Source organism: Rhamphochromis longiceps, linkage group LG7, assembly GCF_057381845.1.
Source record: "Rhamphochromis longiceps isolate RC_006_pf linkage group LG7, R_longiceps_female_GT1.1, whole genome shotgun sequence".
NCBI classification, from domain to species: Eukaryota; Metazoa; Chordata; class Actinopteri; order Cichliformes; family Cichlidae; genus Rhamphochromis; species Rhamphochromis longiceps.
Window position 1 is genome coordinate 64,536,964 of NC_140563.1, and position 121,475 is coordinate 64,658,438.

The 121,475-nt window shown below is 39.4% G+C and overlaps 3 protein-coding genes across 5 annotated transcripts; 2 read left to right on the forward strand and 1 right to left on the reverse strand.

Annotated features, from left to right (window-relative positions):
• The first annotated feature begins 9,125 nt into the window (after positions 1 to 9,125).
• olfml1 (olfactomedin-like 1) lies at positions 9,126 to 17,277 on the forward strand. Its single transcript, XM_085414814.1, has 8 exons — positions 9,126 to 9,594; positions 11,640 to 11,743; positions 11,878 to 12,068; positions 12,170 to 12,273; positions 13,571 to 13,759; positions 14,745 to 14,925; positions 16,108 to 16,267; positions 16,379 to 17,277. Exons 1-8 carry the CDS (start codon positions 9,469 to 9,471, stop codon positions 16,533 to 16,535), a joined length of 1,212 nt encoding a protein of 403 aa, XP_085270940.1. The 5' UTR covers positions 9,126 to 9,468; the 3' UTR covers positions 16,536 to 17,277.
• Positions 17,278 to 20,446: 3,169 nt separating this feature from the next.
• LOC146666687 (growth hormone-regulated TBC protein 1) lies at positions 20,447 to 84,415 on the forward strand. Of its 3 annotated transcripts, XM_085414815.1 has the most exons (15): positions 20,447 to 20,702; positions 21,367 to 21,454; positions 21,563 to 21,670; positions 25,842 to 26,034; positions 26,140 to 26,265; positions 27,465 to 27,588; positions 27,858 to 27,927; positions 32,935 to 33,049; positions 33,205 to 33,322; positions 40,963 to 41,075; positions 59,648 to 59,749; positions 61,484 to 61,596; positions 64,917 to 65,029; positions 69,891 to 70,175; positions 83,843 to 84,415. In XM_085414815.1, exons 1-15 carry the CDS (start codon positions 20,560 to 20,562, stop codon positions 83,907 to 83,909), a joined length of 1,878 nt encoding a protein of 625 aa, XP_085270941.1. In that variant the 5' UTR covers positions 20,447 to 20,559; the 3' UTR covers positions 83,910 to 84,415. The 3 variants fall into 3 exon arrangements, with proteins under 3 accessions (XP_085270941.1, XP_085270942.1, XP_085270943.1); XM_085414816.1 differs by lacking the exon at positions 69,891 to 70,175; XM_085414817.1 differs by lacking the exon at positions 83,843 to 84,415 and having other exon boundaries at positions 64,917 to 65,037; positions 69,898 to 70,016.
• A 23,873-nt stretch (positions 84,416 to 108,288) lies between these two features.
• On the reverse strand, positions 108,289 to 115,686 carry rassf10a (Ras association domain family member 10a). Its single transcript, XM_085414818.1, has 2 exons — positions 115,540 to 115,686; positions 108,289 to 115,359 (listed from the first exon to the last, which is right to left on the reverse strand). The coding sequence occupies exon 2, from the start codon at positions 115,281 to 115,283 to the stop codon at positions 113,841 to 113,843; it is 1,443 nt and encodes a 480-aa protein (XP_085270944.1). The 5' UTR covers positions 115,284 to 115,359; positions 115,540 to 115,686; the 3' UTR covers positions 108,289 to 113,840.
• Between the last annotated feature and the right edge of the window lie 5,789 nt (positions 115,687 to 121,475).

The window sequence follows — 121,475 nt, forward strand, 5'->3', positions numbered from 1 at the left end:
GTGACATACAAAATCATACTGTTATGTGATCATACAACCAACACGTGTGTGCTATTTTTGTTAATAAACTCATATTAAACCAGTAGGTCACATTGTGACATAACAGAGTACTTTGTAATGGCAGAAACACTGTAATTTAAGATTTAAAGAGTAACATAACAGTATGCAAAGATTTCATCAAAGCTTTATTTACAGAAAACAGCTGACTGATGATGCTGGGAACAAGGCAAGAACTTTGAGACAGAGCATACACGGTTGAAAGCAAAACAGTGAATTTATTTCATACTTCAGTCTATCAGTATTATTGAAATATTATTGTATGTGCTTTTATATGTGCCAGTGTAAGCATTTAAAGTTAAATTATCTACACAGCAAATGGAATTTTATACTTTATATAAATCTTGCAAGATGTCAAACTTCAAACTATCTCTCAGTTTACCATCCAGGAAACAAAGAGCTATGAGGCTGATGAGAGCTGACTTAGTGCAGTGGAACAAAAAAGTGAAAGCATCTCCACATTATTCTGGGATTTATTTTGTGTTGGCAGATATACTCACTGCCCTTCCCTGAGCCTGGTTCTGCCTGAGGTTCCCTCCCGTTCAAAATGAGTTTTTCCTTCCCTCTGTCGCCAAAGTGCTTGCTCAAGGGGATTATATGATTGTTGGGGTTTCAACCTTACAATGTTAAGCACCTCGCAGTATCTGTTGTGATTGGGCATTATATGAATTGAACTGAACAAAGCACAAGGGACAACTGAGACATTATATACATACCAGGTAATTAGGGAGATGGGAAACACCAGGGAAGACAGCTGCAACAAATCAGGATAAACAAGACACAGGAAGTCAAACTCAGTGTAAAGCACACAAGACATGAGACTATCAAAATAAAAAAGGAACTAAAACACGCGCACACACACAGACCCAAGGACAAAAATGGAGATATCAAAGGCAAAAGCAGACAATCAGGGAGGCAGAACACAGTGAGACAAGGTAATGAAGTTGCCAGTGAGTGTGAGAAGACAAAATAGAAACATCCATCCGCTTATCCTTTTTTTCAGGGTCACAGGGGGCGCTGGAACCTATCCCAGCTGTGAGGGTGAGAGGCAGGGTACACCCTGGAAAGGTCGCCAGTCTGTCGCAGGGCTAACACAGAGAGACAGAAACCATTTGCGCTCACATTCATTCCTGCATTCACACCTATGGGCAATTTGGATTAATCAGTTAACCTATCCCCGCAAACTGCATGTCTTTGGATGATGGGAGGAAGCTGGAGTACCCAGAGGGAACCCACGCAAACACGGGGAGAACATGCAAACTCCACACAGAAAGACCCCGGCCTGATGGTGGAATTGAACGCGGGACCTTCTTGCTGTGCGGCAACAGTGCTAACCACCGTGCCAACCACCGTGCCACCATGCTGCCAAATAGACACATAAACCTCCTATTTCCATTGTTCTCACAATAACCTGTAATTAATATCTTAGCCTGAGGTTGACACAACATTCACTTTGACTCGTGGCAGCAGGTACCATCCTGGTAATGAAATTTTTAGAAGGGGAGCCATGGGAAGTCAGATGACCCACAGAGTGAGAGAGAAACAGATGAGGGGAAAGAGTGCGATAAAACAAAGGTCAGGGACCAATAGTGAAATAATGTTAGGAACAAAGGGAGCTTTGGCACGTAGCAGATTATTTCTTTTGCATTCTGAATGATGGCGAGTCATACTGTGAGGAAAAAATAAATGCAAAGGACACTAGGATCTACTGTATTGCTAGCTGTTCTGCAGTAAGGCTGCCTTGAACTGAGCATTTCCACAACTGCCTATGCTGATGTTATGCAGATGTATGCATATGGTACTCACCGTTATATTGATAGTAAACAAAACAAAAAGCCAGATTTTTTTTTTTTTTAATCTGATACAAACTGTCTAGACACAGTACTAAAAACCAAAAATATCACTGTAATGGCAAAGCGGGTGAAAGGTTAAAGCATTTATTCAGTTACTCTTGAATATTTGTCACACAATCTCTCTCTCTCTCTCTCTCTCTTTCTCTGTATGTATTTAAGTGTTTTGTTACAGGGAGCAGTAATTTCCTGGAGTCTTGTCAACAGATTCACCAATTTGTTGTGACTGCTCTGGCCTGTCTAAACAACTGCTAAACTAAAAGGGCATCAACCAGGAATGTGTGCTTTAAATGTACTCTAAAAAGTAGGAAATAGGAAAAACTGCAACTCTGTGTGCAACTGCAAGGAAGCCTAACGCCTTAGAAATACTGACTTGGGTACCTTCTGTGCTAGCTTAGCTGTTTCACCATGTTTCATATTTCATATTTATTTCAGTCTGTGCACACAGTTCAAAAGCTATTCTTTACCATACAGTCATTAACGTGGCATTTGGCAAGAGTAAATAGTGCTATTCTGTGCATATGAATTACTACTAAATGACAAATTGTGACTATCCATAGATGACCAATTTCAAAACCAAATATTCAAGATAACATAACCATCTCAAAATAACATTTAAAAAACACGGCGTCTGTGATATATTAGAAGGAATATCCTTTCTATGTCGTCCATCTATAGTTCTACTCTTGTAGTTTAAACAGCAGGCTTATTAGTTTTCATCTTCCACTTTACAACCCAGTTATTGTCTGCCACCCCTTTAAATGGAAATGCAATCAATACACACTCTCCTCAATACTGTGTTGCTCTCATTCTGTTGCTCATTCTGTACAACTTTCTCATGCTTGATCTCGTCAGATCTTACAACTGAGTACAAACTGTGTCTGCTACCTTGACATTGTCTGCGTTTTTGACACTGATTCAGTCTGATGAAAGTCAGGTGAGTCTCATAGATCCTGAGAACACCAGATGATGTAAAATATATTTAAATATATTTTACATCATTAAATATATTTTCACCTACTGATCAGAAGGTTAGTGGTTCGATCCCTGGCTCCTCCAGTCTGCATGTCAAGGGTGAGAATGTGTGTGGCTGTAGTTAAGAAGCACTCAGTTTAGAGAAAGTGTGTGAATGTGGCACGTTGTATAGAGCACATTCAGTGTCTGAACAGAGTTTCGTCATGTTACTTTTGCACTATCATGTTACATGGCTTGATTAACCCTGGAGAAACCATGGGGTCAAATTTGACCCCATGGTTTCCCTAGTAAACCAATGGGGTCGGCTCTGACCCCATGGGTTCTCCAGGGTTATGGTACACATTAGGCTGACATCTGGGGCCAGAGCTGAACACACTGCTGGCACAGGGCCAAATTTATTAATTTGTTGTTTTAGTGAAAAATCCAATTTAAATAGAAATCTCTCATTTAAGAGAAAATTGGGAGGCCAGATTACAGCTCGTTCATCATTGGTGAAATAAATGGACTGGTATTTATTTTGCACTACTATAATTCTCGTTCACACTCATACTCACACTTCACATGATGCATCAAGGGCAACTAAGGGTGCACTACCTCGCCCAAGGATATTTCAGCATGCAGACCGGAGGAGTCAGGGTGCAATCCACTGACCTTTTGATAGGTAGACAACCTGCTCTGCCACCTGAACCACAGCGGCTTCTGATTTCCACTTAGAGCTGATTTCATACATATACTCTGTGTTGTGAAAAACAGGTCAGGTTAAAACCATTTTCTACATAACACACAACACATTAAAATATCAAAATATTATCAAAACACTGTTCTTAAATTAGACAGCGCCTCCATACAGTGTCGCAAGAGGTAGGAGGCAGGACACAGAAAAACCACTTGCAAGCTGTGAATCACATTGCTGCAAATCAGTGCATGCAGACATGAGATGGACTTTTTATAGTGGTAGCAGTATATCAATGAATAATGACAAAAAATATGAAAGAATTGGATAGGTACCTTTATACACAGTTTGTGTACATTTTTTCAAAAACGTTCAAATCACTGTTACTGTTACTTAAAGGTTTAAAGAAGAATTAAAAAGTTCAGCACTCATCTTGATTAGGTACGGCCCACGAGGGTATTTGTAGTGTTGTTTTCCAGGCAAACACACATATCTTGATTAAGAGGGAGTTTTTGTCACCACCCTTCTTAATTCCTATGATTCTGTTTTAAAAGTATGTAATGATGATCGTTGATCTGTTTTCCTCATCGAAGTAGCATTTTGTATTTTAGATACGCAAGCTCAGACTTGAACCATCATCTGTTTGCATTTGTTCAGTCTATTGTTTTATAATTGTCCATTCATTTACATGACTCAATTGAAATCTTGAAAAAAGACTATTGTACATTCACAATGAACTTTGCAGAAATTAAATTAGCTTCTTTTTTAACTAAAAGAAAAATCTACTGGATGTTTACTTTAGAAATGAGAATGTCGAAATGTCAATGAAAACTCAATTTTAAAGACTACCAATGACATGATGGATATTTCTTTCCCGCTGTCTGCCTCCCGTACTGCTCAGTGTAAGCTGTATCCTGATGGAACCTGTCTGCACTGGCTGGCATTAAAATCTCATCATCTGCTAAACACAAAGACTGGTAGGAAAGGTCAAGAGACAGAGGGTGGTGGGAAGCTGGCATCACTCAATCAATCACTCAGACACACATACACACACATTCAAGAACACACATTAGTGCACACTAGAAGTAACATACATGGCGGAATACACATAGATGTTGCATATGTGCATGCACACAAACCTACCCAGCTTTTGGTATGGTGCTTACATGTATTTAAAGACACTGTTAAAGTCAGACGATGTAAATGAATGCATAGCTCATATGCACACATGCATAGAAAAGTATAAACCCATACAGTATAAATGAGCAAACATACTGCAAACATGCTCCTTTCTTACATAAATACAGACTCATACAGAGAAACATGCACACACACACACACACACACACACACACACACACACACACACACACACACACACACACAAAGCTCTAGGGATTACTGTGACTCTATGGATATTTTATAGGACTCCTGCGCAAATTGTAATGAATCTTTCATGAGGTTACATCGCATTGTGTGTTTATGTGTGGTTGGGCTGTGTGGGCCCACACGAATGTGTCGTGCACAACCAGAAGATTATAAAGTCGTGGTTAAGAGAAATGAGATCCACTTAAACAGGGCAAGAACCATTACCTTACTTCACCTCACATACCTAATTTTAAAAAAGATTAAATTCCAGCATTGAACTAAATATGCTATGCCTGTTGTTATTGTCTGTGTCATGTTGTCAGTTTTTTTATGCATTGTTATGTGACAATGAGAGCTAAGAAACATCTGGAGCCCAGTATCATATATGTGTACAAAAAAAAGTCAAAAAAGCTGATTATGATTTAAAAATGTAATAAAAGAATCTTCATATCTGCCTATAATGTGGGTTCAGCAGGGGTAATATTAGGTGAAAGAGATCCTGAATAATTATTTCACTTTCACTTTATTTCTAAAGCACTTTAGTGCTGTACAGAAATAAAAAATAGAAAAATGATAGAACAAGAATAAAAGAATATATCAGTAGAGGTACATACAAAGGGCAAGAAGAAATCGAAAGCATTACATAATCCTTTCAAATAATTAAGCGCTTCACTGTGTTACACTCCAATAAAGTGAATGACAGTGTTTGTCTTTGCTGAAATAAATTACTAGTGATGAAACAGTGAACGATATATGATAGGTAATTTGTCAAATCGTTCATGCAGCGTTAACAGTAAAAAATAATAATAATAATTAGGAAGGAATAAATAGCAAAAAGCTCTTACAATATGAGATTGAGTTGATTATGTGTAATTTTTTTATATTTTGATCATAACTTCTCTCTTTGAGATAACGAAGAGTATACCTCTTAAGATATTCCAGATGGAACCATCCAAGAAAGAAAAAGCTGTTAAAGTGCTTGTGACCTATAGACATGCAACAATAAACCATGATTTGGAGTCACTAATGGGCAATGTTTTATTTTTTACAGCATGCAAGCCCCCAAAAACCGTGGTAACCACAGCAATGAGTAGGAGCCTCATTATTACCACTGCACCACACAGAGGATTTAGCAGCAGGCTGTTATTATAGACCACAGGTGAAGTGGTGGGGGGAGTGGGTGTTTGACATGGGGGTGTGGTGTTAAGGGCCAGTGCCTACTGTCGGGTTGTACTGTGCTGTAGTATTGTGTGTATTCTTTTTATGATGTGGCGCCATCTCATGGTTAAAACCTGTAATGATGACAGCATGATATAGTGTTGGTGTTTTTTCACAAATAGGTTGGGTAGAAAATTTTTTTTTCTGTCTTAACATGTTAGAAAGCTCTCCTCTATCATCTTTTATTGCTCGCATGTAGTTGATACTCTAACCAGACCTCTGCGTTCCATGCAGCCCAGATCGGGTGTTTGAGAAAGCTGATAGCCAGATGTTGTCTGTCACCACAAAAGCCAAGAAAACAGTTTCACGTGCCTCTGAAAGGCAGCCAATGGAGACTTGTGGAAAAACAGCAGCTAAGCAAGAATTATCTGGCAGCGATAACATTTGGACCTAAATCAGTCAGAATATTACATGGATCAACAGGGATGGGAGCAAGGGCAGAAACCTCGCAGCTGAAATAGTTTAAACTTGGAACCACACAGTAAGATATCTTAAAGGAAGATGTCTTAAAAGCTTATCATTAATATGTCTGCATGATAAGTGGCATTGATTTAAAGTTTTCCAGAGCAGCACTTACATCAGGAAATGTTAATGACATATAATTATAGCGTAATTTTAACAATTGAGGGTAAAGAAAATTGAAGCCAATACAGAAGTGAGGCTGGCTACAAAAGTGAGTTAATCCCCAAAACTCCCAATTTACAGCTAATTAGCTTATAGCTAATTTCCATCCTTCGTATTCATCTGGAGTGATTTTTTATTTTATTTTAAATAACTCACCTGTTTAGGTAGATCTCAACACAGACACCTGTAGCCACTAACTGTGTGCCTCACATTTGCTAATCTCAAACGTGTTTGTGGTGCAAATGAGTTTTACAGCATTTTTCATGGAGTTATCTGGCAACCAGTGACCCCTGTTGTACATCCATCTACGTGCATAGCCCTCGCTTTTGGTGATTTCAGTTACTCAAGTATTTTATTTTTTGTTACTAATTGGCAGCGATCTGTGTGTTCCATCTATAAAAGCATCTTGGTAACAAAGCTCATTGGCTGATAACTTAACACTCCGCCTTCTCGTCCTAATACGGTCATGAGGATAAGATGGCCATGATGCTAAAATGTGATGTAATGGTGGCTACTTCTATTTTCTGTACAGAATCTGATTTTTTTTTTTAAGTTGTAATGCGTGAAAGAGTTCAAAGTTTTGTTTTTAACCTAACTTTCCTTCATTTCTTCAGAATGTGGGCAAGGAGCTTGTCTTTATATTTATCATCACCAAAAGACTGCTACAGCCTAGAAATGATCCAAAGCATGACCTACATGGTGCCTGATGATAGACTAACAGCCTGTGTGGGGTGCACCTTTCCTTTTTGCTCAGTGGCACCTGTGACACATTCCAGCTTCCCTGTGACTATAAAATGGACAAGCAGTTAAGAGGATAGATGGATGGGTGGATGGCCTATGTGACAGCTGTATCTTTTTCTCCTTCTTCATCTTTCAGCTGCATCTTTAAAGGGTCACAGTATCATCTGCCTACATCTGGTTGGATTTATTTATTTATGATTTGCATATTTGATTTGACAAAGATTGTACACCCGATCCCCTTCCTGCAGCAAACCTCCCCTTTTATTGGAGGCTGGGCAAAGTAGGAGTACACAGGAATGTGGCCCCTCAGTGGCTGCCTTTGCATGACAATGGATAAGCCTTGTAATTCTGGACCCCTGTAGCGACCAGATCTCCAATCGTTGGCAGATTGTAAAAGGTATGTCATGTGCAGTGTGCAACCAAGCATGGCACAGGGTCAGGGGTTCAAGCTATGCGAAAACAAAGCAGTTCTATGAGACTGGAGGTGATGGTGCTAGTTGGCTCGTGTTTTATCACCACAAGATATCCCTGTAACACAAAACACATTTGTTATTTTGACATATTTTCACATATGGTAAATGGTAAATGGCCTGTATTTATATAGCGCTTTACTAGTCCCTAAGGACCCCAAAGCGCTTTACATATCCAGTCATCCACCCATTCACACACACATTCACACACTGGTGATGGCAAGCTACATTGTAGCCACAGCCACCCTGGGGCGCACTGACAGAGGCGAGGCTGCCGGACACTGGCACCACCGGGCCCTCTGACCACCACCAGTAGGCAACGGGTGAAGTGTCTTGCCCAAGGACACAAAAAATATCTTTGTTTGAGAGCTAAAAATGTTACCAATGTTAAAACCCCGGTTGTTTCCTAGCAGCAAGAAGATCCTGAGTTTGATTCCAGCAACTGGCCGGGTACTTTCTGTGTGGAGTTGTTGGGGGATGTTCTCCCCATGTTTGTGTTGGTCCTCTCCAGGTACTCCGACTTCCTCCCACAGTTCAAAGACATGCAGTTAATTGGTAAATCAAATTTTTCCATAGGTGTGAATGGTCGTTTGTCTCTATGTGTTAGACTGGCGAGCTGTCCGGGGTGTACCTGCCTCTCCTCTTATGGTAGCTGGCATTATCTCCAGCCCCCCTGACAACAATAAGTAGATGGAAATTAAAAGACAACTTTGTAATTATTGTTTTGTATCAGTATATTCAAATAAAGCCTGTAAATCCTGCCTGTAAAATACAATTTGTGTGTTTATGAATGAGTTTAGTATAAATGGCGGTTGTCCTCATACTTCAGAAATATTTACAGACAGGTTATAGAGCACTGATTTGGTTAATATATCCAACTGGTAACTTTATTGGGTCATGGTTTGCTCTGTGGGAGAACTGAGGACGTGTCAGTGGGCCATCTGGAGAGTATTACAATGGAAAAAATGTTGGATTGACCAATGGGGTATAAACTGTCGGGGTTATTTCTAGCGCTCACTGTCTCTCTTTCTCCCCCTCCTCTGTTGGATGGTTCTCTCATACCTTAAATGCACAAAAAACAGAGTGTAGAAGGGTGGGCGAGAGAGGTAGACGGAGCAACTAGAAGAGAGAGAGACTGGGAGGGACCGTGGGTGAGGTTCACTTGGATCCAAAACCCAGTGTAGCAACAACTTATTAGAGAAACAAGGCAGAACGTTCTGGAGCAACAACTTTTCCTGAATAAAGCAGAAGAAGAAGAATTCAGTCACTTACGGAATCTGGGATTGCTTTTAACACAGCAAAACTGTTGTATGCTCTCACTTTGGAGAACTTTTACTGAGCTCTGTGCTTCAGGAGTGCTCCGGAAATACAGGAAGTGGTCTCATTAATACTGACAAGTTTTTCAGAAACAAAAAGACTAAAGTTTCCCTGCAGCTGCAGAGGCAGTGAAACTTGGGCTGACTACTCTGGCCAGACTTATTGAGTTTTAGTCATGTCGGGCATGCTTCCCCTCTTTCTCGTATCTTTGTGTCTGATCGTGGGCTCAGTCCAGAGCCAAAGCTCGTCTCAGGATGCCTTTATAATCCAGTACCTGGAGAGGAGACTGGCTCAGATGGAGGTAAGCTGATGTTGGTTCTTCTGTTTCACGTCAACTACATGTATGTGCATCTGGCACGAGGTCAGAGACACAAAGAGCATAGACTCAGCCCCCACTTATTAACTGCTGTTTGTAGTGTTACTCACTTTGCTTTGACATTTTGCTGAATGGTGCAGTTCAGTTCAGAAAATTTCCTCTTTACTGCATAATCTGATCATCTAGAGTTGTGGAAATCTAAATGAGGCAACAAAAAATATCAGTCAGTATGTTTTTCCAATCTATAGAAATACAACATGTCTCATTATGGTGGGTTTACTACATTTTGAAGGACTTTCAGGTACTAGCTTAGTCTGTTATCAAAATCCAGAAGTTTTGCAGAACTGGAGCAAATAGAGAAAAGACTGATCAGTGAACTTGTGCAGTTAAAGAGTGTTTGGCTGGAGGCTGTCAAGATACAAATTATGCCAGTTCCATCATTCTTACTGTTTATGCAGCGTGGGATTACAGAACAGCTGGAGCCAGCCCCAGCTGTCATAGAGCGAGAGGGAGAGAATACCCTGTACAAGTAAAAGAAAGAGAAGAAGAAAGAAAGAAAAAAGTAGGGAGGGGAACAGAAACACAACTAAATCAACATATGATGTAAGCCCCAGACATGAACACTAACACTTAACAAAATGTCAGACAAGTGAGCACAGGAGAACCAAGACATAAACACAGAGGCTAGACACAGGCAACATTAAGGGCAACTGAAAACTACTAATAGAAATCAAGACATGAGCCAAAAGGCAGGGCTGCAAAACTGAAACTCATCTCTGGAATAACTATAAAGCAAAAACTGAACTCAAACACAAAATGATGTCACGATAAAGTTTCCAGTTTATTAGCAAAGAAAAACCAAACCAGGAATCCAGAAATCCAACAAACACAAAACTTGCTCTGACAAAAAACGGGGGTGAACTGTGCAATCTGTGGAGGAGAGAGAGTGTAAGCGAGTGGTAGTGAATGAATCCCAAAGCAGGCAGTCAAAGTCTTCAGCCTTACTTTTGCTGTGATATTTCCATAACCAGGAAGGAAGAGTCCATACTACAATCCAGGGCACTGGGGAGTTTGGCAGAGAGTGGGCAGGTGGTAGCGGTTAGGAGGGCGCGATTTACTGGTTCCGAAAAGCGTTTGGAAATTTCCAGGAAAGAAGGCTGGAGATCACGGACCGGTTGAGTTGAGTTCAGCTGACAGCTAGTGGGCACCGAAGAGGTGAAGACAATCTGGCGATGATCTGCTGCACACGGCGCTCTGAAATACTGCCCGCTACATGAAGAGCAGCAGATCAGGTGTGAAGGAAACCATCCAACTCCCAGACCCTTCCAAAAAAAAAAACTATTTCCACACAAAACAAAAATAAACAGGAATGCCCTGATCATGACTTAAAACAGTGAAACCAAGAATATGAAACTGGGATCAAGACAATAAAGTGTTTCTATAGATATTCCTCATTTGGTTTTTTGATGGCAGTGGTGGTGAATCCTGTCTAACACCATGTTTTCCAAACAAGGTTGAGATCTGGTGACTGTGTAGGCAATAGCAGAGAATTCACACCATTTTGATTTTCATTAAGCCTCCATGCCCTGAGGCTGAGGTCACTGTCATGCTTAAACAGACCACTATGATGTGGTCCACTGTGTTTCATCTTAATAGAGGTGAATGCTAAGAAAAACTTTGTGACACCTTCCATTAAGGGAACAAATGATCATCACACTAGATCCCATCACAGTGGGAGGCTACAGTTCAGTTTTTACCTCTGAGCCGTAAAAGGGCCGATGGAGTATTGTCACCCTGCCTGGCAGACGGCCGGGTGGGTGGGTGACATGAACAGTGAGAGGTCAACTTTTCTTGTGAATGCAATAACTTAAAAACAAAGCAATGCATCAAGTGCTATTAATGTACAGAATGAGTGGAGCAAGACTTTGTGGTATTGTTCCTGACCAAGTAAAATTTACGTGAACCTTTTTAGGTTCCATCAGTTCTCAAACTAAATATTCTCATTTTAACTCCTTTTCTCATGAAACCAGGAACGCCTGAATCAGTGTGAGCAGAGCACCACAAGCGTCACCCAAAGAACCTTTGACCTTTCCAGTGAAATCAGAGGTTATCTGTCTACACTCAGTGTTCTCAGGTAACATATGTGAAAGATCTCCTTTACAAAGTTTCTCTCAGTACACACTATTTAAATGAAAAATGAATGAAACAATGACAAATTTCCAAGAGACTGAATGAAATACATGAAATAAGCACTGTTTTGCTGTACAGATCAGAGGTGAAGAGCCAGATGGACGGCATGTCTGTACGTGTAGACCGGATGGAGAGAGAGCTGGAATATTTGGAAAACAAAATTCCCAGTCAGTCTGAAATTGAGATGGAGGAGGCACTGCTGGAACAGCAGATAAAAGCGGCAGAACTCGACCTACTGAAAAGGAAAGCCAAGATCAAAGTGCAAAATGGTGCTTAAATAAGACGAGATATTTAAAGGTCCACATAACATAAGTTTGGAAAATAGAAAGAAACAACAAAATGTTCATTCCTGCTTCTGTGCTTTTTCCAGACTGCAGCACTGGTCTGAGTCAAATCAAGTCTCTCAAGATTGTGAAGAAGGCAGGAGACACCTATGGTTCCTGGTTCAAGGACCCCTCGGAAGGATCAGCCAAGGTCTCTTCTTTTTTTATAGATGATGAAATAACTGGTTGTTTGCAGCAGAGGTAAAGCTGTCTTTCCTTCTGAGCTGCACTCTTCTGTTTATCTTTCTCTCACTGTCGCTCTGTTAATGGACACTCACTGATCTGTTCTCTGAATAATCAAAATGAATCATGCTTTTTGGACTATTTTGTCCTATGTGATTGGATCAGCTGTTATCAGATGACCACCTGTGATGGAAATGGCTGGCTTAAGGTGATAAAACCACATACAATTATTACCAACTGAGCAGCTTCCCTCCATTCAGCAAAACATTTTAACATCTTTGAGCTCAGCTTCAGATCATTTGGTTTTATAATGCATAATTTTACTCCCTTGGCTCTCACTTTCCTTTCAAGTTTGACACTAGCTGTTGTAACATTTGTCACTTTGTATCTGAAGAGCCAGATATTTCCTGATAGGAGTTAGTGACAAAAAATATGGTTCAGCAGGGTAAGAAAATTGACCTCTGTTTTTCAGGGAGCCAGAAAAACAGCTCCCAAAGATGCTAATTTTTCGGTATTTCTGTTAAATATGTATGTTTTCTTTGCTTGCAGTGAGTGAGCAAGTGACTAAATAATAGTTCACAACTTTAATAATTACAAAGCTACATTTAGCCAGTGCTTTAGGAATTCCTCCTGGGACTGAACCAGGAATCTTTGGCTTGTTAGGCAAATGTGTAAACTATGGAGCTCCTAATAATTAATAATTCCACCCAGATGTAAATGGGTGGGTGTATTGTAGCTATATAAGATTGGCCAACAGAATAAAACCACCTGCCCAATATTCTGGAGCTGAACTTAAAAGCTGAGGCCAGACTGCAGTTTATTGTTTGGCCAATTGAGGCTTGTTCCAAAAGTGAGACAATTCCCATGGACTGCTGTGTTAAAGTGGCAAAATTTAGTGCTTTAAATGAACATGTTTACAGCTGCATGATCAGGTGTGTTAACAGACTGTCCAAGAAGTCTTTTCAAACTTTATAAGTGAGTAAAATTCTATGATTTTATTTAAATGTTAGTTAGAATAAAACAGTGTCTGCGGCTGTTCACACATGCACCCTGCAGATGTACATTACTAACCACACTTACTAGATTTAGGTAATAAACAAACTTTTCTGTGCAAAAGTAGTTTTTCTGGCTCTAAACACTTAAGATGATGCCAACCAAAATGCTAAAAGCTTTTTAAAACAGCCTTTTTATACAGTTTATTGTAAAGAATAGAATATAAAGCTGAGCTGCAAAATCTCAGCTTGTCCCAATGTGAAATCTTTCAGATTTATCTGCTCAGCGGAATTCGTAACGACACCATGCTTGAGTACGTTTCCCTGCAAAGCTTCACAGAGAGGACTTCATCTCCAGCAAAGGTGGTGCAGCTGCCTTTCCACTGGCAAGGATCGGGTCATGTGGTCTACAATGGATTCCTCTACTACCACAAAGCAGATACAACAAACCAAATAGTGAAGGTTTGTAAGTGATTTAGCAAACATGAATGTGACGTTGTTCATGTGTACTTCACATCAAGGCATTCTTGTGTTGATTTGCACTCTGTGTACAAAAGGGGTTGATTAAAGTTGTTCATGTCGCTTGGCAACAGTTCCTGGATACAATTGCAGTTTACCAGTTTGAGACTTCATAACAGGGAGCTTAGTCACTGAGGAGTCGGTCTTGTTTTCTTTCCTTCACTTCTGTGTCAACTGAGGTCAGTGAGCAGAGAAAACAGTTTTGTTCCAGTAGAGCTAAAGACTTTTGTCAGGATACTTTAGGGGGATTTGAAGAATTTCCAGTATTTTATTCCATTAATCACAAATATAATACATGTCTGTGAGGAATGTCATATTTGCCTCAGTTGTACTTAATATCACTTTCTTAATAGTAAATAGTAAGCAATGTGGTGTCCCTCTCATTGCCATGCAAGTGATTCTGACCTACTCTAGCTGACATGGGAGCATTGCTAACACAGCTAATTTGTGTAAGGTCGCTCATGTGTGCACTGGTTTTCTTTCTTTTTCTTCTTACAGAAGCCTTCTTTAAGTAGTACATAAAGTAACCACATTTTGATAGTACTTGGCTTGTCTGGGATTTTTAAAGCCTTTGGTTTGTACAAGCCAAGTACTAGTCACCAAAATTAAATAGAGTCTACATTAATATTCAATTCATTTTATTATTATTTATATACCACCAAATCACAACAACAATCGCCTCAAAAATGCTACTCTGAAATGAATCTTTTGTAAGCTTGTTAGCATGCTAACGTTAACTTTTATCTTAGTCCAGTTTCAACATGCAGTACCCTCCAACTCTGTGCTAATAAAGTGACTAAAATAGCACACCACTGTTCACATACTTTCAGTAGTTACTCAATCTAATTATGTGGTTAGATAAAGTGACTTAAACAAAAGGCCCTCTATGCTATAATGATGTCCATTCATATCAATTAAATTCCTAAAGGTAGACCTGCTGAATGGCACAGTGGTGGACAGCATGCTTCTTCCAGGAGCTGGTCATATGCCTGTTTACAGTCTGAACCCTAACACTTACCTGGACATGGCTGTTGATGAACTTGGCCTCTGGGTCATCCATGCAGATGCTGAGTATGGAGGAAACCTGGTCATCACCAAACTGGAAATAGGTAAAGTACTACTCCTGCTACACATACACAGTTCTGTGAAAAAGGTTTTGAGTCTATATATATATATATATATATATATATATATATATATATATATATATATATATATATATATATATATATATATATATATATAATAAAACAAGCATCAGAGTGGTTTCTGATCCGTAGACTGTATTAAAAAAAAAAACTTTTTTTATGGGCAACAGGAGGCGAAATGTACGGGAAAACAGGCATAACCTTATTTGCTCTTTAAAAACTTATGCGTTTATGCTCTCAGGTCATTCAACAAGTCAGAAAGGAGGACTATACAGATCTAAAGGTCTTTCAAAGTTTTTCTGTACATGGGCTGCTTGTTCACTCATTCTAGTTCTTGCTCCTAACAGTTTTCAAAGGAGTGCTTTATTTATTTATTTGGACAAGTGGAGGTCAAAAGAACACGAAAGGCTAAAAAAACAACAGCTATTGCAAGTGATTACTAAAAAAATTGGAAAAAATTCTGGTAAAGACCTGATACAGGACCTGAGAAATGCATTTGGCCCTGCAACTGACCCATTTACTGTGCAGTTTATCATTACCATAAATGGTCTCATCAAAGCATAAAAGTATAGCACGGTTTTGATTCCCCATGCAATAATATCTGTAAAGCATCTGAAAGGAACTGGCTTCATTTTTCAGCATGACAATGATCCCAAACATACTGCTAATGTAGTAAAAGCATACCTGGATAGAACAACACACAATGCAACACTATCAGTCATGGATTGGCCTTCCCAGAGCCCAGAAACATTATTTAAGCAGTATGGGATAATCTTGAGAGAGAACATAACAAAAGGCAGCCAACATCAAATGTCCTTCAAGATGCCTGGAGAACTATTCCCCTAGACTACTTAAAAAAATAGCAAGAAGGGTTCCCTAACATAGAGTTCAGGCTGTGTTGTGGTCACAGCAAATATTTGCTTTAAAACTATAAGAACTGCATAAACTCTATTTTTTCCTATATACTATGTAAATTTAATAAATGCACCTGTATTGCATATTTTTTGGGAAATGACTGGTGACTCAAAACTTTTGCCCAGAGCAGTAAATCCATCTTTTGTACCCTCTATGGTTTGATCTCGCCACTTACATAAAGCAAGAACATATATCCATTCAGTCCAGCTTTGTTTCTTTATATGTTAGGAACCTTGGCAGTAGAGTCTGTGTGGGACACACAGTGTAGAAGCCATGACGCTGAAGGAGCTTTCCTAATATGTGGCACCCTTTATGTGGTCTACAACACACGCTATGGAGGACGTTCCACCATACAGTGTCTCTATGACATCCATGACACCATTCACAGGTTGGCTTGTACACATGCACATGCATGCACAGTATACACCTGCATACATACATACAGTATCTACATGACAAACCACTTTCTTTTCCCTGTGCCATCCCGTTCCCTGTGCAGCAATGAGAGTCCTGTGATGTTCTTCCCGAAACGTTACACCAGCCATAGCAGCATCCACTATCACCCCGGAGACAAGCAGCTGTATGCCTGGGATGACGGCTACCAGACGATTTACAAAGTGGAGACACGCAAGAATGACCAAGTCATTGCAGACTAATATTACAACAGTGTTAATATACTGATGTTTGTTGAGGACATACAGTGGGGCAAAAAAGTATTTAGTCAGCCACCGATTGTGCAAGTTCCCCCACTTAAAATGATGACAGAGGTCAGTAATTTGCACCAGAGGTACACTTCAACTGTGAGAGACAGAATGTGAAAAAAAAATCCATGAATTCACATGGTAGGATTTGTAAAGAATTTATTCGTAAATCAGGGTGGAAAATAAGTATTTGGTCACCTCAAACAAGGAAAATCTCTGGCCCTCACAGACCTGTAACGTCTTCTGTAAGAAGCTTTTCTGTCCCCCACTCGTTACCTGTATGAATGGCACCTGTTTGAACTCATCATCTGTATAAAAGACACCTGTCCACAGCCTCAAACAGTCAGACTCCAAACTCCGCCATGGCCAAGACCAAAGAGCTTTCGAAGGACACCAGGAAAAGTATTGTAGACCTGCACCAGACTGGGAAGAGTGAATCTACAATAGGCAAGCAGCTTGGTGTGAAAAAATCAACTGTGGGAGCAATCATCAGAAAATGGAAGACATACAAGACCACTGATAATCTCCCTCGATCTGGGGCTCCACGCAAGATCTCATCCCGTGGGGTCAAAATGATCATGAGAACGGTGAGCAAAGATCCCAGAACCACACGGGGGGACCTGGTGAATGACCTGCAGAGAGCTGGGACCAAAGTAACAAAGGTCACCATCAGTAACACACTACAACGGCAGGGAATCAAATCCCGCAGTGCCAGACGTGTTCTGCTGCTGAAGCCAGTGCATGTCCAGGCCCGTCTGAAGTTTGCCAGAGAGCACATGGATGATACAGCAGAGGATTGGGAGAATGTCATGTGGTCAGATGAAACCAAAGTAGAACTTTTTGGTATAAACTCAACTCGTCGTGTTTGGAGGAAGAAGAATACTGAGTTGCATCCCAAGAACACCATACCTACTGTGAAGCATGGGGGTGGAAACATCATGCTATGGGGCTGTTTTTCTGCCAAGGGGACAGGACGACTGATCCGTGTTAAGGACAGAATGAATGGGGCCATGTATCGTGAGATTTTGAGCCAAAACCTCCTTCCATCAGTGAGAACTTTGAAGATGAAACGAGGCTGGGTCTTCCAACATGACAATGATCCAAAACACACCGCCCGGGCAACAAAGGAGTGGCTCCGTAAGAAGCATTTGAAAGTCCTGGAGTGGCCTAGCCAGTCTCCAGACCTCAACCCCATAGAAAATCTGTGGCGGGAGTTGAAAGTCCGTGTTGCTCGGCGACAGCCCCAAAACATCACTGCTCTCGAGAAGATCTGCATGGAGGAATGGGCCAAAATACCAGCTACTGTGTGTGCAAACCTGGTAAAGACCTATAGTAAACGTTTGACCTCTGTTATTGCCAACAAAGGTTATGTTACAAAGTATTGAGTTGTATTTTTGTTATTGACCAAATACTTATTTTCCACCCTGATTTACGAATAAATTCTTTACAAATCCTACCATGTGGATTCATGTATTTTTTTTTTTTTTTTTTTTTCACATTCTGTCTCTCACAGTTGAAGTGTACCTCTGGTGCAAATTACTGACCTCTGTCATCATTTTAGGTGGGGGAACTTGCACAATCGGTGGCTGACTAAATACTTTTTTGCCCCACTGTAGCTGCTTCGCATTGTAATGTACTGGGTACCCCTTAAGTGTAATTATTCAACATTCCCAAGAAAAATTGCTCTACTGGTGTTGTTGCTGTTGAAAGATGTGGTAACCAAAGAAATGTTTTAAAATGTTTAATTTTAATGTGTAGTTCAAGGAAAGATGTATTTTAACCTAAAACAGGGTTGTTTTCTGTCTTGGTTTACCAAAATATAAGATTTACACTTTATGATTTTTGTGATCAAAAAACCTCACCGTAACGATGTTATCACTATATTTAGAGAAAAGTTTTATGAGGCAAAAAAGCAGAAATTCAAATAGAAAGTTTGCATTTAAACTCAAAACTGCCATTAACTGTGCCAACATATATAATGCATGCTATTTTTATGTGAATTTCTGACACTATAGTGATATGCTGATATCAACTAGGCACCCCAGTGTTAAAATATGACAAGAAGCAGTTCCAGAACAAGTTTTAGTGTGTGATGAGTGGGGTGTGAGAATGTGTTGGTTAATTCTGCATCCTGTATTAAAATCTCTATTATCACTTGAAAATCATGCAAAAAAAAAAAAAAAAAAAAAAAAAAAGCACGTCTAGGAAAGCTAATCATAGGGTATTTTATAATCTGCTGTTGTTTAGTGCTCCTTTGCTGGCAATGGATGCTGCCTTTATCACTGTGAAGGGTTATAGAAATGAATTCCATGTCTAACTGAAGCCTTTTTAAGCATTGTACTTTATACTTTGTAGCAACACAATAAAAAGCATTTACATGTCAGGGTTTTCAGTATGTTTTTCAGAATGATCAATTCCATCTTAAAAACTGTTTGAAATATGTAACGTAGAATATGTCTCTGTCAGCTGAATAGCTGAGTTCTCCCAAAAATGTTGGCATTATTTCATTGCTGAAGTTGGTCAACAGTCTACCCAGTTGTTAAAATCTTCCAATCCCTCATGTATAAGTTGCTAATATAGTAGTATTGTAAAGCTTATTTATTGCACTTGAACACAGTAGAATTACACAAAAAAAACCCTACTTAAATCAGTATTGAAGACAATGAGGAGTGAAGATTCGCGGAGGCAGAGCAAGGAAAGGACAACCAAATGTCAACATTGTATATTCTGCAAACAGTAACAAAATAGTGCTGGAAACTCTCATTTCATTTACACTACACATTCTCATCGACATCAAACATTATGCCAAAAAGCAGATTCAGTTCATGTAAGTGTTGAGATGAGTGATGAAACGTGTCTCCCACTGAAAACGCATCGTCCAGCTGAAGAGAATCAGCTTTCTGGGATTTCCTTGCATTTATGATTGAGCATGCATCAAGACATCAAAGAATAATGTTCTCAGTTTACGCAGAACCAGAGTGCATGCTGCATTCATTCTCTGCACATTTGCATCTTCTTGTAGAATGCTCTTAAAATCAGAATCTTAAGAGGATTTACTTTTACATTATCTAGTTCTCCTCAAAGTACAGCAGGCATTCAGTAAGACTAGACTAAAACTTCAATACGACACATAAATTGTGGAATCTGCTTTTTACAGATTGTGTTGCCATAATCTGCAACAAACGTTATTTATTAGTTTGATATAGATGAAGGTTCTATTTTGAACTGTTTGTGACTTTTAGTGTGAGTGCGCTGAGATGGTTGGAAATGCATGTGAATCAGATGTAAATAGTGCGACAGCGCCCTCTCTTGGTTATGACCGGTTATACGTTTACCTTCGTTGTGTCCCCTTTGCATTAAAGTCTCAGAGTGGATTACTTCATTTCCCTTGTTTTAAACGTGATAGAAAATGGTGATGTAAAAGATAGTAATAATTAACTGTGACAGAATAAATATATTTCATTTATTTGCAAAAAGTCAAAGTCAAAATACTGATAATAAACCACCATTTTCAAGAAGTTTCAAGAACTTTGCTCTTTCTTTTTTTGCTTTCCCCATTAATTATCACATGGCCTAACAGGTGTACTCGGGGACCCTTAAGGGCCTGACCCCAGGGTGGAGAACTGTGAAAATCAGCTCCATGCTGACCAGATACATTCGAATACTGCGTTTGCTTCAGTGCATTAATATTGTTAAGTCACATTTCACTATATATATCAGGTCTTAAGCTTCTTTATCTTAGAAGAATTATATTGTTGTTTGATGTTTAGTCATATAGATTTAGAGCATTTTCGCATCACTCATTTCAAAGTTTCTGATTTACCCGCCCATTTTCGGTTGGAGATGACGTGGGGAAAGGGGGCGGTTCCAGAGCGGCCGGTTACTTTGACTGCAGCGGCAAGAAATCATTTGGACGGTGAATTTCACTTTTCCTTTTTGGGAACGGATGAAGTAGTGTTCGAAGGATTTTCTCATCACCATGAAGCGGAGAAGCAATACCAACGTCACCAGGAGGAGTTCAACAATTAAAAGGCGCAGTGAGAATTTGCGTTTTGATGAATTCGGCTTTGCTCTCACTAAAAAAAAGGACCAGAAACTTCATCACCGGTGTCACGATTACAGGTGCGGAACAGGTTCACGATACATTAGCTCCCGTTTAAGCAACTAGCCTGGCTTATTATGCTCCTCACCCGAGTCATTTACTCCTAAACGCCAGTTATTTCAGTATTCACTGTCTCAACTGTGTTCTTTAACTGTATGATTTTAATCTTGTTGTTAAAGTAAACTAATCACTTCAGTAAGTTATAGTCGTGGTAACATTAGCTGTCGGCTTTAAGAGTTTCTAACTATCTTGTTCTTAAAAGTGTAAACCTCGTTGTATTAATAAGGTTAAAGTCTTTTAAATTATTTATCGCCAACTGTATTGATCCATTTATTAAATAGAATCTAAGTTCAACAAGTTGCTGAAACAAACAAGAAAAGCTGAGTTAAGCGGAATATTTATAATGTTAGACAAAGCTACTCTGCTAAAAACTATTTCAGGTGTACCTTGCAGGCTTACATGTCCACACGTCATACACGTGAAATGATAATGAAAACGCAAAAATCTCTACTTGAATACTTCCTTCAGTGAGTATTGTATTACACTCTGACTAGCTGCAGTCATGGTTTGTCAGACACTGAGCACTTAAAGCCCAGAGTTTAGAATTACTGAAAATGACAGTATCTGTCTGATTGAAAAAGCTGATGAATCAGCCCAAGCTCACCATGTTGTGTTGTCTATCAGCTACCCCCAGCTGAGCTCAGTGAGGGTGAAAGAGCTGTGTGAGCTGCTCAGCTACTGGAATGGAGCCAGCTTTATCTGCAAGAGCCAAGTAAGACTTGTATAAACTACAAAAAGCACTGATGAAAATCTTGTGTTTTGCACATTTGGCAACCATTCGAACATGCTTGTTTTCTTCGCACTCTTGCTGTGTTTTCAGATTGAGCGATTTATCAAAATGGGTATCCCTCCAAGCCTGCGCGGCAGAGTATGGAAGTGCCTGCTTACCACTGATATTTTGAGAGATGCCAGTGACTTCAACTACCAGGTAATATACCATGTGACATCCAAAAGAATGACATTGCAAAGCTGCACACTTTAACACTGAATTGTCATCATAAAGTTGCCCACAACGGTGTACAACCGCTGTAAAAAAGTATTTCCATGTTTGCTTTGTTTGCTTTTTATTTACTGGTGGAACATTCTGGCTTCATGGAACATGTCTTAAACAAATATAATTTATATGGCATATTTTTATAGATTGAGCAAAAAGATGGAATTGCGCAATATTGAGGGGGGAAATATTTGTCAGACTGATATCAGGACTGCTGGCCATGTCACTGAGTTAACACTTTGTGGAAAGGTGCATTGTCACCCTAAAAAAGTAACTTCATCTTCACCAAATATATTTTACAATAAGGAAAGGGAAAAGGTGTCCAAATTATGAGCTTTGAGTTTAGTGTTGATGTCATGCTTGCCATCTCCTCTGGCTCTTTATCTGGCATCAACCCCTTGTCACATGAGTGGAGGAAAGTCCCTTTTTTCCTTCTCACAATCGGTGCAAAAGTACCAGACAAAAGTATGAGCATCATCTCTTGGCCAATATAGATTGATGATTCATCAGTGAGCATCGCTTTCAACTGCAGCCCAGGATTGTTTCTCTTTAGCTCACTGTAAGCTTATTTTCTTCTGTGTGCATGTGAGTGCTGGTTTTCGTTTCAGTTTCAGTTTTATAGCTCTTTGCTTTTTCAGCTGAGAGCTCTCTTGATGAACTTCCTTTAAATCACATGCAAACTACAGACTAGTTTACATATTTAGGTTTCTGCAAGTATTATTTGCAATGTGATTCCATAATTTTCTTTTTCATCTACTTGATGTAGAGAAGGACAAAACATGCTATTAATTAAAATAAGTGAATTTAATATGGTTTAGGTTTGTTTCGTGAAGCCAGAATGTTCAGCTCTTAAACAGAAATAGTTTTGAGACATATTTTTGATTTCTTTATTTGCTGGAAAGTAAAAAAGTTGAATAAACATCCTCCAAGAGTGGCGATTCCATATATTTTTTTCAATCTATCCATTTTGGCCAGGAATTTTAAAAGAATTTGGCTACCATTTAACTTTAGTTGTGTCATTGAGCCATTGATTAGTCTTCCTTGGAAAAAAAAAAAAATGCTGGCAATTTGCCAAAGAAAACAACAAAAACAACAACAAAAATCCCCTCATTTCAGATTTTAGATGTGTTGACTAAATATTAGGATGGTTTATACTTTTTATTTGAAAATAAATTACAAATACTCCCATGAGATCTGGGCACTTATTTCATTTTTAGTCATTTTTGACATTTCTGCAACCTTGGAAAATGGATGAGAAATGTTTCTGCCCAACTGGACATGAATGAGAAATTCTTGTGTACCTTCACATTACGTGCAGTGTCACAGGTTTGAAACCCATGTGCTTTTCCAATGATATGTCAGATTCAGATTGTACTGATACTGCAGTGTGTCACTGCGGGAGCAGCTCCAAGTTTTCCATACAGTAGTTACTGTTTGAAAAACATTTTATGTGAAACAGTGGCAGCCTGGAAGCGCACAAAAAAGAATAATTTTGCAACTTCACTGTATGAATTCAAGTGAAACAAAAATGTGTGAACAGCTCGTGAGATGAAGTTGCAAAGAAGGGGATAAGTTCTACATCTGCTGAATCAAACCCAATTTGGCAATTAAGTAATGTTAACTAGCCAACATTAGTAGCTGTGTTATTTCCTGTAACACTAAGCAGTAGGACTGCATCATACAATAACTTGGCTAACGATAATGTTAGCTAAGCACAGGCCTAGAGACCTGCAGCCTGTAGTTGCTGAATCTCACTTAATTAACCAAAAATAACTGAGAAGGGGGGGGGGGAGAGAGAAAATATCTCTCCCCTTCTCCCTTCTTTACTTGCAACATAATACCAAATAAGAAAAATGTATTTGTTAATTACCTCTCTGGTCGATTCACTAGTGGTGTTTGAAAAAAGTCTGTAAAACATAGTTTTGCAATATTTTGCATGGTGATATTGTATCGATACAGATACACCAAATATCAGTGTTTTATTAAATAATTTAAAGTACTCTGAGAATAATACAAACAAGAGGGCTTATCTCTTGCACCACCATCCTGAAATAGTATTAGTTACACAAACTTGCATTAAATTGATTCAACGAGGGGGGGGGAAAAGCATCCAACACTGAACATACTTAGTTTGACATACCTACCTTCTATGTCAGAGAGTGCTAAAAGCTCAGTCAAACAAGTAAAATAGGTCAGCAAGGTCCTTGCATCTACACAAAAATAAATAAATCTGTGGCTGCCAAGTAGAGTTGGATGTCTCGAGACCATTTTACATGGTCTTGGTGTTGTCTTGGTCTCGGATCCCTCGGTCTTGTCTTGGTCTTGCTGTCTCAGTTCAACATAGTGGTCGGGAGATTTGGAGTCAACAGTATCCATGACACACAACGTAATGTTTTATAATGTGTCATGCGCAAAAGCACCAGCTCTAAGAGCCGTGCTTAGAGTGCTTTGCAGTGAATCAGAAGAGTCGACTCCCCTTGAGCGAGAGCCGGCTCCTCACTTAATTTCCTTTCGCTGCTCAGCTCTCACACAGTGGCTCAGCTATGCTCCAAGCCCTCCATAATGTGGCCAATCACATGCGAGGATATAGGATAATATCATCATGTGAAAAACAGAGAGGGTGAGAGACGCGACAGTCAAGTGGAGCGTGTGTCTGTCCCCTCAGTGAGTGAGTGAGACATTAGACAGCAGTGAGGAGGGCTGTGCGAGTGTATCGCAAAAACACATAAATATGCCTGACACCCGTAAACGAAGCAGCATCTGGCTGCATTTTACAGACTTTTTTTGTCTCGGTCTCAGTCTTGGTCTCATCTCGACTAGGGCTGGGTATCGTCACTGATTTCTAGAATCGATTCAATTCCGATTCACAAGGTCCCGAATCGATTCGATCCACGATTCGATTTAATTCGATTCGATTTAAATCTGGGAAATTTTGACAGTCAGAAATATAATTCAGATCAGAACATTTACATATTTTTGTATCTATAAAAAGGAAGCTGACACTCGCAAGACTTTATCCAAGGTGTGAGCATCACAGCAGATGCCTTTGTGTCAAAGTAGCTGAAGATAAAACACAGAAAAACATGTAGGTGATTTTCCTGGCCTGGGATTTTATAAAAATATTCTGCAGTACATCGAAAACGAAAGAAAACCATTAATTAATGAACATTACCTCTGACGTTACAGCGGTTTTATTAGAGACACGGCTAAGCTTTTTGCATTTTGAATAATTTTAAAAAGTTTCAATTTGTTCAGTATTGAACAGCAGAAATGAGGTTTTCTTTTCGGAAGCATGTAAAAGGGAAAAAAACAGCGGCCGACAGCGCTGTAAGCAACAGTAGACTTGTGCATAACAAGCAAGCGAATAATGAAGAAAGCGAAACTGTTCGAGAGAGGGGGGGGAGGGAGGGAGAGAGAGAGAGCTGCGCATCGCAATGGAAGCAAAACAGTAAAAGAATTCATGACGATGTTTATGTGAAGCGTTTGGATCTTCTTTTGCTGCTGGTTCGGTCAATATTGTTTGGAGAGAGATCAAACTAACAGCTTTAGAATCAGCGCATAAAGGGCGTGAACACAAAGCGCGGACCCGGATCAGCGAGCTGTCGGCTTTCAGCCCTGACTGTGAGAAAGGCGACATCTAACTGATTCTGATCCGCTGTGTGTTTAAGTCTATGTGCAGAATCCCTGTACCTGCTCTCATTTACTGTTTGGTGGTTCTTGAAATTTTGTGAGATGTCACCAGAGATTCTGGCATTTCGGACAAAATAAATTTATATTAAAAAATCGATTTAGGATTTTAATGAATCGATTTTACGTTATCCAAGCCAGAATCGATTTTAATCGATGAATCGATTATAAAAACCCACCCCTAATAACAACTGAACTTTTTTAAAATGTTTGAGCCAATACGCTCTTTACCTAACACCCTGTTTTTTAATACCCTAACCCAGCTGCTCTGTAGAGCCTCAATGCGTTCAAATGCCACAGTTTCATTGAAGTTTTATTCATCCATGTTACTCTGCATGCATTTAGTGTCTTTCTCCTTCAACCATTAATGTTATTGATGGATTTCTAGCCAGAGTATATGTTGTATTCTTTTCAACAGACATGTTTGTCTGAGGTGCGAGGACCTTTGGTCGACCTGGGAGTCAGTGAATACGGCATCTTGTCTGCAATCACTACACTGAGCGACACTCAGAACAACCTGGGCTTAAACCGTCAACAGTCCACCAGCCCTTCAAAGCCCCGCTACTCTGTCGATGACATCACACTCTTCAGACAAATCGCCCTGGACCTTCGTGAGTTCAGACACTCACTTTACATAGTGTTTCTGTATGTTGCACCATGTGTAGCTGAAACAAATAAAAGTAATGCACTTCATTTGAAATGGTCCATGCCAACAGAGCGTTCCTTCCCTACTCATCGGTCCTTGATGGGAGAAAGTCCCGAGGCCATCGAGGGTCAAGCGAAACTCTTCAGGGTCCTAATCGCCTGCGCCAAATACAACCCAAAGGTTGGATACACCCAAGGTAATGGGACGAATGACTGAACTGTTTGTGCATGTTTTCACTTCCCTGCATTTTAACTGGATATACTATAGTGGTACCCTTTCCTTTTGTCTGCCTGTGCTACACAGCAAATAATATCAATAAATTAGAAACATTTTATTGGTCTTATGCTACATATTGTGGGAGATTTAAACCTAACACTGTGCTCCCTCATCAGTCAGCACACTTTTTTTGAAAGCTGCTTCAGTTATTCTATAGATACCTGCAGTACATCATGTGACCACTTGATGGAGGTAGATGACCTTTTAATACAGAGCAGAGTTGACGCTGGTCAAGTTGTTTTTAAAAATAGCTCGGTAATAATATCTTTTCCGGTATTAATTGCACATTTCTGTCATGATGCACTTTAGAATAATTTAGTCTTAAAACCTAAAGATCTGCAGAAATAACTACATAAGCTTTTATACCTGCTTTTTTGTTTTGGAATTCTGAAACATCACCATCACCTTTTCTCTGTCTTCCCAATTTTCTTCTTAAATATATAACATCATGGTTAGAATGGCATTTTAATTTTGTCTCTGTAAGAATACTGCTTAGTGTAAAACTGTAGAGAACATTTGTTATTTTGTAAATCTTATATAACCGAAAGCTGATCCCAGTTATCTGCACCAAATAGACAATACTCATAATTACATTTTGTATCTTGTTTGGGAAATGTTTATTAGAAAACAATGTTGTTTGATGGCCCTTTATGAACAATGGTTTCTAGTGATCTTCTGCATGACATTATATATTCTAGAAGTCCTATTTTGAATGTCTTTTAAAATTTATGGGTGGGAGAAAAATTTATTTATGGCCAGTTTCATTGTTGGTGTGCTTGACAATGTCATTGTGCAGCAAGAAAACAATTAACTGATGTCAGACTAATCATCCAGTCAAAGCAAGTCAAACCTGAGGATAGACACAGCATGTGTCTGAAATTTTTCAGTTATATGCTATGTATAACATTATTTACATGATGTCTGATGATTTAGCACAGTGTAGAGATCATAAGCAGCAACATTCTTTCTTTGCCTGTGCAGAATGTGGTGACACACACCCGTGATTAGCTGGATCTTGAGCACCCCTATAAACACGTGTATATTTTTCTTGACAAACCATATTAATGCTACCTTTTACCCTGTGCTTCATCCAGGAAAAAATGTGTGTGCATTTTACAGGGATGTCCTACATAGCAGCAGTGCTGCTGATGGAGTTGGGGGAGGAGGAGGCCTTTTGGGCTCTGGTGGCTTTGTTGGATAAACCCAAATATCTGGGTGAAATGTTTGACCTTAGTCTCACCAAGTAAGAAAACTTCAGTTCTTATTGTTGGCCTTTATACAAATACAAAGAAAATACAACCAGAGGGTGGTTTATGTGTAGATATAACTGATGTAAATTAAGGATAAGAAAAGAAAAATTCAGTTTTATCTGATAGTTGGGTTATCATGAAACGATCATTACAAACCTTTTGTTGTTGGGGTTTGTTTTTTTTGGTGCCCCTGTGTGTCCCTGTGTGTCTCTGTGTCTGTGATCTGCTAAACTGTCTGGCTTTTTCTCTTCTTGTTGATTAGGGTGCAGCACCAGGTAAAGGTGTTTGACCAGTTCTTAAAACACAGGAAGCCTGAGCTCTCCAAGCACATGGTGAGTCGTTTTACTTTCCGCGTTTCACTATTTGGGTTTCTGCAAACAATGAAAGTTGGATGATAAACTTTAATTTTTGTTAAATTGCTATCTGAGTTACAAAAATCCTGGAAGTAATTTGTTTCAGTTTAGGGATGCCCAAAAGTCACATTATTTTAAAGGGGGGGACAATTTAGTGTCCTGTTGTGCCCACAAGAGGGCACACCAATACAAAGAGACATGCAACTGTTATATAGGTAGATTTGTCTCTGCATGAACATCCTTACACATCTCAAGGTAAAGAAACAACATGAATAAAATTACAGAATGTAACATGAAACATTAAACACCCTGCTTAGAGCAGAGTTTTGTTGTGAACTTTTTGCTAACATTACTACAGGATTGTTTATGAATTATTCGAGCCCTAAATTGGCCCCATGCTGTGCCTGAAAATCAGAGAATTTTGTATTTTTAAAATGTGTATTAGACACAAGCTTTAACTGTCTGTATACAGTTATTGTTAATGGGTTTTTACACATGCAAAAACATGCTGAAAGAGTTGTTAGAACCAAATTCGGATTTTTACAAACAAAGCAGAACTAGTAAAATGTTAGAAGTCAGGACATTTGAATTTAGTTGCCCATGTAATGTCCATTCAATTATGCTCCCTAATTACAGTGGACCAAAACATTGTCATCTATAAGAATCAGGAAGAGATACACAGCTGTTCTGACTTTGTCACTAAGTAGAGTGATCATGTAAGTGAATTATATTAATGCAACACTTTGTATTCTGTGCAGCAGACACATGGTGCTTTTTGCCATCAGATGAATATTCCATTTCACAGTAAAATGTTTGTTTTTACAACTAGCAGCTAGAGTTGAGAATATAACAGGGTGCTTGAAATCCTTGAAAATGCTTAAATTTTAATATTGTCTTTTCAAGGTTTGAAAAGTGCTTGAATTTCAGATGTGGTGCTTAAACGTGCTTGAAACCTTATTTCATTCACCACAAATAACTATCTGACCAAGCAGTTTTCTTATCAGATAGAGAAATTAAATGAGTCGCAAAGTGTAAAGCAAAATTCCTCCGCCTGGGCCGCCTTGCACCTCTGCATCGTCAGTCTGTTTCAATGCGCCACCTGGCCCCTCCCCCCGGACAGTCTGGGATGAGTGCACAAACTTGACGTTGCTGTTTTAATGAGCGTTTGATAGAAAACGACACTGGTGGAATTTGTACTCTTGAGTCACATGACAGATGAGATGATTTTCAAGTATACATACATAACACATGCTAATTTTTAAAACTATTACTATTATTATTATTTTGCTAGCTATCAAACTTGCTGGAGAAATGATTGAAATGCACTGAGTGTGATGCAGTATGGCAGCGCTATTATAGTAGTTAGTTAAGGCATGGTGATATATGGAATATGCTGTAAGCTAACATTACTTAGCAGTAGCAGTAATGTGAGCTACTTCACTCAAGTGAAAGCTTTAAACGTTAGTCCGATATTTAACTAGCCAACTTATGGCATAAGCAAATAATGGTAATAAGAGGGACTGATCAATATGGGCAATGGGAATAGCCACTTTTCTTTGCTATTGAAGTTCCCTGGCTTTCACTCAAAATCTGTTTATTGTGAGCACCTACACATTAAACAACTTAAAAATTATAAATGGCTTCTAGTTCACATTGAGGCCTGTGGGGCACTATCAGCCACTGAGACAACAGACAAATTTAAGTGTTTGCATAACAGGACCTGACAGGAAAAATGCGTATGAACCCTGATATAAGCAAACACTGAAAACTTGGTGCTTATTTGGGTGCCTTTGTTTCTGCTGGCATTATTTGGGGAATCTAAATGGCATTGCTAAAACCACAATAACCGAAAGATTTTAATGTGTGTATGTGTATATACACACATTTGTGTTTGAGACCAGATACAGCTATGTGATGAATGATTCATCTGCAAGCTGAGGCCCTGTAATGTCTCCATCATCAGTTGGGCCTCCTTTCCCATTCAGTCTGTTGGTTCGTTGCTTGTCAAAGTTGTAAAATGAGTGACTTTAGGCGGGGCAAAGACCTACAGCTGTGCAGATTTCTGCCACCAAGCCTACTGTTACTGAACAAGTAACACTTGTTTCATTTAGTGAACCACAGATTGTACTTTTTTTTTTTCATTTGAGCTTTTCTTTACAGATGTCAGTTTATTCTGTGTACCACATACTACACTAGACATTTTTAAAATGTCTGTATCTAGGCTCAGATTTGCAATAATGATATTCATGAGAATATAGCAAACCAACTACAGAATACTGCTTTATCTGTGATTGCAGCTTGAAGGCAGCAGCATTTTTATTAGTGCAAACAAAGTGAAGGGTGTTTTAGATCTTTCTTTTCCAACCATATAAACTCTGTATGTGCAAGTCAAATGTAAGCGCAAAAGTAGTAGCGCTTACCTAGAGCTGGGCGATAGAACGATAACGATATGTATCGCGATATAACTTTTACTCGATAGAGAAATTAAGCTATCGCGATAGACCTCGCCGCTCTTGTCCTCAAAAAAAAAAAAAAAAAAAAAAAAGGTCAGCCAATCCAAATTAAGTAGCGCAGAGCCGAACCAATCACAGCCGCAGCGTCACGTCGCGTGACTTGTTACGTACAGCACAAGTGCCAAGCCGCACGTGTGTTTGTTTGGGAAGCAGCCAGCGGGTAATGGAGGAAATGAGTGTGCCGACTAGAAAAATCAACCGAGCGTGACCGAAGAGAAAACAGATGATGGTTCCAATGCCGGAGAGATTGTCGAACGGAAGAGCCATAGAAGCTCCGTAGTGTGAAGGTATTTCGGCTATTTCAAGTCTGACAAAAAACAGAGTAGCGTGCACTGTAAATTGTGCCGAAAGCAAGTCTGGAAATACAATAAACTGGTGCATGCGTCACACTGTGCGCCACGTTATTGTTTCGGTGAAATGGATTTCTACAATACTGTTAATTCTACTCTCTGCAGTGTTTAAATGCTTACATATACACACAGTTACTGTCCGTCCACACATACGACTCGGTTCTGCTTCTATGCCCCAGCTTTGTTTACTTTTTCCCACCGAGGCTTCTAGACTTCTGATTGGCCAACATTTCTGCACGGTTAGGAATCTAGCGCCACCTGCTGCTTTGGCATGTTCATAGCAGCGTTTTCCTTCATTTCTGCCTTTATGTGTGGACGGGATTATTTTTTTAAAACGAAAACGGAAAATCTCCGTTTTCAAAAATACCCGTGTACGTGTGGACGTAGCCTCAGTCTCTGACTGGAAGCGCTAATTCGTCATTCGGCTTTTGTCAGACTAAAGTAACTGTTAAAACTGTTTGAAAAGCTAAGCTATACAACAAGGAGAGATTGAGAATTTCCTTTTAGTTCTCAGTTTATTTGATATTGACAAAAGTTAGTCAGTTTTGTCTGTTCTTCTGTAAAACAAACTAAGATTTATTTTTAGAATTAATATTTTGTTTCTAAGTGGAATTGACAATTTAGTCTGTTTTGTTTGTTCTATTTTGAAACTTAAACGCTTTAGCGGCTGCCTTTTGTGTAGTTTGCAATATTTGCCTTTATTTATCTGAAAAAAGTCTCATGTTCCTTAAGTACATCTACCCTGTTGAACTTATTATGGGAAATAAATATTTAAATAAAAACAAGCTGCTGATTATTTCACATTTTACTTGTGAGCAATGGCACATTTAAATCTTACAAATATAGTTATTTGGCTTATATCGTGATAGATATCGTTATCGCCTGAAATGAAAAAAACATATCGTGATATGAAAAAATCTCATATCGCCCAGCTCTACGCTTACCCCAGAAATGTTAAGTAAAAGTATATCACAACTGTTTAATACTTTATTCATTGTTAAATTAAAGTCACTTAACCTCATAAGTCTTCAGTAGCCTGCACTCAATTGTCTTGTATAATAAACCTTACAGATATTGCCTGCCAAGGATGCTTTATCTTAGGTTGTGCTTGTTAACTAGTTGCTTAATGCTCTGCTTTTCTACCGTGTAGCTGCGTCAATTTCCGTTCGTCACTTGCTCTTTCTGTGCAGCATGCCTTCGTGGCCTGGTTGTATTTTGCAGACTGCAGTGCTTTGTTGGAGGTTGTTGAAGTAGCTCGGGTTTTAAGTCGTCATCTGAGGCTTATGCACAGCTCTTGTTCTCTTGTTGTTGCTGTAAACCATGGCCTATGCCGGCCGCTGTGGGCTTTGGGGGGGCTTTTTTGTCTTTTTTTTTTTTTTTTTTTTAATCAATATACATGAGTTTACCAATTTAAAAAAAAAAAAAAAAAGAATTCATTATTTAGATGACTAATGAACTACAAATAACATCAACAAGGTCTTGTTTTCCCTACAAAAGTATACTTATTCAAATTAGTCTCGCTCTGTATTTTCCTGTGTCATCCACACTCCACCTGCAGTGACTCTATGTTCCATTAGTGTGGCCAGCCTCAGTTTGAGAACCACCATAAATTTATTCACTGATACCATTTGTGCTGATTAATTGTCTCTGAAGGCAAAACACACACACACACCAGGGGTTTATTGTAGGCAGTTTTTTCCTCTCCAAACAGAAGAAGCCTATTAGAGATCAGGGGTCAGCATTTCCTTTGTAGTAGAGCTGTTCATCAGAGTCGAGGCAAACCAGCTGTAAACAGATTTTTGTACTTGTGCTGCACACACCAGACCTGAGCACACACAGCCAGGAGGCATCTTGAATGCCACACTGTCATAAAATAACCAGAGTGTGTGTTCTTTCTTAAAGTATATAGTTACAGGAAAACACCAAAAAAGCCTTTGCAAGGTTGCGTAGTTTGATTTGATATACCTTTATTAGTCCCACAAGGGGAAATTTCCTTGTATGACTGTTATCATTTTATGTAGTGGAAGGATTTTTCAGTAAGGAAATTGGCAATCAGTACTAAAGGGTCATGCCAAATCAGTCCTTCCTGATTTTTTTTTTTTTTTTTTCCATCCTCCCTTCAGGAGTCAGTGGGAATCTTGTCAGTCCACTTTGTGATGCCGTGGTTCCTGACCCTTTTCACTTCCCTGCCCTGCTGGGACTCTGTTCTGGCTGTCTGGGATCTCATCATTCTACACGGTGGGTGCACAGTCACAGAACTTCACTTGGGTAACTGGCTGCTGGCCTGCAGATTTCAGTAAAGATGACAGTAAAAGTGATCTTCTAATCTAATTCTGGGCACAAAAGCAAAAACTGCTAAAATGTTAAACTACTGCTCTAACTTCTTCCCACAGGCTTGTCAGCTGTCTTCCGTACCGCTCTGACCATTGTTGAGCTCTTGGAGCCCCGACTAATGGACCTGAAGGATGAAGGAGCAATATTACCCCTGCTGTTAAGAGTACCTGTTGATGTGTAAGTAAAATGAGACTTGAGCTTGAGCTTTCTGAATGCTCTGCTGTTGTAGCATTAGTGCACAGTTATCCTTCTATTTCTGACATCTATCATTGTCACATGTCTTTAACTTTCATGCATTAATATTTTCCCAGACCACCCTCATGCTTGAGCTGCATGGGTACAATGTGCTGCACATTTCTCAGAGCCAAGGGCTCAGTTTTTAGGCACTAAATAAAACTCCAGGCAGCTCATGAATATCAATCAGCTCATCAGACTGGACATGTTTGACATCAAGCATTCCAGGAAAAATAGAGTGTTAGTGTTTTGGCGAGGTTGTTTTCGTCCATGTCTGGATTAAACATCCTTTCTGCTAAATTAGTTTCTTCAATGGCAGCCCATGGTGCTTTTGGTTGAAGCCCTCTGTCTGTCTCTCACTATGCTGAATATAAACGTCACATGCCGACGGACATGTTTTGTTGACATGGAGCTGTAGTTATGGAAACTCAGCAGGGTCACTGGGTTTGTGTATACAGTCTGTCTGTGAGAGACGTGCAGCTGCACAGTGAATATTAAAATTCAGTTTATCATATTTGTTTTAATAGATAAGCTCCCTTCAGCTACTTGAATTCTACCCTCCTGTGTGCTTCTCATTGTAGACAGGTGACACTGTGTGGACCCAAGGTTGTTTACCTTGGACAAAGATCTGTAAAGTAGACCCTGGACAAATGGAGGCAACGCAGCCAAGTAGTTTCTATAAGTGTAACTGTGTCACAGGTAGTGATAAAGCACTTTATCATGAGCCAGAGATGGAGCATATGTACTAGATACGCACGAGTGACTTGCAAAGTAGATTAGAAAGGACCAAATATGCAGGACTATTGAGTGTAACAGCTTAATAACTGTTTAATCATGCTGTACTTGTAACATTTATAGCTAACTTACATTCCGCTTAAAAAAGCAATCAGTTGTGTTTTCTTTTATGTTACAAGGAAAGAAACAGAACATTTCGATCCATCTGTGAACCTCTTCTGCAGTTTGTAAAAGCATGCATCAAGGGCAGCACTGACAGGCCCGTTTTGTTCTAGCCCTGGCGTTCAGTGGGCAGCCTGCCATCACGTCACATTGAGAAGTCCTTGTTGCCTGCTTGGCATCATTGCAGAAGCTTGGTCAGAAGTCAACACTAAGTGGTCCGGCTGTCTCCCAGGGCAGGATCTCCTTACAGTGGGAAGATACTGCTGAAGAAAGAGTGAAAGGGGGCAAGTGGGGAAAGGAAAAGGGATGAATGGGGGGTCAGAGAGGGAAATGGCTTGGGAGAGATGGTACAGTTTTTTTTAATTTTTTCTATTTATTTATTAATTTTTTTTTTGGGGGGGGGGGGGGAAGAGAGGGACAAAAATGAAGGAGGAGAGGGGCTGAGACCTTCAACCTCTCCTTAATTTTCTTTAAGCTTCTCAGCTCTTCTGCTCTGTGAATGGTATAAATGGGTGTTGTCATGCAGCCACATAGGCCATTCTGATTAATGAGCGGTTGAGAGGCTCATCCATCTCATGTGACTGTCTGTCTACACTTGGCTGTCAGTCAGCTGTCATCTCAGACATAGGCTATAATAATGACTCCAAACACAGCCTATATCACCAGTCAAGGAGCAGCTTCTGTATTTCATACCGGTACATTATTTTTCTTTCTTTCATTTAAACTTTTGCTATTTGTTTTTCAAGGGACTCTTAGAACCACTTCTCATTATTCTTTCTTTTCATTCACATTTTTAAAAATCTCAGGTGATTACAGATTAAAATGAGATATCACATTCTTATGCATCAATATGTATAAGCTGTTAAAACTCTTGAATTACTCACAGCTGTTCTGCATGTACAGGGAGTGCAGAATTATTAGGCAAATGAGTATTTTGTCCTCATCATCCTCTTCATGCATGTTGTCTTACTCCAAGCTGTATAGGCTCGAAAGCCTACTACCAATTAAGCATATTAGGTGATGTGCATCGCTGTAATGAGAAGGGGTGTGGTCTAATGACATCTACACCCTATATCAAGTGTGCATAATTATTAGGCAACGTCCTTTCCTTTGGCAAAATGGGTCAAAAGAAGGACTTGACAGGCTCAGAAAAGTCAAAAATAGTGAGATATCTTGCAGAGGGATGCAGCAGTCTCAAAATTGCAAAGCTTCTGAAGCGTGATCATCGAACAATCAAGCGTTTCATTCAAAATAGTCAACAGGGTTGCAAGAAGCGTGTGGAAAAACCAAGGCGCAAAATAACTGCCCATGAACTGAGAAAAGTCAAGCGTGCAGCTGCCAACATGCCACTTGCCACCAGTTTGGCCATATTTCAGAGCTGCAACATCACTGGAGTGCCCAAAAGCACAAGGTGTGCAATACTCAGAGACATGGCCAAGGTAAGAAAGGCTGAAAGACGACCACCACTGAACAAGACACACAAGCTGAAACGTCAAGACTGGGCCAAGAAATATCTCAAGACTGGTTTTTCTAAGGTTTTATGGACTGATGAAATGAGAGTGAGTCTTGATGGGCCAGATGGATGGGCCCGTGGCTGGATTGGTAAAGGGCAGAGAGCTCCAGTCCGACTCAGACGCCAGCAAGGTGGAGGTGGAGTACTGGTTTGGGCTGGTATCATCAAAGATGAGCTTGTGGGGCCTTTTCGGGTTGAGGATGGAGTCAAGCTCAACTCCCAGTCCTACTGCCAGTTTCTGGAAGACACCTTCTTCAAGCAGTGGTACAGGAAGAAGTCTGCATCCTTCAAGAAAAACATGATTCTCATGCAGGACAATGCTCCATCACACGCGTCCAAGTACTCCACAGCGTGGCTGGCAAGAAAGGGTATAAAAGAAGAAAAACTAATGACATGGCCTCCTTGTTCACCTGATCTGAACCCCATTGAGAACCTGTGGTCCATCATCAAATGTGAGATTTACAAGGAGGGGAAACAGTACACCTCTCTGAACAGTGTCTGGGAGGCTGTGGTTGCTGCTGCACGCAATGTTGATGGTGAACAGATCAAAACACTGACAGGATCCATGGATGGCAGGCTTTTGAGTGTCCTTGCAAAGAAAGGTGGCTATATTGGTCGCTGATTTGTTTTTGTTTTGTTTTTGAATGTCAGAAACGTATATTTGTGAATGTGGAGATGTTATATTGGTTTCTGGTAAAAATAAATAATTGAAATGGGTATATATTTGTTTTTTGTTAAGTTGCCTAATAATTATGCACAGTAATAGTCACCTGCACACACAGATATCCCCCTAAAATAGCTAAAACTAAAAACTACTTCCAAAGACATTCAGCTTTGATATTAATGAGTTTTTTGGGTTCATTGAGAACATGGTTGTTGTTCAATAATAAAACTATTCCTCAAAAATACAACTTGCCTAATAATTCTGCACTCCCTATAAGTCCTAATTTAGCTCTTAACTCTTTAATTTGATTTGCATCTGTGATCCAGGTATGTGAGTTTAATAGATGTTTTTCTCACTTTTCTTTATTTTTCTGTTCTTTAAAAAGATTTGCATAGTAAGTTAGTCAGCAGCTTATGGAAAATTGTTTTTCAATTATCTACCCTAAAATTGTATTACTGAGCTCCAGTTGAATTCATTAGCGTACTTTTTCTTTGATATTATAAAAATCTATTTTCTTTATCAACCTAAAATGGATTAGAATTTTTTTTTAAACTCTAGTATGTACTTTTGGCTGCCCCTTTAGTTCCAATTGGTTGGCACAGCAGCTGGATACACATGTTTTGATTTGGCACAGATTTTCCACCAGATGCTTTTCCTGACACAACCCTCCCTATTTTTAGGCTTGCGACCAGCACTAGGAATACATTAGCTTGTGACCCCCTGAGGCTGGGTTTAATGACATTCTCCCTTATTGTTAGCTGTTAGCTGCCACGTGTCTTGAACACAGTATTTGTTATGATTATGCTCATCGCTAGGATTTTATCGATAATGATCAATATTCTCATTAATATTGTTGGTATAAACAAAACAACATAATGGTGATGATGGCTCTTTAAAAAAAAAAAAAGATATATGTACCTTTTGTTTACAAGACCTGTTAAATGTATACAGGCTATAGCAGTCTGTCAGCATAAAGCTGGCACCTTAAAAACAGCATAAAGAACTTGCAGATTGGCAACTTCAGCAAATAAATTAAAAAAGCAATAACTAGATTTTAAGCTAAGTGAAATTGGTCAGAATGCACTACACCAAAAACCTCCTTTTGATTGGTCACCTTTGTTTGCCTGGAAGACGCTAACTTGTTTGCAAACACTCACCACCTACTCGTTTTAAGTTTCACTGCTGCTTAAAGTACAACCCAAACTGGAAATGAAGAATGTTCACCTTCAAGTTAAAAGCTGTGCGGACTTATTTCAACGGCCGGTTTTCGATTTGCATTTGCTTTTGTTTTTGGTTTTTTTTCTCAGTTTCAGTACTACTTGGTAAGACGTTTGCAAGTGTTTGCAAACAAGTAATCCTCCATGTGAACTATTTGCAGTACTAAAATGAGCTCCATTGCGCTTCATGTCATGAAAACTCTGGAATCGTGTCCTGTAGCGTTCAAGTTTGTGCAACCCCCACACACCCAGCTCACGCAATTCCTACCGCTTGGAGTCACTGCCACCCTCTACTGCACAGAACACCAAGGCAGATTGCACAGAGACTTCCTTGTGTGGTGTAATATGTGTTGATGAGGGGAAATAAAATAGTGCTGCCTAAAATTCACACTTTTCCAGTTGTAAAAGGCCTGCATGACACACAAATTCACATATTAGTTTTTCAAACGCGCGTTTCAAAAAAACGTTTTGCATGAATTTAGAAAAAAAAATAGCCAGGAGGTTGCTGTTTAACTACCTGCTGTGGCTGAGTAAAACACGTGTTCTGGGTGGAGCAACTGAAAAGATTCTTTGTCTACTCGTGTGTGTTTGATAAACATTTCAGGCTTTTTAACCTCAAAGGTTTTAATTGAACTTTCAAAACAAGAGTTCTTATCTTTAAAAAGACATTATCTGTCACTCCACCTTGGTTGTTTCCATTATGTCATTTCTTTGTTGTGTGGGTGTGTGTCAGCCAGAGAGAAGCCTGCTGTGCACTGTCCAGCTCTGAAATGTTTTCACTCTAATCTTTTTTTTTTTTTTTTTTTTTTTTTTTTTTGGTTTGTTTTTTTCTTTATTTTGCGGGGCGGGGATTGATTTTTATGTCTGCCCACTAACAAGCTGTTACCTAAGCTGTTACTGCCACAAACTACAGACATATTTTGTTAATTATTTTTATGAGTGTTGTTATCTTGACTTGAGGTCGAGTCAGCCTCATATTTAGCTGGAGTCAGGAGGCTGCACTATAGAACCTCTGATAAAGCAGCCAGATGCACTGCATTGCTTTTAAATAGTTTTTTCCAGAGGCTGCTGGCAAACCTATTCAGTGCTTATTCAGTATGTTGCTTTTAGGTGCATTTGGAGAGCACAGCATGTAGAGACACAGTAAAACATATAAAACTCTTCAAGTTAAAAGTTACTTATTTGTAGGTTTATAGTCTTCATTTTCAAATAAAATTGGCTTGAATTTACTTTGTTTTTGTTTTAAATTTTGTTTCAAATCACCTTGAAACTTTCACTACCCCTCCGACTCATTTACCGCTTTCTTTCAGTAGCTACTTTTCATTGTGCCGTCTTCAATATCTCCTGTGCAGAGTCCTGTCTCTGTGCTTCCCCCTCTGCACCCCCTCCCACTCACTTCCCATACACAGCATTCTTAGCCACCAGTACGATCTCTTTCTTTTTTGTTTACCCCCTCCTTCGTCAATTCCCATAAAACAGTGTGGGTTATCCCTCCTCCCCTGTGTTCTCATTTTCTTTTCTGCAACCCCCTTTCCTCTCCTATGCGTTCTTTCATTCATTCATTTATCCACACTGCCACTCTAGTTCAGCTGGAGGGGTTGACACATCATTTGTTTATTTCACAGTGACAAGGGTGGCTTACAAAAAAGTCTCTGCTGCATTCACACTGAGGGTTGCTCAGTTGCTCTTAGTGAATCAAACTTTTTAAAATACTTTCTTAGAAACCTGATACAAAAAATGTCTGGGATTGATCAGCCTTGTGCTGTGTCGTATCGAGCATGTTTGCTCTTTGAGAAATTCAGTCTATGAGAGAAAGTTGACAGAAACGTCTCGGTGGTTTCTTTAAAAGATCTAACACCATCTGGTATATACTTTGAACTACTTTAAAAGTACGTTAATTCCTTTTTTTTTAAAAAACAACAAAAAAACAACCTTATTGTATATTTCTACCATATTGATAATTCGTTGCGATGCGTTGTATTGTAAAGAGTTATTAGGTACTGTAATGAATTTTCTTTCCTTTCCCGAATCTCTCCCTGTGGTAATAGAGCTGAAAACGTCTGTTGGTGAAAGTGCTCTGGTCAGTGACCTCCTCTTAACCACACCTTCACAATAGACCATTGAAGTTAGTTTGATGTAGATCACATGTTATTTCCAAAGCCATGTCTTATGTCTTTCACTTTCACTGTGTTCCTCTTAAACACTGAAGTTCAGCGATGATCTTTAGCTTTGAGAGTTTGTAAGTAAAGTGGATGTGGATACAACTTCAGATCATTTCAAATTATACCACTATAGTAATTCTTTGTCCAACTAAAGAACTCTTATCTAACTTACGAACTTGAGCGGGCAAAGTTTCAGTAAAAGCAATACTGGTCTGCTCTGTTTGTTTCTTTAGTGGTGCAAGCTTCCGGAGGATTATGGTTTATTTAGTTTTGTAAGTAAAGTTTTGTGACAATTGAAAGAACCGTTCTGCATCTCTTGCCTGGTCTTCATAAACTGGAACGTTTTTGTGTGCCGTGTATGTTTATGGCATCAGTTTGGTTTGGTGAGGAAGGATTTCTGCTCATCATACATCAGCAGCACATCACCGGCTCTGAAACGTTTGCTTGATCTTTTAATGAGCTGACAAAAACCCAGATCCATCAGAATTCTGCCTCATTCATCTATCTTCTTCCCACTCATTTCACTCAATTTTCATTTTCCGGAAAGTGCTCTGGCTGTTATGTGCAGCCATCTGTCATTCTATGCTGGGACATGGCTGAACCTTGTGATCTATCCCAATTCCAGTTAAAAATGGTTTTTAACTAAAATTTCTCGTCTGCTTTTCGAGTGAACTGAAGATCAATATGTGTATTAGGACTCTGTGTTAAGTACATATTGAAGTCGGGTTTATTTATGCTAGATGTTCTTAAAGCTGATTCCCCGAAGCATAAATCATTCATACAGATAAGTTATTCTTTATCCAAGATCCAGTTTTTACTTTACAAATCTGTATGTTACAGATGATCTGCCTCTAACACAGATGCCATTTGCAGTGAACTCTGGGGCTAGCCTGACACTTTCTTTCTCACCTATCAATCATCTTCTCAGTTACTGTTAATTTCAGTTTTTTTTTTTTTAAAAGCTGGAAGCAATAAACCCAAATTAAATTATAGAAACCATACCATATCGAATCCATTTGAATAACTTTGGATGCAATTGTAAGCAGATTGAATACTACATCAGAAGTTGCATTATCATATGTCCACTTTATTTTCATAGTAATGTGTCCTGTACTGTCTCTTAATCAAAGGGCCCAGTATACTGTGTTGGTTCCTGCCCTGTGGAATACAGAGGTCCAAGACTGGGAGCTTAAATGCATGAACAGCCTGGAGCTGGATGAAAGCCACAATGAACCAAAAGCAGGTACTCATGCACTCACAACCAGAACATGTTTTGTTAGGCAGAAACTTACAAAGCAGAGGGACACTTTGGGGCACTCCGCAAATAGCCTTTCAAATTCTTGTAACTCATTCATCACTTAACCTTTAGTGGCACACATGCTGATCCTGTTACTTACACACACACACACACACACACACACACGCACACACACACTTTATTCACAAACCTGTTTGTGAGAACTCTGCTACAACAGGGTGAAAACAGTTGCCCCTTGTTCACCTCAGTCCCTTTTTTCCTACAGTTTACCGCTTTATAAATGTTAAACTGCTTGTTAGGTTTTTGTCTCCTACTGAAGGGCTTTTGAATGTCTGTTGTTTTGCTGGTTGCCACAAACAAATCAAAATATTTAGCTTTTATGGAAATGTTCAAATTAAAGTAAATATATATGCTGGTAAGGCACACTCTGACTCTGGGTGTCAGTTGACATCTTATAGAAACTGATTTAAAAAAAAAAAAGGCTTCTCATGTGTGCATGCGTGTGTCAGTTCAGCTGTCCCTGGTATAACTGAACATAACAAAGGAGCTTATCTCTTTTGAAGGTTGTTCAGGTATCACCTCCACAAGACATGGAAACCCCTCACCACTGGAGTCTCATCTTCGCAAAAGACTGTTAAGAGTGTGTGTGTGTGTGTGTATTTGGGGTGCATCCTGACAGACTCAGAAAGGCTAAGAGATGAGTCACATGTTGGTGGCTGCAGGGCTGTTTGTCAGTGTAGTGGGGAAAGCAGAAAGAAGGGCAAGTGCGTGCGTGCGTGCGTGTGTGAGAGAGAGTCAGGATGAGTCATCCTTATTTGCCAGCCTGTCTGACTGTCTAGCCCTGAAGACAACAGGGGGGGGGGGAAATGAGCTGATTCATTTACTGCCTCTGACAGAATCCAACAGTCTGTTTCTTTTACATTTTCACTCACTCTGTCTGCCAGTGACGCTTAAGAATAATCAGAATGTCATTACACATTTCTTGATGTGTGGTCCACACTCTCATTAGCATTTCAGCCTCTTGAATCTTGAAACAAAGTGCCTCAGCTTTAGAACATTATTCATTTTGGAAAATAGATCTGTTCATGAAGCAAGACTTAGACATAACTTACAGTCAACCTGAACTTCCCATAACAGTCTGCCACAGTCACAAAAAACGTTCTTCGGCCCAAGAAGATCAAATTATCCTCCATCAACAAGTACATCCCCACAGAGCACTAATCGCAGCATCAAGAAGTCATACTGGTATTACATGAAAAAGCCAAAGACAATAAGACATATTAAACCCACAAAAGAATTGTGGCAAGTTTTCCATAATCTGCCTGCCACATACCCGAAACTATGCTCGGAGAACATTGATTAAAAAAATTGAAAATGAACTTTGGCTAAAATGGAGAAGTTACAAAATACTAAATTAGAAAGATTTAGCAAGTAACTGTCTGATTTTAAAACTTTGCAGCTGGCTACAACAAAAGATAAAACGCCTTTTAATAAATTATTATAAAAAGAAAATTGAAAGTGTCTATTGAGTAAATGTCAAATTTTTAATGGCTAATGTTAACATGTGTACCAGATAAGTTAACATTTGTTCAGTGGTGGGTTTAAAAAATCAGTTTCTCAATTCAAATGGACTTTAATCCAATATCCATTCAATAAATCCTGAAAACATTTTTTTAATATAAATGCATTTTGCAAGAAACGTCCCGATCTCAGCTAAAACCTCACAAGACCATTTCAACAACCTAAACAGATAAAACACCAAATGATTAAAGCACAGGTAAGCACATACACGGACACGCCATCTGGTGCTGAAAGCCGACATCTCGCAGAATCTGAAACTGTAGGTTTCATCTCTCTTCGATCAAAGTTCGCTGAACCAGCAACAAAAGACCAAAACTATGCTTCACCTTTGGAAAACATTGGTGTGAATTCTGTCCTGCTACCACCACGATAAAATCTTCCTTCATGCTCTCTCTCAGTGTACGTCAAGGCCAAAATCCACATGTTAAGTTGTGGTTGATTCGTGGTTTTCTTCATTTTTTGATCTACTGCAGCATATTTTCAGTGGGGTTATATGCCATAAAAGACCAGGCCAGGAAAATCTCCTAAATATTTTTCTGTGTTTTATCCTGAGTTACATTGACACAATGGCATCTGCTGTTATGCTCTGAAGTGTCAGCTTTATTTTTATACCAAGATGGTTTACACAGTAATTGTGATTTTTGTAAAATAATTTGTCAGTTTCCACATGAAATTGTCCTCTTGTATGTGCATGCGTGTGCATGCGTGTGTCGTACCATGAATTAGGACTGGGCGATATATCGAGTTTTTAAATATATCGATATATTTTCATACGAGATAAGAGATGTGACAATATCGTTTATATCGATATGTTACATTATAATTATACTTGTGGGACCGCAAGTTTACCTCTCTTTCATCCACTTTTGTCTCTACGCTGCGTTACTCTGCCTCGCCTCTCTCCTTCACTGAACACAACTCTCCCTCCCGCATCGCTTCACCTGCAGGTAACGACAAGATGGACCCGGCAGTTATCAAAGAGGAGCTGGTCGGTAAAAAGAAAACATTTGGAGATTACTATTTTAGTGCTGCAGCGTTACTCTCGTATTGTGGAAATGACAGTCTTCACTAGTGTGGATAGTTACAAAGCTTTCTTCGTTATGAATGAGCATACATGTTTTTATTGAATATTTGAAGAACCAGCAAAAAAACCAAACTCTTGTAGAGGACATAAAGTCAGAGATAGAAACGACAAGGACCAGGTGCATCTAGTACAGGTAGAGCTGCTGCAAAAGCATTAGCAGCACGTGCTGCCTCCGATGTGAAAGGACCTTTTATGCTGCGCACTGTGACTCACAGCCATGGTCCCAGGTCAGCCCTGACTTTGTGTTAAACTAATCCTAAAGTAATAATGGTATTTCTAACCACTGATATACCACAACTTTATCCTTTCAACAGCTGCTGAAAGTTAGGGCACCTAGCTTCTATCGGATGTTACATAGAGATCCTCCAGCTTCAAACTGTATTACCCTTCAAGGACCTGCAGTCAAAAAAGCGCCCCTCCAACAGCCAAACCCATCTGTTCTCTGATTGGATAGTTAAATTTGACCAATGTCATGTCAATCACAATCAGATGAAAGGAAGAAAAACAGGGTCAAAATTCGTACTTGTAACTTGAAACTTGAGTGCAGAGTTTCACACGTATTTTTTGGCTAAGTCCACACACAAATTCTTTTTACACACACAAATTCTTTTTACACATGCAAATCCTGATTTACAAGTACAAAATATTTATGACCACAATTTTATGGCGTTATTTTTGTGCCACTATTCTGAGCGCACGTAAAAAAAAATTGCAAGTGTTGCATTTTGAGGAGAAATTTATTTTGAGCGAAGAAAAGCTAAATTTTAGTGAACAAAATTCATTGCTGCCTGCAAATTTCAGTGTTTGCTCGCAATGTGTTGCTCGCGCTCTCAACATTTCTGCCCATGCGCGCTCAACTCTTTCTCTATTTGTGAACAGGCATCTCCGAAAACGTTAGAGCACTTATGCAAATATGTGATGTCTTGATGAATCGAGCAGATATTAGAAGTTTACACAGCACCATTCTCGCATGAAAATATCTTAAAAGTTTATTTTGTGACCCAGAAAGAGTAATATTTCAAACTCCGCCACTCTGCGTTCCTCCGCCACTGCCTCATTTGAGTTTGAGACGAAATGCATTCTTGAATGTTGCATTTCGTCATTGAAATAAATTTTTTGCACGCAGCAATGACTTTTGTTCACTCAAATTTAGCTTTTCTTCGCTCAAAATAAATTTCTCCTCAAAATGCAACACTTGCACCTGCAAATTTTTTTTTTACGTGCACTCAGAATAGTGGCACAAAAATAACGCCATACAATTTGAGCCCATACAATGGTGGCAAACAGAGGAAGTCACGTAAGATTTGCGCATGCATGGTATCGATCGGGTTTCCGGTACGGATCGGGTAGCGACAAGGACCACAAATGGCACCTGTAAGAGACGTGGTTACAAAGAGGATGTCAAATTCCAGGCTGTCAGTCACGCAGTAGAACTTGGGAACAGAGCAGCTGTGAAATCTGTCTGTCTTTGTTATTATGCTCGGCGTCTTTTAATTTACATTTTGACTGCGCAATTGTGAGCGTTTTGTTATGCACAAAAACAACATTGTTTTAATTTATTTATCCAGAATTATTATTATTTATTAAATGCTCATAATTTATTTCTGAGTAATTTTTTCATGTACATTTGCGCTGTATGTTAATAAAAGTGCCTATGTGAGATCTGGGGCGACCGTGGCTCAGGGGGTTGGGAAGCATATCTGTAACCGGAAGGTCGCCGGTTTCGATCCCCAGGCTCTCTGTCCTGGTCGTTGTCTCCTTGGGCAAGACACTTTACCCTACCGCCTACTGGTGTTGGCCAGAGGGGCCGATGGCGCGATATGGCAGCCTCGCTTCTGTCAGTCTGCCCCAGGGCAGCTGTAGCTGCCTCCACCAGTATGTGAATGTGAGAGTGAATGAATAATGTCATTGTAAAGCGCTTTGGGTGCCTTGAAAAGCGCTATATAAATCCAATCTATTATTATTATTATTATTATTATTATTATTATTATTATTATTATTATTATTATTATTATTATTATTATTATTATTATCTGGGACACAGCTTTGACTAAGAACTCTTTTTGTTCTTACTTTATGGCTTTAAAAAAATATCGAGATATATATCGGATATCGCCATCCAGCTAAAGAATATCGGGATATGAATTTTAGGCCATATCGCCCAGCCCTACCATGAATATCCAGATTGGTTCAAGAAGGAATTTCTTTTCTTAGTTTTTTTTGTTTTGTTTTTTAATAAAGGTAGGTTTTACTGTAATCAAAGCCCCAAATGCTGATGCTCAAGATTCTTGACTAGCAAAATACTGTGGCATTAGAGCGCAGGATTGACAGAGAGATGGACCTTTGTACAGCTTTTTTGACATTTCATTAAAAACCATGTGATTCATGATTAACAAAAATAATTCCATTAATCATCAACTATGATCTGTGCCATTTCTCACCAAGTTCATGTCATATTGGAAATGCAGTTTTCTTTGAAGCCACTTCAAGCTCATTGTTTTTAAAAGTGGTAATGTATATATAAAATCTTTAATTACAACCTCTGTTATTTACAATTATAACTGCATAGCATATTAATGAGCATTTTTCATGGGAAAAAATGTATATCCTGTGACCATAGGGGCCTTGGGGTCACGTCCAAAAGCAGGCTGAGTCAGCATAATCTGAAGTCACTCAATTCTCCCTTTATTGCTGAGTCAAGCTGAGAAGCACTGAGAACGCATAGATGTTGTTCTGTCCCTATCCTGGCCCCTCTTAGACCTTTCTGCTTTCTGTCCTCTTCCTGTCCTTCTCTGCTCTTCTATTATTCTCCTTTTTTATTAGGTTCTCTGTTGCCCTCTTTTCACCCTTCAGTCCTCTGCTGCACTTCATCATTTCTCCTTTCCTCTTTGTGCTGTACTTCCATTTCCTCTCTTGCCCTCATATGTCTCTTTCCTTTTTCTTTTCTTTTTTTTCTTTTTCCCACACCTCCCCTGGTGTAGTAGCAGATGCCAGTGTCCTGTTCTCCTCAGCAGGCTCCCATGATACCTACGCTGTTTTCTTCCTGTCCGCCTGCTTCTTGAGCCTCAGTGCAGTGACTCAGCATTCATTTTATTCAGTGCCCCCAAACTGTTTCCTCCAACCAGTGCTGTGTATCCTGCATACATTTGAATTTAAATACTGTCATATAATGTAATACCCATTTTGGAACGCTGAATGATTCAGTTATTAACTACCATTAAAATTACCACATCAATGACTAGGAGAGGGTAAGGAATGTTATTAGTTGAGAATAGCAGAGGTTTGCTGCAAACCTGTATAACATAACATAGTCTACTGGCTCATCCAGCAGTGTCTAGGAAAGTTTTGTTAATATCAAACCTTCGAGTTCAAATTCTATAATTGCACTAATTTTACCTTTTTCTTTTTCTTTTTTTTTCTTAATGTCAAAGGTGTATTAGCCACTGTTTTATAGATCTCTTTGGTATTAGTTAATTTCTTTTCTATTCATATTAATCATTTATAACATCCAGCACTACAAACAGTTTTACATTTTTGACCCAGATGAAAGTGGGGTTTTGGGGGGTTATTTTTAAGGCAATCATACTGTTATCATTTTATTTGGTGAATTTTGTGTCCATCTGTTCTCTAAATCTGTTTTATCCCCTTTTCACACCATTTTTGACCTTGACTCTTTGTCCATCTGTTATTTGGCTCCTGCGGACACACTGCAGTAGTTTATGTATATTAGCGTGTGTGTGGGGGGGGGGGTGTTTGTGTGTGTATGTGTGGCTAGACTGCGTCAGAATCTATTCAGGATCATTTAGTGAAAACTGTAACGGCACCATTTCCTCCCTCTCTGTGCTTCCTTGGTTTATGATAAATGATTCAGGCACACAATACTACCTTTGCAACTTGGTGTATTACATTTTTTATGCTTTTGCTGTCATTTCTGCTAAAGAGAGCGTAACAAGGGAGTAAGACAATATAAAACAAGTATGATTCTTTCACAGCTCATAGACCTTAGCAGAACATTCTCTTAGGGTAGAGGGGTTTAAAATTAGTCTGTTTAAATAGTTGAAAATAGTCTGTGTTGGAACAAGCTAGCAAAAAATAAATGGCCTCAGAACTGGAATGACCACACACAAACAATGACAAGAGAGGTGCTTTTTTTTTTTGTTTGTTTGTTTGTTTGTTTTTTTGTGTCAGAGTCCAAAGTTTGTGACCTATTTATATATATTTAAAAAAAGAAAAATTAGTCTTGCACAACTACTGCAAGTGTCCAGATGAGAAGCTGTTTGAAAAGTTGCTTTGTGTTGTGCATTATGAATGATGTACATTGTTCTACAGTTCGTGACAACCACTTGAAAAATAGTTAAGGATCAGCCAATAGCTATAATCTCTCCACTGTATCCTGGGTCTAGTACAGTGCGTCCACTTGGCAGGACACGCTCAGCCAGAGTTTCAAAACATGTTTTCCGGTGTTTGTGTGTTTGCGTATATTGGTAAATAGTCTAAAGTCAACAGGATTTCCAAAGGGGTTATACGTAAAAGTAAAGAAATGACCTGTTTTGCAGATGTCTTTATGACTCTGCATTATTGTACATACTGTTTTCCACATCATTATCAACTTATTTTACACTGGTTGCAATTTCTTCTACTCTCTTGGCTTGATCTCTCTTGTAAAACACATTTTTAATGTCAGAATTCTACTTTTGTAATTAAAGAATATATATATAGTCTTGTTGTCAACAACTGATTGCAGCTTCTGCCTCATGACAGAAATGTTCTTTCTGGCTTAAAATGGCTAGATAGCATTCACAAGAGATATGTGTGACAAATATTTCATAGATTTTAGGCCAACAAGACATTCACTTTTTGCTCAGTGATCACTTTTTGGCACACCGGAACATGAACCCAGGAGGTGACCACCTCAACAGGCTCCTTTCAATGTGGAGGAGTAGCAGCTATACTCTGAACCCCTCCTGAATGACTGAACTCCTCACTCTGTTGCAAAGGGAATAGCCCATCCGTCCTTTGGAGAAAGTTAATTTCCACCGCTTGTGTCTGTGATCTCATTCTTTCACCTTTGTTATTTATTTATTTATTTATTTTCAATTTTTCTTTTTAAATCTTGCTAGCAAAAAGGTCAGGCTGAGATTAATATATTTATTGCCTTTCTCAACAGCAATCGGAGTTGCTAAAGTAAAATATTGTATAGAGATGTTTGAAGCCCTGTGATAGACTGACGACCTGTTCTGAGAGCACCCCGCCTCACCCTGTGATAGTTGGGATAGGCTCCAGTCCTCCCTCGAAACTGATAAGTAGAAGCGGAAGAGGATGTCACCTTTCTAACCTCCATTATCCCACCTACGACCTTTCAGTTGAGAATGCTTTCTAGTAAGCTTTTCTCCTAAGGCTTTGTTGTAATTGTCCTTCATCTTAATTTGTCTTTGGTAGTTCACTTGGAATGACACCTACTCAATCAGTCCATGATGTAATTCTCTATTAGCTGAATTTGTGTTGTAAGGCAGAAGAAGTTGGTCAGGGTAGTTGTTTTGGGTAGTCCTTTCAAAGTACACCTGTCTTTACCAGGAAATCTTTATTTCACTTAGTCTACTTACATTCCTCTCCTCTTCCTTTGCTTGATTGTCATTGGCATCATTGGAATTCCCTACCCAACAGCGAATCTCACCCAGTATTCTTTGCTAATTTTAAAAATGTTTTGAATTCATATAAATTCTTTTGCCTCCATTTTCACCACCACTTGTCTTTACATAGGGAAAAAAACACACCTCAAGAAAGCAGTGTAGCATTTGCAGTTTAACATAGTGCTCAAAACTAACACAATAAAATACAAAGTCACACAATAGCGCAAATTAACCAATCAAGGAAGTAGTAGCTTCCATATTTTCTAAGGTACAAAATGGTTTGTCACTGGAGTGGTCTACAGTTCCTTGGCCTCTCTGATGTCTTGCACTACAACATCTTTACTATTACATATGACCTCATTTATAATGGGGGCTATGTACTGTTATTTCAGTGTGCACTGTCCCAAAAAAAACCCTTGAAGAATCATTTAATTCTACCAATGGTATATGACATGAGACTGAAATTAAAAGCACAGCAAATCAACATATGACAGAATTAAAGAAATGGAAAATGTCATTTCTGTTCAAAATATCACTGACATAGTTGTTGGATTACTGATCTGTTCTGTTAATCAGTTTATAGGCTATCCAACTAATCTGTTTTATCATGTGCATAGTTTGTTTTAAGTTAAAGAATAGTTATATTGATATTGCATCTAAATATGTTTTCATAAGTTAGGAGTTGTCACAGAAAAAACACAAAGCAAGAGACTTTAACACAGCTTCCGTGTCCTCATGTCTCCTCATTAAATGAGACGCAGGCAGCTGGTTTGAAATTCTGCGCTTGTTTGCACACGGTCCTTAATTAGATGAAATTATGAGCCTTATTAATTATTTGTGATTTGTGTATAAATGTGTTGGATAATGGGATTAGAGGCTGCAGGTGGGAGAGGAGATAAGACTGTGCGAAGACAAAAGCTTATCTTTTTATAGGAAAGAAAGGAAAGCACTGCTGGCTCAGATCATACTGAGCCCCGGATACTTTCCTCCAGGGTTAGACCCTGAAGGTTTTCCTGCCTGGTTGCTTTCCTTTTCTCGAAGTATGTGTGTGTGTTCACATACTCCAACACAACATTGACCTATTCTGCTGTTACACCCTGTGGAGTCCCTCTGGCTATCCTGGCGTATGTGTGTATTGCTATATAATTGAGGTAAAAGGAGAAACGTGCTTGTGTGGGATCAAATAAGAGCAGGAAAGAAGCACTGTTTTGTGCTCATGCATGTGAATAAAGCACCTTTGTTTACATTGTGCTGGAACTTGGCTTTCAGGCTCGAGCAGAGAATTTGCCATCTTAATAATTAATGGATTGTCTTAATTATGTTTACTTCCGTTAAAATCTAGGGCATAATTTGTTAAAGGGGTTATTCATGTTTTGCATACACATACATTTGGGTCATCTCTTTTCTTGCCAAACAGTGTAAAATAGTTTTCTCTGCTGCACTATTTTAAAAATAGAAAATGCTAAAAAAAATAAACACACAACAAAAAACGGTAAAACAAACAGGATGTAAAATCGGCATTCATACTGACCCACAGAGAAATTGCAGGGTAGACCTGACTGTTGCCTCCATTATCACCAATCAAACTTACCTTTATCTGTGTTGGATAAAGGTGTTGTGTTAGACCAAGCTATTATCATGTCACAATGGCATGGCATTAATGTTGTGGGTTTAAATGAGCAGCATCACATTCTGTTTAGATTCTTTCATCTGTGTAGTTTGACAGTTGTAATTACATGTTAGAAAATAGATAAATGACTGCTTTGATTCTTTTCATGCACTTCCTCTTGTTTATTTTTTCAATGAGCACATCCTCCCCTTTTTCTCTCAGTCACTGTACTAAGAACATTAACAGTGTCAAAGCTAACATTTATCATATCCTGCCTTTTACTTGTTACTTATTACTCATGCATCTCAGCCTCTGGAGTTCTTGTTAGAACTTTAGCCCTTTGGGGATGAACTTTGACCTTGCAGTAAGGCTTAAGCCATATTAAGAGGCACACTTTGAATGACAGGGTGTGGTAGAGGTCAATACCCATGGGTCAAAGGGGATCAGGGCCAAACAGGCCCACTCCCATCCATTATGTCCTGTTTTCTCTCCCAATCCTCTTTGTCCAAGTTTCATCAGATTAAGTTGTTATAAAAGTTAGTTTCTTGTTTGCACAAGATAATTAACTTATTCCCTGAAGTTATTATCACGAGTTAATAACTTCTTCCTACAAGTTATCATCCCCAGACTTGTGGGGTCCACTGTCTCTTGTCCTATTTTGTTTTTTCCTCCAGTATTCTGGTTCTTACATAAGCTTTACCTTAAATGTAGTTTATGATTAGCTCAAGCTTAGTTCATGGTTAAACAGAACAGTTACAATTTTATTTCTAACTTATCCTCTCCTGTGAAACTCTTTCCTACTCTATTCAGCTTGTCCTCTCTCTTTCTCATTTTGCCTCCATCCTCCTCAGCCTTAGCCTTTTCTTTGCTGTTATTTTCCCTCCTCCCTTCTTCCTACCCTGCAACATCTATTCTCTTACTCCTGCCCTGTCATGGCCTCTATACTCTTAAGCCATTGATATACCAATACACTAAAGGGACTTTTCATTTCTTTGTCCACATTAGTGACTGAATCAGCGCATGCGAAGACCTTTTTGTTTTTGTTTTTTACCCAACTCCCCTGTCATCAGTTACTGACTGCTGTTTGCAGTTCTAACCACCGATTAATGCCAATAATAATGGAGCTTCTCCAGTCTGTCGGTTTCATGCACGCAAAGCGACAAACATTCAAAAACAAACCACAAGAATGATTTAGTTGCTGTCTCCTTTTTGAAAAATGACAACATACTGTCTGAGAAGAGATGATCTCCTCGGCTATTTAAGTGTTTTTGTAAGCCCAGACTGTTGTGACAAATAGAAGTGTAGGTGTATGTGTTTGTTTGCTCTCATGGAGCCTGATGCTTGATGATTGAGTCCTTTTGAGGCGTAATAGTTAAGAGGTTAAGATTAGATATTGTAAACACATTCAGGATTTAGGACATAACTCATAATGGGAGTTAAACAAGTTGAAGCATGTTTTGACTTAATCACTTCCCTGTTTAAGGTAAATTGCAGAAGGATATCAGGTGCCTATGATGCTGGATGTTTATTTACTATACATCATTTGATCATGCCAAGACTAACACTTGGCACTATCAAACACAATTTGTCAGCTAAAAGGAGCGTACAAGAGCAAAGGGAAGAAAACACAAAAAATAAATTCAAATGTAGGAACTGAAGCTTATAAGAACCTAAGAATTAGAAGTTAAACCCAAAACTCTGTAGAAACAGGGGCGTAGCTCAAATTGAATAAGAATAAATAAGAACTAATTCTCTAAATTACTATAATGAAAATGAAATGGGGTTCTAAGTCCTCAAGTAAGAAAAAAGGTCAAAACTCTGAGATCACAACATGTTTGAAAGGGTGACTGCCATCGGATGAAAGGAATGGTGCAGACAGCCAATCTGCCAATCACAGGCCTAAAATAATTTACTGATCTATGTTTCAAAATCTAACATCTTAACACAGAAAGTCTTCAGCAGGAAACAAAAGGTCTCATCTTAACTGAGTTAAATTATGATTAATTAAATGTTTAGAAACTAAATGTTTTAGTTTCTACACAAACTGTTCGTAAGGGTGAAGTTGAAGTGTGTTTTGTTGCATTTTCCTGAATATACTGGGTTTATTTTTAACCCCTTTATCTAATTTCCTCCTTCTGTCGTCCTCTTGCCTTTCTGTAGCCAAATGATAATTCTTTCCTACTGTACCCTAAGATACATGCAGACACACAAACCCAGTGAGTAACATGGCACAGCAGTTCATAGGAAACAGCCAGTTATTTCAGTACTTTCAAGACCTTAACGGTCATGTAAGTAAACTTTAAAATCAGTATTGTATTTAAACTAGATTTAAAATTGCTAATAATTAAGAACAATTTCTGATTTATAGTGGTGGCTTTTAAGAGTATGTCCAGAAAGGTCTTTTGTGAGTAGTAAAGGGGAGGGTCTGTGTTTCTTTCTTTAAGTGGACCGTGGCCTCTTTGTGGAAATCCCCTTTCTTTTTCTCATAGCCACAGACTTCAGAGATTATCTCAGTGTTCATTTGTCTTCGTCTTTCCTACTGTTTTTGTTCTCGTGTTTACCTTTTTGTCTGCCTTTTTTTTTTCTTTATTAGTATTAGCTGTATAGTTTTTTGTTTTGTTTTTTTTCTGCTTGCCATTGCTCTAGTCAGCCTATTTAAATAGAGCCTATGGAATACATTTCTAACTAAAATGTAAAATATTGAAGCTTTATTTACTTTTCTATAAGACTGACCAGAGGCAGACCTCTAAAATCAATCAGTTGTTCTTGGAGCCTTTTATTTAACCATCTTAAGAATTTAAGATGGTTAAATTCTGTTTTTATTTATTTATTTATTTATTTTTGTTACTTCAGCTAGCCTCTTCTTTTTTTTTCTTCTTCTTCTTCTTCTGGAGACTTCCCTCAAAGTTTAGGGCATTTAGAAGAATGCTTCTAAATAAAGGCTTTAAAATATTGATTTCTTCCTGTTAGAAGGGAGTTTTTCCTTCCCACTGTCGCCAAAGTGCTTGCTCATAGGGGAATCATATGATTGTTGGGTTTTTCTCTATATATTTTTGTAGGGTCTACCTTACAATATAATGCATTTAGGCAACCATTGTTGTGATTTGGCGCTGTATAAATAAAACTGAATTGAATTAATTTCAGGAATCAGCCAGAGACATAAAAGGACTACTTGTCCACTTGTTGCCAACCAGTAGCATACTAGAATTTTAGTGTCTTTACCAAAGCAAATATTTAGAGTAAAAAAAATTCTCATCTGTGTCCTTGTTGTCTGATTTATTAGTCTGCAGACTTAAGATTGATTAGTCATGTCTAGTAGGCTAAAATAACAAGAACTTTGTTAGGCCATCTATCTCATAAGAGATTATGCCCCTGGTTTAATGAGTATAACGTATGACGTGCTGAAGAATATCCACAGACATGTTTCCACTCGAGCAGGTTAATTCACAGTTGGGTGTTTTTTGTTTTACACTTAGTTAACTGTAATGTCCGCTCTGAATGCTAGAGTTGTTTTTCACTTCAAGCACACAGTGTCAGTGCTGTTAATGTATACTCAAAATGTAATTATATAATTTGAAATCAGTCATTTGACTGTGAAAATCAACAATCAGTTATTTGGTTCCACCCTGATTCTACGAGCCATTCGATCTCTACAACCACAGTGAGAGCTTGGGCCATAATTCTGGCCCTTGTCCACCTTAAAACATAGTTATCATCCTTCATATCTTGGTGCACACATGGATAATGTGTCTTCATGACGCATGAACCACCGCATTCTTTCTTTCTCTAATAAATAAACGGAAACGACTGAGGGTACCTTTAGCTTACAAATAAACTATTGTGAATGATGTGACTGATCAGTTGATTATAGGGCTGTTCGATATAACAATATATATCGGATGACGATATAAAAACATCTATCGTTTCATTTTACGCTATCGTTTGTTTCGTGGTGTCGCAAAATAAACTGTTTACGGCAATATTTTTTTCATCGTTTTGATGGTCACTGTAGTGACTATATTAATTTCTTAGTTCTCTCTTTCTTTTATATTTAATATAACCACACTACGGACGGACAAGCGCCTGTTTTTTATGCGTTGTGGTTAGCAACAACGACGGTAACAGCATCGCGTGTCTGCTTGTTTATGTTCCACATAAACCTTTCACAATAAAGCTCAAGATCCTGTTGAGACTTTCCAAAATAAACTGAATTACGTGAAAGAGCAGATTATTTACGGATGAGAAGTAAAAAAAGAGCCGTCAGGTGCTAAAAAATAAACCTTAGACTCAAACAGGCTTTTTCCCCGCAGCACGCCGTGTAATAAATACTCACAAAGAAAACGGCGGCCGTTACAACTTGTGTCTAAAAATGTATAGTTTCATACATCGGTTAAAACACTCAACTCCAGCTACATGACGTGCAGCTGGAAACACTTCCCGCAAGACTAGCTGCCCGAGATTCACAGAATTTACAGAAAATGTTACATTTTTGTGATTTATATCATTATCGGGACGATAGAATTCTTATATGGGGATATGAGATTTTGGTCATATCGCACAGCCCTAGTTGATTACTCACAATGCTGATTTAAATAAGAAATGATATTTTTCATCATGTCTTGTTTGTCCTGCAGGATTTTTTTTTTTTTTTTTTTTTTTTTCTTTTGCAAAATAAATTGGGTTGCACACTGCAGAATCTAAGGTCAGCAGTCTGTGTGTTTATTACATCACCAAACATATGAAAAGATTGCTTAGTAGACAGAAGTCCTGTCATTTACCCTCGGGTCATTATGTCACACTAGAATTTCCAATTTTCAAAAATGCTGGCTGACAGCTTTTCTGCTTACTACTCGTAGTAAAACCTTGTGTTTTCTGCGCTGACTCCCAGGTGTCACATGTCATTTCCAAACTTATTGCACAGATTAAAGAGAAAATGGAACATGGTAAACGTCAAACATGAACATGGCTCTGACTATTTGTCTCCATGTTTCTCGTCCTCTTCTGTGTTTCTTCCCTTAAGACATTTTGTGTGTCCATTACCACCCCTCCTTTTTGTAAATGATCAGCACTTCAAAGCCTCCATTGAGCAGTGTCAGTAAGCTCCCAGGCTGCAGGATCTGCTGAGCCCAGGCTTACATTAAAGCTTATCCAATCCCAGCTACAGGTGTGCTGCGCTGCCTGTTCCCAGGGGACAAGAGACGCTTCAAACACACCAAAACACAACCTTCAAAAGGCTGCGTGTCATCAGCAGTAATTCCTGAACACTGAGGAATCAGCAGAGTGCTCTGTCATCTGAAACTGACATTGAGAGAGTGAGAGAGAAGCAGAGAGAGTGTGGGCAGAAAAACACACTGTCATTCATACCTTCTCATTATATCCCTGAGTCACAGAGAAAGCCCGGAGCTGAGCTTTCCTACACTCACATTACCAACCGGTTGTGTGGGAGTTGGGATTTTGACCATATGTAGTAATAGCTGCAAGTAACCACATCACTATGTTTGTGTTGGTTTTGTATATTTGTCTTTCTGTTTGTGTATATACATGGATATGCATGTAGGTGTGTCTAAAAACAGACCTTGAGGCATGCTGTGGGCATGTGGGGATTGGAGGTGGAGGTTCTGGTGGGGGATCATTGTTCCTCCAAGGTGATGAAGGGAACACTCGTCTATACACTTAGCTATACATTGTAAAGAGATGTTCTAAACCTGGTTACATTGTATATCGATGATCTATAGTGAATTCAGGTCGTGCTTTGAAACTCTTCACAATTGTACATCTATTGTCCTGTAAATGTGAAGGTGATCTGAAAGTATATTATTTAATTTTTTTACTTGTTCAAAGTTTTCAATGTTTTCTTCTAACAAGGTTACAAAAAGCTGTTATGTCCTTCCCACTTTACTTTGAAAATGTTTTAGCTGTCTTTGCTGAGTCAAACGTGGGAAACTGTGAATGCCTTCTGTTCATCTGGACGTAGCGTTTTTGTCACTCATCCAAATGACTTTTTCAGTCGAATGCCTTATTAAGTTTGTCACCTTCCAGTTGGAATTTCTTGATAATCTCAGAATATTTTCATAGTGATCCCTGAAATGGAATCTGCCTCATCTTGAGCTGTTGTATCTCTGCGCGTAGCTTGAAGTTAAGTCTTAGCTAGTTTTAATTAAATAGATTTCCATTTGGCTTGATACTCAGGGATACCCCAATATACCATACATAACATAATATTCTTTTAGGTCGACCAACTCTGTTCTTTCCAAACTCTTCAGTTTTCAGGATCATAGCATCATGTTAACTAATGATATGGACTCAGCTTGTGAGTTTCAAAACAAGATCAGATTTTGGATGGTGGTTGTCTCCCAAATTTTGATCAGTCAGACCAAAAAACAAACGACACGAAGTTTTCACTGAAAGCTGCAGAGGTATCAGGCATTAATGCTCTCTTTGTAAGCTCGGACATATATTAGGAATAACTAAGATATTGCAGATCACAACGTAAGCGCAACATTACAAGTTTTCTCACATATCAGGTTTTTTTCTCCTTATAGCTAATTAATTTGTCCCTTTTTGTAGAGCCACTCAACACCACTCATTTACCTTACACCAGATCTTATTAGATTAGATTAGACCAAGTGCTGGGACATGAACTTTTCCCTAACCCTCTGGAGAGGCAGCTCCATTAATCTCTTGCAATTTGAGCCTGTGTCAGCCCTGTGATAGACTCTGGGCTTTTCCAGCCTGTAACCCACCTTTTCCTAAACATGTGCCAAGATACACTGCACACTCTTCTGACTCTTCTCAGTTTAAGGGAATAATTGATAGTGTTGATACATTGAACTGTATATTGTAAGGTTTGGTCTGATACTGGACAGTGTAGCTTTTGTCCTGTAATGCCTGCGTGTATTGTTTAAATCACTGAGGTTCTGTGAAAATGCCAACTGTTAGGTGGCAGCTCCAGTGAGGGTAGATGTGCTTCTAGGGTGAGTTTCAGCAATAAGTCAAACACACACAACCATTTGGAACTTCTAATTATAACACTGAGTCATACAGAAACTTTGAGTTGAGGTCACAGGTGTTCCTGAATCCATGGTTAGTTTTTATATACGTATGTTTAACTGTTTCAGCTCTATGATGTCACAGATAAAGTATATGTCAGAGACAACTATTTGTATTTGCTATTAAGTCATTCCTAATTTGTACCCATGCATACACACGACACAACAGCAGTGAACATACTTTCACGTTGTAATTTATTTTAAAGAGGCGATGAGCTAATGCCACATGTTCTCATCCTGTTAGTCTTTGGGTGGCTAACGGGAGACATGCTCTAACATGTCAGTGTTTTGAAGTTGGCATTTGGCTATGGAAGGTAACCTCTCCTTAACTGATGTCTGACAGTGATTGAGATGGATCGCAGGGAGGGAAGGAAGCAAAGAGAGACATGAGGCTACTGGAGAGAGCCATTGGCAATAAAAGGGGGGAGGAGGGTGTGTCTGGGAAATGGACTTGTTTTAACATCAAAGATAACTGTACTCAGGACCCAGAAAAGACCTTGCATTTGATTGGGACACACTGCGCTTTACCGTTGGCTCTTCCTGTTTGCCAGAAGCCTTATCCTTATAAATTAGAAGTCTAAACCACCATTCCCACCCACATGGCACAAACCTGAAATAAATTCAGCATCTCAGACCAAGTTGATATTTTAGAAGTGTTCATTCTGCAGATTCTTGCCACATGCTACAGGTTAAACCCAGTTACTGCAACCATACCACAGCTTTATCTGGCTAGTTCCCAAAATGAACACGAGAACAAGGCTTATTACCATATCATTATACAGCATCTCATTTGGAATTAATGGTTAAAATGTAACATTTCGTGATGCAATTTTGAATTTATTGTTCTCTTGGTGTCCAGGTTTTGTGGTAGCAAAGTGAGGCACAAATCATAATGCTTCCTCCACCATGCTTGACTGTTTGGGTTCAGTTCCTTTTTCCTCCAAGCCTAAACATATGCTTTACACCAAAAAGTATAATATAAAAAACATTTTAATCTGTCCAGACAACATTGTTTCAAGCATCTTCAAGTGTTTCTACGTTTGTTTGTTTTTTTTTCCATAAACTTAAGACATGGCAGTTTTTGGGTGTTTTTGGAGTGCTTAACATCATTCTTATTTTGTGTTTTACTGCTTAGACTTTAAGTAACCAGACTGTATGCTTTTACACACAGAGAGAGGTACCTTTTTATAACCCACACTTTCAGCCTCATCTCCTTAATTTGGAACACTTTACTCCAAGTACCTTCTGGAAGAGTCACCACAGAGATTCACTTACTTTCCCAGCTTGGAAGTGTGATTGATTAAACAATGTATTCAGTAAAGACACAATAATCCAACTACTGGAATAAACTAAAAAACACATACATTGGGTTGTATATAACTGTGACTTGGTTGCAAATCAGACAATTTTATGGTGAGTAATGAGTGCTGAAAATTCTGGTAGTTTTGGTAGATTTTGTGTGTATGTTTCATGTGTCGACAAAAAACCAACTGTAAAAAAAAAAAAAAAAAAAAAAAAAAAAAAAGACTTAAAGATTTCCTACTGTTTGCCTCTAATGTTGTAAACTAAACTATTGTGTCTAAAATTTGATGTGCTGTTTTTAGAACAAAGTGAAACTCGGGGCACACTGTCTGGTGAAGTCACAGAAGGAAAAGAGAAAGAAAATGTATCACCATCATCTGTGGGAGAAAAGACCACTGAGAAGGGTGAGTTTCTGTTGTTTGCCCTTATGTGCACAAATGTTCATGTGTTCATACATCATTGGTCTACATAATGTTTTGAAACCCTCACATCCATGTATTGAGCGGAAGTGCTGAAAGGGCCATACTAAAACAAGAAAAAAGAAGTCTAATTTAGTTGAGCTGGTTCAAAGTAGGGTAGAGCCATGCAAAACGTATGACAAGTAGAAACTTGTCTAATAGTTCCATTTAAGCCACAGTACTGTTGCAAGACAATCCTCTCTAATATTTTAGCTAAACTGCTTGTCATCAGTTTGCTTAAGGAATTAAGGCCTCAATTGTAGAGGAGAGACTCCACAGTGAACTACAGTAAACATCATCTTCACTGCAGCTGGGTTAGCCGCTTTTTTGTCGAAACACTGAGGCTGCTTTGGCTAAATTTTGTAATACTTTATATCACACACATGCTCCTACATATTTTACAGTCAGCATACATCTATTTTAGTTAGAAATGCAAGTGAAGTGTTGTCGAGCACAGCCAGCATTCCTGCTGAGTTTTCACTAATAACAGCCTCCTTAACACAGTAACCTCACAGGCTTCCTATAATGTGAAAATTGGCTACTGAAGGCGAGAAAAAGAATTACTGGTTGGCAAAGGTCACTTCAGCCTGTTTGTTTCACACAAGTCACAACAGTGGTTGATGGTGACATAATCACTGGCCCCAACGACCCAGCAGCTGGCCAATCAGCTTGCCAGACAGTAAGCTGATTTTTTTTTTTTTATTGATTTTTTTTTTTACTCTGGGCTGCTGATCATGTCAAACTTTGAAATACCTTATTGGAACAGTCACTGGTCTGTAACAACGAAAAGTTCCTGTCCCAGGCATTTGAGCCCCAGGTCTTCTGAGTAATTCAAGTTAACACATTTTACAAGATGAACGGAAATCACACAGCTGTCTTCAAAGTTGAACCTTACTAGTAGGCTAAGGCTCATAAACATAGCTGGTACATTGTTAAAATGTGATGGATGCTTTTTTTCAAAATCGTGCTTCTGGATTTTAAAGTCAAAAATGTTACAAGAATATTAGGATGTTAAGGTTTTCACAGGTTTTCTTCTAGCACAGCTTGATGACAGAAAGATTTCAAACTGCTAAATTAATGCTCACTTTCTGATGTCCTGTTGAAATGGTATACTATATCAGGGTCTCCTTTCAGTACATTGTGAAAAATTATCACAGTCCTTTAATCACTTGCATAAACATGAGATGCATCTACAGAGTCTTTGACTGTGATTGTATGCATCAGTGTGCCTGCACACAAACATGGACAGTACACTTTATAAGTGAGTCTTTGTGTTCACAGCTTGCCTAAGCAGGCAGATTCTGCCCCCTGAGTAAATATGGGAAGCTACTGATAACATTCATTTGTGTATAGCAAGGACGCATACACACACCAAAACACACACAGTACACACACGGGCATTTTAGTAGGGGCAGCTCTGTCATGGAATGATAACTTATTTTGTTACTCCAGCATGCTTTGCCTACAGCACTATCTGTACTGTGTACCTGAGATTTTGTTAGTGTTGTGTTCAATATCCGAGTTGAATAAAATGTATTACAGCAGATTTACACCATCTTAAATGACATTCCCTGTTTTACAGAGCCAGGAAGCAAAAGGCAATAGTTCTTCTGAATGAAAGATCTAGGAATTTCTTCCAAGCAGAATGAGAGATTCTTGTGTTGTATTTTTTGCCTACAGTCACACTTCCAGGTGCTGTAAATATACTGACACGGGTGATGCGCCTGGCTCAACGGCACCTTTTGGACCCAATGGGGCGACAGCGGGTCGAAAAAAAGAGTTCACAAACACAGGTAGGGCTGCCACAAACGATGATTTTGATAGTCGACTAGTCACCGATTATTTTTGTGATTAGTCGACTAATCAGATCATCATCCATTGGACGTAAAACTACAGCTTATTGCACCAGCAGCATCTGCTCTTATATAACTATCATTAGCTTACAGCTTTAAGTGTTTAAGGTCTGTGCTAACTAAAAATAAAGACAAGATGATAGTTTATTAAATTTTAATGAAATTTGCAGATTGTTTCGGTGAAGTTTAATAAACTCCTTGCTATCTAAAATATAACAGGACACTGGAGTATATTCTGGAGCATCTCACACTTCTGATAATCAGCTGTCTGCTTGACGTTTATTCAGCTGTGTAAAAACTATAACTTTAATCTCAGACAAACTGATTTACTCAGGAACAAATAAAATACTAAAAAAAAAAGCCAAACAATAACATTTTAAGTTATCTAAGTGACTCATATATATTTAACCTGAGTAGCGAAAGACGGCGGTGGGTTTGAAAACGATTTGCGGGGAGTCCGGTGTTCTCACGGCGCTAGTGAGCCTAGCCCCCGGCTAGCTAACGAGCTAGTGGGTAACAGATGTCTCCGAAAACGTCGGAGCGCTTTTGAAAATATGTGGTGTCCTGATAAACTGAGCAGATATTTGAGGTTTACACAGCTACATTCTCGCCTGAAAATATGTTAAACGTTTATTTTGTGACCCAGAAAGAATAATAAGAATAATATTAAAACTAACTAGCTGCCGCCATTGTTGGAAACTGCGCTGGGCCGCGCTATGAATTCTGGGACACAGCTGCTTCTTCTTCTTCTTCTTCGGGGTTTAACGGCAGCTGACATCCTTGTACATGCAATGCTGCCATCTTCTGTTTCAGTCCGTTATTACACTCTTAAATCCTGCCACTTATTCCTGCGTCTTTTGTGATCTTACAAAGCTTCAAACGAAGCGTCGACTATTAAATCAGTCGTCGACGATTTTGATAGTCGACGTAATCGTGACTATTCGACAAATCGTGGCAGCCCTAAACACAGGCAGCACCCAGACAGCAGAGTCCTGCAACTGGACGCTTTTGCGGGAGTCGGACTTCGGCTTCATTAACACAAGCGCAGGTAAAACTTGGAGACATCTTGCTTTGAAATACAGCTAAACCATGACAGTAACAGTAGGTTTTAAAGCGTGTAACTCACAGCACAAGCCTTTTTGTATGGAGAATTGTTGTGTCTTCTACTCAGAGATTTAGATAAGATGTTTATTATTACTCATACCTGCATGTTCTGCAAAAAGCTATAGATTGTAAATTACAAGTCCTTTAAGTTTCCGTAAGACAGGTCCTGGACCTTTTTCTTTTTGTAGGGTTTCTCTGATTCACCATTTGATTCCATTCCAGCATAAAACCTTTGATAAAACTGCCCATGTATCATAGTCACACCTGAGTTTTACAGACCTTGTGTATGAACATGTCTAGAGATAAGATTTAGAGTTGCTGGTAGGGAGGTTTTATTACCATTGGACAGGCTTGCCTGGCTGCTTTCCTGTCTTAGTTTGTTGCCCTGAGCTCAATGGCTGCTTGCCGTTGACCTGTTTTTTACTGGACAGATATCAGAGAGGACCTGATCTTGACATCTGTCATATTTTTCTAAATGCCAAAGCCTTACTTTACTACACATGCAAAAGTATACATTTATTATGAAAACTCACTTGTTCAGTATCTTTTTCTTTCTTTTCCATTGTGACTGACACAAGTGTTTGATGACTGAGAAGATAATGATTAATAACCACATCCTTTTAATTATTTTCCATTTAACCCACCACAGAACAAAAATAGAAGGTGTGCTTGGAAACCCGATCACTGCCGTTGTACGTTACTCTGGTTTTTGTTTTGTTTGGCTCGCTAATAATAAAGTAATATAACGTTCGTATTCACAGTTCATTCAGATTCAAACTTTCTTCCAAGCTGTTCTTTGAGTGCTCATTCCCCTTCACTTCAATTCTTTGCAAGATTTCCTGCCGTTTGGAGACTGATTTTTCTCACCTAAATTGAGTTTTCTTTTGTTTTTAATTTAACCAGCATTCACTGAGTGCCAGCATCTATGAAAGCCTTGAACAAAAGACCAAGTGTCTGACGACAAGAGTTTCAACAGCTCCATTCACAATCCAAAATCCTTTAGCTAAAGCCAATCTGGGCAGCAAGAATCACCAATTTGGCATCTCATGTAAATCACTTGTGACACAGCAGGGCTTATCTCTATAGTCCCCATAATGACTTTACATAATGTTTAGTAACAAGGATTTTCTGAACTTCTAACCACAAGTGTTTGTATCCTTACATGCCAGCACAGAAGCAGCTACAGTAAATTTGGAAAAAGAGGATTATTTGTCGGGGCACATTCCTATATCTTAAAACAAATGCTTATTATTTCAAGCTTGGTCTACTTAGTGTAGTTCTTCATTATTAGCCTGATGACTGAATAAATAAACTGGTCACGTTCAGCAGCACAGCTCAGTTAGACAGTGCTGTGAGCATAAAATTGATGGAGCTTTGGGTTATGAAACCACACAGGTCACTAAATCTCTGGAGGTGGTTGCATTTGGACATCCAGCTCTGTTCATTCGTTTGGAACTGCACTTTGACACCACAGCTTGGTACATAAAGGATTTTCTGTGAAAACAACTTTTTTTGTTTAAGTGACCTTTTTGTCACAAACAAACTGTTGCTCTGATTGTCCATGAAGTAAGTGACAGAATAACTGGATTTCTTAGGGTTTTGTGAGAGACTTTGGGCATGCAACCTGGAAACAAATCGGAAGAAATTTAAAAAAAAAAAACCATAAAGATGATCGATTCAAAACTGGAAGTGAAAAATAATAGAAATAAGAGCAGCGAAAAAGAATTGGTGTCCAATTGATCTAGTGTGCCACAAGCAGACAAAGTTTGAAAACATAAAAGTGCAAAGAAGCTTCAGTTAATTCTGTTGAATAACTCTTAGAGGATTTTATTAGCTTGTTTTCTGTCTGCCAATCACGATCCCCGTTCATTGTCTATAAAAGTGTTGAAGTTCAGTTTTGGCACAATCAACATCAACAACAGCACTTTGTGGTAAAGAATCAAATTGTGTAGCATTTAATTTGTGTGTTTGTTTGTTTTTAATTTATAGAAAATGCGCACAGTTGGTATGACACAGTACCGTCTTAATACACATTCATAATTAATGATATTGTGTCACTAGCTGATGAGACAGAATGGGATACATCTCATCGCTGTGATTCAGCCCCAAATCATCTGGTTTCAGCTCCTTTACCAGCTCCTTGTTTCTTCTTTCAGATTCGATCCAGGAGGCGAACGCAGCAGAGAGGCGTCACGAATCAGCCAGTAGTGGAGGAGAGCAGTGACGATGTTACTGTGGGAGATGCAGAAGATTGCGAAAAAACTGAAGGGTAAGGAAGTTTAATTTTGAGATCTCTGTACTCAGCTATATTATTTAAAACTTTATGCTTGACTGTGGTTTAGAACAGTGTCCACTGTTCCACAGTGGATGAGTCTTTTGTTTGTTTGTTTGTTTGTTTGTTTGAAAGGAACAGCACAAACAGATACGTTTGTCTAGGATTTTCCAACGAAATATGTACAATCCACAATAAATCCTTTAGAAGCTTATACACATTAACACCTTCTGATATCATCATTACTCTTCTCTCCATTTCAGACTCCCTTTGTTTATGTACATTAAACAAAGTCATGAAACCCTCTCCTTTCATCAACACCTTTTCTTTTATGCTCATTTAAGTGGTGGGCTCTTTGATTCCCACAATCCGGTAAAATTTCCCCTGCAGCTGTTTGGGCTGTAAGAAACCTTTTGTGCATGAGTCATTAACAAATTGGAATGTGAGATTATAATTTTGTCCTGAGGGCTGCTCATCATCAGTCCCTTTGTCAGACTATGAAACATTTTCATAGTTAGGTGTGTACAAACGTAATTTGGTCTTCACTTTGTAGGGCTTATTCAAAAAACTCTTTATCTCATAGGGACTTTACTGTATGAGAGGTTTTCCCATGCATACTTAAAAGTGAGTAGTAGATACTTTCGGTTGCTCCGAAACTTTAATGGGGTTCCCTCTGCGGATTCATATGCATATTTACTCCAGACAGCCTTAATGCCAGACATGTTTATCCAGGCTTGGGACAGGCACTGGAAGTAAATTGATTTGTGACCTCCACCGCCCATGCATATTTAAAAGTGGTTATGCACACACGCAAATTAGCCCACACATACATAATACAGTTAACAATTAAAAGCATGAGGAACAACACAAACAGACGCAAAAACTCGTATTTAAACATGCATGTCCTAAACTACAGGATTGGGCTAATGTATTTTTTCTTTTCATTCCTTTATTTACAGTAAATATAAAGGGAAACTACAGAAAGGGGTAATTTAATGTCAATGTTATATTTTCCCATTTTATTGGTTTCATTTGTTTCACTGGCCCATTAAACATTTAACTGGTTTTAATTACTTTTAAATATGTTTGGGTAGCTTAACCTTAAATATTTAGTGTAGAGCACTAAGATTTTTAACAATCAAAACCTTCAGTTGTGTTAAAATCTTAACAATATATGTTTTGGAGTAAACACTGTGCCCCGTGCTCTTGCACTCACACCTGCATGCTGCAGGTACTGACATAGAGGCGGATGGTTGATGTCTTCCTGCATGAAATCTGCCAGATTTGCAGTTTATTTGCATGGGTAGACAAACACAGGCAGCTTTTGTCTTACCTCATTTTAAAACAGCTTTTTCACAGTGTAAAACCAACCAGCACTGGATGGAAGTAAGTGAAAAGTGTGTATGTGTGTGTCAAAGAGGAGAGTTGGCAGCACCACAATGAACTACCACCATAATAACATGATTACTGTCACTGCTTTTTTGGTTATTTTGTATTTGTTGTATGTAAAAGTGAGAGTAAGAGGCTGCCTGGGCTGATACTCATTTGCTTTTGTTCGTGCACGTACTCCTAAATACATTTAACAGTCTGGATGCTTCTATTTTTAGTCACAAATGCAGGTGAATCGCTTACACTGTCCAGTTTTGCACACCCTTCTTGCTGTTTTTGTTACCTGGGATACTTTTTTTTTTTGTTAACCTGCCAATCAGGCCGCTGGTTTTGCCAAACACCATGTAATGAAACCTTAATCCTTACATAAGAACACAGACAGTTACAATTTGTGCTTGCTGCATGGTAGCATACAGTCATTAAATTTTTTTTTTTACTTTTACAATTTCACAGTCACTTAAAGTATTGTTCTCTATTGTGAAACCAACTCGGTTTTCAGCAGCTTTTAGAATTTCACAAAAGTCTTCTAATCCTCCCATTGTAATGGTTTTTTCCCCCTCTCATAGGCTGTCACACTCATGTTAGTGGTGTGTGTGTGTGTACATGTGTGTGTACTCATGCATGTGTTTGTGCTCATGTTTCAAGCATACTTGTCATTCCTCGCAGCTTTTGTCTTCGTGTCAAGTGGTTTAGGTTGTTGTAACCAGGCTGTGGGTCACCAGGGGTCACCACTGGGATTATTGTAATAGGGTGGCAAATTAGGGGATGAGGGTTAGGACCAGGCGGTGAAAATGCCTACTGTCTTAACAAGCTGACTTGTCTCACGCTGACTTACCTTTGTTTGAATGATGACGTATTCACAATGTGGAGGTTTAAAAATAGCCAAATCTTGCACCCAATCCTTGGTGAATTGGATGTGCGCCTCCAGAGATTTATGATTGCAAAACTGGTTCGCCGTGTATGACTCCACAGACAAGGTACGAGAATATATCATGGTAAGTCAATAGCGGTTGGTCTTGAGGGTTTGTACTCCACTGCTGTAATTCATATGGGTCCACATTTCCAATGCACACTATTTTTTGCAAGTACCGTCTCTCTGCATCCGGACGCAATCTGTCTCTATACCGTCCTTTTTCTTTTGAGCTGCTTTTAAGTATGGTTCGTAGCAATCTTCCTTCCAACACAGTGTTTGTTTTAATTCGTGGCCTGCCAGTATGGCTCCCACAATGCATTGTTGCGTTATGTCAACTCCAAAGCCCTATAAAACCAAACTGAATCCCCTTCAAGATGAGTTGCGTTCCAGATGCGTTTTTTACAGAAGGAGAAATATTTTGGTATTTAACAATAACGATAATAATACAAGTGTGACTGGATGATATACCTTTTTCAGAGTCAAACACTAATGCAGGTTTAGGATGATAGCATTGGTAATTGTTTTCCATTATCTGAGATGGTAATAGAGCTGTTATAAGTTATTATACAGATTAATTAAACCTCATATTAGCCTGTAAGATTGTTGTCACATTAAGAACACACGTTTTAAACATTAGACCGATTTCTCGTCACGGCAGGTCAGTGAAAATGAAGCAGTTCACACCACCCAAGTGTGAAATTAAAATGTTCAGTAACAAAGACAATGAGAAAAATCCTTTGCACATCTCACTTGTGCGGAGTTTTGCATAATTTAAGTCTGATCCAGTTTGTTAGCTTTGTTCTTTTCTTTTTGTTTCTCAGCAGGGCTTCAAGGATTCAGTAAAAATACATTTTTAACATTGCTTACTGCAAAGGATTTCTAAAATGTTCTTAATTTAATCAGCAAGTCACTGAGAGGGTGGGCGCTGTTCTCTTCTCTTGAGGGCAAACAAAAATACTCAGTTTGCATCAGGATTATTTTTTCTGTATAATGTGTTCACAAACGATTCATATGTTGAACCAGGACTTGAGAGTTACTGTGTGCTCACAGCAAACATCAAAGAAAAACATCTTGCTTAGGATCCTATCATGCTTGGCTAAGTAGGGCCAGCTTCAGCGGGGTCAAAGTTCAGGGATTGGTGGTAGTGTGTGACCCCTGTTACACTAGGAGGTCACACTACTTGAATACCACAGTCACTTGGCATTATACCAAGACTGCGTGACATACCTATCCCTGTGCAGTGTTTGAGTATTTTTGCTTAGCCTTTGTCTCAGAGGTATACTGTCAGACATGTTGAATTTGTTAAGAAACCAGTAGACAAAACATGAAGCGACGTACAGGAGGCAGTCCATCAGACAACAGTAGGAATGCTCTGCGTTCCTTTGTGGCATTTGTCCCTCAGAATTCCCCCTGGCCTCCCTACCTGCCTAAGCAGGCTTACATACATTCAACAGATGTGATACTTTTAATCTTCAAATCTGGATCCAAAATCTATTTGGGAAAGTTCTTTATGGTATGGAATAACTTTTGAAGTCTTGACATTAGCATCATTTTTATGTAATCCCACCCCAGATATTGAGTTTCATTGTATTTTCCATTACAGTATATGCATGTTTGTCATGAGATGGAACAAGAAGCTATACTTGCCCCTAGCTGAGTTTGCTCAATAACTGCAAAAACTGCAAGATGAGAAGAAAAGGTTTTTGTTTTTTTAAAGTTCAAATAATCAGGTGAAAAAAGAGAGAGAGGTGAACATGGTGGGCGTGGTGGTGCATCTGTGAACGATCCACAGATTTACTTGTCAAAGCCTTTTACTTTGGACCTTTTAACTTTTGTTCATTTGATGTAGATCTTATTTTTTGTTTTTGTTTGTGTTTTTTTTTTTCCTTTTTGTCATGTTGTCTCTGAGATGTGAGTTTTAAGGAAAGGTGACATACACATGATTGGGACAAACCTGATTTATAACATAAGACCAAGCTTCATTCACTGAATCACTGAAATCCAAAATCATAATTTAAATTAAAGTCTGATTAACCACCCAGCCCCAAAAACCTGAAGTTAGTGTGACAAATTGTCATGATTGTATATTTAACACATATACATAGAAGAATGTTTGGTGTATAGTAGTGTAAGTAGCCTAAAGGTTTGAAGTACTTGCCCACATCAGGTTTTGTTTTTTTTTTTTAAGTATTTTTCATTCATACTTGTTATGAAGTGTGTTGGTGGCCTACATAATGATCATGTTATGAGGTTACATGCATGAGTAAATGTAAGAGGAATCATAATGTGGTTGAGGTGAATCTAATAAGGCCCTCCACAAGGTCTAGCTTCTTCCCTTATGCTCCCAAAACATTACATTGCATCTTCCTGCTTCATATTCATATAGATTCTCTCACCCCTTGCTGCTGTTGTTTTTATGTATTCATTCCCATGTACAAGTAACTGCTGATCACTTTAGCTGCATTGTATAAATGTTTACATTTCAGATTTAATTGTAGAAATATCCCTCAGTGAAGTGATTCAAATTAACTACAGCCATGTACGATTGTATTTCAGGTCAGAGCAAACTTTAAAGAGGTCAGGTACAGGACCTGTTTGCAAGGTGGTTCACGGTCGGAGCAATCACAGCAGAGTCAAGTCTTTCCGTCTTCTTCGAAGCGTCAAGAGCCCAGTTAAGCAGGCCCCTCCCCCCTCTTCCTCCTCTGTTCCCGCTTCATCCTCCACTGTTCCCGCTTCATCCTCCACTCTTCCATCTACCCATAGTCCACCTTCTACTCTTCAGCCCTCCAGTGTTCCTAAAAGTGGGGAGCAGAACGACTCGCCCAGGACAGCTCTCATCAAGTAAGATCCACAAATTCATTTTTCACCTTCAAATGCCATCAGACTTGCCATACCTCCTGCAGTGAAAAATTAAGAACTTTATTCCCCAGAGTTATACAAGCTCATTTGATATCACAGAATATTAGATTCTTGAAAGTGTTAAGTGTTGTGGGTGTTTAGTTGTACACAGCCTGAGAGCATAAAATTAATTTCATTAAAAGACTAATTTGACATTGTCATTAAATCTCCTTCCACCCAGATTGAATTATTTATCCTCCAGTGACCTCAAATAAATGTGCTGCATGCTAATGTGTTCTCTGAATGAGTCCCACGTTACAAAGATATGAAAAGCTGAAAGCACTGTGAGGTTTATAGCATATCATTGTGACTTTTGTATAAACTCCTATGTTTTTCTTAGTTAAAAGTGGCTTAACCCAGTTTGAAACAACGTGTACAGTTATTATTTTGATTAATCCACACTGAATAATTTCAACACTAACAACTTAATTTGGGGGAAAAAATGTTAGTACGGGATCTAGACAGACGTGGATTTTTAAAGGTAAACTAAAATGGCCAGGCTTGATTGTTTTCAGTCGTATGAATGTATTCAAAAAGATACAAAAGAGCTAAAAACTTACTACATTTAAAATTTGACAATGTTCCATAAATGGTTTCACTTACTGTGGATTTGCTGGATCGTAACGAGTACGTTGGGACAACCTTACTGCTAATTAACAGGCTGTAACCTGCCCAATAAACTCTTTTATGGGCTGATAACGGATATGGAATAAGGCTGGAGACGAGCTTAAAATTAGTTTGGTAAGCAGAGCGTACCACATCACATAACATATCAGGTTTCACAGTATCAAATGAGCCGCTTGTAATTCTGTAATAATGTGGTTGGAGGAAGTGTACTTATTTTACAGGCAGTGACAGCTGCCACAGAAACCAATTTCTTTTTCAGCTTTTGTTAAACAGAAAATTCCAAAGTTGACTGGAAGCCAGATTAATGTTAATTTCCATGCACTGCCATCCTCTACACCCTCCAAGATTCCAAAAACAAGGCAAAGACACATTGAATGAATCTAAACAGTAACAAAATATTAGTACTTTGAGGTACCTCAAAATGGTATATTATTTCTCCTTGTACCTCAAAATGAGGTACAAGGAGAAATTCAGACACAAGTGCCACAAGTAAAGGTAATACTGCTACGAGTTACAAGAAAGTGAAAGAGAATATTGGCTCACTCCTGCTGCCCACCATTACACTGACATTTAGATGTGTTTCACTGGACTAACATGTAAAGATTGTATTAACAACTATATCTGAGAGCACAGTGGCGTTGAATATCATGATATTAGCATGAAAAGCTGTGCAGCACTAATAAGACCCTGTATCCACCTCTGCCTTATGATTGTTGGCTTGTTTATACTTTATGATATTATGTTGTTGCAGTGAATGTTATATTTATACTTTACAGACTTTTTCAATGATATATGAAATCCATTAACCTTTCACTGTGTGCACTTTTCTAGAAACAGGTGGTATGTGGAAATGGCACCAGACTTACTCACCATACAAAAACATTCATTATTCATTTGCTTGGTTGAAGTGCAACTTTTTAATCTTTCATCCTATTAATATTTATGGGGCAGGAGTGGTTAATAATACACCACTGATGTTTCTTTGCTGTCATGAATGTTTAATACTATAAATTGTCATATTTTACCCTCAGAAACACACAAACGTCCGGCTGCCATGTTCCACAAACCTAAAGCTAGATTTCCCAGTGATTATAATCCTTATTAGTATGTACTGTTTCATGCTGTAAACACCAGTGTGTTTATGGTGGGTCTAATGGTTTTATAAGATATGTTGTATGCGAGTGACAAACTACGAGAAAGTGTTGACCCCCTCCTTCCCTCGTTGTGATGCATTGTTTTCCAGTGTTTTACAGTAGGTCAGGGTGGGGACACATAGCACTAAAATAGAACAGTACTTTCCTGTTGAGTTGGTTACGCACAATGCAGGTTTTGTACATCGTGTCCCTCCCAATAATCAAAGGAATCCACATGGTTAACTTACTTTCTTTAACCCCTGGAGGGTCCTAGAAAAATGCATACACTATTGGTCTTAGAGCCACAAATCGACCACGCCCAAAAAAGCACTATAAAAAATTTATATATTAATATTTTTTTCCACTTTAAATTAGCCAATCTTTTAGACCTACTTCTCCTTGAAATATTCATGTCAAGTTTTAATTACATTTCGCGGATTTTAACCCTTTATATCCCGGTTTCGTCACATGAGCGCACTGCTTTTTTTGCCCCAAAAAACAAAAAACTTGAATATTTTCCAAAAAAAACATTTGAGGTAATATTCAATTGTTATTATAATTAGGCCTTTGGATGGACTAAAGATTGGCACCAAGAGTCATTTCGATCGCCTTTTATTTTTTTTCCAGGAGCGCATTTCATAAAATGCACACTATCGACCACGCCCAAAAAGTGCAATAAAAATATTAAATATTAATTTTTTTTTTCACTTTAAATTGGTCAGTCTTTTAAAACTACTTCTCCCTGAAATATTCATATAAAGTTTTAATTATATTTTCGTTGTTTTAACCCTTTAAATTACAAAAAAACGAAAAAAAAAACTAAAAAACTAAATATTTTCCCAAAAAAACATTTGAAGTAATATTTGATTGTTATTATAATTAGGCCTTTAGATGGACTAAAGATTGGCACAAACAGTCATTTCGATCGCCTTTTATTTTTTTTTTCAGGACCAGAAAATGGTCTCCAGGCGGCAAATGCTCCTCCTCTAGCCCGGAATCGGTGCATGCTCCCGGGTTGACTCGCGACGATGACCGGGGCATGTTGCGTCGGACCCCTTTTTCCAACACACACATCCGGTACCACGTCACAACAAATACGTCATTTCCTGTTGATTTAAAAAAAAAAATCCAACCTCAAACGGTCCTGGGGCCGAAAATTGTCCCGCCCGATCAGCGGGCGAAACCGCTGCAGCACGCCGGAAAAGAGGCGTCATTTCCCGCAGGTCTCTTTAAGCAGCCCGCTGTTTTCCAGCCCCGGGTCAAATGTGGAGCAAGGGCGCCACCCGGTGGACAAATAAAAAAATTACAACTCCAAGGCCAGTACTGCAAGCGGAAGCGGAAGCATTACCGATCGAGATCGATTTGACCGTATTTTTTTTGCCGTGAAAAATAGCGTTTATAATGGGTTTCAATGGGGCACAAATCGACCCTAGGATCAATAGCGTAAGTTTATCGCTAGCTTAGCCCCTGAAGCTAATTTCCGGAAGTCATACTGAAATTTTAACAGTAAATGTGACCAAACTTTTTTTTGCAGACTTTCGCTATATTCCATTCAACACTGTGCAAATGGCAGGTAATCAAAATTTGAAAATAGCCGAAAAATAGCCACAAATCGACCCAAGACCCTCCAGGGGTTAATAAGTTAATTGCCATTAGGAATTTTATATTAATTGACAGCTTAGTGACAAATTGAGGAATGAGCAGTTGAAAGTGTGGGAAACAAGGCAATAGGATTGGTATGTGCAGGAAGATGAGCTAAGCTGTCCTGTATTCAGTGCATCAGTGATGGACACCATCTGCCTGCCAGAGGCCCTGACACTCCCAACCTGAAATTACTTTTCCCCTTTTCATAACTTCCATCATGCAGCTCACATCAGGGAATGATTTCTTTTTTTCTTTTTTTTAGATATAACCAAACCAAAGATGTGAAGCTCATATTAAACTTGGCCAGAATTTCTAAACAGCTTCTTTATGTTGGTAAAAGCAGGCAGGCACACAAAAACACAGAAGCCTCGCCCACATGCTGATTAAATCTAATTGGCTGCCCCTCATAAAAGAAGAAGAAAAAAGGGTTAAAGGGTATGTGAACAGGGATGACTTAAAAGCCCCTTTAATTTAAATAACAATAATTTTGGACTTTGAAAGCCATTGGATAAAAGAAGGGACTTGTGCCTATATTTTCTATTTTGATGCCATATTGTGAAATACAACATTAAATACCGCACACTATAACCTATAAAAAGTATAAATAATTTTTTAATCGGGGGTTTGTGCTTTGCTAGCTGTATTGCCTTAGGAATAACATTTTTGCAGTTATTTTCTTTAAAAAAGAAGGAAAGGGCTTTCTAACATTTTGTTCCATTCATAGTCACCAGATGGTGATTGACTGGGGCGACTATTGCTTGAACCATAATAAGAGCAATGATGGTAATGGATTGTCATGACATTTGATGAATGTTTCATTTAAAACGACTTTGTAATTTCTTTGTGGTGATCTCTTGACTCTTCACACCATCATCAGTACAAAATTGAAAATTACAGTTATGACAATAATTGATAAATTGACCATAGTTAGCAAATAATAGCATGCTAGTCCTTTAAATCAGAGGTCCTCGAAAATTTGATGACTGCATACAAACTTACCCTGATGTCATGGCTGCAAAATGAGTGCACACATAAAACACATGTTTGCTCACAGGATGATTGTTTCCAGTATTGGTTATTAGTTGTGTACTGATTGTTCCTTCTTTTAAACAGTAAGTGAGGTGGCATTTTTTTCTTTGACCCAGCAGTATTGGTTAATGTTAGGAATGCTTTAATCAAAGCGACACAATTGCTAGAGCTCAAAACTTGAAGCTGAAGAAAAAGGGCTGGAATTCCTTTTGGGGTTTTTAATGGGGGGTTAAGTTAAATTTGTTTATACGATGCCTTGCCAGGACAGATGTTTTCTGTTTTAGAAATTGCTTTGAATTCAGCTTTGGTCTGTACTTAACACTCTTCTAAAAACCACTAGATCTTGGCCTGCTCACAGAACTTCCCATACTCCTGTGCATCCTCCTGTCTCTCCGTCCATCTGCTCTTTTCCGTCATGTGATCATGTGAGAAACACAAGATAGACACACTAGGAGACAAGAAAACATGTTTTTCTCTCAAGTGTCATAAAACCAATTATTACTGACACGGTGCCAAGTAACTAGTTCAACCAGTATTTTGTCTGCAGTAGAGACAGACACACAAACACTCTTCTTTGTGCTTGAAGTACACATTTGCATTAGGTACAGTGTGTTCTACAGTGTATATTGTTTATTATGAATATTGTTTTTATTGTAAATTTTCAAGGTAGGTTTTTTGTTTTGTTTTTTTCCTTAGAGCAAACATATGTGAGCTGACATTTACTAAGAAACACACATTGTGTCTCTCGGCCATCTCTTCACAGAAACTGGGCGTGTTAGTTTCTTTAATTAAATCCAACTGCAGCCAGGTTCACTTTCAAAGTCTGCTAAAGGATTTCTTTTTAATCGTTTGTATTACTTTATAATAACACAGATATCGTTGTATTCACGACAAATAATGGCATGTATTTTGATTTCACCTTCACTGACTAGTTTACTAAGAAGTGCTGGCTTTATATCAAGGCTACAGATGTCTTATAAATCTACTGAAGTGTGTATCTCTGTAGGCAACAATACAGAGTCACACAGTAAAGCGGTCCTCATGTGTTGAAGGCTGTAATAAAAGTTCACACACATTATTGCAGCAGAACATATGTGACTCTGCAGCGTGGCAGAAGTGTACAAGCTGTGTGTGTGTGTGTGTGTGTGTGTGTCATCTGATCCTCATCTAGGACATATATGCAGCAGCGTAGGAGCCACTACACATGGTACTCACCTCATCTTCTCCCCTCAGGGAAATGTGTTATATACACGTTTTACATATGTGTGCCTTTGAGTCGTACATGCTCCATATAATGAAATGTGGTGTAAAAGGAAAACAAAAACCTTTATGTGCATGAAAAAGTCAAGCGCTTGCATGGATGTACTAGATTCACACGCACACCACCTTTACCATTGTTAAGATGCAGGTGTAGCAGTGTTATGTAACAGGGTAGTGAGGATACAGGATGAATGAGTGGTCAATCACAAGGAAGAAAGGGACAGTGGGAACATTACTGCAGTGTGAGGTGCTTTGGCCAATCACGTGAGACCTTCATCCCCTGAACACTACCAGTAAAGTATGGATTCTGTCACTGGATAGTTTGTTACTTTATAGGATAACGTATTGAGCACATTTAGTCTCTTTTATAATATCTTAAAGCCTTTTTTACTCTGTGTAGTCACAATCTTAAAACATGAAACAACAAAAATCCCAGAAATGATAAACTGATGACCGTACATTCACTAAGCTTCACATAAGATCTAGTGTGAAGTGTACTTGTGATTAGCTTTTTATGTTTAGTGCCGATTGTTCTCGGTGCTTATGACGCACTGTTTGACTGAGTCTTATACGAAAGCTCCTTCTGTTAGTAAGAATATTAAAGTTTATACCAAATGAATATGTCCACACTATAAAGACAATGCACAGCCATAGCAAACACAGCACTGAAAATGTACACTAATGTAAGCAGTGAAAGTCTGCTAAAGCTTTTCAGCTAAGCAGCGGTTTTACTTTTCATTTTACTTACCTGTGTGCTACTTTGCCATCTAGTTTACTACTAAAAAAAACTGCCAGTGAAGCAAGCTTCTACTTGGCTAACCTTTTTTTGCAGTAATAACCATCATCACTCACTAGTTTGGTTTTGTGTTTTTGTTTTTAATAAGAAAGAAAGAGAGAAATAGAAATTCACACCAAACAAGACCTGAATTTGATAAAAATTTAAAATTTTATAGTAAAAACCACTATTACAGTCTAATATCAGCATCTGTCCTTTTTGTCTTATTACCTTCTCCTTTCTTCGTAGCAAATTTATGTATTTTCATTTGTATATAATTATATCTCTCTCACTGCCTCTGGCAGTTTAAAAATATTAAAAGACTGTAGTATTTAGTACACGCTGTTCCTAAACCCAGTTATGTAATGCGACAGCCAAAAGCAATGTGCCTCTAAAAAGTTTCAAGTCTGGTCTCAACTTGCCTGTCGCTCCTGTGACAAGTCGCTAATCCTCTCATGCTCAGCTGTTGTTAAACATGACAGGTTCAATTGATCATGACAGGCTATACTGTGTCATCATTACTGCTGTTTTCCATGTTTTTATTTATTTATTCATTCATTCAGTTTTCAGCTAAGTGCTGTTCCCTTGATACAGTACACCACTCTACTCTTAATCATTCATGACATCATTCCAGATTTCCCAGCGATGCCCGGCTGTCGTTTGTGTGTTTAAACTGGCCTCAACTACTGCAGAGATATGAGCTTATGCACCTGGCTGTACCTGTGTGAATTTTAAGGTCACACATGCATAAAAACATAGCAAAAAGAAAAAAACAGCAGGAGTTGCACTGATATCCCACGCAGTGATTATGGCTTGATCATACATACCTTATATAACACCCACTCTACTTGGCATGTCATCCCTGAAGCCTGGGAGGCTTTAATGACAAAGTAAAAGGTGATTTTTGGCTGTTTTGGAACTGACGAATGTTGGCGTACTGTTACTTCTGCTATTACTACTTCTATTTACCATATCACCAGAGTCGATTTTCCATGTTGACAGTATTATAAGGGCTAACCTTTGCACTGTCAGGGGTCAGCCTCAAGGCAGCAGGATGGCATACTGTAAATAAATGGCACCACTGGCCCACACCTTGCTATGTATCTAGAAAAGCAAACAAAAGCTAACAGGTACAAATGTAAAAGTGAGTGAGCCATGAATGGACTACACCTCACTGTTTTTGTAAGGGTTGAATGAAAAGGATACCCCCTCCCACCCCCAAATGGAAGTAATAAATTGGATTAAGCATAAATTTCTCTGTTAGGTACACACTCGTCGTCCGGTTTAACAAAGAAAAATGTCATTTTGTTACTGAAAAATGGAAAAGGCAGCAATGTTGAGATTTCAACCAGAAATATGTCATAGGTTGTTGTTTATCTGCAAGCATAATGAAAGGCTTTGGTTTGAATGATAGTTACAGCAATGAATGGAACAGGTTAAAGTCGCTGACTGTCACACTAAGACCTTTGTGATTGCCAGTAAAAGAACAGCCTGGATAAAAGAGCTGTGCAATCTGTAATTCCTCTGGTCAACAGCCAACGGGGGTATTTTGTGCAAAGATATTAATTCAAGATTTCAGGAGGCTTTATGTCTGAGACTCATTGTGATTTAATCACCAGATTCAAGAACCAGTTGACCCAGCAAAGACCTTCATTTATCTGATCATTTCCTGGGAAAAGAAAAATGGGCAGCATGATATAATCAGCAGGCATATATATATCTGATACTTGTTTAAGTTTTATGTGTTTAAAGATATTTGTGGTACACAGTTTGAAGCTGGACTAATGAGCATGTGTAACTGCAGTAATATTCCTGAAAATTCCTCCCACTATGCATAAAATTAGTCCCAGCATAAGAATTAAAGGATATCTGGATTAGTTTATCACTTGATGATATTTCTCAATACTTTTTTCCAATTTCATTTTATTGTATTTATTTATTTTAAAGTGAAATAAAACTAATATTTTTTTTTTTTAAAAAGTGTTTGGGGAAAATGAGGTGGTCTGTGCTTACTCTGATCGGCATCTTACTTGTCTTAAATAAACTGTCATGCTCGAGTTCTTTAACTTCCCAGAGCTTCCTATTACCCGTAGCCTAGATTGTATCTGATGTCTGCTGTCTTGAGTATAAACACCTGCTGAGGACAGGATGAGGGAGCTGTAAAGGTTGATGTATGACTGAGGTCTTTGTTTCTGCTTGTCAAATGCAGAACTTGCCACTGACGTGTTAAAATGGAGTATTGTATGTTGGTTAATAAAGAAGAGAGGCCACACAGGAAATCTCTGACAAAACATCACAAAGATACAGCCATAGTGAGTTTTCTCGACACTTGAGTAAGAGTCAGATATTCTGTTTGTAAACCCCCCAGTACAACTGGCCTACTCTTCTTTATCCTCTCGCTTGCATTTATCACAGGTGTGTGATTTCAGTCCCGTCCTTGCACTATTTTTTTTTTTTTCCTTCAGATGGTGAAGATGTGATGAATTTCTCTTTATAAATGTTTTTTAAACCACCAGCTTCCTCTGTGCTGTGCGAAAATGTTGTCATGCTAACATGCCACTTCAAACCGTGAATACCTACTCGTTAAACATCAGAATTTTGCAGTTGACATTTAGTGAGTGTAGATGCACAGAGCATGTGCGCCACCTGTAAAGAGAAAAAAAAATTTGTAGATCTGTTTAAACGTTTTTGCTCTTGCTAGTCGGTGCCAAAAATACTATTTGAATAAAGCTAAACAACTTGATTCAACTAATATAGAACAGCAGTTACCTGTTAGTTCAGATATGTTATAATGCCACCTGTTAGATTTTTTTCTATGTAATAGGAAGTGGGGTTTTTTTTTTTTTTGGGGGGGGGGGGGGGGGGTTAAGAAGGTGAAAATTAAGATAAATGGCATCTGTGCAAAACCAACACGGTTCTGCAACACTTTAATGTAGAAAATGAGCTGTTGTATGTGAACTGTGTCAGTGTAAAGTAGCATATAATCATTTGATGGATGAAATGCATAACCACATTCTGCACAGGCTTCTGAAGGCTGCTGTTCTCGCACTCCTGCTGTTAGCCACAGTCAACAAACTAGTACGATGGTGTGTGTGTGTGTGTGTGTGTGTGTGTGTGTGTGTGTGTGTGTGTGCAGGTTAAAGAAAAATAGTAATATTAACTCAACTTAAATTTAATGCGCTTGTACCTGGGGACCCGTAAGTGCAACAGTGCCCATTTCCACAGTGGTTCTCCAAGTGTATCACTGGTGTCAGGTGTCACAGACGCATCATGTACTAAGAAGCCAGTTAAAGCAGGAAGCACAGAGTACCTGAGCCCAGCTTGTGGGTCTTGCTGAGTCACGGCAAAGGAAATGGTTTTACTGGTGCAGCACTGTACCACAGTTTCTCTCGCTCTCCCTCTCTCTCTCTCTCTCTCTTCCCCCCCCCCCTCTCTCTCTCTCTCTCTCTCTCTCCTGTTTCCTTTATGTCTCCTTACAGTTTAATTGAATTTAAATTATGCATGGTGTGTCTGCTAGAGGAGAGTGAGAATAGTAACAGAGTAAGAATGACTTTTCTTTTCATGCCTGTATGTGCCGTCCATATCTGTGTTTGTATACATTACTGTATATTCATCAGTTTATTTTGTAACTTTCCCCAATTACTTTTGTGCACACAGCCTCTAGAGCCTAAAAGCAACCTGAGCTCAGTTTAGCTGACTGATGTTACCCAGCTCATCATTCCCCATTACTGCGCCACACACACAATAGGCTTTACATGATTTATTGTATGAGTGTCTGTGTGAGACGGAGCTTGACACAAGTATGTCACAACCATCTTAGTGTATTTTTAAAAAATAAATAAATTTAAAAAAAAAATCCATCTCTCTGTAGTGTGGTCCCAACCTGATACCCACACTAAATGTTCTAGTAGTGCCATGAAGCTCCTCGTGAGTGCAAACAGCATTAACGCAGCAGTTTTTGTTTGACACGACGGTGAAATATGTTGAAATATGTCAGTGACAAACAGTCTGACAGTTACAGACTGTCAGACTGTAACATGTCAAGAGAGCTCATTGTGCTCACTTTTTGTTAGATATGTTTGGATAAATGTATTGCATATAGAGCTGATGCTTTCACCTCTCGTTCCCTTAACAGAACAAATCAATGTGTCCCTTGTGTATTGATTTAGGGGTCAGAACAATACAGCTCAAATGAAAACCCTGTGACGGGCCCGTATAAAAGCTGTGCACAAATGATTGCCCACAAATCTCAGTGAGCTAAAGCAGTGTGCATTTAGGCAAGAAAACGTTCTCTTAATTAAATATTCTCTATGCACCTTGTGAATTGAACCATGCGTGCAACAATGTCAGATTACAGGCAACTTTATACTTTTTGTTGTTGGGTTTTTTGTTTGTTTGTTTGTTTGTTTGTTTTTTGGGGGGGGGGGGGTGTTCGTTATTATTTGGTTGTGGTGTTTTTTACATTTATGTGGTCTGGGGGAGGGGTAACTTGAGTGTGGTCAATGTAATGGCAGGCAGGAACGAGCAAACTGAATGGTGACTCAATGTAACTTATAGTTATAGCATGTTCATAACATATTTCATACCGTGTACATATTACATACTGTAATAGACCCATTCTGTAGTATACTTACATATCTATATTATTGCTAATATATATTGTAATATATCTATCATGGCTAAAGCACTTCTGGATGGATGCAAACTGCATTTCGTTGCCCTGTACCTGTGACATGTGCAATGACAATAAAGTTTAATTCTATTCTATTCTATTCTATTCTATTCTATGTGGGTTGTTGCATGGAGAAAGGGTTTTCACAAGTTTAGGTTTCCACCTTGAATGAAGGGAGCACACCCATATGCGCAGGCATGTAGACTGTCCAGCTGCACACACAACAAAAAAATCATTAGCCATGCAAGTCCAGATCTAGCAATTGTTCAACAGTGTTTTTCTTGTTTAATAGTGCTTGTGCGTGTGCATTATTCTCCAAATGGTCATTTCTTGTTTTTGTTTGAGCCATGTGTTTTCATTTCTTGTGCCATTCAGCTGTCTCTGGAGGGGGGGGGGGTTTCTTATAGGATTTCTTTGCCTATATAAAGTAATTATTTGAGTTCATTTAAAGGCTGAGCACTGAATACTGTGGGGTTGCTCCATGGGGTTGTGCTGCTTAGTGAAACATTTAAATGGTTATAAAGACCACCTTGGCCATATGCTTGTATAGTATGGGACCAGGTCAAGGAGCACCATTACCATAGTGTCAATTCTTCCACTGAATTACCTCCACTGGCTTGTATAGTAAGACAGCCAGACTGAGGGCTGGTCACAGTGAATGGCTGTTTTGCATCAGGTTGGGTCTGTCTCCAACCACATGCAGCTAAAGCCACCATAGCTAACCTGCTCAGTCTAATCACTTCTCACACACTGACAGAAACACACAATCAAGCCAAACAGCACTGAGTCAATCAAACACAGAGTTGAGAAAAGGCATATTCCCACAGACAAACTTTCATATCTCTTCCAGCCACAAGTCCTCCTTCACATCATCACAGCACAGTCAGACATTTTAATCCAAGAAACTCAATTGCTGTTTATTTCATGTGGAGTTGATGCAGGCTGGGTTATTATTGGCTGGCAAAGGAGAGTGAAACGGCCTTGACGGTAAAGACGGGGTCTCACTGTGCAGTGAAGCATAGCTAGAATTTTCGATAATACTTTGTGTCACAGGCAATGCATCTTTTTTAATTTTGTTCAAAGGCTGTGTATCTATGAAGTGTTTTTGTGTCAAATATTTAAAGTCCTTAGAAACAGAAACAATGAAAAATAAAGGAAGGACAGATGGCATCCGAAATATTCAGAGCGCTGCTCTGTTTGGATCCAAACACGCTTTGTATGCATAACCTCTTTCAGGATGTTTGTACAATATTTGATTCCACGTTGCTGGTTTTCGCCTGACGGATTCTCTTAGATAAGCTGCTGGGTGGGGACAATTGTTTGTGGTTTATTTGGACCCAAGAACATTTTCTACGTCTGTTGGCTTTGGCAGATGAGCTAAATGTCATTTGAGCTCCTGAGAGTGATGATCTGTGGTGCAATTTAAGAGGAGCTGTGGTATGGATGGGATGGGATCATTTCAAATAAATGCCAGAAACCATAATTAATAACTGAATAAACCCACAGAATTGGTTCTGATATCCAGGAAATAAAATGAAATCGTTTTATATTAGTTCACTAAATGAACCAAACTAAATATGTGAAGTCGATCGGGTTAAACTGCTGCATCTGGGTGTAGCAGTCAGATCCCAGAACATAATTATAACTCACCAGTGTTGTTTGTGTCTGCTGCCATGTCACTTATTAGTCTGGAAGCTTGGGTATTAAAAAACTGTTCCCATGAAATGAAACCTGTCCTACAGTAAATGTTCAAGATGGAAAACGGCATTAATTGAAAATCACGTTATTGGATTCTGCTTAGATGATAAAGCTTAAGATCTCTTGCAGTGTGTAGGTTTTGTAAACACGCATGTGATGAAGCAACATGTAGGCATTCTGCCAAAACAAGCTTATGAAGTGTTCCAGCTGTGTGTTTGTATTCTCATGATGCTAACTAATGCTAAAGCTAGAGAACCAACCCAAGTTATGATATAAGAATAATGTAACAAAGCAAACATTTCTTCTTGTATATTAAAAAGTAGATGTCCCATTTTCATTGTCATTATTGGTTGCTCACCTCTGGAAAAGGCTGTGTCACACCTTTATTATGTTCTCTTTGAACATTTAGCACAGGATTGATTGGACACATTAGACGATTGTCGAGTAAACGTTATCTTATTCTAGGATTCTATGATGCCAGTGTTTGGCTGATCCCTAGTATTTATGGCAGAGTGACAAATTCACTATCTTTACACACTGAACGTACTTGACATTTAAATGTGTACGATAATGAGAAATGTTAGTAGAGAGATGTTTGGCTCAAAAACTGCAGCACTTCTGTATCACAGTGCCATCAAGCCCTTGGATCTGTGTTTTTTTTTTTCTTTCTTTTTGTTTAGATAACTTGCTAGGATTTGTCATTTAATGTAATCTCCACTTTTTGTTTTCCCCTAAAGTTGAATATTTCTTCACATTTATTTCTGTCTTTCAGGGAGTTGTCATCCAGACAGCAGAACAGCTTCCCGTTCAGGAAGGCCAAAGAGTCTAAGCTGATCTGACACTGAAGGAAGAAGAAAAGATGTGATGGAACAAGGGAGGAATACAGTGCTTAAACCTTACTATGTAGTTTGGTTTGGGATCTGGAATAGTTGGTAAAGGATGTGTGATTAAGTTGCACCTCAAACACACCCAGATCACCTGAGGTCAATCTGATTTTATAGTTTGTGCTGAGCTGTATAGCCAATCTCAGATCAGCCGCAGTGTGAAACCTGCTAACTGTTTTATGTAGTTTGATTGTGTAACTGAAATTTTATTGTGTGCTTATTTTCTGTCTACTGGTGCAATGTATTTCTTCTAGTTGAATCATAAATGCTTAACACTGACATTTTATTCCCTTTAGCAGCTGACACTAATAAATTATGATATTGTTTTTGAAAGTGACACGTTATTTATTTAGGAGCATGCCCAAACTGCACTCTGCGTTGGTTGTGCCAGTTTTTCATCAGACTATCAAAACCACTGTCTTACTATGTAATTATTTTGAACCAGTATTGGAACTCTTATCAGTCACACCCAGAAAGTGTCACCAGTGCTCAGTCTTTGATGTTTGTGTTCACTGCATTTAAATTGAGTGCAAAAAGCTTTGGAAATTGGGTCAGTTTGACTGGTTATTGGTGCAGTTGTGCTCCAGGATAAAAGCGGTGGCTTCTGGTTAAAATGCTGAAAATGACCACATTCTACAGACGAGGACTGTCTTGTTAACATTAACTGTCATTCCTCCCTCGGACTCAAAAATAGCAGGAACAGAAAGAGCAGAATGTTTTTGTAGCACTGCAATAAATATCAATAAGTTCAGGGTGTTCAGTGTGTGCCTTCGATACTGGAGACTGTGGTTTACATTTAATATGACAAAGCTCAATATTAGCATCATTTAATCAGACTTTAACGTAAAGAACTGTGGAAAACAAGAAAACACAAGAACTTTGGTTTGGATTTCAATGATTGTGGCTCCCTCGTGATTTAAATTTTAACCAGGAAGCTTGTGCGTAAGTCTGACTCGTCCTGGTGCTACTTTACGTTAGTATGTAACTCTCTGCGTTCCAGCCACTGAAGACGGCAGTCAAAGCTGAGCACTGGAAATATTTTGAAGCTTATGGTTTAACATCATTAATGGTTTACGTAGCCTTCTAGTAGAAGAACATTTGACTGACATGGAATGACTGAAATAGATTTTTGGGGATGACCCTCAGTTAGCAGCTGGTTGTACTGAAGCTAAGCTGGCAGCTTCTAGCTGCATTGTTAGTTAGCATGATCTTAACATTTGAAACTTGGCAACATTTCAGGCCAGTATGTGTATATAATCTGATCTCTCACCTCCCACAGTTCAAAGTAGAATAATGCAAGTTTATGTGAGTTACAAAAGCAGAAGGGAGTCAACTTGTTGAATGTCACAGATGTGTTTGGAAATGTCTTTAAAAACGGTTTCCTAATAAGTAACTTTTCACAATATCATGTCTATTTCAGAGCATGCAACTGTTTTAATTTAAGATACTGTAGTTAACTCACATTTGAAGTAATTAAATGACGTGACTGGTTTTGGAAGTTAACATGACTGCAAAGATTAAATTTTTAAACTGATCTACTTTGTTTAATTTTAAATTCTGCCTTTTCATTCAAATTCATATTTTATTTGTCACACACAACCATACACAGTACAACATGTGGTGAAATGCTTATTGCTGTGCAATGCCCGACCATTAAATGACAGTGAGATTTAGATTTACAGACTACAAAATTTACAGATTTTAACTTAGAAATTTACAGTAAAAATGTGCAAATAAATAACGATTTACAGAGGAAATTATGAAAGGGAAAAATAAAATTATAAGAAGTGTGCCAATAAACAGAGTGTGTGCGGTGATGCGATGTGTGTGAGAGAGTCCAGTCCTACACCTGGTTCAGGGCAAGAATAGCCTGGGGGAAGAAGCTCCGCCTCATTCTCTCTGTTTTGGCCTTAAGGAAGCGGAAGCGCTTCCCAGACCTCAACAGTGAGAAGAGCCCATTGTTGGGATGGGAGAGGTCCATCATAATCTTGTCTGTCCTGCTTGGTGCTGTTCCCAAACCAGGTGCGAATGTTTTCCGTCAGGATGCTCTCGATGGTGCAGAAGTAGAAGTTCTTATTCTCTCTAGTCTGACTTGTTTCTTTCTGCTTTGAAAAATTCAATGTCCCTTTTCCAGTTTATCCACTCTCCCTCTTCTGCACAGGTCCAAACCATCTGTCTTTCCACTCTTTCTCCAGCTGTCACTCTCATATACTTATTTGTAATCCCGGCCACACGCAACAAGAATCTAAACACCTCCAACTTAACAACCTTCACCACCTCTGCTCCTTGTATACTCATCATTTAGTCTGTCTCCCTCTCAGTCACACTAATGTATTTTGTATTGCTTCTACTGACTTTCATTCCTCTAGTCTCCAGTGCATACCTCCACCCCTCCAGTCTCTCTTCCACCTGCCTGTTACTCTTACTACAGATCAGTACCATCTGCAAACATCATGGTCCATGGAGACTCCTGCCTGACCTCATTTGTCAGCCTGTCCATCATCACTGCAAACAAGAATGGGCTCACAGCTGATCCCTGATGTACTCCCACCTAGGGCTGGGCCATATTATACCGTTCACGGTAATACCGGTATAATGTTAGGCAACGATAGGAAAATGAAATATCGCGATAGAATGGGAGTAAAACGCGCGTGCGCAGTGCCTTTGTTTTCATGTGCACATGGCCGATTGTTGAGTGAAACAGATGAACCAGAATTGGTTTGTAAAAATGGTGCAACTTCCGTGATGTGGAACTGGTTTGGTGTTTGTCCGTCAGATACACAACAAAGCACATTTTTTTGCAGAACATGCAAGCGGCCGTTGTTATTGTCATATTTGTCGGACTAAGATGCTCTTAAATCTGGGAGTAATCTGGGTCCTAAACTCCGTATGCTTCAGGTCAAACAACACTGCAGCATCACTTAGAGTTAAAAACTGTCTAAATTCTTTCATCTTTAATAAAACGATCAGCATTGCTGCTTTACCAGGTGTAACTATGAAGTTTAACTTCCAGGCATCCATGAAAACAAAAGTTATTACATTTAACGGAGTTAGAAGTTAGCAGGAAGCTAGCGGAAGTTAGCTCGCTAGTTTCGCTAGTTACCTAAGCATGATATTGCATGTTCTGACTGAGAGATTTCTGAAAAAAATCAAACGTACAGCTCTGCTATCACTTCCAACATAGATGAAGACGGGAAACTAAACAGCAGTGACGTTTGTAGGGTTACTGAAGTTGGGCTAGCTGGTATATAATGATGTGCTACGTGATCGCTAGCGACACAGCTATGTTAGCATAACATAAACAGTGAAGCTGGAGGACGAACACTAACACTTTTCCACTTATAAAAGTTAACGTGAAGGTTCTTCATGGTTAGAGACAAATGCAATCGCATGGCAGGATGCTGTAAACGGACCAAACTTCAGTCAGGAAAACAACTGAGATAATCCATCCACAATACGAGGTTAGTCATTAATATACTGCAGCAACATGGGAATAGAGCAGCTGCCAGAGAATTCAACATTAATGGTAAATGGCCTGCATTTGTATAGCGCTTTTCTAGTCCCTAAGGACCCCAAAGCGCTTCACACTACATTCAGTCATTCACCCATTCACACACACATTCACACACTGGCGATGGCAAGCTACATTGTAGCCACAGCTGCCCTGGGGCGCACTGACAGAGGCGAGGCTGCTGGACACTGGCGCCACCGGGCCCTCTGACCACCACCAGTAATTAATGAATCAATGGTACAGAAGTGGAGGAAGCAAGAAGAATGAGTTTAATAAAGTTTGATTTATCTGACTGCTTTGTTTCGCTTAATGTGCCTTATAATCCCGTGCACCTTATGGTCCGAAAAATGCGTACTGCACACTGCAGTTTAATGTTGCAAAGCACCTCTTTTTAACTTCAGTGGATATTATACATGGTTATGCTCAGGATATGTCAGCCCATTTCTACTGGAAATGCCTTTTGGTTAAACTGTCAGCAAGGAATTTGCATTTGCACTGTTATATTTTTATAAAGCTTTAATGTACATAAAAACCAGCTTCTTGTTTAAGTGAAAATAAATGGAAGGTTGTCTTTTTGCGCTAGTAATGTTGTGGAGTTGTATTTTGTCTCGCATCAATTATATCGTCGGTTATATCGTTATCGCAAATTTTCAAATATATATCGTGATAAATATTTTTGGCCATATCGCCCTGCTCTACTCCCACCCCATCCCATCTGTCACTCCTGCCGCATGCTTCACCACTGTCATGTTACGTGTCCTGCACCATCACATACTGTACTTCTCTGCCACTCCCGACTCCTCATGCAGTACTATAGCTCCTCTCTTGGCGCACAGATGTGCAACTTCTGATCATCTGTATATTTCTCTACCAACACTCTCAAGGCAAGCATTGCATCTGTAATGCATCTGTGTCAAACATATGAAACCACAATCAGCAGCTGATTTGCTCAGCTGACTGGAGCGATGGTAACGAAGCTTAATTTACATGTAATACAATAATAATAATTTATTTTTGGTCTTATACCAGATAAACACTAGATTCTGTTCTAACATACTCTAACTGCTCCTTTGTTTCCTTGTTTACCTGGAAAGCCCAGGGTCTCCCTGTTTATTAACACCAGGTTGCAGTGTCACAACAGAAGAGCTTGATTTAGTGCTGGCATTAATCTATCATGTCGCAGCAAACTGCATTTTCAGAGGATGGGTGAAGGGCATAGTCTGAGACAAGCAGACATTGTTCCTGATACTTGGCTCACAGATGGCGGAGGCTTTTAAATGGGGGAGCAGGTGAAAGAAGATAGACTGTGGGAACATTTTTGTATCCTTCACCTCCTCTACATGTTTGCTCCTCGTCCAATTAATAATTTTGTACATGCTCTGTCATTCTTTCCAGTGCAAAGTGTTGTAGCAGTGACCTATTAAAAGCTGTGGAATGTACACTGTGGACCCTCTGACCTTGAAATTAGTTAACCCGGTAGTTCAGGATCAAAGACAAACTGCACAACCTGCCCAAAAAGGCGGGGGTGCACAGAGCAGGTCGCATACCTGTGTTCACTTGGCCTGCACAGTTTCAGTATGTCATTATGAAATCAGCTCTCTCTATGAGAAACATTAAGCCTGTGCTTAGTTTTAAACTGGTTACAGCAGGTATTTTGTCCCTGAATTCACAGGATACTAAGTCTGTTTCTAAGCTGAGGTAAAACGAAACAGATCACATTTTGGTCAAACATTAACACTCTGATGTTTTTACACATTTCCCCGAAGCCCCTAAAATATTGTCATGCTGCAGATTAAGGATTTGTATTTATTGTAGGAAGTCTTAAAACAACAAAAGAACACCAAACCCATTAAGCAGACCTTCCTTTTACGTATCATAAGGGCTATATTTTCAGTGTAAAACATTAAATTTCTGGATTTAAGTTTAATACAGAAAATTGCTGTTTGGGATAATTATATGTAAGGCACCTAACATATTATTACCTCCACCATGGAGGTTTTGTTCCCCATCCTGCCTGTGTAAGTGTATGCTCGATGTTTAAGGAAGTGCTAAAATTATAGGTCATATCAGTTAAATGGTAATCAGATGCCCATTATGAAGCACTTTCATTTCTTTTAAATACCAGAACTGGGATTCACAAATATCATGAAGGAGACAATATTTTTTTACAACTCCTATCTGCAACTATGGTTAATCCATCGTTGACTGTAGTTCAACCAGTGCAGAGGCTCTGGAGCTGCACTTGAATGCAGTCCAACCAACAGCGCTGGTTACCTATCCCGTGGGTCAAATACAGATTTGTTGAAAAATCTTAAACAGAAAAGGAACACCCCCCCCCCCCCCCCCCCCCCCCCCCCCCCGCTAAAAAGTGAAGCCAACACAAAGTGCAGTTCCTCTAATGGCCACTTGAGGCATCCTTTAAAATGCCCAATTTAACAGCATTAAAACGTTTGTTTAAAGCAGGGGTCCCCAATCCCAGTCCACAGGGGCCGGTGTCCCTGCAGGTTTTAGATGTGTCCTTGATCCAACACAGCTGATTTAAATGGATAAATTACCTTCTCAACATGTCTTGAAGTTCCCCAGAGGCCTGGTAATGAACTAATCATGTGATTCAGATGTGTTGACCCAGGGTGAGATCTAAAACCTGCAGGGACACTGGCCCTCGTGGACTGAGATTAGGGACCCCTGGTTTAAAGCCTGGTATAAAAAACACCTTTGGCCTCTGTGGATTGTAATTATTATAATTTTACCCTCCATAGCCGCTCATTAGTTATCCATCTGGATACTGTTGGGGATTAAATTTGATTGTTTAGACTGATAGTTTTGCTGCCTAAAGGCCCTTTTACAGCATGCATGACTACTCACCGGCTCGTCCACAGGCAACCGTTATTGCCTCATACAAGCAATGGAAAAGACTGGGTTTCAGAGTGTTTGCCGAGTCCTACATGAAAGGGGCTTAACCTGTAGCTGCCTGATAGACTCCACTTTTACCAGTCATTGAACTGAATCTCTCCAACAGGGTTGTTCTTTTGCTGTCGTTCTGAGCAAGTATGCTTGTTTTGCACATACAGTTTATGAATGCAGCTTGCTAACAAAACATGCTAGCCTTATATAATGACTTAGCACTGAGCCCTATGGTCCTGATCAATGACAGTGATTGGTCCTGATGTAGTAACTTCTTGCTAAAGTAAAGACAAACATTGTGGTGGCCAAAGTGCTGACATTGAGGCTTCAAAATGCAAAGTTCAACACCAATTTTGAACATAGACATTTCTATGTCCATGTTTGTTTTTTTAAATCATCTCTATCTATTTACTTTACTAAATACATTTTGTTTTATGTTTTAAGTTTTGGGTTCTCAGCAGCAAGCTAAAGGACCAGCAACAATAATGAAGCTTTCCTGTAGAACGTATTCCATATGTTTTTGACACTGAAGTGACAGTTTGCAGTAACACTATGTAGACACTTGCCTGCAAAGCTCTTTGTAACATACAACCGTGATGGGACATAGACTAAAGCAAACACACCCCACAGATGTACAGTTATCATTAAAGGTAACACGCTGCTGCCTTAATACCCTTTTTTTTTTTTAATCAATGCCTTCAGCAAACATTTTTCCCATGGTTTCCTTCAATATTTACAATAGTATATTGTAGCACGATCTGTTGTGGCTGAGAATGTGAACAAAGCTATTTTAGTTTCAGCTTTCAACTAACTGCAGGTTTAAAATTACTTTTGGCAAGAGTGATGCCGCTCAATATATTTTTTCACCAAATTCTTAAAGGTTGGACTAATTGTTTTGTTACAGTTTCTCTGATGGTTACAAATGCATTGCACAAACAAATTAGTATGAATATACCATAAATACTGTCACTCTTGCATATGGAGCAGGGAAATTTATGTGAGAATTCATAGTTTGTTGGATAGGAACCGGAGGTTAATGATTGCCACCTGTTTCTTAACTTCCCCTCTCAGATAATCTACAATGGCATTCTTTCATTCCAGGGTAAAGTGGAGGACAGTCCCTCTGAACCAAATATCCCTGCACCATGCTGAATGTGCGAACTAACCGTGGGAGTGTCGGTTTCAACCCAGGCAAGAACTGCAGCTTCTTAACTAATCATAAAACCATAAATAATAATGCCAAGTCTGTATACATAATTAGTTCAAGTGCTGGCATGACAAGACCCAGAAATACGGTTATACAAGAGGTTAGCACAGCGTACAGCGTGGAAATGTACGCAATACGTGTAAACAGCTACAAAATTCAAGTTATATGACTGCACTGGATGATTTTGAAAACCTTTCACATCATTTGGATCTGAGTCAGTGCGCGCAAGTCTGAACTTGATATGAATAACCTTGTAATTCAAACAGTAGATGGTTATGTGCAATCTGACTTAACCATTAACCAAAAGAAGTTTTAATTTGCAGAAAAAACAAACTGTAGTCAAAGGAGCTTGCAAAGAAAAGCGTCTGGACTTCTTTAAGTTGCTTGAAGACGTTTCACCTCTCATCCGAGAAGCTTCTTCAGTTCTAAGGTCAAATGGTGGAGAGTTCCAGATATAAACCTAGTGGGAGAAACCCCCCACAGAGGGACAAAAGGACCCCCTGATGATCCTCTAATCGCCTGAGCCAAGGTGTGAAACTGGGTGTGGGTCCCAATCAGAACTGAAGAAACTGAAGAAGAACTGAAGAAGCTTCTCGGATGAGAGGTGAAACGTCTTCAAGCAACTTAAAGAAGTCCAGACGCTTTTCTTTGCAAGCTCCTTTGACTACGATGACCTGGATGACTGAGAACCTTCACAGACAAACAGTGTAGTTCTGTACAAACTGTGATATTTGGAAATACTGAGAGTTTAAAGTCTGGGTTAAGAATTTTAAAGTAGTGAAAATGTAAATAAAGATGTGAAGATGTAGATACGGTTGCTCTAAGAAGAGTACTGATCTGCTAGTATGCTATACATGATAATATTTATGGACAAACCCAAACTACTTAGTAGTATCAATACTTATCGATCACCTGTAGTTTCCAGATACTCCAGCCTGCTGGATGCTTGTGCATCTTTCATTTTCCTCCTTTTCTGCTAAAGAAGTCTGAAGAAGTGACTTGGACGAGTGATGAAACGTTTCTCCCACTGAAAACGCTTCATCCAGATGAACAGAATCAACATTTTGGGATTTACGTCCTTTTCTGCTCGTTGCTTATTACTGTTTTCACAACCTAAGAAGAGATCAACTCACGACTAAGTCAATGGGAGAAATGGCCAGCATTTGAGGGCTTCCAGTATCTATCAGATTAGGGATGCATAATCTCAGTGTGGCCTGATTTACCTCATAGAAACAGTAAACTGTCAGTTGCTCTGAGAAAGGGATTTAAAAACCATCAAAGAACATAAATTTCCCGAATTTGTATTTATTCTTCAAGTTTATTAGCACTAGTCTTATCTCATTATCAAGTTAAACACATTAGAGAAGAAGTAAAATAATATTAATCAAGTTCACAGCTTCTCAACGTGTAATAAACCAGACTACCATCTTTTAAATTACATGAAGGAGTGAAGCAAGGAGTGAAGCCAAAGCTTTTCATGTGCGCTCCTTTAACCTCAGTTTCCACATGGAAAAGCTGTTGTTTTGCTGATAGGTTCCTCCTGACAGCATCGAGTGCTGCCGCTGTTACTTTGCAAAGTAAACAGAGAACAACATAGAACTAGACTGAATAGATCTCCACCAATCTGTCACCGACACATGATTCTGGTTTTTGATATCTGAGCATCAGCTCAGATTGTTCCACTTTACCGACATGTTTAATTTGATGCGTCACAATACGTAATCTTTCTTTTAATCTGATGTGATGTTTACTTTTCACTAAATTAAGCTGAGCCTGGCTCATGTCAGGTACGATTACAACATGAACATTTTGATTAATGAATCAAAAGCATGTTGAAAAACCAGGTTATCGGTCAGTGATGTCGCTGTATGTGGTAATAATCTGCTTTAGAAGCAGAGTCTTGCTCTAACATGACATACAGTAAAAGTTCATTTATTTACCTGACTTTTATATAAATACAAAATATGTAGAGTGACATGATGCTATTTGGATAGATTAGTATGTTGGCTGGCTTCTCCCTTAGAGATAGGGTGAGAAGTTCGGCCATCCGGGAGGGGCTCAGAGTAGAGCAGCTGCTGCTCCACATCGAAAGGAGCCAGCTGAGGTGGTTCGGGCATCTGACAAGGATGCCCCCTGGGCGCCTCCTGGGTGAGGTGTTCCAGGCATGTCCCACCGGGAGGAGGCCCCGGGGCAGACCCAGGACACGCTGGAGAGATTATATCTCTCGGCTGGCCTGGGAACACCTTGGTATTCCCCCGGATAAGCTGGAGGAGGTGGCTGGGGAGAGGGAGGTCTGGGCCTCTTTGCTTAGGCTGCTGCCCCCGCGACCCGGCCCCGGATAAAGCGGATGAAGATGGATGGATGGATAGTATGTTAAAGTAAAACTTGAACTTGGAAATTATTTAAATGATGCCATAATCCCAAAATATTTCCCATTTTACAATCTGTTTTTGCAGAAGAGCATCACATAAAAGCAACCAATATTTATCCAGTGCTTTTAACAGACAGGAACCATAAAGTGCTTTAGGGAAAATATATCTAAAATAATATAAAATAAAAGTAGAAAAGGCAGTGTCAAGGGTAGGTGATAAGCCAAATTTATTCAGTGCAAAAACCTTAACTAGACAATCATTAAAAATGTTTTGTCAGTGGAAGAATTAAAAAAAATATATATATATAAAAACAACAACAATCTTTCTTGAATAAAACGTTCATTTCAGTTCATAAACACATGATGTTTGCCGACTAGAGAAATCTCAGAGGTGCAGACTTGTTATAATTTTTATATTTAAACATCTTTAAATATTATATGACAGAACTATTCTGATTAATATCATTATAAGGTGTAAACGATATTTATGCATTTACCTGGTATTTGGTGCCCTGCGTATAGAGAAAAAGGAAGTAGGAGTTCAGGGTTTAGGGCCTGTCGTGCCCTTTTACACACCGACCCCCATTTGTAGCTGTGCTGATGATAGTACACACACACCCCTCTTATGTAAGTGCGCACACACTGCAGAGGTAATGGGAAGCGACAGACAGGAAAGAAAAAGGCAGCATCTGTTTCCCTCTATTCATCTTTTGGTTAGGACGATGGCGAGGCTGGAGACCTAGGGAACATCCTGCCTGCCTCTTCCATACTTACCATGCCCATCCAGATTTGCAGCTTTTCCATTTTTCCAGTTTGCATCATTCGTAAAGTCCCTCATGGGGGTGTTACTACACACTTGGTTGTGCCAGATCTGGAGTTGCTAGCACTAACTTGGCTCTGCGCAAACTCAGTCTTTGTACCATCAATCATTCTACTGTCCTGCACAACGTCTGGGTTAGTTATCAAGGATCTTTTATTTTCTTACATCTCAAACAGAACATTTTCTCTGGCCATTACTAATGCAAGCTCCTGAGTTGCCGATACTTAATCGCGGCATCCCTCAAGGCTCTGTTCTCAGCACACTGTTATTTTCAATACTCAACATGCATCCCATCTCAGCAAGATCAATCCTAACTATAGAGTGGCTTGTAAGTGTTACGTAGATACTGCAACAACCTCAGCACAAAGCTTTCGAAAATTTAGTGACAGTAAATCAGAATATAAGAAAGATTCAGCCACCTTGACTTATACGGATTTTGGTTCATTTACCAGAAATACTGACTAACACTGAGCTGTTTTTGATCCTGATCTCTGTTTCATGAGGGCATGATTTGTCTTTTCTGTCTCTGATTATTGCAGACTCTGTTGATCATCTCAACTGAAGAGCAACGTTGGTGTCCTAACTATGTTCTTCTTTACCAGGAGAGTCATTGTTGGTTTTGATTGAAAAACGTGAAAATAACATTTTCCATAAAATTTTGCAAAACATTCTTTGGGGATCATCCAGTATCAAAATCGCGAAACACCTCTTCAGCTTTACCATAAAACGTAGTGTTTCTAGTTATTGTATGTATGATGATACATACAATAACTACATACAATAAGTATTTCCATATATATATATTACACCTACTGTCATTATACAGATTTTCTTGTACATGTGAGACGGAGCTTCTGTCAATAGTGTGGGAGTTAAGCCCCCATAACAGCCTTCGTATTGGTTTTCTAGATATAATAAATGGTGTCATTATGTAATAAGCATCCAAATCACATCCATCCTTTATACTAATACATAATAGGTACCTATCATGCCAGCAATGGTAATGAATGGGTAGGTTTCTTTGTAATCCAGGGGAGCCTGTTAATAACACCTGGCCTCAATAGTCTCCAGCTAAAGGTAGATCATCTCTAAATGTACATACCTTTCAACAGTCTCCTAAGGCTTTGATTGATACCCCTCAGTCAGCTTTGCCTTCTAAGCCCCTTCCTCATTTATCTCAGATTACACTGACATGATGACAACAGTGTAAACAACAAGTGGTGACTCACAGACTGAAAAGTGTGCCTGTGGTTTTCACTGGTCATGTTTTTTTTCCTCCTTAAAATTGACTAGATTTAAATATTATTCGATTAAAAAAATGGTGATTTTGGTGAGCAACAAAAAAAATCTTTTCCACCACTAAACAGTGAAAAAGAAACCCTTTTGTTGTGGGGGAGGGGTGCACGTGCATGTGTGTTGTCTCTAATTCCACTGTGGGATGATTGATAAGTTGTTGGTGCTCAGCTCTGATACCACCCACCTGTGGGAACGAGCTCGCACACATTCACACACCACCGCAGCCCATCGACCATTTTCCTTGGGAGAAAATGTGAAAGTCTGGAGAAAAAAAAAGATTCTTCCTTTTTCCTAAGAGATCCTGTCTTTCACCAACCCACAGAAGGAGAGTTGCTAAATATAGTATTTAGTGTTTTAAAATAATGATTTTTTAAACCCTAACATCGGCTGGTGTTTGTGCTGTTGACACTTTTTGAGGAATGTGAGGTTAAGGCAGCTTCAGGCAGTGTGTGTTGACTCCTGGCTGATGTTTAACTGGGTAGAGTGCTGTTCACATACATGCATAACGATAGAGAGATAAATAATCAGCTATTTCTATTTACATGGGATGTCCTGCCGCAATCACATTCAAATGTTCTCAGCTTCAACATTTGAAATTTTCTGTGTTCTACTGCAGATAAAATATTGGTTTATCACATTTGCAAGTCATTGTATTCTACTTTTATTTACATTTTACAGTTTTCCAACTTGGAATTGGGCTTGTAGTCCTGAGTAGCACAGTCAGAAGTAATAATGCCTCAGAGCGATAGTCAGGTTATGACGTACGGAGCCGGTGAGTCATGGAAGAACATTTTGACATTTATTCGTTGGTGTGTCCTTAAGGCGGTGCCTCTTTGAGACTTTCCTTGGTACTTACGTTGCCCAGTAGCAGTCGCTGCCTGGCGCTAGGTTCAGCCTGCACAATATTTGTGTCTGATAAGATAGTCACTGCGTAAAATGATTAGTCCTAAATGTTTGAGGCATTACAGACTGACAGGCCAGTCATATCTTCCATACTTTCACAACCATTCAGGCATCATCAGCTACAAGAAACACATGAAAGGAAAAACAGGACCTGAAATTAAATGGGTCTCACGATTCAAAGCAGCGTGTAGCGACATTCATTTGCTACACTGAGCGTGAACGAGCTCATTGGGCTATTGGTGATTAATGCTATAAAAGTGTGCTACAAAAAACAGATAATGTCATGTCACTGAGCACTGAGGGCCTAAACTCAACTCATTCACAAATCCTCTAAATCAGATGCCACCTTCATCACAAATCGTACTTCAAATGAAAGAATAATTTTCTAAATGAAAGTCATCCTGTGTTGCAGAAAGCCTAAAAGTAGCAACTGAGACTGGAAACTGTTTAGTGAGATAACAATCCAAGTGAGAAGTTTTCTTATTTCCTCATAGACTTCTACACTGTGAGACTTCATTTTGAAACCAGATCAGTCGCCCCCTGCTGACAATTAAAAAGAATGCAGGTTTAAAGCACCTCCTTTACTTCTCAGATCAGAAAGCTGAATCTTTTATGGTCAGATTACTTTCATACAGATATCATGTAGGGTGAATCTGGGACTAACCTCAGATAACTCCCTAAATCCACCTGCTTACCATCACTAAACTTCAGAGCCATATTTTATGTCCTGCCAAGCAAATAGTTTTGGGTTTAATATCATCGCAGTAAGCAGAGGGTGTCTTGACCACCCATCGATGCAGCTCTGGGTTTTTTGAAACTTACAGCATTTTCTGTTAAAGATGTAAAGCGGATGTTGCAAAACTTCTGCATACAAAACTGAAGCTCTCTGTATACGTGAGCCTTCAGAACTGAGAGGTTCATTTGATTGGCTCCTTAGTATTTTTCACCTTTCATCACAAATCGATTTCTTTCTATCAGTGTGATGGAGAATCGTGCTGTTCCGCTCCGTCTGACCCGGCCCTGCCCATCTGGAACAACGATGACTAAAATAGACGAGTGCTTTTCCTTCCTGTGATCCACGAATGATGTCAGGACTGCTCTCGTGTGCGATGCCATTTTTTAGCTGCTCTGTCTTTTATCTCCAATTTCTCTAACAGATGAGGCTCTCTACATTTCATTGCGTTCTCTCTGACTTGCTTTGTGCGTCCTCAGCTGACATTGTCATCCAGACTACAAATCTTTTTCTGTCTTTGCTATTTTGGTGTGGAGCTCAGACGGAGCCAGAGGATTTTCACCATCTTGCCATGCTGGAAGAAGATGGGGTGCAAAGCATTTTCCTCCTGCTATATTCTCCATTTTTATTACACTCAACAAATTCCATTAAAAGACAAAAATCAATAATGAATTGATCCAACTAATGTACTGTGTGTGTATCCAGAGCCACAATACTGAGACAAGGTTGCAGCCACTTTAGAAGGTACACTTCACATGAAGTCAGCTTATGAATAAAAACTATGGGCGGCACTATTTTTGAAAGCCTCTTCACTTTATTTTAAATGCCTAAAATCTTTGCACAATACTGCATCTCTTCCATGTGGAACCTTTCCCAGATGTATGTCTTAAAGAGCAAATTCACTGACTTTTAACAGGGTTTTTATTTCGGTGTGCAAAATATTCATTAACATGCAAAATTCCCACATCAGCCTAATCAGTAATAGTCCCCTATTTTCTTTCATTTTCAGAATGATTGCACTTTTCCACAATGCAATAGGATTTCCACATGGTGTACTAAGATTCATTCATAGGCCTTAGGAGACAGAAGTGCAGGTGACACAATTCAGTGAAATGCTAAAAGCCTCTGAACTGTTTTCATTTAAGTTTACTTCTTGTTTTAATTTGTTTTCTGTGTTTTTACTTCGGCTTATGGCAGTGTTAGCGTCACGCTCTGGGGCTGTTTTGCAAGTTGTAATAGTACAAATCCAATAATGAAGAATGAGAATGACTACATCCAAATGTTTTCAACTTCACCTGTATTAACAGACAATTGAAACTTGGACATATTTGGATGTTTCAACAGGACGATGATCCCAAACGCGTGGAGTGGATAAAGCATGCTACCATTAAGCTTCTGGGCTTCCCAAAGCTGAACATTTGTGAAATGTCTGGACTGCGATTAGAAGCCACGTCTGTGCTGGAAAATGAGTTGAAGCGCACCTTGCTATTTAACCAAATGTTGGCGTATACTTGGATTAGAGAAAATCCTAAAAAGATCAAATTCTAACTTGTTCACCCAATTCTTGGTTTTTAAAGTCATTAAAGACATAAGCTGTACAGTGGTCCAATTAAACAAACCCATTCATGTTCATGAGTGTATTTAAAACTTTGACCACAACTATATCTGGTATATATATATATCTAATCTAAAGGTGCACTTTAGTCAGTATGAGTATGTAGGAAAGCTTGAAAGGGGCTGCTAACCATCCCGCTCCAAAAGTACTGATTATACAAGTTTATCAAAAGAGGAAATCACTCAAAAGTTCAAACTTCTCTTCTCATCAGAATTTGCATGATTTTGATTAAACATTTGATTAGAAAGTAAGTGCACAGACTTGAAAAATGATCTCATCAGCACAAAAAGAGCCCACGCTCTTTGGATTTCCTATCATATGAATTTGTGCGCCGTGGCTTGAAAATAGAAAGGCACCTGATGTTTGAGCGATACGTTCTTCAATTATCTCATCGCGCTTTGCCGCACACTACTAAGTTATTATCAAACTGAGTCATTTTCCTCTGTGGCTACACCGACTGAGTGAAGGTCACAAAACACTGGCGCAGGAAGAGCTAATGAAAAAGTTAAGGAGTGCAGCATCAGCTTTCCTCTGGCACTGAAGCAGAGTAACAGCAATCAAGTCATAACTACTGCCTCAACAACTTTCATGCAACTTTTGAGATTACAGAGGACATCAGCAGCTGAAGTCTAATAAATCTTGTGCCTCCGCTGATCAAACCCACGCCTCTCTGTTCTGTTCACGCCAACTGATGGAATTCGTATATGGGACTGACTTTAGTTTTTGGACTCTGGAGCTTTTTGTTTGTTTGTTCGTGTCTTTATGTCTCTGGCGTCACCACCGGCACTCGCTCTGTCTCGCTGAGCTGCTTTCGTGAAATATTGATCATCTCTCCGCCCTCCTTGCTGGCGTCTGCCTTAATTGACTGGCAGCAACAGAGCCGCAGAAATGATTGAAGAGTCTGAATGAAGCGAAAGAAGAGGAGAAAAAAAAGAACCGGCTCATCGAGTTCATAAACGTCAAAGCCCAGCTCCCTCCTCCTCGCCGTATAAATCACAGTGTCTCATTCCTCTTGTTTATCATCTGCTCCTGCACTCCCCTCTCTCCGTCTTCCTCTTTTTCTATCCAGCTTTTTTTTTCTTCTGGAATAAGTGACTAAATCTGACAGGACACTTTCAGGAAGGAGTGCCAGAACAATCCAATGCAAACACAATTCTGTTGGATTATGTTGTACATGGATGGGATTCCAAATTTAAAGCTGCCCTCAGCACAGGGGTCATGTGAAAGATTTTACAAATCTGAGTTACAGTTAACAGAGCAGAGTTTTCTCCACTTCACAGGTTATATGAGTTCTTTTTACAGAGAGGAGTCTTTCTCCTGGCAACCCGTCCAAACGAGTCATACTTGTTCAGTCTTACTGTCATGAACTTTAAGATTTAACGCAATAACCGAGGCCTACAGAATCTCAGGTGTAGCTCTTGAGATTGTTTGCAGTTTCTCTGAGCAGATCTTTCTGGGACGATCACTTCTGAGAAGGTTGGCAGCGATCCTGAATGTTTTTTATTTGTGAATAATCTCTCTGTAGAATGATGGACTAATAACTCTTCCTAGACTAAGACCATTGCTGATGCATTTGCTAATCCTTGCTCCAGAGCATCAAACTCCAAAATTTTCTGCTTTTATAGAGGTGCTCACACCAGCTGATGATCAGGAGTACATGGCTGCTGCCTAACCTCCATGTCCTGATGCATAAAACATAATCATTTCTTTTTTAGCATAAATGTTTCATATTTTTGTTTTAATGAGTAAATAAACAGTATTGGTCACAGAGAACCAAAACAGCGGTTCTCTGTGAAAATGAATTTATTATACCAATACTTGTATTAAATAAGCAAATGGATCATTAGATATATTAGATCCAATAATCAGCCAGGCAGATAATCAGTCTACTGTTGCAGTGAGTTTATCATGACTTCTCTCACAGTCGTGGCTAAAACTGTATCAGGTGTGGCTATTTATAAATGTGCTTTTGTTTCTGTATCTCTTACTTATGGACAGGATGGATGTGTTAAAAACAGCATGTTATTATTCAGTTATGAGTGGCCTTGGGTAACATTTCACCAGTAGCACTGATTCTTGTCATTGACCAAATCTAACAAGCCTCACTAGCTGGAGACGCTGGAGATGAACTTTGTACACTGAGATAGTAACAGCATGTAACTCCTTCTTAATACCACTAAGCTAGAAAACTGCGAGGGATAAATCTGTCTTCTCAAAAACATTAAGGTGTGCTCAATAAATGTTTCTCCTTAACTGCAGCTGGTAAAAATGTAATCATCTTTTTTCCTCCTAAAGACCTGGGGATGTGTTTTCAATACAAAAGCATGAAAACATTTCCCTGCCTGTTTTCTTGCTCTTCCAGAAATGCTGCGACAGAGCTTAAGAACAGAACGTGTCAAAGAGACACAGAGCCGAGAAGGAATTTGTTTGTATATTTGCAGTTGCTTCAATAAACCGGCATGATGAGTAGCCAAAGGGTGAACGTGGTGTTAAATATCAGCCGTGCAAAACAATCAACTGTTCTGATGCATTTTGGCCTCCAGACACTGTCTGTGACACGACTGTGGATAAGAAGGATTGAAGGATTCGACACTGTCAGACAGCACTGCTGCAGCAGGCAGACAAAAGCAGTCAAAATAAAACAGAAGTAGTTTGTGTTGAGTCAGATTTCATGCCAGAAAACTGAAGCAAGCTTATTTCATCCCTTTCCATGACTGGAGTATCTTGTTCCTGTCATTGCTCTCTGCACCTGCATTAACCAATGCGCTGCTGCCAGCTGCTTTTATTATTAAGGAAAAACCGTCACAAAGTGCTAACATATCTGTAAATCCCCGATGCTGCAGAGGATTAAGTTTCCCTCTCGGCGTCAGGGACGCTTGCTCTTTACTGAGTTTTAACCAGTATCTTCACGTTGAAAGTTGTAAACCACACAGCTCAAATTCATGCCATTAAAAACTCTTCCCTGGTATCTTTTTGCCTGCTGGTCTCTTAAAGTACAAGCCTGCTAATGCATGTTGACATGCTCATTAGTGTTGCCACCAGATTGTGATTCTCTAAGTAAAACGTATGATTACGTTCCACCCTTGCTGTCCTCATCAGTCCCTGTCTTAATACAGGCTGACATGGCAGAACAGCAGCTCTGGCCCTACAAGCTGTTTCTGCTTCATTATTTATGGCCTGACTCTTACTCGGTTGTCAGCCTTAGTGGATTTCATAGAGGATGTGTATTTAGACACATTCTACCCTGGGGTAAAAATGTGTTTAAATAAATAATATCACTGACAAGCATTATAAATCACGAGCTAAGTGACTTGTTGCACGGGGTCAGGGCTCTGTGTAGGCTATGATAAAAGGTTAATGATGGAGGGAACTCTAATGTGCCAGAGTGACTGCACAATCCTACTGCAGTGTCTGATGGGAGGTGTTCTTGTAGTTACCCACTTGATGGACTTTTTTCTAATCCAGCATGCACATTCATATTCTCAACACGATCACTTTTATTGGGGCTAGTCTTATGACTCTGTTAGCTAACCAACTTAGCTGGGGGTTAGTTAGATTTAATATCTCATTTAAAAGCTCTAAAATGAATTAATTTAAGACTTAAATTGCCACTTTTGACTTGCTTAGCAGTCTATACTTTTAAACATAATCTCTCATCCTCCTCTGCTGTCTTCTCTGTCTCCGTCTCTGTGTTGCACATTAATGAAAACTGTATATTTAGCTTGTAGATTCATTGTGTGGCAAACTGCAGAGAAACTCTTTTCCACAGGATGTGTCTGCTAGCTGAAAGTACAATTTTGAACACATTCATCACATTTGCTGAGCTTCTTGAAATCACGAATCTTTTTATGTTCGCTAGCTACTGTGCTCACTTGCTAGATGCTAGCTAGGTAGTACCACAACCACAACTTCATTTGCATCTGCACCATGAACGCATCACTGGGATGAGAAGAAAAAAGGGATGTGGTGAGCTTGTAAGTGGGCTCTGGGATGTCGTATTGCTTTGCAACTTCAGCCCCGACTGTATATATTTAACTTAAGTTGATGCTATATACCAGCTTTTTGCTAGTGCTACACTGTCTGATTTGAGACACAGCATATTTGACAGTGGATTCTATTCTACATCTATTAAAATAAACATTTAAACTGCTGTCTACACTTAATTTTGACTATGAATGACCACCAATTTAAATGCAAAAAAATTAAATTAATTAATAAATAGATAAATTAACTAAAATAGATGAATAAAATAAAATTGATAAAATAATTTTAAAAAATGAATAAATACATTCTTGTGTGACATAAGTATAAATATAGTATGTGAGGCAAAAGAATTATTGTATGACAGGCAGTAAAAATGTTAATCAAGTTATGCAAAAAGAAAAAAGTAAAATCTGCTTAGTTTTAATATTGGCAGCCCTGGGATTCCATAAACTGGATCAATGAAACTGTTTTTATTTGCATTTTTGTTGTTGTTGTTGTTGTTGTTAGTGGTGGTGGTGGTGGTGGTGGTAGTAATGGGGGGGTTCTGTGCAAAACACCGTGTAGCCCCATAAAGAAGAGTCCTGCACGTATAGCATTCATTTTTTCTTTTATTCAGTAAACATAAGTTGATGTCTCATCCCTTTGCAGGTAGTTTCCGACAAACTGGCTTCTGAAAAGCGAGAGGCCAGTTAAGGACACAGCAGAAAGACGAGCTGTGGCTTTCAGTCTTATCGCAGTGGCTGATCGCTGCCAGATAAAATCAGCTGAAATGCACAATATCAATCAGGCACCGAGCATAAACACATCCTAAGAATACCTCCGCCCCTTTCTCACACTCCAAATTAAATTCTGTTAAAGCCTTTCAATGAGGATTAGATTTTGACATGGTGAGCTGCTAACGAGGTGTTTTTAAAATGCTGCACTAGAAATTAAGCTGCATCTGTCACCAGCTGTGTGACCGACGGGTGCCCAACACACACACGCTAACACACACTCGCAGCTTTAAAGGGCAAATGAATGGATTGCTTTAACAGATCAGATGCTCTCTCCATCTATTTTACCTTTCAGTCTCACATTTCCTGACGAGGATCTGGTGCCCAGATAGTGTTTGAATGTGTCTCCACTGAAATGTGCATCAGATCTGTTGTGACATGATTTGGAAGACACGGGGTGACCATCTTACTCCACAAATACTAAACACACACACACACAGCTCTGTCTGTATGTCTGTCTGCAAGCTGTCATCGGGGATTAACTTAACACACAACTGCACGTGCACACATACACACACTCTTTCAAACACTATCCTCTTTTGTCCAGGCTGGACAGCTGTTTGTGTATCTGCGTCCTCGGCCTGAAGGACTCGGAGAAACTCATTTATTCAGTTTGCTGTGTGGTTGTAAGCTTTTGCCTGTTTTTCTTTTGTTTTTCATTATGAGGTTTTCAGTTCATTCTACGTAACAATGTTACATCATTGTCATTGCTGTCCATAAATCCCTGCCCGCCTGTATGTATGTATATAAACTCAGGTTTTTTAAGACCGCAGAGGCAGATGGCCAATAGGGTGAATCCAAAAATCACACGTAGATTTTCTATAGTTTAAAAGAAGGAAGAAATCATTTATCTGTGGGATAAGCAGCGAAAGAGCTCGACAGCTGGTGAAGACATTCACCGGCTGCAAAATTAAGTTAAATTCAAAGCATTTCCATCATTGAGAGGTTCAAAAAGTACATCAGTGCTTGCATGTTGCATCTCTTTGAGATAATTTACCTGAATATCAGCAACAGAACCACAACTCATACACTCATTCACTACATATGTCTTTTTTTCTCATTCTCATGCCCCACGCTCTCGCCCCGTTTCTCATTTCTTGTGTCCTTCAGTATTGCATCTGGTCCCTGCAGGTGAGTTTATATATAATTATAGTAACTCCATGTCGATAAACTGCTAGTTAAGTCCTATTTACACTCATCCATTGTGCATAGATAATGCATGTTGTCCTTGCACGTTTTTCCAGGTCTGGTTACATAAACCGTGGTGTTTTTGGTATAAAGATGTGAGCAGCTGCTGCTAACTGGGCCTTATACCACCCCACACTGTCTGTGCCAAACACAGCACCAGGGGGTCAAGCACACACACAGTTGCACACACACAAAACACTCTAACAAAATTGCATAATCTAACTGTATCGCCCTCTCCTCTTGTCTTCTCATCACTGCTTGTCTCTATTTATCTCAGTGACACACACACACACACACACACACACACTGAATGTATCCCCAGAAGCCTAAATGCCAAGTTACATAATTTCCAGTCTTTTGAGTAAATTGAATGGTTTTGCAGTGAGTATGCCAAGCATGGCACCAGGAGGTCAGAAACACACAGACACACACATAACCCATGTAGTTAGTGGCTGTTTAAGAGTAATTGCAGCCTTCCTATTACTGCATGTTTTGTTTGTCTGATTGCACAACAGTGTGCAGTTTATTCTGTGGTTCACTTGGATACATGTTGAGCGCTACGAATTCTTACAGTGACCAGTGTTTACAGTGGAAAAAGGCACGTTCGTGCAAACCGAACCGCAAGCTGTGTGTTTAGACACACTTCAGTGAGAAAAAAGAGTGGCTCAGACCTCGTTACAAGTCAGCACACTATCAATTCCTCCAGGATTAAGATTTGGTTTCTGGATGATGTTCACATTGTGAGTTTTGTTTGTTTGGTGTCGTTTTGGAAATAAAGCCTTACTTTTATGAACTGGATCAGACTAACAGGAAGATGCTGGGGTTGGTGGACATGCAAATACACAACATTTATACCAAAAACTGTACTTTTTTAATGGTGTTTGTTAAAATGTTTGATAACTGCCTCTCACTATGGGTAAAAATTAAAACCCTAACTTATTTCCTGTTTGCAAACCTGCCCGATCTCTGAGTGGGAAGTCAGATTGTGGAGTCAGTGTGGAGTCACAGTCCAAATGGGATTACCCTAGTTTTTCACATAAAGACTAGAAGTGCAGGTGAACAGCTGGCCTTGTTACGTCTAAAGTTAACTAACACAACTGTCAGGGCTCTGTGTGCAGGCGGATGGAGAGGAGGATCCAAATGCGAGACTCTGAGACTGAATTGAAACTGAGAACCTTAGCTTTATTGCTGGTGATAAACAAAAACATGAACTGAACACACAGGCATAATTCTGAGGGTACGACGCGACACTGAGAACAGGAAAACACAGGGCTAATATACACAGGGTGGTAATCAGGGAATGGGCAACAGGAGGGAGACACAGCTGGGAGAAATTGGACTAACGAGACAGGGGGAGCAAAGCTGCACACACTAACATAAGACATAGACTTTCACAATAAAACAGGAAATAAGACACAAGGACGCAGACTGAGAAACACAAACTTAACACGGGCAGAACTAAAAATAAACCAGAATAAGCTGGAACATAGAACATCATCATAATCATCATCACAAGCACTAAGAGAATAAGAAAACAATCAAACACACCAAAGTACCTTGAAATGCAGATTCATCATTCAAAAATAAGCCAAAACACAACTCAAAATACTGGGTCAAACTGACCCAGAACTGTGACAGTAACTCCCAATCTCTCGAAAACTGAACTCTCACTCAGTGTATTTAATTTCTTTAAACCAATTCTGAACCCAACAGTTAGACGACCGATCTGGTTTTACATGGAGTTACAAGATTTTCTGATTTTTCAGCTTTTGTTTTTTGATGCAATCAGTAAGTCTGTGTTTTGACGTAGCAGAGTTATAACAATTCACAGTATCAGTTTTCAGTATATTCCAGTACTTTTTGTTTTACAGAAAATGTACATGTTTTCTTAAAATTGGCATGTTCTGTGCAGCTGTCATTGCTGGAAAGAGAAAACAGACAAACCTTCTGCTTTGCCAAAAAAAGTCTCACTAGAATAAAACATGAGACAGGTGGTGTTTTAGCTTCACTGATTATGAAGTGTGGATAAAAGTATGAAGGAGGCTCAGGAGGCCTCCCACCTTTTACTGGACCTCATCGTGCTCTGTTGTCCACTGATCAGCTTTTTTTTTAATCATTTAAATAAAATTCATGTTTCTGAAAGTTGATTTCTCGTTGTCTCACTTTTGAGCTGAGCCATAAACTTTTAATAGAGTTAGACTTTAGCAAAGCCCTTTTAAAAGCAACTTTTACTACTTTTTGGCAGTTTTGCTAACACTACCAGGGAATTAGTTTTAAGAAACTAAATAAGTGAATGCAAAGAGATCCATTAATTTGATTTCTAGTCATCACTAAGACATAAACTGCATGTATAAAATCACCAGTGAACTTCAAATCGAATTAAGAACACAAAACAAAACATAGAAAGACTTTAAATGCTGAAAATGGTCCAGAGGTGAATGCGAAGAATACTCTGAATGTGAGATCAGCCGCTTTTAAATTGGGTAAGGGGTTTGAGTCTTGTGGACCAGTTCTTAGAACTTTTTATTTAGACCTCATGCATCTCTATTACGACAGCCAGTCGATATGCCTGCAATGTTTCCTAGATGAGCTATTTCAAGGCTATTTTGTGGGGTGTTGTAGGACAACTGTCATATTTGCCATTAAGGAATTATTTTATAAATTACTTCATATATAGTATAGTTATACTGTCTCTGAGTTTATGCAAAGGTAAGCAAATAATATTCTCTCCTTTAAAAAAAAGCAGCAAAATGCTCTTTTTATGCAGACATTCATGTGTAAAAAATATTTATCTGTTATCATATTAAGGGGCAAAAAATAACCTTAAACATGTGGAGAACAATAATGGGGAAAGAGTGTCAAAGAAAGCAGAAAGAAAAGAAAGTAAAGAGGAAAAAGAAGAGCTGCTGGTGTAACTGAAACTCTGTTCCTGAAGACACAGGAGAAAGTGGGTGTCGTTTGCCAGCTTGGATCACTCCGACGTCTTACGTCAGTCCAGCATGGATGGACTCAGCAGAACCACTGGTGGATTTAAGCAGTGAATGAGAACCCAGATGAATTTAACCCGTCAGAGCAGGAATAAAACAGATGGTATCAGATGACTGCAGGCATCCTGAGTGACACGTTTAGATGAGACCCAGATCAGCAGGCTCACAGTTGGCTGAGATGTGAGACGACCCCTCTGGGAAAATGTCTTATCTACACATGACAGTACTGAAGTTTGAAATATGCTTCGCTGCACGTAGACTCTGTGGCGTTCGCAGCGATGCTGATGCAGCCATTCAAAGAGCATCACGCTGTCACAGAATTAATACACGTGCAAACACTGTCAAATCTGTTTCACCCTTAAGGGTTACCAATTCTAAAGTTTAGGCCTAGCGTGCCCAGCTTCATGCATGCACCATGAGGCAAACATCCCCCCAGTTTAGACCCCGGTTGTAAAGTTTAGTTACCATTAACTTCTTCCAAGGAAACCTGATTTATCACTTGTAACCTTGGGGATGAAGAATGAAATACCAAAAACATGACTTCCTCTAATGGCTGTTTGAAGGTGGCTCCAAAAATGAGTTTTATCCTGTGATAAAATGTTCAACTTTGCAGCCTTAAAAAGCATGTTTACTGTCACAGAGAGCAGAAAAGCCACCACAGGAAGTGAGTCTGGATTCTGGGGGAGTGGCTGTTTTGATTGACAGGTGTCCTAGTGAAGGTTGCTGTAGCCAATCGGTGTCTGTGAGGTCTCAGTTGGAGTCACTAAACTAGACCTATCCTGCACTTCAGAGTGCGGTTCATTGTGTTGCACGCTTACAGCTGATGGGAAACAAGATAACTGTTTGGCAGCCAGATCTCACATTAAAGCCTCAAATTGCAGTGTCCATCACTTATATACAGTCTATTATTTCACCTGGTATTTCATTGAAAAACTGTATTATTTTAACGTCAGTTCACTCCACATTTAAACTTGCTTCAATGGCTACCAGTTCAGCTGCTTTCATTGGTTAACATCTTCAGCACCACTCCCACTCCTCTCTTCATTCACTGTGTGTTTTTACTGATTTCTGATCTAATCTTTTAATTTGTATACTTTCAATGACATTCTTTCTTTCAGGACTTCAACTTTAATGATGCTTCTGTTAATCAAAATCACTCTTTTATGCCCATTGACTTCAGCTGAATGGTTCTACTGAAAGCTTCACTCAAGGCTAAATTCCCATAAAATTGAAACTTAGTGTTATCACCCAGCTTTAGCCTCAGCTTCTTTCAGTGCCTTCAGATCAAATGATCAGTAGAAGTAAGCACAAATTTGTAGTTCCTGGTTCTTTCCACATCTCCCTGGGGAACAATTGTCCACATTTTCCATCTCACACACTTTTCTGGAATTCCCACAAAGATGCTAATACTCTGTGCCTGTTTGGTAAACACGTTTTCTCTCTACACTTAAGACCATTTCCCCCGTTGCAGGTTAGGTTGTAGAAACAAGGCTTATTCTGTAGACACAGGCTCTGCAGATAATACTAATCATGCCAACGGCAGGGAGGGGAAAACTGATCAGAGTGACACATCACCAAACAAGGAAAACTTGTACCAAATTACAACCTATGTTCGAGGAAATATCTCGAATTCTTTTGGTTAAGCTGACAGGAGCACTGACTTGTCCGCGAGGCCTGAAGAAAGGAGCGCGAGCTAGTGCATTAAGGAAAAGTACACACTATATGATATTGAGACTACAGCTAGTCTACCCTTAGATATGAATCATTTTCTCTACTCGGTTCTGAAAACTCATTCTTGACTTTGGAAACAGGAGTTGGAAAAATAGTTTTTGGAGCTTTTGACTTAATTAAGTTTGCCTTGTTCTTGGATTTGTAGAACCAGCACAGCAGACGTGAATGGAGCACTCCTGTTTCATCTAAGAAAACTCTTCTATCCAAAACTATCCACACTAAGGTCTGTGGATGATCCAGACACACAGGACAGAGTTTCTAAAATAGCATTGTACTTATGAATATTTTAAAAAAGCAATTTATCATCAGTGTGAGCGCCACAAAAAGTGAGATGATACGGAGTAAGATGATAGGACTAAGTGAGAATGTACACTTTTAATAAAGTGGTTAATTGACCCTTTAAGACACCCCCTGAGGACCATGTGAAGGGAAGTGTTACTAACCAGTAACCTGAGCTGTACAGCTGTGCTCTGTATGTTCAGATCTCCGTTTCATCCTGTCATAATTAATGTAGGAGTTCATGCAAGAGTGATCAAGAGGCAGCGATTAAACACAACTATGCATGATGAGTACGAAAGGATAACAGGAGAGGTAGTCCACAATCTACCAACACACACACACATGCACACACACATGCACACACACACACATCTTCCACTGTCAAGCTCTGTGGCCTAGAGGTATGCAAAGTATCTTCCTATCCCTAACCCCTGCATGCAGGCTAAACCCAAACTTGTGCGTGGAAAAGATGTTTAGCAGCGGGAGGAAGTCATCTTTTAATCGAGGTGTGAAAACACTGACGTGCTTGAGATCAAAATACATTCAGCCCTGTCAGTCATACCGAATAAAGCCACACACTGATCCAGGTTTTTTTCCCCCCATTTATTTCAACACTAACAGTCATGTGTAATATTGTGCTGACTGGCGTCATGTGACTTCTGTTGCTGTAGCCTCACAGTTGCTAATCTAGAGCCGTCTATCTAGAAAAAGCAGGCTGAATGTCCCAAACTAAGAAACCCAAACTGTTCCTGATCAAGCGACATAAATGAGCTACACGCTGGTCATTTTGGTGTGAGGAGACACATCACAGCTAACTCCACAGACACAGTATTATCAGCTATCTGTCATAAACATGTTACTTTTCACCATTTACAGGTAGACAGAGTCAAGATCTGAAATCACACAGTGCTGACATAACACAGGGTAAATGATTTATTTGAAGGACGATCTTAAAATAATAATGATATATATATATATTAGCTTCTGTTTCTGACCCCTCCCCTTGCAGCAGGGGCGCCACCAAGGGGGCCTCCGCAGTGGCACCCCTGGCAAGACTGTCCTATTTTGGTAATAATTCTAATAAATGTGAGCACAAGTGAGAGGAAGACAACCCCAAAACAACTTAAAACATTAAATTGTTATTTATTCCAGCTTTAAACAGATTATTATGGATGTCAAAATCTGATGTGGTTTTCATGTATCTATTTTCAGTGATGTCAACTTTAATAGCAGGAAATTATCTAGGCATATCATTGTTTTCTGTCTCTCTTTTTTGGAAATATTTTTGAAGTAACATGTATTTAACAACAGCATAATGAAACTGGAAATTCAGTTTTTGGTGTGCCACCCCAATATTTTTAGTGGCCCCCATTTGGCCACCCCTATGCAAAAATTCTGGAGGCACCCCTGCCTTGCAGATGTTAGAGTAGCATACCAGGCAGCACAGCTAACACTGCTTTGGAGCAAATATTTCCAGAAAAAAGATGAAGAGAGTCTTAAAATAGTCCAGTGGTCGGCTACGGAGGGACTGCTAAATTTTGGGGTGCTGAATCTCCCAAAAAGCATCTTAAAGCCTCACAGGTGTTATTCAAAGAGGTCCGCCAGCATGTAAAGGTTTAGATTAGACAGTTTTCTAATCTGTTTCTGTAAATAAGTGGGATGTTGTCATGCCTATTTAAACTGGAAATAAAAACAAGTTCAAGATTAAATCTCATTTATGGAAATGTGTGGAATGTGGCCTACGTTTCTCTTGTGGGGGTTTTTTTGTTTTGGTTTTTTTTTTGGGGGGGGGGGGGGGGGGGGGGTATTTTGCTGATTGGGCAAAAAACATATCCACCATAATGTAAATAACTAACGTGCAGGTTCACACATGTAAACCTGCTGTTTCAGTTTGTTACACAAATGCATGTGGCGTCTGATAGGGGAAGTAATTCCTCGACTTAAACTTTGATATAAACATCTGGCTTTTCTTGTCTGTTCACATTGATTATGCTTGAGTAAGAAGCTTTTCATGTTAACAACACTGCTCAGAGCAGCAAACCGATGTTCCATTACAATAATCCAGACCCAGATTTAAAGGAGCACTCTGTCAGTTTCGCTAACCAAATTCAAAGTACTCATCAGGAGGCGCAATCCCCAGCTGATGTAAATAAATTGCTGATGTTTTCTGTTTCTGTCACTCCTCATGACAACACCTAGCTTATCTCATGTTTATCTAACATATGGTCTGGTCTAAGATTTAAAAGCTGTGGGCATCGAGGGGGCAGGAGGGTCTAATTAGAGATCATATCCAGTTGTATTTTAGGAAATCCTGAAGATTCAGAGGTTTGGGATCTGTTTGAGAAACAGGAGCCTCTGCTGTTTCTGTTTGTTTTTCAGTCCGTTTCCTGTGATTCCCCTAATCTGTTACTACATTGCTGGAGTTCCCCCTTTTTCCATAGCTGTTTCGTTAGAAAGATGGCACTTTTTTTCTTGCTGTTAACTCAACCTAATAATCAAATAGATAAATCAACTTAAAAAAAAATGTTTGGAAACCTGGTGCTTGTTCAGGGCTATTCATGACATAACACTTGGCCTTCTCTGGCTTTGCTTACTTGAAACGCTAAGAGCTCATGGAAATATATAATGCATGATGTTGACTTTGCATCGGTTTAAAGGGTCACAAGCTCACAGCAATCAAAAACCACAAGAATCAAATAGTTCATTTTTTCTTTTTAAGTCTAGAATGTGAGAGTTCAGCAGTATGGTTAAATACGTATGACTTCTTGTGCTTAAGAGACACGCTATACTGTATGACAGGACAATATCGAGCAATCTATCAGCTCTGCTTAGCCGACTAGATCAGGGATCAGTATACGTTCATAAACTTTACGGTATAATTGCTCCAAACCCTGATATCATTCAGAATATTAGGCAGTTCTGGGTAATAATAGTCAGCGCTTATAGTTTCCAGTCTTATTTTGAAAAGGAAGCAATGAACTGATTCCACATTTACTTTTTTGGAGACTGAAAGAGCTGTAACATGTTCTTAGCTGACTCATCTATCTGTATAGTAGTGGATAGCTGACTAGTCTTTACTGTGCATTAAGATACATTTCATGTTGGCCTTTTAAAGGAAACTTTGCATGGCCATTAGACCTACTTTCAGCATAACAACACTTAGCCGTGTCTTTCAGTCGCTTCAGCGAGTTGTTGGACTCCCTGACAAAAGCGAGCTGTTACCTCTGAGCCATCCTTCCATCAATGACGCCTTAAAGTTAATTTGAGGACTACAGATTTTAAGAGGCTTGTTATAATACTCTTCTAGGTTATTTCGCCTAACAAGTGGTGCTTTGTTGACCTTCCTCTTACAGGTCAAAGGTCAGCTATAGAGCAGCATGGCATCTCTCTCTATAAGCATGCTGTCCTTTCTAGCTTATTGTGCATGACTACATGTCAGAATTATTGCTATAGAACTACATCATCCATACAGAGGTGCATTTTGGGTAGGGGAGAACATCTCCCAGTATTGCCAACACTGATTTCTCTGCCCCTGAGTTTATGGCATTGCATAAAAGTCCAACATGCTTCCAAGCAAAGTGAGTCTATACGAGTGACTCGCACACAGGTGTGTTGTCAGAGTCCTGGCTGTGCATGGAGCTCAGCCCCGTGTCCGAGTCCTCATCGTTTGTGTTGCAGGCTTTGGAAAGACCTCGGGCCTGTTCCACCCAACCGCCGCTCTTCTCCCCTGATGCTGGTTCTGCATCAGCGCTCACTGCACCCAGCTCCCCCTTTCCATCATCGGTCAGTGTGTTGTTTGCTTGCTCTATCTCCATGGTTTCCACTTTGGCCAGCAGGTCCAGCAGTTCACTCTCCTTGGTTTCCCAGAGTGCCAGACTCAGGTCCAAGTCCCCCCTGATGGCGTCCAGATCTGTCTTCAGTCTCAGGCCGATGTAAAGGCTGGTGTCCAGCTGCGTTTTGATCCTTTCCTCTTCCAGTACGAGCTCATTTTCAGACAAACTCTCAACATCTGGTTCCACAGCTGGAGGGGCGGACACAGTGAGACACATCTCCTCCGAAACACTGTCCGTGTCCTGTGCTGCTTCTGCGCCTCTCTCCTCCCGCCGACGCTTCATCCACCGCCGATTCAGCTCCTCCTGGATCTCCCCGGTGATGCTCTCCACGAGCGCCTCGCGTTCCGTCAGCTCCTCCTGCAGCCTCACCACCTCCTCGCACCGGCGCGCGTATTCCTCAAACTGCGCAAGCGTCTCCGACGTGCACTGCGCGTCCTGACGCTCCGCTTTGCGCTTACAATCCGAAAGGGCAGGAGCCCCTGAAGTGGAATCTACGAGGTAAGTGTCCTGCACGTAGTTCACCCCGTGTCTCTTAATGCGGTCGAAGTGCACTTTGGCCTCGTAGCGCTCGATCTCCCGGTCCAGGTCCTTGATCCTCTGGATCTGCTGGCGGATGGTGTGGTCCTGAGAAATCACCAAGTGGACCAACGTCTCCATCTTTTCCACCGAGCTTTTATCTTTAGAAACAGTCTGCTCCTTCTTTTTGTTCATTTTGTCCAACTTTCTGAAGGCCTTCCTGACGATGCGCCGCTGTTTCTCCTGGGACAGGTTGGCCGCGGCGGCCGCTGCGGTCCAGCAGGTCCGGGCGGTACCCTTGAGCAAGCCGCCCGGACCACCACTCTCCCGGCTCTGGACGACTCGGGCCTCGGCGCTGCGGGGCCCGTTGTTGGGCAGCGAAGCCTCGTTTTTCACCAGGACAAAGCGAACATTCTCTTGCTCGTCTCCCCAGGCGCTCCACAGCCGAAGGATTTTGGTCTTGTTGGGTAAAATCCTCTCGAAGCCTCTCCATTTCTCCACCACGCAGTAGGACTGAGGAGAGCCAGACAGCATCGCTGCCGAGGCGCCCTGCTGCAGGTTCTGATCTTCAAGCAGGACTTTGACCACGTCGGCGCAGGTGGTTCGCTTAGTCAGCCCCGAGACCAGCTTCTCCTCCCGGCAGACCCATACCGAGATCTTTCCCTCCTCCGGCTCCATCTCCGGCTGAACTCCAAGAAAGAAAGAAAGAAAAGTTCCCTCACTGAATCCTCTCTGCTGCCTTCGTCTGCTGCAACTAAAAAAAATAAAGGAGACAAAAATATTTTTATTAATGATGCAAAACATTCATCAGGAATTCTCTGTCTGTGTCAGCTCTCACTTTAAATGCGCTCAGAAGTCCGGACATGTAACCTCATTACGCTTAAAAATATCTGCCTTATTTCTAAAAAGAAAAAAATCACATATATTTATTTACCTCCGTGGTCTGTTTTGGGGCAGTCTGCTGGGACCTCATGGCTCTCTCCCCGGCATATCGATCTGAGCCCTGCGCGCTGCTCCGGAGAGGAGATGAGGAGCGCGTCCTTGCGTCAGGGCAAGCTGCTCTGGTGTGTAGGACAAAACAGGAGGGTGCTGTAACGCTGGGACACGCCTCCTGCCTCCTCTCTCGCTCTCTCGCCCCCTCTCTCTCACTTACACACACACACACACACACACACACACACACTTTCTCACTCTTGATAACAAAGGTAATCTGGACTGATATGCCAGCCTTTGTTAAGTAGAAAGTCGGTACTGAGGGTTAAGACAAAGTTGCCTTCAGATAACTGTCTGAAACACACTTATCAAACTAATTCCGTGCGTGACTTAATAATCTATGGGCCGGTGTGTTTACACGGTTAAAAGTCAGCGCTGTTATCCACGTTTGCTTAGAGCTCTGTAGTATTTTTATTAATGTCACAGGTTTTATTCTTGAGATCAGTCTGGTCTACATGAGAACTGCAGTGAAGTCAAACTTGATATCTGGGATGTCAAATAATCAACAGTTATTAAGTTCGGTTGGAAATAGAACCGTCATCTCTCAGGTCAGCAAAAAGGGGTGAAAAAAGTGCGGTTGCCAAAATGCGCTATAATATTTCAAAGTCTTAACTACAGCTGACGAGAAACACGTCAGATTAGTTCCTGATCATCTCCATCTTTAACGCGACTTTCTGGCCTTTCATGATTTCTGCAGTCTTCTTCACTTTTCACTGTGAATCTGTTCACAGACTCTGAAGTGTTTGGAAGGGGATGTCAGGTCAGGCACATGCAAAATATTTTAACATAATTCCATATTGTCCAGTTTCTTCACAATGTAAATAGACGGATGTGTTCACAGATGTCTCACAGGAGTGGGAGGGCGGCACAGAGTGGGCCTCTTGTCTTCTCTTTCTTCGTGGTGGGTGGGTGGAGCTGACCTGCTCAGCCATGCAGCACACCTGTGCAGGTTGAGCTCAGGAGATTATCCAGCAGCCCCACCAGCTCCTCTCACTTTCTCTTCCTCTGGCTGACTGAGCGAGATACCAGTTTGCAGTTTGTGCATTTGCTCAGAAATGCAAACTGGCTCGTGACCGTCCACACGTTTAATGTTTGGTTTATTTATTTTAACTCAAATACTTCTCATCTAAAGACTATGAGGGTAACTGCAAGACTTGTCATTATAATTTCTGACGAGGTGGAATTTCATGTTTTTACTTTTTTTCTTTTTTTCTTGCAACTATGAGATTTTTTTGTGTGTGTTTTTGTCTGCCTCATTAGGTTAGTACAATCTCAAGGTAAGCACAGAGCAGAACCTTCAGTCTTTTGGCTTTGCTTACTGTGTCCCGCACAAGACAGAGAGAGCTAGAGTTGGAGCAGAGAGGCACTCGGACTGAGCTAAACCGCTGATGAAGCTTTTACTCAGCAGTGTTAAGACTGCAGTATGTATTGTTACTCAGTTTCATCTTCATAATCTCCACAGAGCCGAATGTTTTAGAGCTCAGCTGGATTGGGTAAAAAGCGGAAGGAAATCCATCTATTACACCCCGCAGGGTCCTCATATAGCGTCTGATCCCATAATCGGCTCTTTCAACTATTTCAGGACAGAATATGGTCGACCAAACTCGTAAAAGGATTTATGTGCATTAAGAGTGTTTTGGTGTGTGTGGTAGTGAACATATTGCATTGATGGCAAGCGTTGATCCCCAGCAGGCACCATTAGTCTGTTTGAGTACTGTCAGGAGTGATACATCAGGCCGGGTTTGTTGGTAAAATAACTGCTTAGGAAACCATCTGGGAATATGAACACACGCACACGCGTTAAGGCATGTGAGTGTGCGCACTTACTGGATACAGAACCATGTTCACATACGTTCTGGGCATGCGTTGCAAACAGTAGATTTGGATTAAGAGGACTGTGGGCTCTGCGTCTGGGATGCACGATAACGCGGAATGTTTTTCTTATCTTGGATCTTGTTTCCTGTGAGGTCACTGTGTCTGTCTGTGTGTGACCTGCAGACTTGTTATTGGCTGTCAGACGTTTGGAGTTTCCAGTCTCACCACAACAAATATGCCCACAAAGCCAGCTGTAGCATGAAAAACATTTTACTTCACAAAACGTCACGTTCACTGTTGATGAAAAATAAAATGTTGTAGTTGAGCTCAGTTATGGATAAAGCCTACAAACTTTTTAGTTTTAAAACAAATGAATCATTGTCTTAATAACGTGAACAATCAAAGATTTTTATGCATTTTTTTCTAACAAATTCTTAAAAGTGAAGTGACAGAGCAAATGCAGTTTCAATGGCGCTTTGGATGCATTTCTTTGAGTAGAGCTCCCTCTGGTGTTTTTAAGGGAAACTGCTTGGCTGACGTTCACTCTGTCTCAGCTACATCTGGAATTGTGGGTCCAGATGTTGTTTTATGTTTTGTTATGCGATTCTGATTGGCTGCGTCATTGACTGTTAATCATATACAGCTAGAGAAAATGTACTGACCATTAGCAAGGGGCACAGAAATTAAGAGGTCATCCTGATAGATCTCTAAGATGTAGCATCTTATAACCTCAACACTATGTGAATAAAAATTGTCAGTGCCAAAGACTTCCATTGTTTCCTGTAAGATCCTAAAGTCTTAAACATTGTTGGAGGTAATGCGTTGCTACAATCATATCACACTTGCTACCATGTGCGGTCACTTAATCCATATGTTCTCCATTGATCTGTACAACAGGAACAAAAACCCAATAAAATCTTTTCAGCAACAATCATTTGAAGCACATTACTTGAAATTCATTGTGTGTATCTGTTCTTTTAATGAGCGCAGGGATTAGTGCTGATATTTGAATATAAGGAAGTTCTAACTTTAATGTGAAGTAAAATTCATGTAAAGAACAACAAAAAGGTTTCAGCATATATTAGTTGTTCTTCAGTTTTGTTTTGAGCTGACTTGGCAGCTAAAAAATAATGGCAATAATTAAACAGGGTACAAGTACTTGAAAACACTGCTCCAGTATAATAAGCATACTATATGGTTACTTTCTTAGCCTATTTAAACTCCAGATGGTTCAGGTTTGATTTGCATGTTTTGTGCATTTGCGTGTGAGCTATGCATCGATACAGTTTGAGCTTCATAAGACATATGTGTGAACAATTCTTGAGTTCATAGTTCATTCAGTCGGTGTGGCAAACACAAAACTGGAATAAAAATCTTCCTGAATGGATTCTTGATGCAATTAACCAAAAAGGCTCTACATGGTCAAGATGTCTAGTTCATTGGCTCGAACTGCTAAAGTTTGTTATTGAGAACAGTTTTCTGCACCGGGCTGTAAACATACAGCATATTTTACAGTAGAGTTTCACATTTTTATATGGAAGTCTTGTATGGGAGGGTGTAGTTGGTTTCTTTTAATATATCAAAGCTTCTTTGAAAGCAAATTCCTAAAAAAACAGTGTGTGTCTCTTAATGCTGTGGGAGGTCTCATGACAGAGTCAACTTATAACAACGACTTGATTAACCTCAATCCTGAATTTTATCAAAAGGTTACAAAAAGGGGTTAAGCTTTAAATATTGCTGTCACCACTGAGCTGTAGCTCAGGAGGTAGCGCAGGGCACCTACTGATCGGAAGGTCGGTGGTTCGATCCCTGGCTCCTCCAGTCTGCATTTCAAGTATCCTTGGGCAAGATACTAACCCCAACTTGTTCTCCATCGGAGTATGAATGTGTATGAATGTCGTTAGAAAGCACTAAGTGTAGATTAAGTGCTTGTGAGAATGGGTGTGATTGGGTGAATGAGGCATGTTGTATAGAGCGCTTTGAGTACTCCGTGAGAGTAGAAAAGCGCTATATAAGAATCAGTCCATTTACCATTACCATAAATACTTGAAATGTAATGACAATAAAACTAATTGGAAAATACGAATCTATAACAGCTCTGCTGAAACCTCCCGTTGCTATTCTGTATGCAAAGAAGAATTCTGCATGTATCATGTGAATGCATTCAAGCTAAATTAATTAATGACAACAATAACAGCAAGTTCAGAGATGAGACTAATGAGAAAAGACAAAACCCACGAGCACAGTTTAGAACTGACCATTTATTTAAACTGAATAGCATATGCGTACAAAGTCTCTACAAAGCTAGAAAATATCTAACATACCTTTAGCCATGAGGGGGGAGAAAGTTACAAAGCAAAGATCAGACCCTGTGCAGTACCAATAGACACACATCACTAGCTTTTGGATTTCTCCTAAATGTACTCTCTTCACAAAATAGGATAAACATTAGAATATCAAAGATATACACAACATCTGTAATAAACGTTATTGTCACTTTTATACAAAGCACCTTATCAAAAACCCCTCGGTGCACGACACACGCGTGCTGCACCGGAGCGAAAAAGATTCAAGGCCATTTTGGAATTGATTACAGACAGGATTTCTGCGCCTCACGTGATCCGTAATAGAAGATAATATCCAACTTGCACATACAAGACGACATTAACAACACAGACGACGATGACTGAAAAACTCAGTGCTTCACTGGACTTTGTGACCTTTTGAACGACCTTTTAGACTTCACTGCTTTAGTGTTATTTCATTGTCACCACATATTCTCCAGCTGATTACAGCAAATGGACAGTTAACAGTTAAGCTGTGCAGCTGAGTCCTTGTAATGTTTAACGGACAGTTAGAGCATTTTAATGAGTCACAGTTTAAAGAAGCCTTTTCCTGACAGCCAAGATGGTAAGGGGCGTCCATTTTTGATTTTGTTTTTTTATGTTCATTAAGCGAGCTTTAATAAATCACTTTCCTCTTTACTTTGTGTCACATGACTGTCTTTGGTAAGCAGGTGCTAGATACTGTTTGGACAGAGGGTCATAGCTGCAGCTTTTGTTGGGCTATCACTTGCACGTTACGTGTCCATCCTCCTGCAGAAGGCCTAGTGTTCGGTCTACAAACAACAAATACTGGAGTGTGAGCCACAAGTCTGGGAAAGTCAAGAGCAGGGGAATTTCCTAGCGGGATGATTCACGAGTGTGAGGGGGGAAAGCGTGGTTTGTAATCCCGACAGACACCCACAGGGGTCTTTAGTTTAACAGAGTCAAAACCTAGTGGTTTTGGATAAACACTAATCCATTTCAGCACAAAGGCAGGAGACGTGAATCACGTGTGAGTCATAACTTGTTGAGGCTAAATTTTGAACAGCTGGCCATTTCTGAGCAAAGATGTGTCATTTGAGGTTTGAAGTTCCTACAAGTTACTGGATCTTCTGTACCGCAAAGCATTTTCGGCCAACATCATTGTATCAAGGTTTTCTTATTAAAACATAAAAATCTCTGGGCCTCATTTATTCACATTGCTTCATTTTTCCGACCTTCTAGTGTTTAAACAGATTCCCACATGTAAACAAAAAAAAAAAAAGAAATCTTTAAGAGCTGCAATGAGTTACAAATCATGGATTTTAATTCCAAGAGAAAGAAGCTTATCCAGATAAATCGGTAAACCTAGTCAGTGTAGCTTATTATAGCTGCCTTTTCAGTCTAACTTGAAAGAATCAGTTTGGCACTCTAACAAATACATTTCTTGTTCGGTTTGTTGTGTGAAAGCTGCTAATGCCATGAGTTTATCACACCATGAAAACATGTGGAAACAGCAAAGCTAAAAGTGAAACTGCCTACTTCTCAAAAGTATGCTTGGACTGCTGGAACAAGTCTGAGAGCAGGCAGTCTGACTCAGTTTTAATTCATTAATCTATTACTTTTTAAAACTAGCCTTCCAAACACCGGTGGTTGGGAATACAGGCCAAACTTGCAGAAAATCTGCAAAAGCTAATTATGAGTACGCTAAGCTAAGCTAACCAGCTATAGGTATGCGAATATATAACAAGACAAGATG

What these genes read in the sequence shown, in the direction of transcription:
- rassf10a (XM_085414818.1), bottom strand. Translation starts at nt 115,283, where the DNA reads ATGGAGCCGGAGGAGGGAAAGATCTCGGTATGGGTCTGCCGGGAGGAG.
- LOC146666687 (XM_085414815.1), top strand. Translation starts at nt 20,560, where the DNA reads ATGAAGCGGAGAAGCAATACCAACGTCACCAGGAGGAGTTCAACAATT. An exon ending in CTGAGCTCTCCAAGCACATG is followed by an intron (nt 27,928 to 32,934) that starts GTGAGTCGTTTT and finishes TCCTCCCTTCAG; the next exon opens with GAGTCAGTGGGAATCTTGTC. An exon ending in AGAAAAGACCACTGAGAAGG is followed by an intron (nt 59,750 to 61,483) that starts GTGAGTTTCTGT and finishes TTTTGCCTACAG; the next exon opens with TCACACTTCCAGGTGCTGTA.
- olfml1 (XM_085414814.1), top strand. Translation starts at nt 9,469, where the DNA reads ATGTCGGGCATGCTTCCCCTCTTTCTCGTATCTTTGTGTCTGATCGTG. An exon ending in CATCACCAAACTGGAAATAG is followed by an intron (nt 14,926 to 16,107) that starts GTAAAGTACTAC and finishes TTTATATGTTAG; the next exon opens with GAACCTTGGCAGTAGAGTCT. An exon ending in ATCCATGACACCATTCACAG is followed by an intron (nt 16,268 to 16,378) that starts GTTGGCTTGTAC and finishes TTCCCTGTGCAG; the next exon opens with CAATGAGAGTCCTGTGATGT.